The sequence below is a fragment of the Pyrgilauda ruficollis genome, unplaced genomic scaffold (assembly GCF_017590135.1).
Source record: "Pyrgilauda ruficollis isolate IOZ18807 unplaced genomic scaffold, ASM1759013v1 scaffold28, whole genome shotgun sequence".
NCBI lineage: Eukaryota > Metazoa > Chordata > Aves > Passeriformes > Passeridae > Pyrgilauda > Pyrgilauda ruficollis.
The window spans coordinates 6,698,178-6,842,356 of record NW_024524155.1 but is presented as its reverse complement, the minus strand read 5'-3'; the positions used below and the strand labels follow the sequence as shown (position 1 = coordinate 6,842,356).

The following is a 144,179-nucleotide window of genomic DNA, read 5'->3' as shown; positions in this document are numbered from 1 at the left end:
TCAGCAGATTTTTGTTTTCCCTCCTCTAAAGGCATGCTTTGAAGACTGCAGCTTACTCACTGTGCTGTCCTCCTTGTGTCTCTGGGGAAATAGGAGCGCAAAGTGTGGGAGTAACTTCATAAAGTCTTAGCTGCTAGCTGAGGAACCACTTGGAGGCCATGACAGCATGTATTTGCTGAGCATCCTTTCCTCAGTAACAGAAGAACCTCCCTTCCCTGTCCTAGTCCAAAGCATGGTACTGTCGCTATTGCTTCTGACCCTGCCACCCAGTTGCATCAGTCATGGCTGTGGTTCTTCAGGACATTATCCGAATTTTCTGCACAGCAGAAAATAAAGCAATTGTTATAGTGTGACCAGAGAACCTGTCTCCTGTGAAAGGTGTCACAGCTCCCAGAGCCTCATGGGTTACACTGCAGTTATTGTGTGATTCTCCTATCAGTGGCTGCATACACTGGCCCTGAGGGGTTCTTTTTGCAAGGAATCCCTACTGAAATTATTCTCGCCATGATGCTATTTGGCCTTGCAGGTGCAGCCAGTTCACAGGTGGGGCCATGTAGCCCGTCCTCCTTACTGAGTTTGTAAAGTCTAAAATATGGACAAAATTTTCATCTTGAACTTCACCATCAGTGGATTGTTGAATTTGCTGAATTTACATGGGTAATACTTGCTCCTTGAATATCATTACTCTTGAGTCTATAATCATGGATAAAATTGAATTATGCCCCTAAGATCACCTTTGGAGAGCCAGGGTCACCTAAGGAGGCATCATCTGCTGACATCACCACAACAACACCAACAGGGAGTTTGGGGCAGCCTGCCTCAGGGTTCCTGAATCACAATTGGCACATTTTAAAGTACAGATATTCTGTCTGGCTTCAAATGTATTTGCTGCATATAAGCTAGAAAAATTGATAAGTCATTCTTTAGGAAGTTTCATCTATGAATTGTTTAAGACAACCTTCAGGCTCTTGCAAACACAAAACTTCTTTAAGTCATCAAAAATTTAAATAAATGAATGATTTAGATTCCCAGTCCCAGTATATGAGAAACTCTAGGGAAAATTTGAGAAAATTTTAATTATTTAAAATCTCATAAACAGTAGATAAGTTTGAGATAACTTTCCTTGCTACATTTTCAATACTCAGCTCAAAAAATAAATACTTGGAGACAAGCCTACATCAAGTGACAGGATATAGAACCAGCATTCTGTGTAAAATGGAATATAACATACATTAAAAAAAATAATAATTGAAAATAGAGAAATAATCACATGGGTAAGATGGGATTTTCAAAAGCATGAAGTGTAGGTCTCTGATTGCCCTGAAATCAGTACAGAGACGTTCAGTGACTTCTATGGGAGCAGATCAAGTACAATGCTGTTCACATTTTTAACTCCTACTCATAAGTAACTTTTATAGATCTGATAATAGAGAAACATACTCTGGTAATCAATATTCAGTTACTCCAGAATATTCTTCGCTTTCATTTGGAAAGTATTTGAGTACATATGGCTACAAAATGTGTGCTGTATCCAATCTATTTTCCTGGTGCTTGATAGGACCAAGCTGGTAGGAAATGCTGGGCAAATTGATAATTGAACCCGTTCAAATAGCTGAGGTGCTTTTTAATAGATTTCTCTTCTGCTTGAAAAATGCATTTTTAATAAAATGTTTCTAGCTTTAAAATCCTTCAAAATATTTTAGGAATAAATATTGTTGAATTACACAGTGATTTTCTAGTGCAGAGAGGCAGGCAGATATGCTTACATATCCCTTCCTGACAAAACTGTAATGACTTTTCAAGTGCAAAAAACCCATTTAAAGTAGCAATTATAAAAGAACTGCCAGAAAATACATAATCAAAAACTACAGATGAGTCTGTGCATATCTGTACATTTTTGGCTGCATTGCCTGCAGCATGGAAAACTGTCTACAGGATGCTTATTGCATAGCTGCAGGTCAGCTTTAATAATAGTAATGCCTTCCACAATGTAATTGTTCAAAATGTGGTAGTTAATTACATGTGTGGACATGAGTCTAGATAGAGCCCTTGAGAGTTTAGTTTTCATTATATTGAATGGCAATCTGAGATTTAACAGAGCAAAATAGGAGACTATGTAGTCTGGATATGATGTAGGGAGACTGCGAAGTACCACCAGAAGAATGAGGATGATTTTCAGGAAAAAAATGTGAATGATGCAAGTGATTATCTTCTGCCTCCATGCAACAAGAGGTGATGTGAAAATATATTGCACATTCTATCCAAGATGCCTGTGTAACAAACTTGCATTATACCAAGTTAATTAATCACATGTGAGAATAATTTATCTTTTCATATGAAATGCAGAAATAAATTAGTGGGAGTACAAACCATTATAGTTCCAGCTTATAACTGTGGAATATGGATCACAAAACCAATCACATCCTGGGCAGAGAAAATTACAATCATAAATAATAACCCATTGAATGCCCTTAGGTCAGGAAATACAAAAGTCTCAGAGAATGTCAATAAACTAATTGAGTTTGAACAAAAACAGGGTGAAATTTCAACAGAAATCTGCAGTCAAAATTAGACAGGATCTAATTATATGGTTTTAATGGGAAAATGAATCTGATTAACTACAGGGTAACAAATATTAGACACAAAGAATCAACTATAATTGCCTTCTGAAACTATTTTTCTGATTGGGAAGTTAGAGAGAAAACAAGGAGAAATTTAATAAAAAGAAAATAGACGGACAGAAATCAAAATAGAACCAAAGAATCATTGCATTGGTCTAGATTGACACTGCACCTACACCACTATCCTGTCCCTAAAGAAGGCATTGGCCAATCCTTTGTTTTCTCAGATCTAATTTTGGTGAGCAGAAGACCAACACTACACAGAAAATGAGAACTTTATAAATCAATGACAAGGTGCATAGACAAAGCATTGGAAGAAGCTAGACATGCAGTTTGGTCAATACCTGAAAAAGTAATCAGCTTTTACTTTTTTGGCTCAGTCATACTTTTGTAATAAATAATAAGGTACATTAGAAAAATGATTTTAAGACCCTCACACTTTCCCATAAAGGATTCTTCTAAAAATGGTGGCACACTAAAAAAGGTTTACACTCCACTAGAACTATATAAAAAGCATAGCTTTTATTTTACTATTAAATATGACACATAGACATTTAAAAAAGACCAAAACAAAACAGATATAAACTCGCTCTCTGTAGGTTTAATTGATTTTAATCACATCAATATAAAATTTGCAATGTAATCATATGGACTTACTGTGCTATTTTCACAGACTTCTTAATTAATGAAAATTTGTTTCTATAAAATATTGAATATGAGAAGACTGAAAGCATTTATGTTCAGCAGAAACCACATCAAATTATTTGATATTTAGTATCCAACTTTTATATCAATAGTGAACAAAGTAATTTTGTACTGTACTCTCTTGTTGCTATGCTGTGTTGATAAGGCAAGTAAACATTTACTTCATGTACTATTTTTACAAAATTAGGCAATATTTAAAATAAAAATTTAAAAATGAAATCTGCTATTCATAGTAGTAGTTCTGGTAGTATCTTCCCCACATTTCAGATTGAATCACAATCACATTTTTTTTATATAAGAGATTACTTTTTAAAGACTTGTTCAAAAATTACATAGAGTTGTTTACCACTGTGAGGTTGTTGTGTCTCATTGATAGATGAGGATCTTCCTGTTTATCAACTTCATAAGTGTTTTGAGAAAAAAGGTGTTGGATAAAGATACTATTGATATACTTAGTTTTAAAGGCCAGGTAATGCAGCTTCATAAAGTCATGTGGTGAATAACTATTAGGTCATCTGATTTAATTCAGCCACAAATAACTCAAATTAGTTTTGCATTATTTGTATCAGGCCCTCTGGGAAATTTTCCACAGACATAAATATCAATTATAGTAATTGTATCCTGATAGTCAAACTAAATTTTCCTTCACTCAATTTCACCTCACTCTCCTCTCTCATGTTCTTGGAATCAACCAAGATTGTTAATGTCCTTTTGTAGAATAATAAACACTTAATTATCTTTTTCTTCTTTATTACCAAACAGCAAAGGTAAGACAGGAGCCCTTCTTAGTATGGATGAAAAATTAATAAAGAAAGGGATCTAACCAATTCACCAAAGACCTCTGCAACTGTTTTGAAAAGAGGCAATAATCTTCATGAAACACTAAACAGAGTGAAATTAGACAATAATAAAAGTAAGGGTTAAGTTGTGTTGAGTCAGTGGCAGCAATCTGAAGGGCAAATATGCTTTTACTTAATTGTTCTTCATTTGCGTGTCATAGATTACTAGACCTTGATTTGTATTTCCAGAAGCCAGTTATGAAAACATTAGAATATAAGGAATGAGAAGATATCCATATTTTTTATATTCTTCAGTAATTGTTTAACAAGGCTACTTGCAGCTAAAGCACCTTAGGTAAACTGTCATGATTTTCTAACTTAACTGTTGCTTAATTTCTTACTTAATTCAGTTAATTAGTGTCTTTGAGGTCAGTGGTCATATTTTTGAAGATCAGGTCTCATAGGCATCAACATGAATTCTCTAGATTTTTCAAAGTACTCAATGAGACATAGTTTGCAATGATCATCAGTGAAACTTGAAGCTTTTAATAAGCATGTCTTAACCACAATTTTTAAAATCATGCTGTTTTTTACACTGATGATTTAGAGTTTTTTCTGTTCCCTACTGTTTTGTCTTGATATATATGTACAATGACACAAAAGTTAGTTTTGAACCATGAGTTTTGTTTCCTTTTTCAAGTATGATATTACTGTACTAAACAAAATCTAAGTCTCAATTTAGTCACTAGTCTTTCTTCTTAACTTTATGCATTATTACTTTGTCTTAAATTTTGATTATAGTTTTATGGCTTGCATTTAATCCAAGGCTAAAACAGCTCTGTCATGTTGACTGTAAGTCCTTTTTAACCTCAACACATCTAATACCAATGACTATTGCAGTTTCCTATATATTCTTCTTTCCGTAATGCTCAGCATGTATTAAATTATTATTTATAACCGTCACCCAAAGGAAGCATCAAGAGCTGGCAGAGACAAAAGTCCATCTCAGGATGCACCTGATCCTAATTATGTTATTTTATATCAAATAAAGGAATTCAATAAGACTGGATCCAGGTCTTGGCATGGTTCATTTTTCTCACATGATTATTTGCGCAATACTTTTTTTTAAAATAAGTTGTGGCTAATTGTCATTTAGGAAATAGAGGCAATGGCTTTTAGATTTAAAGAAATAAAATACTTTGCTGATAAACTTCAGTGTCTGCTCACCATGAACTTTGTGCTGATCTGTCAATTTTTTATTCTAAAGGCTTTTCTTTAAGCCAAGTGATTTTAGGTAATAAAGCAACAAAAGATTAAACAACCCTAATCAAGTTTGGGTAGTAAAAGTGTTTGAATTCAGATAGTTCAGCTTCAGTGAAGCCAAAGATTTACTGTCATGTAACAGTGGAACAAAATAGAGCAACTCCATTACTTAAATGTCACTAAATAGTTACAAAAAATGTAATTGAAATCAAACTGCTCAGGAGCTTCACAAAGAATTTGGGATTTGTTATCTACCAAACCCCTTCTGCAGCACAGTAGTCAAAACAGGGGAACTTGCCCATCAAAACATGGAAACTGTGTTTACAAATCTAGATTTTTCAGAATTGTGTTTGGCCAGCAGAGATTCTCCAAGTAACAATAATTCAAGGAGAAAAAGAGGGGGAGAGGGGCGGGGGCAGAAAGTCAGTGCAATTTGTCATAGTTCGCTGCTTAATTATTTTTAATTTCAAAATGAGCAAAATAATTATCCTAGCCTCTTCTATAACATTGTGACACATTTTTTACCAAAGTGTAATGCAGCTCAGGTGACTTAGATTCCCAGTTTACAACCTTACCATTGAAAAATGTTTTCACTGGAGCCTAAGCCTTGATCTATACCTGTACTACAAATTATATCCAGTTTGCGAATCTGCAAATAGATGTCATATCATTTGAGCCGAGCCATCAGAAATGGTAAGAAAATGAAGAAAGCCACATCACTCCCTTGGCTGCTTGTTGTAAAAGAATGTAGGATGCTATATGACTTTCTAAACACTGATGAGCATTGAACATACATGTTTTTGTAGACAGTATCTTCAAGGGACTGAAAATATTCTATTCTTTGGTATTATATGGTAATATAATACTATGCTGTAAAGTAGTTAAGTAACATTATCCTTTTTTTTTTTTTTTTTTTTAAAGCTGAGGAACCTGAGAACTTGATAAGCAAACAGATTATAGACTCATGCAAAAAAATCACAGACTTCAAATTGCAGAGAATGTGTATATTGTGCCTACATTCCTATTATTCGATATGTTCAAAATCACCATGAAAGTTACACTTTTCCCATCATTCACAGATTCTCCCTAGTCTGCTGCACATGAATCCAAACAAGGTCTCAAAATCAGAATCAAAGTGCACGTGAGAAGCAGAAGATACACATTAAATCTACTGTGTATTTGATTGACCTTGGTAGTAACTCTGGCCATTGGAGTGACTTAAATTTCAAGGTAAAAGTAATATGCCTTGACTGGTGGTAGCTATGGATGTATAAAGAGTTAACTTAGAAATGTGAGAAATTGTGACAATCCTTCACTGTGATGTTAAATAATACAGCAGACTAGAATCAATAAATATCAATATATTATAATGCACTTTTATAGTGAAATCATTAATTTTTCTCCTAGCAGGGACAATTACATTTTGGCAAGGCAGTCAAGAATCTGCAGAAGAATATATGAAAAGGATAACCAGTCAAGGCAGTGACACTATTATTTTGCTCCCTCACCTAACTTAGTGCATCTGCATGCAAGATTTGTCCGTGTCTTTTGGCATTGCTCAAATCCCAGGATGTTGAGTGTAGTGACTTTGAGCAGATACCCTCTAGTGGTTACATTTTCAATACAAAATGGGTATCATTTTCTCCTTAGACTGAAATATTTACTTAGGAACTAAAAAGATGAAAAGAACACTCTGTCTTTTAGTTTACCCCTGTACCAGCAAAGGGAAATTACCTTGGGTTTCTCTGCTCTCTGACAAGTTAATTTCATTCTTTCTTTTATCAATTCAGGTATAACACTAGGAGGCCTCATAGTCTTGTCCCTGTTTTGGACAGATATGAAAATAAAAATCATCTCCTGAAATAGATGTACAATCACCTTTTGGCCTTTTTTCAGTTAAAAAATACTTTTGTCTTAATTTCCTGCAATATCAAAGCAGAATGGAATGAATATCAATTATTGCAGAAATATTTTCTACCACTGGAGCAAAGAATATTCAACCAGAATTTTGCTCCCAGGTCTGAGCTTTACCTTCACCTAGACAGTTGAACATTGCATGGCCCAGTATGAAATCGGTATAATAATTATTGCTTCCCTTAAGCATTAAATATGTATTTGTTAATTTTTTGGGGCAGCAAGGAGTACAGATATCTCCATGTCACTCCCTACAGCACCCTTTTAGAAATGAGGCTTAATGATGAAATATAATCAGAGGCATTTTCAGGATTTGACAGAAAAAGAAGTACCAAAAATATTCTGGTCCTTCTATGGAGCAACATGCCCTCAATGGCTTTGGTTCCTGCAAGTCATTCTAAACTTTCACAAAAATCTGTAATTTAACAATTTTGAAATAAAAACTCTGACTGGGTAGATCAGTGTTGCTGATGCATGAGAAACATACCCATTCATACTATTGCTGAGATGTGCCTGGAAAAAAAAATATAAAAATTTAATTAATTGCATACATTAAAGGTCAGCATTAATAAAAATCAACATATGCATTATTAACCCAAAGAAAAAATAATTAGTAATACTTTCAGGTGTTGTTAAAATCAAATCAAATCAAATTAATAAATATCACTTTTTATCAGAAAGGCCATTCTTGTCCCTCATGACAGAAGAAAGACCTTCAGAACTTAATGTGGTACCTTGCAATTTGAATTATGAGGTGATAAAGAAAAGTTACTTCATAAATTTCAGTCATTGCATTTGCTCACAATGTGTCCTTCAACGCTTCATGAACATAACCCTTTTTTTTCAGGGCTATTATGAAGTTTCTCTTATTCCCAGAAAGAGTTATGAGTTTTGGGAAAATTTTCAGTTCTTTCCATTGATCTTTTTTCCCACTTCTCGTCATGAAAGTGTTGATAGAAGACATTAATATGGCAGTAGCATGGGAAATGGCAGAAGTATTGTCGATACCTGTGTGTTAAGAAACTCAGAACTGCTGATTATTGCCTTTATTAAAATTAATCTCCTCCTTTTCCTACTGCCTTGAAAATCTCAGGTCTACTTGCTGAATTTTTGCCATTTCTTTTAATGAAAATAAGCTGTTAGCCATATATGGGTGATTTCACTTGTTGTTGATTCCCAGTAAGAGTCTCATGCACCTAATCTGTGAGTAGCCTTAGATGTCAAAATATAAGGTCTTTAGGTATAGAAAAGATTTCCAAAGAAACATAATCCTCAAACACATTGGCCCGGATTCTGGCTTACATAAAGACCCCTTTGCAGATTGTTGCAGCACAGAGGAATCCTAAAGTGTATTTAAATAAAATTTATGCCCACTCTAAGATTTTTTTTATGCTGCCAGAACTGTGTAATAGAAAATCAGGTCCATTATATCTGAGGTGATTTGTTCTTTCAAGTGTTGCACTGTATATATGAAAAGGTATTTCTTTGTAACTTCTACAATGACAGCAACACAAATTTTGAGGTAAAAAGGAAATTAATTTGTGGAGTTAAACAGGGAAGAAAAGTTAATATTATTCTGTTTTAAAAATAATAAAATTAGGTTAATTTTATGAAATTTTATGAAAATCAGGTGAAAATTCCTTTCCTGATTTTTCTTTTATTATTCTGGGAAGCTGTGATGGGGCATGCTAAATATCAGAAATGTTGGGTTTGGACCAGGTTTCAAAACCAACAGATTGACTGAAAGATAGCTTGCAGAAAATGAAGCTTGTGACCCTTCTCAACCATAGAGCAGTCATTGCTGTTTCACAATGATAAAATAAAAACCAGAAGGAATTGTGAAATGGCATGTATATGCCATTTGATGGTTCTTCACTTATCTTGAAGAAAATGTGTTATGGAAGCAAATTGTTAAGAGCTCTTTTAAATTGACCATGAAAAGACATACATGAAACTGTGTTGAAGGGACACATCCAGTGAATTGTTTTAAAACTGTAGTACCTCTGGCTTTACGAGTTAATTGCAAAAAATGACAGTTCTGTTTGATTGCAGCCCATTTCCTGGGCAAGTTGAATGCAGCCCAAGGTCAGGCATTTGTATTGTTTTCTTGAATGTCCTTTCTTTAGACCTCTTACCTTCAGTTCTGGCCTTGGCCTTGCTCCATTTTAAATTTGATTTTCCTTACATTTATGCCAAGATTCCAATGGATTCCAGCCTTTCCCTGTGCAGTAAAACCCTCTTATTTTTGCTCCCAGTGGAATGTGAAAACATAGAAAACAGAAGACAGCTTGCACATTTAAAAAGATAATTATTTTCTGCATTAATTTGTCACTAAATGCATTATGTTCCAAGTCCGTATTAACCTGAAATTTCCCTGTTATTGTTTGAAGTCTATAGAAACTGAAAATCTTCAGTGCTCCTTGGCAACGTTCTCATACTTTGGGATTACTTCAGTGAGCTCCACGAGCATTGGCAGTAAAACAGGAACCTGTTGGTAACTGTGATTTGTACACCTGTTGGAAAGGATTCAAAACCCCTACTCTGCCCTTTCTCCCTTTTTATCTGCTCTTCCTGTCTTAACTTTTGCTTTCCCTTGATCACTCATTACTCCTAAGAACCCGTACATAGCTAACAGGCAGTCTGCTCTGGCAAAAATTGTTTTGGGACAACTTGTTCCTCATGAACCTCATCCAACTTTGAATAAAAATCAAAGTTTTCTCCAGTCCCTGAAGTGGAAAACACAGTTTCCTGGATTCAGGTATAATAAAAGAGAGTGTCTGGGCTTTTTAACCTGTTGGTTGTTTGTGTTCATCTATTTCATCAAGATACAGTAAAATGTAGATTCTTGAACATGTGGTCCTTCTTGCATTTTCTTTTGATGTTATTATAAGAGGTCTTATAACACTGAGTGAAAAATAGGTGCTGCCTATTATCATGAAAAGAACATGGAAAATTTGCCTCAATATAAATTATTTTATCTTCACAGACACGCAGAGAAAAATGCTGAAATATCTTGAAGGAAAGCCAAACAGCAGTGTGAGGTGGAACAAAATGATTATTAGTTAGACAAAGAGCAAAATATTCAGGTACAGTTATAAAAATGAGGTCACTTTATATACATGTAAATAAAGTACCTAAAATATAGAATCTTCGTACTCTATGAGATTTTACTTTGCTTTGCTTAATATAAACCTACTTTTTTTCCCGTCTTCCCTTTATTACTTGAGCAACATATGTCTTTACTCAGCTTGATTTCTATATATTTCTCTAGTTTGTTGGACTTTATTCCATTTTAATTACCAATTTGATAATAACTCAAAAGATGTATAACATAGAATTCACAAATGAGTGAAGAGTTCTCAAATGCTGGTTAAAAGTTCACAAGCCAAAGCCACCATGGCAATTCTCCCATTATCTGACAGAACTGTTCCTTAGCATTCACACAAGAAAACAGAAATAACCAACAGACCTACCAGACAGTTTAGATGACCAAGAATTTCTTCTTTTTCAGTGATGCAATAGTTGCCACAGCTGATAAAGAATGAGATAGGGAAGTCAGAATATATCAGCAGAGTGAGAATCAGAGTACTGAAGACTGAATGTGAACATAAAGCAGCCTGCTTATCTTCATAATTTCTTATCATTAGTCATTTTGTAGATATTAAAAAACAAAACTAAAGGAATTATATATTGTACTATATCCACTGCACAACCCCAGGGCTGCAAGCACTATATAAAGCAAGGAAACAAATGGAACGCACCAAATCCAGACAAAAACTTCAAAGACGCAGGGGTGAGTGGTATAACAGTTTCACATTTCTTAGCAGAGTATGTGAACTCAGCCAAAATCATACCATAGTTTTGTCAGGTTACCTTGTTGCAGTGTGTTTGTTTTGATACTAAACCTGAATTATCATCACTTTAAAGAAACAGTTAATCTTCCTTAAAAGTATGCATAGCGAAAAGTGCAGCAAAATCTCTTCCTTGCCATTAAAGGACAACAAGGACTGTATGAAATTACTTTATGAAATTACACAAGGCTTGACTTTTAAAGGTGAAATAGTAAGGATTTTATCTGAATTAAACAGAACTGAATAGAGAAACCACATAGCACTTTAGGCCTTAAGCGCCTCACTGTTTTTGCAACTACATCTGGCTAGCTCTTTTCACACCGATCTTGCATACATAGGTAGCACTTCCAGAAGTGGGGGCTTGGGAATTCAGACAGGCAGGAGATGGATGAGGAGAGGTCTTCTGCATGTAGGATCAAGGTTGCTAATCTGGCTTGCTGTCCAAACTGCTGAAACTCTGATGGATTCAGAGCCCTTTCACCATGATTTTGGAGACCTGAATGCCCATTAAATCCTACCACAAATGCACCATTTTACTGAGGCAAAGACTTTTGTGATGTTGAGCAGAACCAGAAATCAGATCCCTTATGACAATGTTTATATATTTCCTACAAGGTTTGTTTCCCCTTGTAAAATGTACATCTCATATGCCTTGATGTATGACATCACAGACCTCCATAAACATCTTTCTTTTACTGTAGTCCAGGTGTAGTCACTCACCTGAGTCAATATATCCAACATAATTAATTGAAATAAATCTATAAATCTTGAACAGCTGCAGCTTTTGGAGAAAAAAAAATGCTTTATGAACACAGATCTATTGTCACCCCCCGCACAGTCGCATTTTCACCTGCACACATAAACACACAGACACTCATCATATATGACTCTGCAGCCATTCTCAATAGCATTCATTCCACTTTAAACCACCTGTCAAAACAGCCATTTAATTAGGTTAAGCTGTCTGGCTTTGTGAAAAGGTTTTACTGTACTCTGTTTTCTTTGCCATAAAATTAATAGTTTGACCAACTTCTGAGGGGACAGGTTTTTGCACTTGTGAAAGTAAAATTAAAGCCACCTTTGCCAAACAGAATAATAATAATATAAAAAATAAAATCTCAATGTCTGAAACTTTGAAAGCAACACTTCATTTATAATCTTTTCCTAGTGCCAAAGTACAAATTATGTAACAAAATAGAACTGCAGCTGCAAAGAAACCAAGACTGTAACCTGCAGCACATGTTATCCCTGCAGTTCTTGGGGCAGTTGCAAGACAATGAAGCTATCAAAGGACTTGTACTTTACTCTGCACAACATATTTGCTGTCCAGTTCACTGAGGAAGAGGGAGTCTCTTCATTTTACTGTCATCTCTCTTACACCTATGTAAGTCTCATTCCCGTGACAATCAAGGTAACTTAGTGCTGGCCATGGGAATCACAAGGTCCCTGAACAGCAACTTAGCTGAGGGTTGAAAATAGTCTGGTGATACTGATCTATCAGAATAATCTTTTCTGTCAAGGGATAAAACTCAAAGTGGATGTCTAAGGAAAAATGAGCACTATTAGGCGTTGTTAGATGTCTTGGTAATTGCTAAGGAGCACAGCCTCCTGCTGGCAGAGGCTGACTTCAGTGGGAGTAAAAATGTCCAAATTCCTGTCATTGTTTCTACCTTGATTTGCCTGGGGTTTCTTCAGGATTGTGAATTTCTAAAATATGATTCAAGAGAAGCTTCCATTTTTTATGGTAATTAATACTGGTGTCACTTGCTAATACAAGTGACATTACCATGCTGAAGGTCTATTTAGTATGTAGGACATATTCTTTAAATTTATAAAAAAAATTAATATGATCCCTGAGGCTCATACGATCTAATTAAGATACAGTTATGAAGGAGATGATCAATTGAAGTTTATCTGACAAGGCATATGCAGGTTTTAAAATTTTATCTTAGTTTTGAACTAACTGCATTGACTAGTATGATTTTAGCCAATTTATTTATTGGTGATGTAACTTCAGGGTATGAAATTTGTTTTATCAGAATGACAGCATCTTCAGTATTTTAAAAATCAAATAAAGGAAATGAGAAAGAAAAAATATTAAACATTTTAAATTAATAATTAACACTTTATCTTCTGTTAGTTATCCATGTTGTTTTTTTCCTTTTCCTTGGAAAAAATCTTATTTTAACTGTTGCTTTGATTTTCCTGCTCACAGAAAAGTGTGCTACATGGGATAAGATGAAATAGCATTTTATCAATAGCATTTCAAAAATACACTGCTTTCAATTACTCAAGTCTGCATGCAGACTATCCGAAGGTACACCTATCCTACAGTTGCAACAAAATATAACTCAGGTGAGATTTCAAATATGCCTAAAAATCTTAATATATGAAAGCTTGAAGTGTAACTTCTATTTCCATGTATTTCCCATCTTCTATAGCCGTGAAATAAGCTACTTTTGTTCATACTTCTCCTTATTCTCTAGATGCACTTTCACAGACTCACAGTATGAGCTGAATGGAAGTGACTCACAAGGACTATCCAGTCGAACTCTAAGCCCTGCATAACACCATCCCCAAAAAGTAACAACATATGCTGAGAGCATTGCCCAAATGCTTCTGGAAAACTGTCAGGCTGGTGCTGTGACCAGCTCCCTCACAGAGACTCTGGGTTTTTTTTTTTGTATAAGCCAGCCTCAATCAGCAATTCGCAGTCTACCTTCCAAAGTCAACAGAAACTGGTTTTGTACAAACCAGCATGCTACATATTTATTCTTAAAAAAACCCAAAAAATCTAGCATGCAGCGTATTTTTATTTCTGCTAGCTTTTCATCCAAGCTTCCTTCTCTTTATTTTTTCCTCTGTATGTATTTTTTAAATCTGTATGAGATGAGTGAAGTAGGACTTTGTTTTCCAGGCTCATATTACATTTCCATGTGTGGTTTCCTGAAGTCATTCTGTTTCTCCAATGTTGCTCTAGCTGAGCAGAAGCTGAGGTTTACCAAGAATGTTCCCTGGAATGTGCAACCGGTGGCAACTACAGTTTCCATAAACCTAGGAGTTCTTTTTCTGATAACTAGAAAATGTCATGAAAATAATTATATATTTTTATGTGTAATTCTACTTAGCCAATACCAATTTTCTGTATTCAAATTGAACTTTTCTGCACTGAGTTGATTGCATTGCTTTTGCATGATGGCTGAACCATTTCTGCTTTGCAAAGTGTTTAGAGTAGACTGCTATAATGTGGTTATTCTGTTTGTTCCTAAGATTTTAACGTTATGAAGTTTGATGCAATACATAATAAGTACTTTCAGGAAAAAAAATTTACACCTCCCTCTCATATTCCTAAGCATACACTACTGCAGTTTTCCTTTTTACTAGGTCTGTTGATCATACAGCTACAAGGCACGATGGTTTGGTAAGCTGATTTGACAGAAAAAGAAGTATCAAAAATGTTCTGGTACTTCTATGGAGCAAAATGCCCTCGATGGCTTTGGTTCCTGTAAGTCTTTCGAAACTTTCACAAAAATCTGCTTAGCTTTTGTGTCAAAGAGATTTCCTGCAGATTTTCCTGCAGCATCATTTCCTGACAGCACAATGAAGGTGTCAGCTGTGGTTCTGCTGGTCCTGCCTTGTCAGCATGATGTACACTGAAAATACTGGCCACAGTGGAGATGTCCTACAGCTGGGCACCTTTTCTGCCTTGTTCTTTATAATCACTGTGTGCAGCACCCAAGATTTCAGTCCAAGACCCTCAAATTGCTACTTTTGGCAATATATTTACAAATATTATGGGTTCACAGAGAGTTTTTGGAAGCCCATTCTTAGGTCATATATCTCTTTATTTGCTGTCCATTCTTAGGTCATATATCTCTTTATTTGCTGTCAAAGTCATTAAAAAACAGCTAAACTTCTCTTTCCTTGCTACTCTTTTGGTGCACCCTGGTTTCAGTGGAAGTATTGTATTTCTAACATTGTCTTAAGAAGTTTAATAAGTCCTTTTTGAATTTAGATAAATGTTGGCTTTTGGTTACACTACCCTCAGAAACTGAGAACAGTGATGGAAAAATAAACAAGACATGATTTGTTAGGACATTTTTCTAATATACTCTGTTCTCAGCAGCTCAACTCATTGCAAAAAAGGATGTCCGAGAAGACATGTCCTGGAGCATTTACTGTTCTGGGCTCTGATGGGGTCAGTGCAATACTTACCTAACGGTGCATGGATATAAGTAAGCAGTTAGATTTAATATAGCTGAATTTATGAGAGCAAGCAATTTAGCCTGTGCCTGAGCTTCAGCCTGGAGCTCATTTTCCTTGTATTCCCTCTTCCCTTGCACAAACAATCAGCCCAGTGGTTCATAACTTCTTTCATTTTGTAAAAAATTCTACTCTGGGTGGTATGATAATATCTCATTCTCATGATTTTCTTATATCATGGCAGCTGTGACACTACTGCTGCTAAAGTCTGAATTCTGTACTGGATCGTGGTGTGATTGCTAATGCTTGTTCTTCATGAAAAGCAAAATGGATAGGAACAGTAATTGCACAGAGTTAAAAGAGGTTAATTGGACATGCAATCTTCTCTGCACGTTGTCTGCTTGACTGTAAAATCCAGTGACACTGCAAAAAAACATCACCTCAGTAAAAATATGATGTCTTTATATAACATACAAAGCATACTGACAGAATTTTGACAATGCACTATACTAAGCCTTTATTAGTGCCATGAATAAATTTATATAAATATTTATATAAGTTCTGAATTCATTTTGTTAGAGGTTCTATTGCCACAGTTTAAAAACAAGGGAAAAAAACTTTACTTTCAGGGCACATATGTAATTTATAATCCAGTAAATGCAATTAAAAAAAAAAAAAAGTAACCTGCATAAGTGTGCATATGAGAAAAATGAGGGAAGGACAGAGACAGAGTTCTTATGAATTTGTTTGATTATCTGCAAATTCCTTTCTCCTTCATATTTCATTCACGTCATTTACACTTTATAACTTTGCAGGAAAACAATGATCAGTGTCTGAAAATCATAAGGCCCTGAGCAAGCACTAGGCACAATTCTATATGCATTGATATATATCCATGTAGCTGCTGCTGCTACTCTATTCAGCCTCTACAGGCTCCATGTACTGATGATTCTAAAGTATTGTAACTGATGGCAGAGACAGATGCCAACAGTTGTTATCTCAGTGCAAAAATTTCATGCTGCAAAAGCAGCTGACATTAATGGACCTTCTGTGGCAACCCTATGAGTGAACAACTGCAGTGAGAGCAGAAAAACTCAGATTCTGACTGAAGATATATACTAAAATAAAGTCCCATCTGCGGTGTCTCTCAGGGAAAAAAAAAAAAAAAAAAGTAATGATGCTTAAGATTTGGGGTGACTTTAAGGGATAAAAATACTTCCCCGTTTTAGTTGTACAAGAAGTAGTATTTTATTAATAAATACTATTTTATTAAGATTAGAAATAATGCTACATGTGGTTCTTTGGGACAAGTGGGATGGGAATGATTTCTGTATGCATAAGTGTAAGCAACTGAGTAGTTTGCTTATTCACATATTCATTGTCCCACCTGACAACCAACCTGATGAAAAAGGTACAGATAATATCCACAATACCTGCACATCCAGTGTTGTTCAAGACAATGGAAGTATACAGAAGACAAGACTCTACCATCTATTTATGTTCAAAAGGCTGTTAAATATAGTTACAAAGGCTCATTTTGCTCAATAATTTTACACTAGCATAATTTAACTACTCACTGCAATCTTCTACTCTTTGATCATCTTCAGAGGGACAAAGTATGTTGATGATACTGAGTTTACCACATTTTCAACCATGTGTTCTTATAAAAGTGCCCATCTCTGTTTTGATAGCACATTTATAGAAAGGATTTGAACCAGAATATTCACATTGACAAAGTTTTGTTGATGCAAATTTCATTGCTATAAGCAAAGACTTAGTAACTTAAGGATGTTAAGTCTATGGAAAAAAACCAGTCAATGTGCTTTTCAAAACACACTTTAAAATATTTTGAAATAAAAAAAATGCTAAACACATCAATATTAACACAATGTATATTGTTTTTTTCTCAAGTAATTAATGAAATAAAGAATAATCCTTTCCAAGAAGCCTTGCTTGTTTCACTGTGTGCTAGATTTTATGCTAGCAAGATTTGGTATATGCTTCAGCGGGGAAATAGAGTTCATAATAGCAGCCAGGGTGATTTTTACACACTTCCTTTAAGGCAGTACTTCCTCAATACTTTAGAAATTATGATTAAAGCTCACATCCTCACTGGATTGATAATAAAGTATTGCCTACAGATCATAAAGATGAACAGAATTATGTATTAGAAAAGAGTGCTCTTTCTCAAGTCCTGCTGCACATAAGACATGCCAAGATAACTTTGAAGAAATCTTTCAACAGTCCTACTGGGCATGGTAGCTATTGTATTAGAGGTGCAACTAATGGTTAATAAATGAGTTCATAAATCTGCAATCTATTATCTGGCTGTAGAAATGATGCAGCTCCTTAAAAGTACATCGAATGGGGTTGTATTGAATGAAATTAAAGGGACACGGTCAACTTGATATCTAACCAATTACTAAATATGAGCTAAAAGTGCTTCTACAGACATTTTAAAAAACACTGCCTGCTTCCTAAAATTTGCAGGGGGATTATTTCTAGGTAAATCACATATTTCTGGCTGATTGCTGGAAGGTCATAGTCCCAAATTTTTTCTACTCTGATTGCTTTGAGTTTCAAAGATCTTAGAAATGGAAGCTTTCCTTCCCTACAGAGAATAACCACTGCATACAGACTCACACCAGCTTTAACAGAATAAAAAGATTCTTTATGTGCTCCTCCCAAGCTGCAAATACACATAAAGAAATGCTACTATCTATCTGCAGGAAAGTACTGTGCTTGGAAGAAAAAGGAAAATATAAAAAGAGTTTAAAAGTGTTTTCTGTTCTGTTCACCTATCAGAAAAACACTGCAGGGCTGGTCCCCTGACAGTACAAATCATAGACTCTTCATTAGTTTTGTTGTGCATAAATAGACACATTGTACCTGTCTGAATGGGGAAGATGAACTTCTAGGGGAAAAATTCCCAAATAATTCATGGGGTTTGGAGTGACACTAAGGAAAGCAAAAGACATTACAAATCTTCCATGGAAATCAAGTTAGGATTACAAAGGAAATAATTATTTAGCACAGTTTTTTATTGTTCTTCAGGTTGTAATGACACAGAGAAAATATAATTCTCACCAAAGTCTTCAATATGCTGGATGTCCTACGGCAACTTCAAATCTTTGCAAATTTTATCCTATGTAAAACTGGGAAATGTCTAACAAAGATCATTATTCAGTAAAAGACTCTTCAAGGTTAAAATGGAATTAAGACATTTGGGAGAGTAAATCTTTGAGATTATCTTTATTTTTTAGGTGCCAGGTAAAAATTCAGAAGATATTTTGAGACATGCTGAAAACCAGAGAAAAAGCATCTTTCTTTCTGGACATATTCATCTTTAGGCAAGTGTGGATAGAGTGACTGTGTCATGACAAGCACAGAGCAACCTCCAAAAGTGTCCAGAACAGAATAGCACAGAAATGTCTGACAAGTTGTAGAAAATCTCACTCTCTCCTTTGTGAAGACTACTATGAGTAGGTATGAAGAGGAACTACTGTTCCATTAAATTCTCTGCATCATCCATATCTGATTTGGGTTTTTTAAACATGAACTGCCAGTGGATTTACAGAGACCACTCTGACTGTTTATGTAGTGATGCTGAGTTGGACTGTTTACACAGCTAGATAAACAATGAAATTTGTCTTAAGTCCTATCCTGGACAAGTGGAAAATGTGCATCTTTGCAGAGATGTTGTTTAGGTAAAGATCAGGAAAAACCCTACTAGAAACCTTGATGATGCTTGAAAGTAGTTCATTAAGAGAGTAAGTTGTTTATTGAGCATGGGATTCTGTGTGAAACTTTCTCTGCTTTTCATAAAACACAGTGTTTCCATGAAATAAGCTTCCATCTGCAGCAAAGCAGACTCCTCAAAGTGATTATTACAACTCTAGAGGTGTCTTAAGCCAGTAAGATCTTAATGACACAGGACAGAGGGGAGGATAGGGGAATATAGGATAGGCTTAAGCACAAGGTAATTTTTGAGGTTTCATAGAATCAGAGATTATACTCAATTGGAAGGGGTACACCAGGATCTAAGTCCTGACCCTGAGCATGAAACCTCAAAACACTACATGCCTCCTTTGGATACTATCTAATAGCTTAATATCTTTTTTATGATGTGGTGCCCAAAACTGCACACCTCATTCAAGGTGAGGCCACGCCACTGCAAGCAGAGCAGGACAGTCCCCTCCCTTGCCTGGCTCGTGATGCTGTGCCTGGTGCCTCCGAGGACACCCCTGGCCCTCCTGGCTGCCAGGATACATTGATGGCTCATGCTCAACTTGCCATTGACCAGGACCCTCACTTCCCTTTTCACAGCACTGCTCTCCAGCCTCTCATTCCCCAGTCTAGGCACTCAACAAGAGTTGCTTGATCTTAGGTGCAGAACCCGGCACTTGCCCAAGTCGGACTCCATATTTTTGGTAATTGCCCATCTCTCTAATTTGTCAAGGTTTCTGCAGGACAAGGAAATCAACAAATCCTCCTAGTTTAGTGTCCTGGCCTTACCTAGTGTTCCTTTGAGTCCTGCATCTGTGTTGATTATGAAGATGTTGAAGAGAACTGGACTGAGGATGGAGCCTTGCCCAATACCTCTTGTGACTGGCTGCCAGCCTGCTGCCACTCCCTGTACAATAACTCTTTGTGCCCAGCCTGTGAGCCAGTTGTTCACCCATTGTACAATACAGTTACCCAGCTGTGTGCCAGGCACTTTGTCCAGAACAATACTGTGAGGGACACTATCAAGGTAGCAAAGGTCTAAAAAAGCACAGGGTCAGAATAAAAGGAAAATTAAAGCTCTCATCACTTACATATGAGAAGGATTACAAAACAATAACATGAAAATTCCTGGACTTATTCTGTGTGCAATATGTAGAAATAATTGAGCCTCAGCAGTAGGATGCTGTCACTAATGCAGAAAGGTCCACGTCATGCTGTTCCTGAACCTCTGCCTCTGGCACACGTCTGGTCACAGCACATCCGTCCACGTCCTCCTGCAATGCAGAGATCCTAGTACTATGTACTAATAGAGAATACTAATAATATTTTTCACCTGGACTTAGAAGACAGCATCTTTCTTTGTGTTTGTGTGAGCCTTATTTCCAGGCTCCAGTAGAGTTGCAAAGCCCTTCAGAGCCAGGGATAATGGCTCAGTGTGACATTTAAGCAAACTCTGTATCATGCTTGCTTGTAGTCTGAATGGCCAGAGACTAGCCTTTATGCAATTTGCACGTTCTGAGACACTTTTTTCTGCCTTTGAAAGCAGTGTCCATAAAATGAAAGATTAATGAGTTCATCTGCAGCCATCCCTCACACAAATAGCATTCATCCCCTCATCACTCTGCCTCTACAAAAATGACAGTCCTGCTTCACAAAATACTCAGATATCACAGGTTGTGGAGGGTCACTTCCCCAAACCTCTCTATGCTAAAACTCATGTGCCTGCACAAACTAAGATATCCTGTAAGCTTTTAAACACATCTTTCAGTACATCCGCGACAGACCAACTAAATAATTACTGAAGGCCAACCAGATCTCCAAAATTATTTCCTTACTTTTTAAATTAAAAGTTATGCAAAAATTAATTTCTATATTGGGAATAAAAGGAGGTTTTGCAGAATAAATAGAGGAAGGAAGGAAGGAAGGAAGGAAGGAAGGAAGGAAGGAAGGAAGGAAGGAAGGAAGGAAGGAAGGAAGGAAGGAAGGAAGGAAGGAAGGAAAATTGATAGCAAAAAAAAAGAAAGAAAGAAAGAGCAGGAATAGGAGCTGTCTAACTTGCACACAAAATACATTCTCTAAAGCGCAGGAAACTAAATACCACATACCTAGTGAACTCATGTTTTAAGTGATTTATGTTAAAGAAAAAGTTTTATCCCACTCTATATTTTCATAAACTGTTTATTTTGGTTACAGAGGAAGCTACAAATCTGAAACTGATAACTGATATTGCTCCTTTTTCCATAATCAACTATTTAACTAAAAAACATATGTTAGTCTTCCATATGCATTCAGCTCATTTTTCAGGTTTTCATTTCAAATTATTTCTTATAATATCCAAAAGACCCTTGCTATAGGGGAAAAGGATATTAAGCCATGACCCATTGTTTCTTGCTGCATAAAACTGAATCCTGTGCTTCTTCTTCCTTCCTTTGGGAATTCCTGTGGTGCAGTACAAAGTATGCATTAAAGAAGAGATGTTTTAATGGATCATTAGCTCTCTTACTGGAGGCTTCAGCCAAAGAAATATTTTGCTGTGGTCACTGATAAGCACAAAAGATATTAATGGATATGAGACATACTTTTATATCCAAATTATTCTGTGCTTCTACAAAGTCCAATGCAGAGAGGCTTGAAAGGGACTGGTATAAGGAGCCTGATATTTAGAGCTTTTGCCTTTGTCTAGGACAGCAGGAAACTCAAGTTCCAGTCTTATTTCAGGCCATAAAAGTGACTTTGGATCCTTTCTGATTGCCAGGTGTTTTACATAACTGTTCTCTGGTTTTTTGTGGGTGCTTGCCCTCTTTCTCCCTGTTCTTTAAAAACTGAGCAAATAAAAATTGTCCTAATGAATAACTTGCAATATTCCAAAACAGTTATTTTCATACAACAGTAAAGCTCTATCTCATCCACTGCTACCTATATAAACCTCATCATTAGTACCAACACAATGGATCACGCTCACCACTGAACTGAGGTAGAGAAAGGTAGAAAAACATAATATTTAGCATACTGGACATGAGGCTAGCTGGTGTAACTTGACTAAAAGTATTTAGGAAAGAACAGGAGTCAGAAACATCTTGACTCAATGTCCCAAGAACTAATGTTCTTGACAAATGATAACTCTAGTTAAAATAAAATAGGGGATTAAAATAATCCCATTTATTTCTAAAAACAATTTTTAGCTATTTTGTACACTGAGAACAGGGAATGAACACTGCAGCTCTTGGCAAGGCTGCAGTGCTGTGTCTTCTTTCTTCCTGTTGTATGCTTCTCTGCCCTTTGTGAAGGAGTCACTGACAAGCTGAATCAAATCAAAATCCATACATAGTCTTTTTAGGCAAAACAAACAAGAAGAGGTAGGAGGGGAGACAATAACAAAGAGAAAAACAGCCTAAATCTGAGAGCATTTGAAACCTTATTTCTCTGTCTGCATGTACATGTGACAAACAAAAAGCAAATATAAAGAATGGAGAAAATAGACTGCAAATTTGTGAGTCAGGAGACTGGATATTACAGTGGAACAAAAATAATGACAAGGTTTTGGGTGAGGCAGTCTTACCATTACAGACTCTCACCTCTTTCATCTCAGCGCTTGCTATAAAACTTATTGAGATGGATTTTGGAAATTTTAAAGCTCATTGGTAAAGCTGAATTGGTTTTGGGAAGATAAATACTATGGCTATTGATACTGACTCTCACTCTCCCATATTCTTGGGAGAATTGAGTCTGTTTTTGGAACACAAGAAAAACATTTCTCAGCTAGCATGACATTATATTTTTTACCACTGCTTGACACTTTCATGGCCGGTGATCACAGTGGAATTTTCTCCATAAAGTGATATCATCTCCACATTGCTAAGCTAGAGTTGAAAATCAAGTTTAGGAAGAAAACAAGCTAAACATGCCTGACCACAGCCTTGTATCAGGAAGGAAGGTGACCTGAGACTGACAGGCAAGGGGAACAGGTGGGAGAGGAAAAGGTTCCCAAAAGGAGTATAATTACCTTGCTCATGTTATTTTAAATAGTTTGTGTGACCTCTAGTGGCCTTTGCTGCCTGCTGTGTCCCCGTGACTTCAATTTGTGGAAGCCACCTGGATCTGGATGTACTGATGCAGCAGCAAATTCATATGGATGTTAGATACCTCTAGGTTTCTGCTGGAAGCACAAATCAGATGGGGGTTAGGCACAGATATATCCACACTTTTTCCTTGAATAAACAAAGGGGAAAATACTTTTAATTGAAATAAACATGTGAACTTCCTTTTTCTCCCCAGAAAACCTCTCCCAAGGAATAATACAGAATAGTTGAAGTTGGCTTACTCAAAACCCCTGTTCAAAGCAGTCACCTAAGACAGGCTGCTTAGGTCTGTGCCCAGTTGGATTTTGAATTATCTCAAAGAATGGAGACTCCACAGCCTCTCTGGGAAATCTCTTCCAGTGTTCAGCCACACTCAAAGGGGAAAAAAAAAACCCAAAAACTAACAAACACTCTGTTTTTTGTTGTTTGTTTTTTTTTTTTTAATATTTAAAGGGATTTTTTTGTATTTCAGTTCATGACAGTTGCTTCTTGTTTTCTCACTGGATTCCAGTGACAAGACCTAATGCATATTTTTGTTAAAGAATGTGAAGAACATATGATACTCACAGGAGAGACAGATTAAGAGATTTAAAAACTACACACACACACAAATGCACACACATATTTTTGCAGAATGGATTTTTCTTCCTTTCTTTCTCTTACCTCAGAAATTTCCAGGGCCTCTGAGCTGTAGCACATTACACACAGTTCTCACTCTGTGCTTTGTTTGACTTGGCTACATATTTGCTCCCTAGTGCTCTCAGGAGCTCCCTCTTCTCTGTTCCTTCTGGATGTTCCCATATCACCCTTTTCATTCCATCCCTGCTGACCCGTCAGGTTCTTGGTGGCATCCTTCACTTCTGTAGACATTTCAGCTCATGAAAAAGCATAAATTCTCACCCAGTCTCCAAAAGTGAGACAGAATTTTGCTGCAAAGAGAATTCAAGCAGGTGATCTTCTATGCTTTTCAGTCATGTTTACTAATGGATCACAATGTACTGTAGAAGAAGAACAAATAAACCAGATACCTTCCATCACTGCTGGATTTGCTGACTCTTACGTATAGATGACAAACATTACTGCTATTTTTCTAGTATACTGGCGTGCTCAGATTAAGCTGGACATTTTCCCAAAACGCCCAGTGAAAAAGATCCATTAATCCAAAGGAGAACAGTTTATTTTACAGGGTTAGTATTGTGTTATGCTTTATGCTGCAGATGGTACACCTTACTTGTATAGTAAGGTGTACACAGACAGATGATGTAATAAAGGTATTCATTGCTTGAATCCTTTTATGTTATAATTTAAATGTTAATAGATTTATCTTTGTAGATCTTTTTGCACTGCATATCACTGTCTTGTCCCTATTTAACAGGAAAGGAATTGAGTCAAAGACATTAATAAAGATCATTAAACATTATCACATCTATCCATTATGAACACTAATGCTAGATTACATACTACAGTAATGGTTTGAATCACTTGGCTAAACCAACACAGGAAATATGTAGGAGAAAAGGATGATGTTCCAGCATTTTAAACTTATTGTTATTATGTGTTATGGTTTTTTAACCACAATGTCTCCTTCTTCTAATGAAAAAAATAGATATATAATCCCCCAATGTATCACCATGTCACCAACCTTGATTAACTTTAAATAATGAGGATGACAGTGAAAATAGTATCACATTAAAACAGCATCAAAAAAGCTTAGGTGAATTTGATTTTCTCATATGTATGTTCCAACAGCATATCTGAAAGAAGGAAGCCTTTTGCAATCAGAGAAAAGTTATATCAAAGAAAAAAAGAAATCCTAAAACCAAAAATCAACCAACCCAACATTCGTACTAGTCATCAAAATATAAATATATTTCAAGTCACCAGACTTTGATTTAGCCTGGACATTTTGAAACTCAAGGAATATTTTTTTGACTTTTTTGGCCTTCTGATTTAAAAATGTACAGTACAGTTGAATTATAAGGTATTTCCAAAGAGATGGCAGGCAGTGAGCTGGTATTGCTCAGGCTGAGCCGATTCTGTTGTTCTAGGAAGAAGAAGCTGATGTTTCTTCCTAGTTATGTTTACACTGTGTTGCAATTAGATAAACATGGCAAATATACACACCTACTTTTGTAGGTTTTAGTGATTATTTCTACCTATAGAAAAAGCTGACTCCTCACCTCTTTTTGAAAGATAGTACACTAACACTGAGTTTTTATTTCTGCTCAGCTACAAAGATGGTATATAAATGTTATCTCTGCCATAAGGTGAGCGAAGATAATAGACCTGATTTGTACACAGCATATGCGCCTTTGTGTCCAATTTATTTCCTATTTTATTTCTTTGATTTGCCTAAGGCCCGTGTTCTGTTTGTATAGGATTTCATCCAAGAATAAATCCTAAAAACATCCTTTCGAAACGTGCATTGTCTTTTTTATTAACAAACTGTAATTCAGACATCTGCTAAACTGTCCCCCAATATAATAATATGAAAGATAAAGCTAACACAGTTCTAGCCAATTATTGTGTAAATTCTACATTGTGAAAGTTTAGCATCTGCATTTAATGGAAACATGTTATTTATAAAAATACCCAGTTTGAAAACAGCTTCTGAAATTTAATCACTTTTCTAGAACAAAATTCAGTTACTATATAAGCATTAAGCATAAGTTTTAGATCAAGCTGAGTGTTTTAAATAGTATTTTTTTTAAGATAAAAGAATGAAGTTTTAATTAGTATAGTTCAAAGAAAGCTATGAGATAGCTTAGTTGGTCCACTTTCGGCCTAATGTCTGTGAGGCTTGCCAACATTCAAAACTCTGATTCCAAAACCTTCACCAACGTGTTTCTAGTCCTGGAAAAAACAAAACTCTCACAGAAAGGAGTCAGTGGTTTTGGAAGTTAGAATACAATCTCCTATGAGACTGCTGTACCCTAAAGAACAGAATTAGAACTTAGTGTTTCAAAGAACTTTGACATATGGATCAGAATTTTCAAATGGATTCATTTCTGTGCGAGGTTTAATTTAAGTCCTACCATGACCAACAACAAAACAGATCTTTTCTTACTGTTTCAATTGCTTGCTATTGCATCTACAACAACAGTTTTAGATGCTGTAATCATGGCACACATGGGTGTCTTATATTGTGTCTGTAATGGAAGCTAAAAGTGAGTGATGGTAACAGATGAGGTGTTCACTTGAATCCTCCCACAGACTAAATGAGAGTGAGTTACATTAAACTACTTTACAGATTATTCTTTATTAAAGTAACTTTGCCTTGGAAATGGACAAAACAAATTCATGGAATCTAGCAGAGAGTTCATTTCCAGAATTTCGTTTTCTTTATGAAAGCTTAGTTTTGCTAAAGTCCATTAGTACTTAACATAAAATTTCTTTGTAAGAATTCCTCATTAACTTCTATGGTGTGAGGATTTCACCTCAACATTTTACAGTGTCAGAATTTACCAGATAAAAGAAACCTATGTTATTTTCCATTTATTTTTCACTGTGAAATAAGCTAACTTCCTGCTTGCACTTCCTATTTGGAACTTCTCCAGAAACCAAAGCCAGAATGCAGATTGTGATTGATAGCTCTTGCCACAAATAAGACAACACATCACCAAAATGATGCTTTTTCCCCTTTCTGATCAGGAGCGCTTGAATGGCAACCCCATCTACCAGGACTATAAAAATATTAGAAAGGCCTCTTATAAATAGAGTGTCTGTTTTTATACTCTGCCCAGGGGAAATTTTGCCCTTTTTTTTTTAGATTCCAGGTGACTCAACGAAATTAAATACAGAGCTAGGTTCTGTAAAAATATTTTCCCAGAATCTTGAAAATTTTCATTGTATTTACTTCCACAAAGCAGTGAGAGAAAAACAGAATGGCATTTTCCATGCTCATTTCTAGTGAGTGCTATAAAGAAGATATATTCCATTAACTCATTAGATGATTTTAAAAAAAGACAGCTGAAGGTGTACAGGGTGCTCACATCCCATCTGGTCTTTGTCTTCAGAGACAGTATTGCCACTCTGGTGCACATTTCTTGCTGGTAGCTCAGAGAAAAGGGCTATGAAGTTTTACTTAAGGTCACCTCCATCCCAAACCATTCTATGATTCTATGATTCTGTGAACTTACAAAGCACAAAATGAATGAAGTGGCAGGTTGCGATATGTCCATATTCATATTCAGGGCACATTGCCAAGAACACAGTTTAAAAGATTAAGAACTTGTGAGCTCTTAATATATCTTAAATATCACCGAGTTTCTTTGATATCACAGAACTTCTTAAATATGCCAGAACTTTTTTGACCTGAGCATCAAACTGAGATTTTAAATAAACAGATAAAATTACCATTAATAAATAGCAAAGTCATGCAATATTATCTTTTGAGTCCTACAGAGACTCAGAAATTAAATTTCTGAAAAGTAGTAGAAAATGTAATAGTTTTGAAAGACACTTCATAGAAATAAATGCAAATAATTTAAAAACTGCTGCTAAGGACATACACAGCTAAGGACCCACATGTCTGACTTGCTTGAAAACAAAGTATAAAAATAAATAGAATTAATAGAGAATATAATGTGCTTGGGAAGGTCAGTATAATAAATAAAATTTTGTGTCTCACAGAGTCACCAGAAGTCTTTCAAGGACCACTTAACATTTTGATAAAACATGAGGACAGAATGCTATTACAAGCTGAACAAGAATCAATTTTTCATTGCTATATTGTGAAAAAGATAATGCCAAACTTGAACCACAGCTGTAAGAACAACATAACTCTGATTTCCTTAGTACTGGCTGCATCTCAATACTACATATAGTTTAGTTGTAATGCACTCCAAAGGAAAAAAAAATCAAACAGGCTGCTTTGACAGATTCATCAGGAAAGAAAAATCTTAGGGGCATGAACAGCAATGATTGAAAAAATCTGACCTTGCTTAGTCAAGACATGACAGAGGTTAGAAAAACTAGCAGTTAGTGCAATCAAAGAGATCATGTAGAAACAACCAATAAATGCTATTTCACTGTCCATGTCCAGGGCTACTAGGATAAGTAATTATGTATTTAAGTTTCAGCAAGGGCTAGACAAGGTAACTAAAATCCAAATGCAATTCCCCAGAGCATGATACGGTTTTCACTAAATTTAAAGCACTGGATGGATACCTATCTGGAATGTCATCACATAGAAGAGAGGGAAGGATTATAGGGTTTAGAATATAGTTCCCATATTAATTTTTTATGATTCAATAATTATATCCACACATTGCGAGTTTATTTCAGGAATTTTGATCTAACCACTTAACATCAATAATTGCAATAGTTTGGTTGTGACTTTAAATCTTATATTTCCAACAAAATGTCTCTGTTTTCTCACCCAAAAGCACAGGTCCAGTGTTTCCCAAGCCATCATAATTTCAAAGTGTTGATTAATATCATGTCTGGTCTCAGCAGGACTTGGTAATGAATGACAGGCATTTTTTCCAACTGTAACCCTGAATTAGGTATGTTTTTCAAATTGCAGGTTGGTTTCAGGTTTAAGGCTTTTTATATGGAGATGTTTTACATTGGAACGTGTACATTTAGTAAGCAAATGGGGAAGAGAGCTTTACTTTACTACTAAAAGTCTTCAAGATATGTAAAGAGGCAATTGTAGAACAGGTAGCTTTTCATTTCCAAAGAATCTAAATAATACCCGAGTACCTCTGTAATTTAATAGAGAAAATGTTAAAAATGTCTCTGTACTTACAGGTGAACAAGCTTTGGGAAAAGAAAATTATTTTTGAAGGAAAGACTTGGGGAATCCCAAAATATTATGGGCTTGAACACTTCCTAGGAGAAGATTTACACTAACAAAACCAAAACAAACAAGCAAAGTTCAGCACGTCTTAGAAAGAACATAATATTGTCCAGGAAGAAACCTTCAAAAAGTAATTATACTCTAAAATAGAGACCCATCTTGAATGAGAGAGTCTTCAGTTAAATGGTAGCAATAGAAAAATCTGATGTTAGCATAATTCAATAAAGCAATGTTCATTTGTTACCCATCCTTTTCAAGGGTCCATAACATTTTTGCATATTTAAAGGCATAAACAGTTTTTATTTGTATTTTACCATAATCTAGTGAAGATTGTGGACATTAAAATACATAGAGTTAACAGAAAGCTATTTTAAATCAACAGATGTGGTGATCCTTGAAATTGAATTTTTATCAAGTTCATAGCTTCTCTAAATATTGATGCAAGAAATTAAAAAGGCAAGAAATGTACTGTTTAAGCTGCATTGATAAAAGGCTATACCAGGAGATTAAGAAAGAAATAAGTATTTCTCAATAGTAAGAGTGTGTGACTATGGTGAGCAGGACAATTAAAACCTAATGGTCCCAAAGGAATTGGTCAAAAGTGCGGCAGCCAAGGTGTTTTCTGTTCCTACTGCCTGTCCACTTGAATCTTAGTTTATTAAATAATCATGAGTAAGAGTTTTGAAGATACTGTCAAGGAGAGATGCTCACTTTACTGAACAAGCAAGAGAAAAAGATGAAAATTCACCCAGTATGCTTCTGCAGGAAGCAGGGATAGGGACAGGGAATTTGCAAAATAAAAAATCCTCTGCATGACTAAGGAATGCTCTACCCAAGAGAATGGTCACAGCTAGAGCTGTGGCTGCACAGAGAGAATAAACTGGTTGCTTTTGATGACAGCTAAACAAGATATAACATGTCTATTGAGAGCATAGACGTAGAAGATAGGACTGTGAGGGAGAATAAAATGCTAGAATAGACAAAAGCTATTATGGTCCAGGAATACATGATGCAGAATGGGAAGTCTTATTAAGACAATACAATTAAGACAATACAAAGGAATTGGCTGGGGAAAAGAAAAAAATTATCTTTGAGTAGGAAGTGTGCAGGGACTCTCGCTAGTGGGAGTTACTACTTATTTGCAAGCACACTGACTGAGATTACTACCTCTCTTCCATAATAAATGTTGCATGGCTAAAACCAGAGAAGTGGTGGATGACAGCACAGATAGAGCTGCTACCGCCAGCAAGCCAAGAAAAGCTAGGGACTACAATTCACTCGCTGACACAAATACTGGAAGGTCAGAGTAGTTATGGTGTGGAGATCAAAGACCATAGTGCAGCCTTGAGGAGAGAGGCGAGGCACCAGCACACACCACAAGATGATTTTATATGTCAGAAAAGAAATTATTGTCTTAATCTACCATTGCAGGCATTAAATAGAAATGCCTCATGGAAAATGAGCAGAGAAGTATACAGAGAGGTACTACAAAGATGAGGGGCTTCGTCGGAGACAGATCTGTAGATTCTTAGACACATTATACTTTTGCAGCTATCACATTATGATACTCATTTAAAAAGTTATTCTTTTTCATGCTAGCAGGCATGGTGAAATAAGCACTGCTGCAGCTTCTGTAACCAGACTCAGAATCTGAAAGGAATATTTGCTTCTAGGAAAGTCCCACTAAGCTACTCTCCCAGATGGTCCAGCAGGCATTTTGACAGTCTCCATCCTCATTATGAGTACCCTTATGGATCAGGCTAGATGGAGGAAGATATTATATCTCTAAACCTGGCAAGAAATTTTGCTGTCTAACATCTTAAAGCAAGTTCTTTGCCTTTTCAGATAACAATGGAAAAACCAATTTTTCTGGTCTATTAAACAATTATAAAATGATGACATTTGTCTCCTAGTTTATCCAGAAATTAATTATTTAATAGACATTGTTGCTGAAAGTGCTTAAAGCTAAATTGAAAAATATGCAACCAAAAAGATACAATAGCAGCATAGTATTACCTCATTTGCTACAAGGTACTTAAGGAATCTCTGTGGTTCATGAGTTTATACACCCACACAGAGAGATAAAACATAAGTCTTCAGATCTCAATGAGTACTCTTTGTGAAGCAGCACTAGGTTATATATTCAAGTGTTATGTATTGATTTAAAATGCACATTATTTTTGACATAATAACAAGACCAAAGGACAAAGGGCTTGGAAAATGTGCTACAACCAGAATTGTTTCAAGAATTCTTTTGAAGTGGAGGTCTTATTGCTATCCTCATCCTTGAAAACTACTTTAAGATGCATACTTCTTGGGAGAGAAGCCTTCAAGGAAATGAAGAGGATAATGAGTCTACTTACAGTGACAGGAAGTGACACAATCAGGCTGTACCACAAGTAATGCACAATAATAATTTGAAAGTCTATTACAGATGTAAAGATGTTATAAATATGATTTGTAGGAAAGAGGATGCACCCCTAAGCCCTCTTCTATCAGATGCTCACCAACAATGAAAGGAAGCTCTTTAAAGAACATAATTCTTCTTTGGGACATGCCTCTTTCAACAAAGGCGCATTTCGCATAATCAATATAAAAATATTTCTAATAAAATTGCAGGCTATGATGAAGATCCTATCAGACAAAGCTGCAGACACTAATATGAAGTCAGGGATTTTAAACATTATAAATAAAGACTAAGGCAAAATTAAGCAGTCCTTGAGACATAGTAAGAATATTTTGAAAATGCATTTTCCATAAGACTTGAAAATGGCTGAGCAGAATGGCAACTTTTCATCCTTTTTTTTTTCAAGACAAATAATGTTCTGGTAACTTTGAAATGATTCACCTATATCAACTAAACTTTCATTTGGTTTGATAAGTCTATATTGTCAGACTCTGTTCAAAATGTTCAAATCTGCATTCACCATAGACAGTTTGGGAGAACAAGATATTGTCTGTCCAGTGCCAAATTTATATTTCAGAATCCAACTAGAGAGATGCCATGATTATCTTGAGGGCAGTCATTTACAGAAGCAGCTACAAAGAGCACATAAAGGTGGATGGAGTCTGAAAAACTAGGACCTGGTTGTTAGAAGAGCATCTGATGCTTTCAGAGTTAATCACTTGGGTCAGCAGACCAAATGCCTTTCTACTCCCCAGGCAAAAGGCACAGTGGACTGGGGAAAAAAAAGAAAGGTGAAAATCAATGAATAAGAAAATTTTTTGGACTGCAAAACCATGCTGAGGAGTGTGAATATTGGAGGCATGACATAGCAACCTATTCTTGTTACTAATTGTCGTTTTAGAAATTTAATGCAAAGATATTTTTAGTCAAAATAAATATGATGTTCAGCTTACTTAACTGTAGGAACAAATAAAGCTGTGAAAGTAGGACACTGAAGTAAGGTCAGAATCAAAAGATGTTGTTGTGGGATTGATTTTTTTTTAAATATTTCTTAGATATTTCTGTGAATTGATGTAAATTAAAAGTTTCAGCATTCCATTTCATTTAAGATGCATCAAAGTGCTAAAATTCATATATGTCCTTTGAGACCAGAATTTACTTTTTCTCCACATTTCTAGGCTTTCCTTCAGTGGAATGAGTTCTGGTTTAAAAAGAAATCAGTATTGTAGTCTCTTCTGAAATTTGTTTGGGTTTTTAATTCTTTTGATGTTATTACCAGTGGCATAACTGATGATATTGGGGTTTTGCTGTCTTTTAAAATTGGAATAAAGCAGAATTATATAATTAGCTTTTTTTTTTTTTCAAATTTAAAATTGTGCAAAAAGTTTTGAAAATATGTCTGATTACAAATTAGTCCACATCAAAATTTAAAAAAAAAGGACAAAATGTATACTTTTAAATTTTTTATTATCTTAATAATAAAGTCTGAGATTTGGTGTACATTCATAGCTTTTTTATTTATAGACTTGGTAATGTTTCATTAAATGAGCACATTTCATCCCAGATCAAGGTGCTCCAAGCCTCCTAATGTGCTTCAGCAAATATAAACTGCAATTTAGTTCCTAAGAAATTCTAAGAATTTAGCATAGTTAATTGTCTGTATTTTTTAGAAGTGCTGTTATTAGTTTGAAGTTTAACTGAATTAGAAAACACAAAAGTAACCATATTTTGAAGTGCAGAAAATGGGCTTGCATTCAGTGCTTTATTACACAATATAGTATAATAAACAGGCTTAGAGGAAAGCCTCAAATCAAACCTCTGTTGAGAGGCCCCTCAACACACAGGTTAATTAAAATCCACATTTAAATCTTTCCATTTGGGACACATCTGTTTAGCTTAACATATGCCAAATTATAGGCTATAAAAATTTGTTGCAAAGACATCTTTTTAAATGCAAAGAAGATTTCACAAATGCCGTCCATTCGTTAATGTTTTAACAGAAAAACAAAGTGATGCACTGGGTGAATTACATCCTCTTATTCTCCTCTTATTCTTCTTATCCTTTCTGGTTTTTAAATTTTCAGACTCTGTCCCTAAGTGAAGCTTATGCAATTAACCTGTTTTGTTTTTTTTTTCTAATATGTGGCACTGCTATAAGCACAACTTTAGATGCAATTTGTTTGATTTTCTTGCTCTTTTATCATAGCAATACACAGTTATTCCCTACTCAGCTGGTCTAGTGTCATTCCTTAGATAATTTTCTTGCAGCATCACTTAACCATTTTTGATTGGTTTATGTAGAACACAAACATTTTTTGTGCCATGTGTGCCCATCAGATTACCTGTCACACTTCCTTTCCTTTCCTTTCCTCTCCTCTCCTCTCCTCTCCTCTTGAATGTTTTTGGGGTATTTTTTAAGGCAGTAATAAAATAACAGGTATCACAAACAGCCAGATTGCTTTAAAATGTGTGAAAATTGATGATGAGGTAGATTACAAAGACTCTGTAAATGTCCATTCTCAGGGAAAGATCTCAGCCAGTTGGTCAGTCCATGGCCATGCACTGCTTATCACTGTGTCACTTCATCACCACTTTCTCTCAGTCAGCGATGGCAGCTTTTTCCTATTAACCAGCTAGACTAATATTTAAATGGTGGTAAATAACATAGAAAGGGCTAGAAGAGCCTGTTTAGGCACAACAGAGGTGTTACACTAGTGGTGGCACTGAAATAAATGTAGAGATGAAGTGGAAGTGGACATGAAAAAAGAGGGGATAGAAGAGTGGAGAAGAGTATGGGACATAGTAACTAAATTCATAGTATGTTGGTTTCATCACCTGTTCATGAAAAGATTTTATTGTGGAGGGACAACACTGTCTGGAAACTTTTGCTTTTCAGCAAGTTGAGATACATTTTGGGAAAGAATTCTGTGATATGTTCACGTAAAGATTCTACAGAGTTAGAACCAATTATAAGTAGTGACAAAACAAAGGGTAACAGGAATAAACAGGAGTAAAAAGAGATACAGATACAGACTTCTAATACTTCTCTGTACTTCGAATACTATGTCTTCTACCTATTAACACTGTAAATACTATGCATAAGGGAAATTTTGGAAGTATCAAGAGGAAAAGTTTGCTAATAAACAGTCTTTTTCATTAGGAAAGCAAAACAGCTAAAATAGCTAACATTTAGACTCAGGAAAATGGTTGAAGAATACTTAAGAATAAGCAAAGCTTTAGCAAATAGACCGTAAAAAATCTTTGCCAGATAAATTGATGAAATTATCTAATACTGTTTACAGCCATATTTGGATGGATGAGGAGGGCACAGGAGTGTGACTGGAATACATTCTTCCACTACCTAAAACCAGATTTGTGCCAGCTTGAATAAACTATTTTTGCATCATATCTGGAATGGAAAAAGAAGTGACATTCAAGAATAAAAGAGAAAAGACACATGTAGGATATCCAGCTGAGCAATGATCAGAGGCAAAGAAGCACATTCAGGAGTTTGTTTTCGCTATATTAAAAGCCTGTTTTGAAAACAACTTCAAATTGTTTCATTTGATCATTTGAGGAATATAAGCAACACCAGCAGGTTTTCCAATCAATTTATATTGGCTTTTTTCTCTCTAGCATCTTTTGTCAAAATTCAATATACGGATATTTACAGCTGAAGTACAGATATGCCTTCAGTTATATTAGCTTTAACAAAACAGTTATTATAGAGGTTTATTCATTTCAGCACTATCTCTTCAGTGATGTTTTATTTAACAGCAGAAAGCCCAAGAATGCATAGCAATAATGAAATCATAATGGTTTTTTTTAAGACTGGGTTTTCATCCTTTAAGAGAGGAATATTTCAGTTTCGTAAAGGTAAATTGATTTAACTATCTGATAACCTTTAATTAAATTAAAACAAAGCCTATCATCCTATTACAAATTTACAAATGCATCAAGTAGACACGTTATTCTGTAAGACAGACAAGATATAATTAGATTTTCACCAAACAAGAAAGAGGTAACAAAAAGACTGTTTTTCAAAAAACAAGAAAATAAGAGATGGGGACATTTTGGGAAGCCTACTAAGGATTCTTTTCAAGTAATAAAAGTATGGAAGATGCCCTATGAAATAGACTAAAACATCTAATTTGAATATGATATTTAATATCTGTCTTTAATATCTGTCTATGCATTTAAGCCAGATTTCTGATCTGTGTCTCTTTACATGAGCAAGCACTCACCACATAACGTACAACTACATAAATGCATGCTTCTTAGAGAAGAATTGAGGGATATGGAATATATATCCACTTCAGATTAAGCAACAATTCCCTACATTTTTAACTTAGAGAGCAATATCTCAATATGAGAATTAATGAATTAATGACTTTAAATGTCGGTAAGGTTAGAGATTCAGAATCTGTTCAGAAAAGAAAAATAAGCCAGAGCATGAGAATAAGACTTTAGAAAAGTCTTATAAGAAATATAATCTCATTAGAGAAGCCAACCATCACACTGAGAAGGATAGTGTCTTCTAAAGTGGAATTGGCAGTTTGTAAACACTTCTAAAGAAAGAAATTTTTGCTATCTAAGTTAAGGTTGCAGAATCACTGCAGAAACTATTACTTTGTCATGGGTTTCCACAATACATTCTCTTTCAGATGGTTTTGTTTAGACTAAACCATAAACCTTAAATAGTAGAGCAATAGTAGTAGAAAACAAAAATAAGCCAAGTTTTCTTTATCCAGACTTTTGTGTTTTTAAACTCTTTAAGCAAATTTGTAGGTACTCCTACAGCTAAGATAATGCTTTCTAATCTTTAGTAGACTTTCTCACAATCGTGCAGATTCTACTCTCTAAACTAGGGTACAGAGGATGTACAATGGCTTTATTACAGCATTTTTAACATGTGCTCTAATGTGTCCTAGCCTGTAGCTCAGTATTACAGTATTTTCATTGCTACAAATGGGCCACAGGATCTGTACTGAGTTTATGAGACTTCAGGACTATGGCTTGTCAAGCTTACTTTGTATGATTTTTCTTGATCTACCTGCAACTTTGCTTTGACCTAGTTTAACTGTAACAGTATTTTTCTCTCATAAATGGATTACCATGTTTAATTTGTTTCAATATGGCTTTTCTTCCTATGGTATAACCAGTTTCATGTATATTTGTAAAATAATTGTCCTATATAAAATGAACATATAGTTGTTCTATATAAAATTTGTGAACCTAATGCGATGAAGCAATGTAGAGAATTACAAGGCTGGTGTGTTGATGGGGAAGAGCATCTTCTAGTGTGTTGGTGCTGGGAAGAAGAAGCAAAGCAAGCAGTACAGAGGAATAGTGGTGCGGAATAAGAGCAGAGTCGCAGCCTGGCACCAGAGATCCCATTGCTATGAACAGCTCATCAACAGTTAAAGAAATGCAAACCTGAACAAAATTGGGGTATGGGGGTTTGTAAATTTGAATGTACTGTGGACTTGCATAGCAATGAAGAGAAACAATGTGTGAAAGACCATTAAAAAAAAAAAAAAGAAACAAGTATTATCCCAGAAAATCCTAAAGTGAAGAAGAAAGCAACAATTTCATTGTAATCTTCCCTGTGAAATATTTTGGGTGCTGGTGATTTCTACATGGTACCATAACTGGTGGAAGGATCCCAAAGGAGAGTGAAAGGTTCAAAAAAACCATTAGCAGCTGGGAAAATTGTGATACACTTCTAACTGTACTGTTATTGATGGTTGTTTTGCTTTTTTTTTTTTACTTTGGTTTGGGGCTTTTTGAGTAATGGTGGTATCCTTTCTTTATGCTCTTTATTTTCTTAATTTTCTGTTATAATTAGATGTTGGCTGGCTTTCTGATTAAACTTTAAAGTTATACCAATAATGAAGTCCTGGCTTTAAGTACAATCATTGTTTACTTTTTTACCTATCATGTTTATAAGCAGAAGTATGGATATCTTGATGATATAATTCCATTTGATTTTGTATATTCTTATTGAGTTCCTGTGGAGTTCATATATTAAGGAAAACTCTCAAAATGGTAAAGCAGCTTCTTACGTTCTACTAAAATGGCTCTAGGTAAATTTACTGGTTTTCAGCAGAGCTGCATATTGTGAAATAACAAAAATACCTAGCTTTTACCCAGTGCTTATCTCCAGGTTAGGACAGACTGTATCTTTTTTTGCATTATAAGCCAGAATCAACAAGTATGCAGGCTCAGGATCATTAGCATTTTAGTGACAGAATTTGTCTTTCCAGTGCACTAGACAACTGAAGATTAGAAATTTATCTGTGGATCTACAGAAGAAATCATAACTGACCTAGATGGCCTTCTACATAAATTATTCTAATCTGACAGTGGTTTTATAAGGTGTTTGGCTAAAAAGATATACTTCAGGATTCATTTCAAAATGTGAAACTCTTAGAATAATTCCCTTTGAAGAAGACTGTAACAGGATCCACAGATTATCCCAGTCCTTTTAAATTCCCATGCAATTTACATTTCGTTAATCTTTTTCATAAAGAGATGCATCCAAGTACTCTTTAAGGATGTGGATACTCTAGTAAAAATATTAATATAAATTCTTATATAATATGCAAAACTAGAGCCTTTAGCATAAACTTTGAATTTGCCATAAGTTACAAAAGCTTTCGCTTTTGTCAGTTTAATTTATGCTTCTACCACTTCTTCGGGAATGTAGTGCATGTAGCTGGTGAAAGAAACTGGAAAATGTGGATCTCACACTCAGAGAGCAGATCCCAGTCCCCTCTGTGCTATTCACAGTGTTCAACAGGCTCATAAACACACCAGAGGTCACTCAGCAGGGATCCATTTGCTGGTGTAGGTGTGTTAGACTGAATGTTGCAGAAGCACATGGCAGGTGGTGTCCTGCTGAGCAGAGGTGACAGGCACCGTGATCCTTCACCCCGCTGTCATCCTCCCTCTTCACAGCCCCTGCTGAGGGCCCTGGGGCAGCTGGGCAGGGGACACTGTGTGCCCAACTCCTTGTGGGTCACCATCAAAGGACTGAAAGGATCTGTCCAAATTTGCCTCTTCCCTTTCCTTTTGTCCAACTGCCCTGGGAAAAACCTGCACATGGAAAAATGGCATATACTTCACCTGATTGGTTCTAGCCAGGGTAGTCAAGCTGGAAGAACAAAAGGAAAAAAACCTACAAGCAAATCCAACAGAGCACTACCAAAGACCTCTCAGGGCTGGAAGCAGTTAAAACACCAGAGTACTTAGCATGGCTAAAAGATCTTTCTTCAGGATGGCTTCTGAAACACAATTTTTGAATAATTATGAGAAATATCCTGATAAAAATGTTCTGAAGGTCACAGTGTTCACTAGAAAATACAGCTGCATTTTACAGCAAGCAGAAAATTATAACTTGAGGAAATTCATGTTATTTCAGTCATATCATACTCTGCCCTAAACTAATGCTGTTAGTGTTTTACTCATAATTTTTTTATTTGCTATGGTTATTTCACTTATCCTCCATCAGCTGTCTAAATCTAAATTCAAATGAGTGCATGTCATCTTTTAGAATTAATGCAAAGAAAGCATTCATTGGACAGTGAATTTCTTTACTACTTCAAATTAACATCAGTCTTTCAAACATTGTTAAATTTTTCCCCTGATCCAACTGTTTGCTGGATTATTAGGGCTTGAAGAAATGTTTCTCTAAACAATTTGTCTTCTATACGAAAGTGGAGGAATGCCTACTGTGATATGTTGTTTTAACTGACAAGCATGCAGCTTTCCAAATTCACTGCAACATAGCAGACACTGGTTTCTTTGGGGAAGAAAATTGAAAAAGAAAGTTCAGATTTTTAATGGAAATGTATGAAACAAAGACTTTTTCTCAACCCAGGCAAAGATTTTCTAACAGTGTACTAATTTAGTCACTTAAAATAAGCAACAACCCTAACTGAATCCCACAAATAGAGAAAACAATGGAAGAAATTTTTGCATCTTTATATTTACCCTAATTTTTTGGTACCCTAGGTCTGAACAGAATTCTTATATTTTGGCCAATATTTATTTAAAAGTCATTTTTATTTGCAGGATTTCTGTCTTTCAAATGTATCTCTCTGTCTCTACCCCTGCTCCAAATACTAAAACAGCTTTGATGTTCAGAGTAGTCTGTTAGTGGAACTTCATAAATTAGAAGGAACTTCGCTACTTATATCAGTTCATTCACTATTACTACAAAGTAAAACACTAAAGCAATATTATCCACCAAATTTCTAAGTTTTCCTGTAATGGCACACTGGCTGCATGGCTCATCTCAGAAAGAAGTTTTTCAAACAGTTAGGTTAATGACCTGAGGAAAATGAGTGGCAATGAAAACTCCCTTTGGGCTGCTACACACAAATGCATTTGCTCACATATAACAGAAGTGCCCATTTGGGGCATTCCACAAAAATCCTGTAGAAAAAACAGGTTCTTCATGAAGCAGAAGGTGAAGAGTAAATTAAAAGGCAGCTCCTATGACAAGGAAAAACTGTAAAATATAGGGAAGTATAGACCACAGAGAAAAAATTACATAGAAAGTAAACAGTAATGATAATGATGTAAAAACATTTGAATTTTTCCCTTCTTTTTCATAATGGGTTTCAGTTTCACACTGCCTTCTCTCACATTCTCCTCTGTCTACATTTTACTTAGTGACCACACAGAACAGTCCTGTTATAAACTGATTCCTCAGATGTGCTTTGTGCATTCCAAAGTGTATTCCAAAAGGTGCACACTATCTGCTTTCAGAAGCTGTGATAATCTTCTCTGTAATTTTCCAGTGTTGTATATAGGCTGGCAAAGCACATAAATTGTTGAAAAACATGCTCTTACTAATACTGACATGAAGGTTCTTCAAAAAAAATTCATGCTACTCTACCTCTTTAATCTCTTGGACAAGCTACAGTGGAACTGAATTGATACAAAAGTCCAGAGCAAAAGATCAGCAATGGACTCAACATAGATCAATCCACAATTATACTACAGATATGCATTCCATATGTCTACATGTTTGTATATTTGAGTATTTGAATATATATAAACATAAAAAAATCTATAAATATAGTGTGACTGTGCATATGTTTATGTGCATGTGTGTCTTTTGTGTGTGTAAAATGGTGAGAAATCAATAGTGTGGGGGACAGGTACAAAGTAAATTACTGCTAGAGCAGCCCAAAGATGCAGGCAATCAGAAAAGAACTTAGTTTTTCTTGATTTAATCTTAAATGTAAACACTAATAAATCTGATAACCATATGAGGCATTGAGCAGCAATCTGTCCTCTAAGCCAATCATGCTAGAGAAGGTTAATGCAACATAAAGGAAATGAGGCAAAAGCAACAGAAAATGTGAGATTGTTGCCTCTGGATTTTTCATAGTCTGCTTATAAACTGAATTGATATCACAGTAGAATGTGTGCTTTCATGACAAATGGTTCACTGTATTGGCAGCATTTCTGTAGCTTAGCTTTGCTGAGTAATCATCACAGTTTGCAGGTGTAATGGTTTTGCAGAAATATTTTCCTTGTGTTGTGACAAATAAGCAATGGTACAACTGCTAAATTTCAGGTATTAAAAGAATTAATTTGACAAGAAATAAGGGAGAAAAGTAACAGACATCTAAACTGAAAGTAGTGTCTGATCTGATGGCTAACACAATGATCACATCTGCTGTGGATTGGAAACTTGCTTGCAAGGATCTTACTAACATTTGCATTGATAAAAGGAGAGTCGTCAGAAATGTGACCTTTCAAACCTGTCTTGTTGTACACTCCTTCCTGAACATTGTGGTGTAGCTGGCACTCCAGAACTTACAGGAAAGAGTAATTAAATATGCACAAAACAAAGTAAAACCCAGACCCTTCCTTGCTTTTATGGGTATGGGTTTTACCTTTTGACACAAGTCCTCCAAGAGGATGAACCTCAGTGAAGGCACTTTAGTAGGGTTCTGGACAAACCAGATGTCCTACATAATAATGCAGAACACCTGTTATTTGCTGCATCCTTCACAATATGATTCAGCTCTACTTCTGCCACCTTCTGTAGTCATCAAAGAGAAATGCCATGACTGCACGTAATTCCTTCTGTTCTGGCCACCTTGTTTCTTGAGGGAGATCTCTGTGAAGTAGCTGTATTTCCTCCTCAATCTCTACAGAAAGGAATCTGATACTTTAAGGAAGAAGAAACCTTTGTTCCCCTCTCTTTGTGCAGCTGCTAATAATAATCTGTAAAACTGAACCTATGAAGCCAAAGTTCCTATAACCACAAACCTGAGTTTAGAAAATGTATCTTGCTCAAATTCTCACCATGACTAAATGTTGTAACTAAATGTTGAAAAATAATTAATTCAACTGAAAATTGATATCAAAATTCTTCAAGATAATTTTTCTTAACTCAGTATTCTTAAATTTTGTCCTCTGATAGAAAGACTACACAGTCTTACTGATGTAATTACAGAAGAAAATAGTTAAAATTTGCTCTACTTCAAATTTGCTTCATTTTTAAAGTTAAATTATAAAAAGGAAAGCCAAAACAAAATAAGAAAGCTCTAGCCATATACTTGCTGCTTGTTTCTCATGAAAGCAAGTATTGCACATAAAGTAGTCTATTCCTCAAACTCTTCATAGCTAATAAAATAAATCAGTGCATGCTAAGACTTCAAATACATATAATGACCAATTTAAAAAAAAAGAAAACACTGGTTTCAAATCTAACCTCTAACGAAGATGTAAGTAAAAATCTGTCTAAATGAATTTCTTGTGAACTGGAAACAGAATATATCCTCCTAGGGATAGGAAACATGAAAAGATTCAATACTTTTAATTAACCCTTTTTCTAATTGCCTAAAGTATTTAACTGTACAATACTATTAAAATAAATATAATATTATGTAATATCTCCACTTGGGTTTTTACTTGTTCATTTTTCTAAGTCATCTCTTCTAGGTAACTCATGTGTGCTTTTTGTCAGGTCTAGAGTTTTCTTGAAAATGAAATAATGTCCATGTCTTGCTTCTGCAGTCCTCACTTACAAACACATGCTAATGCCCTGCTTGAATAAATATCATTGCTCACATCAGCATATACTGCAGAACTTGACTTCACATCAACTCTCAAATTTTCTTAACATGTTTCCTAAATGGGGAGAAATTCCTATCATTTCCATTGTAAGTCAGAGAGCAATGAATGTATTGGTTCCTGACCAATACATAATTTGAATGCCCAAAGCAGTTTGTGAAAATATATGAGGTCAGGATTATAAAACTGTCATTTAAATTGTTTGGCTTTCTAGTCAAATCAACATTCTCTCTTCCTTTCTTCTTTTCTTTTTTCTTTCTCAGTATTCATACATGCATTTTTCGGTCACAATTTAGCCATAATACGAAGTTATAATCAAAAAAAGCATGTGTTTATGTGAAAAAGAATATTCTTGCTATGCCCACTGGTCCATTTGTGGCTTTAAATGTCCTTATCTTCCATGGCTTTATATTGGCCAGTTGTATTGCTCAGAAAATATTACCTCCCCCCTTATTTTCTGCACAGTCTTTTTCACAGCTTTCCCAGCTTTTCATAAGAGAGACGTGGGCCTACTGCCTTATTCAGTTGATGTATTTCATTTGGGGATACATAGTGTGATGTGCTATACATTGTGTCAGATTGCATGTTTTTAATAATCCTTCTTTTATATATTATTGTGATTTGTAGTTGAGAGGCAGTGGGGTCAGGATTTCACCATAAAAAGGTGCTAATTTTTTTTCAGGAATGGCAATTATTGGTAAAAATTTCACCAAGTCTCTCTCTGTGTAATGGAAGTATTTTAGTAAATTTGTTTCAGCCTTTGTTGACAGTGGCATTTCAAGTAGAATTAAAATGTTTGTTACCTACTTTAATGGTGGAATGCAGTTTCTCCATGTGGTACCATAACACTTCTTCAATGGAAGAACTCTTTTTTAAGTGGAATATTAAAAATTTTGACTGAACGATAATGAAAAATACTGGTTCATGTGCTTTCTTTGAGAGATCTTTGTAGTTAAATCCTCTACACACGAGAAATTTATACGCAATTACACATGAATGACAACTTCCAGATAACTGAGCTTAGAAGTATTAAAAATAAAGTTTTACTTTGCTACAATAAATAATTTTGGGTTATTAAAAGATTACCTGATGAAGTCAGTGGTTGTAAACTCCTTTTTTTGACAGAAAATACTATCAATTGAAAATTATTATTCCCTCATTGTCAGAAATACATAACTGATGGCAGGTGTTTGCCATTCTCATTATCTCTATTTTCCACCCTCCTGTGGTAAGGCAAGTAGTTTTAGTTATCAGGGTCTAATGTGCTTCAGTAGAAACATCAAATGAGGGGAGGCATATGACAGGGGGAAAGAGTCAGGGCTAGGTGTGCATATATTGCACATCAGCCCTAGGTAGTTCTACATGATACTCGGGGTTAAGAAAGAGAGTAAGACAATTTGTTGAGGAACTGTGACACTCAGCAATATTAAATTTCTAAGCTTTGAAATAACATAGCACTCAGCATCTCACTTTCTAGTAACGCAAAAAATTAGTTCTTGTACATGGAAGTAGAAGAGGGGTAATTTCCATTTCTAAGCAGCTAAAACATCTCTTTATATATAGTATATATTACCATATATGTTATGTATAAAATTTGCTTTATACAAAAATTTATTAAGGCTTATGTATGGATATTGTGCATTCTGAAAATTCAAGAACAATTTTGAAGGGAGAATTGAAAAAAAAGCCATATTTCATGTCAAGGAAACAGATTAAATTGATAGCAATATTTAAAAAATAAATTCATGATTGTCATGTCATGAGTGTCAAATGCTTTTATCAACTGGCTATGCATATAATGAGTCACAGCTTCCACATATATATATTTGTTATTGGCATGGGTAGCTCCTTAAGTATACCTATTAATTGCAAACACTGGAGTACAGTCTGTTCTCATTTTACATTGCTTTTCTATATGCATATTAGAAAGAGATAACTTTTAAAAGATAGGATTAAATCTTAGAAACTGAGGTAAAAAATTCTTTAACTCTTTGAGAGACAAATAATATTTTTCTTTTAGAAACTGAAGAGAGGAATGAACAGACAGAAGTTTCAGTAGAACATCTGAAAATATCTCCATGAATGAAAGTACAAAAGATGGATATTTTTTTTTCCCTTTCAGATACCCACATCCTTATTTTAATTAACTTGCTAATATAAATACAGCAAAGTTGTTGTATTTTTTAAATAACTCTTTACTGAATATGTCAACAAGATAATATATAGTGTATAGTGAGGTTTTGAAGTTAACAATGCGTGCAACATGGCAGATTGCAGAAAACAGGTAACGCAGACTTCAAACCATCTACTTTTCCATGTTAAAGATAGAAAGTATACCAAACACAGAACAGAATCAAGTGTGCATATCTCAGATTAAATCAATTTTATGAAAGATCATCTTCAGATATTTGGGATCAACTCATGATAACAATTTGTTTAGTAGCTTATCTGTTTCTGGGAGGATCAGAATTCAGCTCTCATGAGGCACGTTTCCACAGAGCCCCAGTGTAATAAAAGGTTGCCAAATCTCTTCTGTGCTAGTTTTCCGTACGGACTACTAGCCAGCGTCCTTTTAAAGAATAAAACATTCTCTGCTGTAGAAAAGTTTAATGCCAAATGCTTCAATATTGCCTGTAGTATCATCTGGGATACAGAGTGCCCTGTTCAATAGAGTTCAGGGAAGGAGTGATCATCAGCTTCCTAGGATTATCTCTGTGTTTAGAAGAGAGCATCAGGCAGGATTTGATGAGGTTCAGAGCCAGTAACTTTTGGTTTTGGCACTCACTTCTGTTTTGTTTTTCCACTGAGCTGTAAAGATAAGTCATGTGTAAAACCATTATTCTCATGTTCTAAAGAAAAAAACTTTAATATCTCCATGTTAAATTTAAAGTGAAGAAGTACTATAAATGTAGAATTCAATGGGAATTAACCACTTTACTGTCAAAAGCTGAGACTGAACTTTCACTTCAATGCCATTAATAAAGTGCCTTATGTAGACCCTTAAAACAATAACATCAATATGCATAAAGATTTTCTGTTTGCAAAATTGAAATTAATATTTTTTTCAGAGCAGGAAACTTCTTCTCATGAAAAAAAGAAAATTATTCAGAGAAAAATATGGTTAAACTACTCTTGTAGCAAATATGATATGCTGCTTCATTTTTCTGTTTTACATGACAGTCACTGTAGTCCTTTATTGGGTTACATGGAAAACTGCTAGTGTCTTTTCAGATCAAAGTAGCTTATTCTCTAAATATTCTTATAAAGAAATCCAGTAATAATGTTCCAATAAGAACCTGTTAACACAAAGTCCATGCATTAATCAGGTGTTTGTTTCTGCCAGCAAGCCACATGCAAGTAGCACTTATTAAAGTGACAGAATCCATGAAAATAAGGACCTGTTTGTAAATACATACATCTTCAGAAGGAAGCCAAGTACTGGGAACAGCAGTGTCGTTATGCTTCTTTAACAAAATTTCACTAAAATGCTTATTTTATTCTATTCACCAATCTTTCTGCATGTCTATGTCAACTATTAGCAGTATACAATAGAAGATGGGTGAGATTTTGTCTGGAAAAAAAATTGTCCCTAGATCCAATGAACTTGACCAAATCAGGATTTAAAAGTGAATATTCTGAGTGAGTTGCACATGTACGTATTTGGCACTTCTGCTCTATAGCCTTTAGTTATTATATGTGGTCAGATATCTCTCCTAAGCAAAGGTCTGCCCAGTTTTACAAAGCCCAAGAAAACAGCTACTAGTCTTAAACTTTATATTGCCAAAAGGTCACTGTCCATTATTAACTCTGACTTTTTCTACATACTTCACCTAGTGAAATTTGCTCACTAAGGGCTTATCTAGGTGGGAACTGAAATGAAATCTCAGATGTTCGTATGGCTGACACTTTGACAAGTCCCAAATTCTATTGTAGGTTAAAATACATTAGCACTTTTGGAGCTAAGGAACAATTAAATATGGAGAAAATTCTTTAAATTACAGATATGACCTTTCAGTTGACTACAACTCTGAATTTTTTTAGATAATATTCCCAGCTCTGTCCACAAATTTCAGTATAAGGTGCTAGCTATGTTTTGTCACAAGAGCCTTTATAGTAAAGAAACTTTTGTCAGTATCCCATACAAATTTATTTTTTTTCATATTGAAGAGATGCATAAAGTATGCTATCTTTAATATTGTGATTTTTGATCTAGGTGACTCATAGTCTACATATATATATATATACACATACATGAATATGTTCCATCATTCAAGATCAAAATGAACAGTTTGTGAATGCCCTCTATTGTCACCCTATTCTATAAGTAATCAGATTTGTTGTCATCAGGTTGGGCTTGTGGATCATTCACCTGCAGTACAGGCCAAACTCCCTGAATAAGTCAATTACCACAAATAAGGTGCCTATAGTATACTGAGGTCTAGAACAGAGGATTCCTCCTGCATCAGTAAATACTATCCAGCTTGTACTTTCAAAGGAGGCCTTTTGAAACCAAATGTACAACCAGTTATTTCATTGAAATTAAATGCTATGACCACACCCAATGGGAATCACTGGCTCTGCTTAACTTCAAGCAAACTCCAGCATTCAACAGAAGTGTGCAGAAGCACAACTGTTTGCTGCTTGTCCTTTGAGCTGTGGCAACTAAAATATGTTAAACAAAAAAAAAAAAAAAAAAAAAAAAAAAAAAAAAAAAAAAAAAAAAACCACAAAAACAAAACCAAAAAAAAACCAACAAAACAAAACCAAAGAAACCATCAAAACCAAAGCCCAAAAGTATAAACCTTATTATTGGTAAATAGATGACAGAAAAACCCCATCCACTTTGCATAGACATTTATACGGAGAATTATGCTATTTGAAATCATATGGTAAACTTTTAATCTGCAAAATTATTGTTAAGTAGTGACTTAACTATTACAGTAGCCACAAGGTTGCTTAGAATACCCGCTATATCTGGAGAAAATAGCTAATATATAGAAATTAGACTGTAATTTCAAGATGTGATTTTTTTAAAAGGTGTTGGTGGCAGGATGTGGTTCCTTACAAAATGGTCATACTTTGCCATCAGTCATAACTGGGTTTGTTTTGTCATTGGAGAAAATTAGTGTTATCATGTGATCTGAATTACAGAAAATACATGCTCATAGATGGCTGAGTTTCAAGCATGGGTTGAGTGAAATGAGTGAAGGAAAGGATTAAAACCTTCTCTTCCAGCAAAAGGAGCTTCATAAAGTGGAAAGTCTGAGCATTCCACTATGAAAGTGCTTCAGCTTTTACTTCCAATCCACATGCAGCAACTTTCTGTCTATCCTTAGGTGATCACTGTAAAACTTTCTCACTTTGGTTCCCTACTACCATAGGGAAGTTTTGTCTTTTTTCTTTTTTTTTTTTTTTTTTTTTCCCCTATGTGATGTAGTTTTAGCTTGTACCCAAACTCAGGAGAAAATTAGCTATATTAAAAAAGCAAGCTGAAAACCCCTAAATAATGAGACTCCACCACAGTTCTTGGCAGTCACTGAGTTACCAGAGTGGCTGAAATATTACATAATTTTGAGAGCTGCATTATGGTTTTAATACAAGCATGATATTTTGCATAGTGCATGTAAAGCTCAAGGACTGAGAAGAATCTGAGGATATGAAAAAGCAAATTCTAAACCCAGCTATTGCTTGTGAAGCAGACTGTTGCTTGTGAAGCACAAATCATTATGGAAAACTTGAAAATGCTTAAGGTAAAAGAAGAGTAATTCAGAGGGACACTGTATACCTGTGTTCTCAAAATTTCCCAGTCAATCAAATGCTTAGCTAATGTCAGTCTCTGTATACTTTAATTGGAAAGGAAAAAAAGCAAAACTAACAAACAAACAAAACTCACAAAGATTTGTACATGATTTTCCCCACTGAAGATATTTCAGTTTATAAAAGCCCTCGAGGTCTTCCCAGTACTAAATAATTTTTTACAATATATTTCTTGTTTGTTTTCCCTTTTTGTCTTTTTTTCCCCTATTTCACCATACTGAACATAATTCAGGCCCTTAAGTCAAACAAGGCTTGAACCATAAAAATTATTAGCAAAACATTTCCATTTCCATTATATTTTGCACTATGTATTCAGCAATACACACTATTTGATTTCAGATTACATGAACACGCACATGAATACCGCAGAGCTGGGAGCACTCAGAATTTCCCTCATTCTGGCTTTACCTGAACATGCTATGTCAACAAATGCTGCTCTATTAAGAGGTGCGACTTAATGACAGCTCTCTGTTACATATTCTTACATAAGCTTCACCTCTCACTGAGAAGGGTCAGAGAACACCTAAAACTTCTTAATCCTAATGAAAAGCACAAACAGTTTCTGAGATAAAGTATGTAGTATTGGGGACATTTTCAGAGCAACTTTTGCAAATAGGAATCAAGGTCACTTTGAGTTTGACACTGAGTTCTTTCCATGTTTCCTATTCCAAGTAGATTGAAAGAAAACTAATCAAACAAGAGAGTAGCTTTTTTGGCAGCTCTCAGAACTCCAGCTCTCAGTTGGAGGTGAGAAGTGCAGACCTGACAAAGAGGAAGGGATGTATTTCCAATTGTTTGAAGCTCAACAGCAACTGCTGGGTTCATGTCAGAAGGATTGTGCCCATTTTATCTGAATTGCTTTTGTCTGTTCCTAGTGACCCTGTTTTAATATGCACTTATTTTCCTGTATTCCAGGACACCTAGAAACTTAACATCCCTCAGACTGCTTCGACAGCAAAGTGGTTAATGTTTGAAGAATGAGTCATTCTTTCCATTGCCATGACATTGGGTTCTTATTGTACAACCCTGTACAGTACTCAGCAATAGTTTTTAAAGATTTAAAAAGCAAAGAGTTACAAAACCATTTGCAATTAACTTGAAATAGAAAAGATAGCACTTTTTTTTTAAATCCCATTATATAGTACACCGTATAAATTACAGAGTATTCAAATGCATAAATGCATCTGTATAACATTTATCAAATGTAATTTTTTTTCATTATTCTTGGGGGGCATATTTTTTCTAGAGTTTTTTCTCCTTGTCCTAGAGACCCCCATTGTCCCTCACTATCACGTATGACAGTGCTCCAGGTCTGAGACGTTGCTGTTGCAGTATCGCATGTTGTTGGGGATGTGGCAGTCTGTGTAGTTAATGCCCCCGTTTGGGGTATAAATGGGCTGCAGTCTGAAATCTCCTTTAAGGAGCTGATCATTATTTAAGGAGACAATCTGGAAGCTGGTTTCCGTCATCTCCAGGATGGAGTTGTCCTTCTTGGTCCCTGCCTCACAGTAGTCGTCTTTCCGACGGCCCCGGTTATATTTCCACTTCTGGGAGGTGTAACGACCTTTTTTGTGCATGTGCCAGCAAAAAATGCTGAGCAAGACCACGAGGACAAATATCACTGCACCCCCAATCAACCCTGCCAGCAGAAATGGGGAGCCCAGATTCTGAGAAGTCGTCTGCTCATGGCTGGAAGGGATGTTGCTGCCATTGAAAAAGGAAGCCTTGGTTGTGGCTTCTGAACAGACAGTGTCTTCTCCAGTCCGGTAGTTGTTATAAGTATCCAGGGGAACCAAACAAATACGGTAAGTGGATTTGGGCTCCAGATTTACCAAGCTTGATTGCTGCTTCTCACCACTAATTATTCGTTCATGAACAATTCCTCCGACCAGACTATGGCCCATTTTAACCCATGTGAGCTTGTATGCCATCACGGTAAAAAGTGACATCCAGTTGACTTGGATGCAAGTGTCATTCACAAAATGGATGGAGAGCTGAATCCATTCAGACAAAGGAGGTGTCACCCTTTCTCTGTCCTCCCTGTCAGGCACAGTGGGGAGTGTGGCTATGATGGGAGTGAGAGGATTATATTTACTACTTGAGGGAGGAAATGATGGGCTGGGAACTAATGTAGTCGGCATGGTTGTAGCTGGGACTGGGGTGATGATAAGTGGCAGACCAGGGGTAGTGGTGGGGCATGACAACATATTCATATTGAGCTCCCTGACTGCCATACCTCGGACCTGCTCTGGTCCCTGGCACATAAAACCACGTACATTGATGGAAGCTGGAATAAATTTGAGCCATTCAGTGACCCACTTAATGCTGCAGTCACATAACCAGGGATTATTCCTTACAGTGAGTTGTCTCAGGTTATGGAGATTATCAAATACTCCCTTTGCCAACATCCGAAGTTGATTGTTGGAAATATCAAGACGTTCCAGTTTGTGGAGGTTTGAAAAGGCTGTAAGTGGTATGTGGGTTATCTGGTTGTCCTGCAAGTAAAGTCTTAGCAGATGTGTACCTGGAAGATCGGGAGGAGGGTAAGTCAGTGAATTCCGAACTATTGAGAATTCCTTGAGCTTGGAGAGGTGACTAAAAGTGCCTTCAGCTATGCCTTTATTAGTGAGGAGATTGCCATCCAAGATCAGACGCTCCAGACTTGTAAGATTCTGGAAGGCCAGGTCTGAAATGACGGCAATTCGGTTTTCGTCTACACGAAGTTCTTGTAAGTCCAGCGGAAGGCCTACTGGCACACTGCTTAAGTGATTCTTAGACAAGAACAGAAGCTTGAGGCTGATGGCTTCCTGGAATGCCCCATCCTCAACGCCAACAGTGGAGATGGAGTTGTCATCCAGGTGCAGTTCTTCCAGCTTCAAAAGCTGAGCAAGAGCAGCACGTGAAATGGTCTGAATGTTGTTTTCCTGCAGGTGGAGAACCCTGACATTCTTGGGCAGGTTCATGGGGAATTCATCCAATTGATTGCCGTACAGGTAGACTGTGTGCACAGACTGGACATTGTGCAACTCTGCAGGAAATCCAGCATTATTAATTTGGTTATTATGGAGGTAGAGGACGGTTACACCCTCCGGTATCCCAAGAGGCACTGAGGTCAAACTTCGTTCATTACAGTAGACAAAGTTTCGGTCACAGCGGCAAACTTTTGGGCAGGCCAAAGTTTTGGAGACCTGTATGTAGAGCCCCAGGGAAAAGATAAGCCATGATTTCATGAGAAGAGCCCAATCTGTGGGCCACATTTTAGTCCACAAACCCATGTCTAATTTAAACAAATAAAGTACCAAAGTGTTTAAGAACTGATAACAATAATAATGCACAGGTAACAAAATCTCAGGTCATTAAAATTTTTTGTCCAGTGTTCAGGCCAGAATTAAAGTCCTGGAGGCTAAGCATAAAATAATCCTTTTATAATTGGCCTGCCTCCTACTTCTGATAAGGAAAACACAGTCTTATGAGCCAGGATTACAATGTTTGTTGTCTTCCTCCATGCTGAAAGAACCAGTAGCCATGTCTTTGCAAATGAACCACAGGTTACTTTAAAGCTACCAAAAGTCTGTGCTTGGAGGTGTATTTCACTGAAGTCTGTTGGCTTCTGTCAGCTTTCTGAAGTCAGCAAAGTCCTCATATTCACTATCTGCCAGATCTGGTCTGCCTGTAAAAGGAAAGAGAAAAGAAAAAGCTGAATAGCATGAAATGTTTAATAGGAAAGATCAAGCCCATTAGAAGACTATTCTAAGGCTTATAATCTCTTTATAGATTTCAGGGGGAAAAAAAAGGGAAAAAAAGACATTAATATTAAACATTAGCTTAATATTACTGCTAAATAGTCTTGAAATAGATTTGATGCAAAGTCATTGCAATGACTGAAGGACATTCAGTGACTTCATTGAAGGCTAGATCTATTACTTTCATTTGCATACTATACCTCCAGTCTTTGTCCTCGCACAGTCTGTTTAAAACTTTAGAATTAAAAACAACCCAAAAACCTAAAGCATTTTACTGGAAATTTTTGCTCAGGTAATTATTTTTCTTCTGCAGAACCACTAACTTCAATGACTATTATTCACTGATGCCTGAAAGAGTAGACTCTGGGCTGTATTATTTAATCACACTCTATGTTTTTTTCATTTTCTACCAGACTCTGGAATATTCTGCTTCTATTTCTGTAATACCATTACATATATTGTCCAAATTAATGCACACTGCCAGATTATTTTGCCTCACTCTAGTGAATTAGAGACTTATGAGAAGAGTCTTTTAACCAAGTATGATTGTCCACAAATGTAAGATACTGTGCTGTAAGACATATATTTGCTAAAACTATCATATTGATATTGGTTCTGATGTGAATTGTACTGTCAATAGATTCCACAACTATTTTCCACTATCTCCAAGCACAATTGCTTTCCACTAAATGAAACAGGCTCACATCTGCTAAGTTATTGTTTTAGGATATCAGCTCAAACTGTGGCACTTTTGCAGAGCACTTCCTTTGAAACCATAAAGGTTAGATATGGCTTTTAATTTTGCTACACAGTTATCTGTGAATGGCTACATAAACAAGTGTGTTAACTTTAGTATAGCTGAGTTCCTTAATGTGTATTTTCAGCTTGTAAGCATACTTTTTATGTTCCCAGCTACTATTTATTATTCAGATCTCTAACCAAACATTCCCACTCTCTAAAGTATGCAATGAAAGGTACTGTGTTGTTTGATGTTATTTTGTCTTGTTATAAGTTGTTTCTAATGATGGTCGCTCCCCCTCGCCCCCCATATGCATTTGGACTTAATAAAGGATATTAGCATTGGCAAGTACAAAGCATGTGCAGAACCCAGGGTCTTCAATTGCAGTGACATAAGTACAATAATTTTTCAGGTTTTGTTTATCCAAATCAAAGATCTGGCTAGGATTTCAAGAAAATAGAATTTTAGTGAATCAAAAATCCTGTTTCAAAAAGGTAGTTGGTTTTTATTATATACTCTTTTTTAAAAAATTATTATTATATTTATATTTCTTTAAACAAATTAAGAACATCCAGGTCATTCAGAAAGAAACTTACTTTGGTCATACATAAAACCTTGTTCTTCTGATACAGCTGTGCAGTTCATAACATGTCCCTGATGCTACGTTTGGGAATCCTATGGACTGGTAGTGTAGAAAGCATCCTTAGTCAAACAGTTACAACCCTTCAACCTTGCACTTGAAGAATACTGTATTTATTTAGAGCATCATCAGGTATCAGCCTGAAGGTTCAAACAGCTGGATATAAAAAAATAATGAGACCCAGAAAAATCCTTTTTATCATTATGAGCTCAAATTTTAAAGATATGTAAATGTAATACTGCAATATAGCCTATAATACATTGTCCTTTTATACAAACAGTAAGATTAGGTACCCCACTGTTCATGGCTTTCTATCTCACAAGCATATTTCAGTCAAGACTGATTTCTTTTCAATTATGCCAGATGACGTGATACTGTAGAGAAAGTCTTAACAGGATTACATTCTACCATGAGCCTAAGTGTGACAGTTTATCCGCCTTTAATATGGCCTGGCTCCCATCTAGATCACAGTGCTCTGATCTGTCATGACACTCTCTCTTAAAATAAGAATGGATATGCAGAGCATCCTCTGAGTTGATCGGGACCACACAGAGTAATGATAGCTGTTCTCTCACTTTCCCGTCATCCTCAGAGAGAGACAGACTGTACCTCCTAAAAGATCCAGTACCCTGCACTAAGCTCACTTCCAATTGTAAGCCCAGTTATTGATTAACCTTTATTTCACTCCTGGGTATAATAGAAGGCCCAGCTGAGAACATGCAGCTGCAGCTCCCGGTTTGCTGGGAATCTCCTAAGAAGGGACTGCCATATTAGAACTGATTTATGCATTCACCTCATTCTAGTACTCTGTCCAGTGTACCTCTCACCTAAGTAGATATGGCACCTGAATTAAATATTTCAGTAACAGTACAAACAAATTAGGTCAAGCACACAGCATTTCTTATTAGATATCACAAGAAAAAGAGCTTTGATTGGACAGTCACTTAAGCAGATTCTGGAGTTTCTCTCCTTTTTTTGTTACATGGATTTTGCTATTAGAAATCTGTTAAAACTTTCCTCATGTTTTCTTCCCTCATGATGGAAAGAAAGGTAGTCCTCTTATTAATGGCAGTATCCTAAACTCTAGATAGATATCAATCCTTAATAAAGAGATACAAAAAAACCAGTACAGATTATATGTATTTGGGACTACTCTTGATTGTACTAAGCAAGAACACAAGGAGCTATCTAACTAGATGTTTATGACTTCACGGTTGACTGTGGTGTGGCAGAGGTAAAGAATGAGGAAGTAATGATAAAACTGAATGTATTTAAATAACTTTTTGGGGAAGGATTTTACTTCACTAGTCTTTTACAACTGCTTAACACTTAAAATAGGGCTCATAGTTGCTGTGCTCTTCAGCATATCTCAGGGATCCTAATGGAAAAGTGAGTTCTGTGTGTCAGAAATCTCTACCCCAAAGACATTAAAAAGATTGAAGAGTTGGAAACCTGCTCGATTTAAAAAAAAAGAAACTTTACGAAGGAAAACCATCATGTGTAAACTCCAAAATGCTAGAAAAGTGTAAGCAGTTTTTTTTCTTCAGAAAAATGCCAAAACTGAAGGCAGGCAGATCACTCAGCTTCCCCTCTCCCCACCATTTCTGGCATGCTGGCTTCCTAAAGCAAGCTCTGTTTTCAGTATGACTGCAAATATTAAATTGAATCTCTGCAAATTTACTGATTTTTTTCAGAAGTAGAAATTTGAAATTGGAGGAATTAAAGATATTTCTTAGCTATTGTGGTTGTAAATCTTGGGAGTTGACTGCTTATTTTAAGTCAGAAAGTTCTATAAGCCAGTCTAGGTAGAGAAAAAGGCAAGTGTCACAATTAACTTAAAATTTAAGAAATCATCAAGCAAATTATTCAATAATAACACATCTGTCCATCAACAATTTGGTAATTTTTTTACACTTGATTTCTATTATTTCTCACTATATCCTCCTTAGACACAAGTTGTATCTTCGAAGTGTGTAAGACATTTCCTGCCTTACTGCAGCCAGGATATTAAATCTCATTAGATTTTAAAGAATGATACAGTGAAGTTAAGAAAACAGCATTGAAATAGATGAGAAAATATCACATGCTTCAGGTGGCCAAGTCTGAAAATTTGGCTTAGTAGTTCCTGCAATCAATGGAAATATTTGTTTTCATAACTTACAATGCATTTCTGATCAACATTTTTATCTCACTGTCTTTTGTCAAAACTGCCTTGTTTAAATTCCCTTTTGGCATAACTGATGCTAGCTGGAAAAGAAAAATTTTGGCTTTATGTACTGGATAAAATATAAGGTGTTTTGATTAAAGATATTTTAAAGGTTGAAACATATGGCTGCAAGTTGGAAAGGTGAAAATTTTTTATTAGTTGTACCTTTACTGGTCAGAATCCTCCATACAACTTCCAGCCTTTGTCACCCTGCATAGCCATGAAATAATTAATATATTACTGAAAGTGATGTTCAATTATAAATTTGTTGCATCTAAGGGGAAAAAAAAATCACCTCACTGGTAGTCTGCTTGTGGAACTTTTTCCTACCTCACTGACTGATATACTGCCTCAGTGGCTGTGCCTATGCTGTCTAAAGAATCTCCAAAGCTGCCCTTAGAATCATCTTTCCCATTTTTTATTCTGCAGTCTTCCAAACATGCAGTCAAGGTCCCTGTGGCTATCTGAGAACCTAGTGTTATTCAGGGAAGAAAACAGAGAATAAAGGGAGAAGATAACATGTGGAACCAAGCCTGCATAGGAATACTTGCAATACTATGTTATAAGCACAGAGTTTTGAAATGCTCTTAAAGCCAAGTTGTCTGTCTTCATGGTTTACATTAAGGCTATACATTTTTCAGAGATAATAAAATTAAGAATACTTGGCTATTCTTTCCTTCAAGGGATACTGAAAATAATAAAAAATAGGTCAAAGGAATCCAAGGCCTTTTTTTTGCTGATAGTCTAACCAGTTAGCATCACTTTTCCCAGCAGTTCATCCACTTATCTGGACCTGAGTGCCATGCAACATAAACTGGAAGTCAAGCAAAACCAAAACCAAATGGTCATACTTACTCTTTTCACTATTACCAGTCAGTGATTCTTATTTAGCACTAAACCATTTGGTATAAATTTTCTTGGCTGTACTGCAGACTAGGGTTATAATCAAGTCATATAATCTTACTCTACATAATTATAATACACAGTAAGTACAAGGCTATTATGTCTGGAATTGAATGACAAACAGAAAACAAATCTAATTCCTTTCATATGAAATCTAGTACAGACTTCCTTGTTTTTAAGAAAAATGTCCCTGTGTATCTATCAACTGGTAACAAGAAAAATTACAGAATAACACCTGATATATGCCTTTTTTCCACACAAGTAAAGTTCATATCTGTGAGTGCACACATTAATAAATGTCCCGGTGTTGTGCGGTTTTTTTTTTTGTTTTTTTTTTTTTTTTAAAGTGATCAGGAGCCTTGGGTGATAGTTAGCTGTATATATTTCTCTATGAGTTACTTGGGTTTGAACTTTGTACTCATATTTTAATAAGAGTCTATAATCTCTGCATCAAAGGCATGGGGAAAATGACTCAAAGGAATCAAAATGCTTTTATAGGAAGCCTTTTTGCATGCCTGCTGTACTGGCTGTTGCATAGCTATGAGTGTGTATTATGTAAGAAGAAGAAGTAGGGAGGAAGAAAAAGAGGTGAAGAAAAAGAGATGGAGAGGAAAAAAACATCCTTGGTGCCCTCTTCAAAAATGGGTATTGACAACAGAATGAGTAGCTAGTATAGGAAGGAAACCTTATAGTGTCTCTGTAGACTGTTATAGAAAAAATGAAGTCTATATGAACAGATTATGGCAGAAAAAGGTGTTACTGTCTTTGCAATAATGTTAGCAAAATGATTCAGCAAATGTACACATCTGAACTCTTGTGCTTTTTTCTACTCTGATCAGGATGTTTCTGGTTTTACTTCTCAATTTGCATTTATAATTATTCTCAAGACTTCAGATCAGGCAGCCTGAGGATGCAAGTGAAATTGATTTGGATCTGCCTTGGTGGAGACAGAAGAAAATTTAGAGAGTGGTACATCTTGCAACAATGGGTGTAAAGACATCTTTTGCCATCCTTCTCCTTCTGGTTCTTCTGTAATCTTCTGGTCCTCTAAGCCTTTTTTTCTCTTTCTAGCTACATTCCAGCAAATTATTATGCAGACACATTGCCCAGAATGATGTAGGTTTCAGGAAATCCCTTTTTAAAAGGCATACTATTATAGTGAACAAGAGCTTTGTCTTTGGAAATTTGGGTAGTGTACAAGTTCCAACAGAACTCTGATACAGCCCAATTCCTGACTGCCAGGAGAGGGAGCTAAGCCAGCAGAAAACTTTTTCTGTCCTGAATAAACAAATAAATAAATAAGTGTGGGACTTGTTTTCTTCCCACTTTGTCTGTCCACACACTCCTTCCTCAAAGTTGTCTGTGACTGCTGACTTGTTTGATGGCATCTCTGTTACATACCTGGCAAACCAAGTTGCATAGCACTTGGTTACTGGGAAAATTAATGTTCATGTATTCTTATAAAAGCACTATTCCCAGCTTCATGGTTCAAGACTTTTTTACTTGTGGGTTACTACAGAGTGAAATTACTTCAGAGGCATGTAAGAGGCAGGGAGAGAAAAGAGAACAAATAATGGAAAATAGATAGGTTTTGGGGGGAAAAAGCTCAGGTAGAACAGATTTTTTCCTAGTAACAGGTCAAGAGAGAGAACCTACTACAAGACATAATCACTAGAGCGACTGCTGTACTCCAGGAGCAGAGCTGAAATAGCTACAAGATCAATAGCATTAATGCCTCAGGTGAGGCCATGAATTCAAGGCTGCCAGTCACCCTGCTCAGCTCCTCACGCTTCTCCATGAATGGGTGTAGAAGTGCCAAAGTTCAGGTGTGGAGACTACCTAGAAAATGCTATCTTCATTCCTGTGTTTAACAGTTACTGAATTGTAATAGAAGGAAGTTATTCTGAAAATTTGACATTGCACAACTTCATCAAGACTACCTCATCTGTGAAAACTAACAAACTTCTGAACCTAGAAACAATGGTGTTTGCAGCTTGTGGCAAAAAAAAAAAAAAAAAAAAATTGTCCGTGTTTGCACACACATAGGTAAATACAAATTTTGTTATTAAATAGTTTTAAAAATAAGACTAATTTTAGTAATAAAACCCATAAATGAAATACTGTAGAAGGTCTAGTGGGAAACATATCGATCCAAATTCATGTTTAGGTTTGTCATACTATCCAGTCTAATCTGAATGAATGCCTGCATGAATTAATCTTGCACGGACCTATTTCTATTGATAATTTCATTTTAGCAGTTCTAGAAATGGAAAACTGTCACCAAGAATTTCCTGCCTGTGGAGTCCTGAATTCTAATGTAGGAAACATCCAACCCTAGTATTACAACTAATTGTAGCTGTTAGAGTAAAAGTTAATGAGGACACACAGGGCAAATTAAAAAGCAAAATTTTAATTGCCTGTACATGGGCAGACAGGACTCCCCCACAGAACACAAGGAAGAAGAAAAGGTGCAGAAATCCAGGTTTTTAACCAATGTGAGCTTCTGAGTCGTGTAGAACTTCAAGGCAGCCAAAAGTCATCGGTAGCCCAAGAATATTTTTGTAAGGAAATATCCCTGCTTTCATTATAAAATTGCTCATTGCTGAAAAACTTCTCCAGATGGTGACCATCATGATATTCTCACTCCAGTGGGCAAAGAGGAACAGATGATCACCTTCAGGACTCATATTAAATGAAGTATTGCACCTACTAGCAAAAGGTTATTGGTGTCTTTATTAACCTTGCCCCAAGGCTAACTTTAATTTTTCACCAGTCTAATGCTGCAGTGTTCAAAACTTAACACATTTGTCAAACAGTAAGAATGATCTATTTGGTATGGCAGTAAATTAATTCCCTAGTCTTTCATCCCTAAAAGCTGTTCTCATATCTTAGGTGAAATAGTTTTGATGGATCTCATCTAGGACTCCATAAACTCACCAATGTACCATGTGATGATGTGAAGTTTGTTTGAAAAAATTGGAAATGGCAGATGAAAAGAATCTCACATGAGGAGCTATCATGAATGTTTCAACAAAATGCATTTTCATTAAAATATATTATTTCACTGAAGCCAAAAACATGCATGTAGATTTGTCAGTTTGGATAATGTTTTCAACAGGAAATGTGCCTGAGGTCTAACGTTTTCTGATCCTTTGTGACCAGAGACAGAGAGAGAAAAAACAATAGGGGAATAATAAAAAATTGACTTTTTTACCCAAAAACATAAGTTTGGACACAATTCTACTTCATAAAAGCATTTGTAAAATAGTGTTTACATTCCACAATTCAAATCCGTGAAAATTGTTGTGAAATTATCTGCCTCTGGACAGCTGCACTTAACACAGTGAAAGGAATTCAAAAGATAATCTTTCTTTGTCTTCTTGACCATTTTCCAGAGGGCTTACAGCTTTCCTTGATAAAACTGGACATGACTGAGAAAAACTATTAATACTAAACTAATTTCACATAATTCCCCTTTTGGAACACATGCATTCTGTACTGAGGTTAGAATAATGCATTTTGCACGAAGAAAAACTGATGGCAACCTGCTGTTTCTTTGCAAACACATTGGTCCCTACCTATAAATTATTCTACACTGTGAAGCAAACAGTTTGCTTTTATCTAGAGATATGTGGGCAGCCTGGCAAAACATCTGTGGAGAATTTGAGAAAGCTGCTTTTAGTGACCTAAGTGGCTTAGCATTGCTGCTTTGGAGACAACATTTTGACACGTTTTAAATGTGTTGCATGGTGCTACATCATTGATGAGATCCTGTACAGTGTCACTTTACCTTGCGGGGGATCATCCCTTTAGGATCTTAGACAAATGAGCATGGGCTGTCATATTCTTGTCTTCCATATTTGTAGCATATGGCCTGGAAAGAAAATATGGAAGGAGCTGCCCCTCAACTTCTTAGACACCTCAATATAAATAAAGTTGAAGGTGTCACCGCATGCTCGTCTTTCCAACAAAGGCAGATGGAGGTCTCTCCTTCCTATTTTAATATTACTTAGCATGCTGCTCCTTCACAGCTCTAAGAAGCACTCTATAAACACTTCTTAGGAGCTATCAAGAAGCATTATTAAACTTGTTTGCACTCTTAACTTCTGCTTCAGAGAACCTGTCATGTATGGTATAGTCACTTATGGGGCCAATGAACAAAAGATGTACCCCAGATATAGAAAAAATCTTGCTTATATGACGGTCCCTGTAACAGGCAAATAAAAGGTTATCAAACAAAATTCTTAAATCATTGCCCTCAGATAGCCAGTTATCAGAAAAAGGGAAAGATATTAACATGATGGATGAAGAATGTACAGCTAAGCCTCTGAAATCCATGTTCAGCTAAATAGCTGAATTATTTATCAACTGTACAATATCTCAGCATCAACAGTGCCTGACAAGAGCCTGGGGATCTGGATTTGTTATCTTTTACGAGTGATCCAATTACACTTTTCTGTATGCGCAGGTGGAGAAAGTGCAATAACCTCACTGCACCAGATATGACACAGCACTTCATACAGGAAACAACTTGTGCTCCTACATATCATCAGAAAAAAAAGAAACAGGTAATATTAAACACTAAAGGTATAGCTGCAACTGTAACTGTCTTATAGCAAAACAAAAACATCCATACACTGGTTATCTGGACACCAGTAAACCCAGAGATTTTCTGATTACAGATAGGAAAGAAACACCGAAGGCAGTAGAAGAGTTTACCAAGGGTACAGACCATTAACAGTTTTTTTTTTTTACCTCACTTACTTTTGTTTGGTTCTGATATTCATTTTTTGCTAATTGTCAAGATTTCAGTAACTCAATGATAATAACTCTTTTCAGTGAGGGAATCCTGTTGTCTCTTTTTAGTGTTGCTGGTCAAGCACATATCCTAAGAATGTATACATCTGAGGATTAAAAGGATTGAAGAAAAGATTATAGTATTAAAGAATTTCTTTGTGACAATGGGGACATGAGTCTTCCCCAGGTCTTGATTCTGACAGACAGCAAACTTTTTTTGTCACTTTGCTCTGATTTGGTTCTCATTTAGTGAAAGGCTACACTACTACCTTTCCCCAAGAGCCATTCAGATGTTCAATTTAACCTTGAAAGTTCTTTGAGAAAAGAAGGCTGCATGGGACAGAATTTAACATGGGGAAGCTTCAGTTTTGGGTACAAATAGAAATAAGAGCAAGCTAGAAATAGTAAATAGACATTTCTAACCCAATGATTCTCAACTGTGCAATTAAAACTGCAAGAATCTCCTGAGAACTCTTAAGGGATCACAAAATAATACATACAGGCAGTGTCAGCCAACAAGAGCACTGCTCCTGCAGGATGAAGGGGTACCGATTATATGTTTAAACACTGACTGCAACAGTTTACATCAACCAAGAAACTACTATCTGCCTTTAATTTCTGGCAGCAGCTCAATTCCCCAGGGAAGAAGAAACAGAGAAGAAGACATAGTGTTTACATCTGCAGTTGTGATTTAAGTCACTTTTCAGTCTTCCTTCTGGTGTACTATTCCTTGAAGGAGCAGATATGCTGCCAACACAGAAGGTGCTCAAAGACAAAGCAGAGCCAAAAGGACATAATTTCCAGAAGCTGGATATGTTACTCCAGCCAATTTTTCTTTTGCCCCATGCTGATGGCTGTAGGACTGAATATTCTGTGTGAATAGTTTCACCAAATCACAAGTCTTCTGACCATGAACAGAGAAAGGACGACACAGTAATGGCAATAGGTCTAATTTTGTCCACAATGTAGAGAGTAGATACAAAGGAAAGTGTCTGCCATCTTTTAGCATTTATGAAGAAGCAGCTCAGAACAGAATAAAGCCCTGCTATTCTGTCCTGAAGCTTCTAGTATTATATTTTCTCAATAACTTCTCTAACACATTTTTAAAAGAGCCTGACTAGGCTCATTTCAACTCTAAAGTTCAAAGCTTTTATGTTGAACAAATCCTGACAAAGATGCAAAAGAACACAGAAAGCAATTCTGCTTTGTTTTTCCACTTCTTCTTTGAGGTGTGTGTATGGTTGCATCAGTTGGTGAAAATTGCCAGGAGGCCCAAAAATGACACATACCAACCGTAAAGCAAAAAACTGTAGTCCTCTGCCATTAAAGATTCATGGTGGGTGATTTTTAGCCATGTGTAGACAGCCAGCAAGAGACTTGCAAACCACTTACACACTCTTTGTAGCTTTTAAGTGGGTCCTAAGAGGTGCAGAAGCCTGGAGTTGGCCTTCAGCTCAAATGCAAATTCCATCTGACATGTGCCAAATAATTCCAGGCACTTGAGTCCTTATCAATATGTGTCCTTGTGCTACTTTGCAGCACAGTTGTTACTGCAAGGAATCACAAAATATTATCAGCACTTTGTGCTTATACAAAACTGGACCTCTCAAATGAGCTCAGAAAGGCAGAGAAGCAATGCACAATAAAACCTGAGAGCGAGCCAGAGGGAGAAATATATAAAGAAAATGTGAGATAGTCTTAAGCTATTCTGCAGGCAGTAAAATATGCCTGCTCAGAAATGCAATTATTGTTTTCTTTTGTTTGCGAGCACTCTATTTTTTCAGGTCACTGCATGAATCAAATAAGACACTCATGTTTTCTATGCAGATCTCTGGGTACTTTAAATGAACTACATATAAAGATCTGCTACGCGATTTGGGGATTTGCTGATGGGTTTTTCTTTGTCCTAAAAACTGAGGTAGGTCCCTAAGACAAATATCTTTGTGAGTATGGGAAATCTTGGATTTTGATTTATGTCTACACAAAAATTTTACATTCTAAATGCACAGGTTCTTTACTTACACTTCTGCTAATAAGGCACATAGTTGGCATAACCCATCGATGTAGGGTACAAAGACAGTACATGCAATCCAGGGTATTTTCAGCAATATTACCTCCACTCATCTGCTCTGACCTCTGCATGTTCCTTTTTTATAAGGGGTTATAAATTCAGAGAATTTAAATGCAAATCAACTTTGACGGCCACGTAAATATTGCTGCTGCTACATGCAAAAGAGCAGGCATGGGCTTGCACCTTCCTGTTTCAATGCATACACTGCATACATACATGTGTATGTGGAAGCAAGAGCAGATGAGTTAAAACACCAAAATCCTTTGCTTTATGAAGACATGAATGGCAGAAGAGCCTATAAGCAGCCTGGAAAAAGGATTTTGAGAACTTGACTAACTGCAGATGTTGCTTTGATTACTCAAAGGAAATTTTCTTTTAGTGCAAATCCCTTTTTACTGCACCTCTCTCTTCGGGTTACTGCATCTGTGTTGTGTTATGTAGAATACACAGCTTAGACAACAAAGGGACACTGGCAATTAGAATAAATATGAAGGGGAAAAGTCATCTGAGGCTTCACCCATCATCACCACCACCCTCATATGCTTCAGTTTGGATTTGGCAAAAATTTGTCAGACATTTCACTTCAAATCTATCTAGATATCTCTGACCCATTACAGCAAATAGCTGACTTTATATCAAAAAGTAGTGTGAAGTAATAAAAGTTACAGTTATTCCAATAGATAAGAATTATTGACTCATAAGAGTTTAGCCCACAATAGTTGAGTTTGTTTGCTGTAAAGTATTATTTTAAAAATTCTTTCCTTCCTATTTAAATTAAAATAAACTTCATTTCCTAATACCATACATCATAAGAGATGCTGCTATGTGCTCTATCCAAACAAATGCTCAAACAAACCCACCCTGGCAGCAACTACCTTCAAGGCTTTTAAGCCTCTTGGCTGCTCTCCTCTGCTTCAGTGAAACAGAAAACCATCCTGTATTCAAGGGAAAAAAAAATCTGTTTCTATATTCCCTGAAAATATTTCAAGCATTAACCCTCTTTTTAAAAAAAAATTATTCAAATCTTCTGCTTAGGGCTTATATGAAGGAGGAAATCTTGTCAAAGCAATAGTGTTCAATATTATTATTAATAACAAACTACTTTTAAAGCACAGATAAGGACTGACTAAACACAGTCACTGTTTAAACACAGTCACCATAGCTGTTCTGGTCACTTTCTGAGTTCATTTCCCACAAATAACTGAGCAGCACTGGAACAAAAGAAAATGAGAGGTGATTTTAATAGGTACCTGCATCAAATTAACTGCAAATACCAGTCTCCACTTGGGAAGCTTCTGACTCACACTGCCTCACAAGAAGCATGGAATTAGGAAAATTCTTGTATAAAAATTATATTTTGAATACCAAGAGAAACTGTGATTCATTAAAAATAGCAAGGTATCTGTAAAACAGGTAACAAAAAATATTCCTTTACACAGTACATAGTGAAGTGAAAATTTCTGTGGAAATGTTTTCACAATTTATTGATCTTTAAATACATTCCCTTAAAGAGAAGAGAAATGTATATGTACATGTATATGTATATGTCTAATATGTATAGTTCCACTATTTCGGGCACTTCTGGATGTGTACAGGGGGAAACCGGATGGCAAAAAGCAACTCCAACAATTTCTTATCTTCATTGAAGACAAAACACTGAGATAGATGGACTGCTGGTCTGTCGCAGCTAAGAATTTCTTGTTTTTGTCAGTCATATCTTACGGTCTGAACTAGGGACTGAGCACAACAACAGAAATGCAGCATGCATGGACCTGTCCATTACATTTCCAGAGTACTTGAGACAGAAATTAGATATGGTGGTATCCCATAATGTATCTGATAGCTTAAAAGTCATTGAAACAGCTCAAATTCTGCATTTTGAAATTCTGGGTATTTGCTAATGATAAATATGTTAAACCTAAACTGGCCAAATAATGTATTCTCAGGAGCATTCCAAATGCAACAAGGAGGGTGACTTTACTGGTCTATTTTGCTTTTAAGATCATGAGTTTTTACGGCAAGTAAGAAAATAAAATGGTAAAATGATGATGCAAAAATGTGCTTCCAGGGCTAAGTTCTAGTTCTCTAAATAGCAATGTTCTGCTTTAGCTTTAGAGGACTGGAAACTGTAAGGAGTGAAGTAGTGACCACAGAAGGAACTGAAACATATCATCATGTTTTATATACTTTTCTTCAATGACCTCTGCACCTTTCCTATATAGAAAAACCCAAGCTAAGACAAAATATCTGTATATAAAATTACATTGACTTGAAATTCAGACTGTTTTGAATCTAGTGGTTCAGTTAGAACACACCTGTAATTTTTATTTAGCTATTTTAACACACCTGTAATTTTTATTTCGCTATTTTTTGTATAAATGTCTTTTTTTTTTTTTTTTTTTTTTTAAATTCCATTTGTATTCTTTGTATTATATAAATGGGATCTTTCTTCTCAGTGAAACTTTGGTGAAAGAGGTCATCCAATCAGCTGCTATATAAACTCTCTATGAAGTCTGTGAACTTTCTAGGTTATGTCGTTTCCTTTTTGACTGCTGGGAACGTTGTCAAACACAATCCTTTGAAGAAAGACTTGCTCACCATCTCACTTCACCTCCTTTGAGGTAGATATTTAGAAATATCTAGTCTTCCACTAACATATAGAATATGTAATTTTACTTGTGTTTCAGTGTGAGGAGAGTTTAGAAAAAATGACTCCCTTTCTAAATGAGACACATCACAAAGAAAATTTCAGAATAAATATAGTGATAAAAAGAAACAAAAGCAGAGGATAACTACATCTTTTCTTCTGGTACTGTGCTTGATTCCATTCTATCACCACCCATAACACATCAACATCCATCCTGATCAATGTCTTTCCCCTTTTTCATGATTAACACTTCAAAAACTTCCACTACTCTCTGCCATTGTTAACCTAAGCAATAACAATCATAACATTTAGTCTATTTTCTAAACAATCACTATTTTCCTCCTGTTTGAATGTCCTAAAAATAAATAAATAAAATCCAGACATGGTTTCTTGACAGCTGTGGTACTGGCACTTAATAAATTCTTTGTAACAGCCAACAAGTATTGCTTATTTTCTTCTCTAAAAAAATATGAAGTTAAAAATTTGTGATCCCACAAGATAATTTTCTTTCCATGTTATATTTGCAACCTCTCTTTCAGGGAGTCAGGTCAGCTTTTGCATTAATTACTGCAGGACATAGTAAATGTCATCTCAGAATGTTAAGACAGCTGTGAGAGTTCAAATACTGCTTTATTTCTAAACCATAATTATATTCCGGGATCTGTTGGGCACAGTCATGCTTGTCATTGTATACAACATTATTCACCTTTCTCATCATCCTTTCTAATCCAGACTTGGACAGTAGTGTCCAGCCATCAGTCTGTAAGTATGGTGAAAAATGAGGTGGCAGCTTAAGGGCACTCCTTAGGAGAAGTGGAGTCCAAAGTGCAGTGAAGAGGAGGCAATGCTTGTGTGATGGTTTCTTTTTCCTGATGGCAAACCTTTGATTAAATACTGAGCCAGAAGCAGACAGGCAGGCCTCTAAAAGGGGAGCTTGGAGAGACTAGTGTCACTCCACTGACAGAAAAAACTCCAGTCTTCGGTCTCTTGTTGGTAGACACTGATTTTTTTCTGTGACAAGCTCTTTGGTTGAAAACTATCTTACAGATAGAAGCAGTAGATAAAGACAGGATGGAAAATGACACCATCCTTCTAATATTTGGCAAGGAGAATACCCCTGCACCTCTAAATGGTGCTGTTTAATCAATGAAGTAATTAATTTTTCTAAGAAATGTTATGGTGGCCTGGACATCCCTTAGCATTTACATTTGCAATCCTTATTCTCATACCTATAATCACAAAGTCTTGCATCTCAGGGAAGACAAGCTTAAGTACTTCTGGACCCACTGGTTCAAGGAGAAGATGCCATAAAAGACATGACAAGCGTATTAAGATTCACAGTAAAATCAGGTTGCAAGTCAGAACCTATAATCAGACATAACACCAGTGGATGTGTTTCTTAAACTCAGTATGAGCATTAAGTAAAAAATGACTGATTAATTCAATTATCCTACGTAGCTTCCCACTTAAATATTTATGACAACTCTATCTCTCCTGAGCATAATAAAATGTAAAATGAATCTAAGCACCTGAAAGCAGCATTCTCTATCAAGCTGTGTGGGTAGAATATCCCAGATATCTCATTAAAAAGTAACAAAAATTCACAAGTTGAAGTGTTCTCTGCTGCTCGTGTTCAACAGGCAAAGAAACAGGGTCTGGAGCAGTACTACAGACTTAATTTAGCCAGGATTGTGGTAGAAACAGAGGACATCTTCATCTTCTGGTACTTTTTTTGAAAGTTTTAAAGTTTTGGATTTCCCCCCTCAAAATAAGAAATCAAAAGGTCGGGCCTCATGGTTATGTGCTGGCTTTGTGGAGATTCTTTTTATTGCTAATACCAGCTACAGTCAATTATATTCACCCTAGTGCTCATTTACTCATGTCAGTTTGGAGTTTGCAAGCTTGGGGGAAATGATGCCTCAGGTTTAAGCTTTTATATTTTTCAGATTCTATTCTCCTTCTGCTTCTGCGTAAGTGTAGGGGATAGTAAGCTCTCTTCACGGAGTAGGTAGACAAAACAGGTCCTTCTCTAGCTGGGGACCAAGGCCAGCCAATCCAGATCTCAGGCCCAAGAGCATAAACAACGGTGGACCGAAAAGGGAAAAATAAAATGGATGGGACTTCATGGGCTAAAGCTGTAATTGGACAATTAGCTCCAATATGCTAGGACCAAAACTTATAAAAGTGGGAGACCCTGTGACTGGTCACCCATTTTGTGGCTATTTTGTGTTGTGCAGCCCAAGTTGGATCTGTTTGAGGCGTCTTAATAAATACCTGCTTTATTCTTTAGCTCCATCTAGTCTCTGTTCTAGGTCAGCCTTCACAAGGCGTCAGTCCTGTAAGAGCAGCACTGGCCATGCTTCTGACCAGATGGCTGTCAGCAGGAGAGGAGATAACTCCCTGGTTCATCCATAGGCTATGCAACGTGGGCCTGGAGCTGACCTCCTGGGTCAGAGCCCAGACTCCTGCTCTCGCAGGCAGCCCTGCCATTGAAAGGTAGCACCTTGGCCAGGAGCTGACGTATGGTTTGTTCTTCCCACTGTGAATCCCTCCCTGTTTTCTCCAGGGACATAAGAGTATGTGCTTCAGCTGCTTCTGTTCCCAGGGTTAGCTAAAGATCCCTCGCAAAGTCACAGCATGACAAGGATCATTAGCCTCCTCCTGGAATTCAAAAAGCATTTTTAATTTTTCAGTTTAGATTGAAAAATTGAGACACAAGGCTGCGTGTTCTGGGTTCAGCTGTGAACTGCATACAGCCCTGTGGTAAATATACATACTGCAGACACTGCTCAACTGCACAGCTGGTATCAAAAGCAGCTCAGACTTTCCCAAGAAAAACAGGATAAGACCCAGTATATGGGATATAAGGCTTGAGGATAAGAAGTAAGTTCGTGATTTAGTACACATAATTGCACCAGCTTGGGCAGTTTTCTGAGCTACCTTCAGGATGCCTTCTTGCCCTCTTGGAGCAGACCAGAATGAGTACAACTCAAAGTGTGGCCCAAATCTGCCTTGGCCTTTGAAAGTGGTGTTGTGACTCCACAAAAGACAATGCTAGATCTTCTGCAGAGTTGAATAAACTCGCTTAAGGGTTCCAAAGTGAGACGGGAGCACAAGGAAAATTAAAAGTTACAAGTTCCTGTCTCTCAGTCTGTATTCAATCAATGAAACCACATGTCCTCTCTGCTTAGACATACAGCTTTGAAGACATGGCCCTTCATGGCCTGAGGTTTCACTGTTCCAGCTTTGTTATTTTGGTTTGTTTTTTTCCTTTTAGCCTTTACTACCAACATCAGACAGAGTCACTCAAAGCCAATAGAGGGAAGAAGACTGTTGTCACAGTGGGTAACTCAACTTAATAAGAGCACTCGCAAAATTTTTTTTGTTTCTTGCAAGCATGCAAATAGACAGAATGATTTACAAGGATGCAGGGAAACCAGCACAAAACTTCCCCCGATGTTATGGTTAAGACAGCTTGGAAACTATAGTGCTGTGCAGGGAACAGCACAAACATACACTGCAAAAAGCCAAGGCAACTATTCAAATCCATCTTTGTTTTAAGCATCAACTATTAAAGTGACCATGCTGGTTTTACCTTGTTCTCTCTCAGAGTAGGTGACAAAAGGCTTTTTAAATGCTGAAAAGTTGCCAGTCTGTCTTTTCTGAATTGCACAGGGAATTTGTCTTCTTGGCTTTTGAATAACTATGCAGAGTGAAAGCCAGAAGGAATAGTTGGACATACTATATCAAACGTGCATGGAAGAAAGAAAAATAAATATAAACCTGGCATATTGAGACTCATATGAATTAAAGTGCCTAGATTATACAGCATGCAGATTTTAATGTGGCCTGAATAAGACACGGTAGAATTCATGGCAATTATTTTACTACATGAGCAAAGAAAATTAACCTCATGTTGCTAATGCTGCAGACTACCCCAAGTCCTTGATTTAACTATACCATGTGGACAACTTTGTGACAAAGTTAAATAATCTTTCTGTCTTTCACCACTTCTTGCAACTCTTTTTACTATTCATTGGATAAGCAATCTTAGATCTCAGATGGAGACAAAAAATTGCAATAGCAAAAAAAGAATCACCTTTTATTCTGTTCCTGGAGTGCTCTTGAAGCAAATATTATGATTTTCTAAAATATATGTATGATTTTGAATTGTGCAATAAAGTTTTCTGCAAATTACAGCTATGAGATGGCTTATTATTGAAAGTGTCACTAGTTGCAGTTGGTCACATTAGTCATGTGAAGAGTTTTTGGGTTCATGCTCAATGCTCAGAATTTCTAGGACTGATGTTTCTGGTGGAAATTCTCATAGAAAGCTGTGTAAGACAAACTCAACAGAACAGCTTACAATTCACTGCTAAGGCTCTTCTCAAGACTCATGTAAATGTGCCCAAAAAGCAAGGGAAAAGGAATGCAAATATATCACTCCCATTTTCAGGAATTTCTGCTTCCAGGGCCAAATTCTCCTGTGAAGAAAATGGCCATTTTCTTGTGCTTGTCTGGCTGAGAACACACTGCATAATATTTTGACACTTCAAACTGAAGTCTGACTAATCTATGACACGTACATTTGAAGAAATCAGTAAAAAGGAGATGTAAAAGGGGGTTTTGTTCCTTTTCTTTTGTTTTCGGGTATATTTCTAAATGTATCTAAGATTTGTGGATAAATATTTATTTTTTAAAACAGATGCCAGAATGTGGTAATGAAGTTTGAGAATGTGAATGTTCTTTCTCTCTTAAAAAAACAAAAAAAAACCCCAAACCAAACCAAAAAACAACAGAAAAAAAAGAAAAAAACCAAACCAAACCATGCACTCTCCATTGTAACTTTCTTCCCAATGTCATGCGCTAATATGTCATCATAACATCTGTCATCTGTATGCTTTCTCAACAAAATTAATATTGATGTTTTTAGTAGAGTGTTAAAAAGGCTTTACTGTGAGATATTTTATTGTTTAATTTTGAATATTCAAGTTCTATATGCTCTATTTCTCATATTTTCTATTTTTGAAATGGGTTTATTTGCACTAGGTTGCAAGACTACATTCTTTATTTAAAGAGAAGCCAGAAATTATTAAAATTGGTAAAAGAAGATGGTCCATAGGAAATGTATAATTTTGAGAAGCTACTACAGAATCATAGTCATGGATTCCTTTCCCATGTGTGAAGATTCATGGCTCTGATTCTATTCTACTGCCTTTGAAGTCAATGGAAAATTTCCCATTAGTTTCAGTAGGGCCTTTGTTTTATTTTCAGAAGTATTTTTTAAAGTTTCCCATTTTGAAGTTCCCATGATTTAACCTTGGGTGTGACCTTGAGAGAATTTTTATGCCCATGAACAGAAAGAATTACTGAAGTCAATGAGCCTGGAGGGCTGGTCCAAATATCATCACTTATAGTGCTATATTCTGTTGACTGCATAGAATGCCAATATCTTGGTCTCTCCATCCCACTTTATAATTCAAGATATGTAGCTGTGCAGCTTATGCAAGACTTATACTGCTAACAATGGCAGCTCAGTAGAAAAACACAGTTAATACTTTGTGGAATGACATGGACATAAAACTACAAGTGACTAGTTTCAGTGTGTTAGGGAAAAATAGCAAAAAGGCAATTTTCTCCAAGTTTCTTGGGACTATTCTGAACAACATTTAGTGTAATAGGCTTGAAAGAAATATTTTCAAGAAAGCAGCTGAAACTTTGTTTTACATAAATTCCGTTGATTCAGGAAAGCAATTATTGCTGCATCAAGGGATTTTTTAAAGACCTGAATAATAAACAAGATAATGGGCTCTATCAGTTTCATGGGATATTTAAGGGTGTAATTCACTTTTCAAAATGAAAATTTATCCTAAAGTTTCATCTGGTGATGCAGTGCACCATCCTGCACCATGTAAAATCTCACTGCCATGGTTTGATTTAATTGGAAGCAGAGATAAAAACACCACCGTGTATTAACAGCAGTCTCACTAATTAACGTCAGCCAAAACTTTAACTCATTCCAGGCATTGTTGCATTTTACTTTTACACATATCCTTCTAAAAAAATCAATGTCCCCTCCACTTCCTTCACCCTGATGAAGCTCTCATTGGTACCAGTGTGATGCCAAGGAAGAACCCAATTGGAACCCTGTACTGGATGTTCTTTCCGCTATTCTGTAACAATGACCTAAGTTCACACACACGTCTGTATTTACACCTTTTCATTCCCTCTTTCTCTGCTGCACATTTGTTCTACATTCTTCCTCCCTCATCTCTGCACTCCCCAATGTGAAGCACAATCCACTCCAGGAGGTTTCTGTGGATTTCAGCAAGCGTGGACGGGCTTCTGACTGATATTCTCTCCCTCCCGTGACTTACATAAACTAAATGGCATTTGGATTTCTGAAAGAACTGTATTTGGTTGGAAAGTGAATACTTCTTTTATTCTTAATTTTTCAAAACAGAGTTTCTAATGGGCTTTTTTATCCTCCTTAAATAGAAAAGTAATTTTTTCTCAGCAGCTCCAAGCTCCCCTTAGATTTGTGAGCTGAACATTTTGTTTCCTTTAGTGTGCTGATATCTTTCCAAAACAGCATCAATGAAAAAAGCACAGAAATAAATCCATCTTTCTTGAAAGAGGTCTCTGCTAAATAAATGGGTTTAAGGACATCCAGGCTCTACCCATAGGAGATAGCAAGAGCATTTAACAAAGTAAATGTACTTCTGTGCTAAATTACTTTTCACCCCTCAAATATAGTAGAAACATTAGGTAATGATGCTCCAGATCGAATGAAGACCAGCAAACACATAATCAAGAAGAAATGAACATTGGAAAACCTATAAAATCCCTGACATTCAACTAGGCCAGTTCATTACACTTGGTCTGACTCAATTTCTTCTGTAAGTACAATAGTATCTAGCAGACACTTCCCTGCTGAAGGCCAAATGTGCTCGCTTGACATACTGATTTTAATAAAACATGTGTTTCAATGTTTCTTTAAAATTAAATGCTGAAGTTTGGGGAGACTAGGTGTCAAAGGAGCACTGGATACCTGGAAGTAAGCACCACATAAATATATTTGCTTGCAATGAGTTGAACAAAAACATCACTAAATTAACAATTAAACATTGTTAAGTGATAATTTACTGGAAAAGTATTGCAGATGGTGAGTTTGGGAATCAGAAATGAAAAAGTAGGGAAAGACTCAGAAAGTATGGAAAGAGCAGCATGTCATGAGACATCTTTTTTGGTTACAAGTGAAATATCTTCAGGTGGATTTCCCTTCTATAATTAGGACCCATGCAAAAATGCATAAAACTTAGAAAACAAATTGTACATCAATAAGGTCTCAAAAAAGAACAGTCAAATTCTACAGAAAAACAGGATAAACTTGTGATAAGAATTTTGATTATCCAGTATGTTATTACCTACACGGGTTTGAAAACATTAAATCTCTTGGATTGCATTATATTTGGTTCAAAGGGTTCAAAGGGTCTCCTATTGTATATATTTGCCCTTCTGTTGAGATGAAAAATTCAAATGAAAAATTTGGGACATTTTCTGCTATTAACTGCTGGACAACAGTTGTGAAGGAGAGAAGAAATATCCATTCCTTAGCACTCTTCTGTGTTCCTTGGAGCAGCACAGTCTCTTAAGTGCACACTCAACAAGGATGAAAAAAAATGCTTTCAAGTTAAATCTATTGTCAGGTTTGGGTTTTAACGCATTTTCTCACTCCACTTATATTTGGACAGAAGGCATTATTTTCCTTCCTAGTGTGAGTAGTATTCTATTTCCTATGCTCACTCAGGGGAACATGTGGGGAGTTTCTTTTAATAAATTCACAAGTAAGAAGTTGCTCTTACTTGTGAACCCCATATTACTTATGTTGCTAGAACTGTTTTAACTTTTCATCTTAAACTGAGCTTTAAAACAAATTTTCTAGCCTGCAGCTTATAATAATAGGCAAAACAACCAATGTGAATGGTTGCAAAGTTCCTTCTGGTACTTTTCTACCAAGACTAACAATACCAATGCAGAATCAATCCTCACACCTCTACTGAACATAATGCTGTCACAAAGGCTTTGTAAATCCCTGGACCTCACATGACTTAGGCTCTGATATCTCTGCTCTACTACAACGCCTGACCTGTCACTTTAAAGTAACTCTGGTACTTGCAAAATTTAGAGGCATTTGATTTTTCTCTGTCAGAGAAAGTCTGCACTGCCAGACAAGTTCACAACATACCTCCACAGAGGAAACAATATGCTCATGAAAAATCATTGAGGCATTGTTAGAGCCACACAGGAGCTCCTACCTCACTTGCTTCACTGACAGAGTGAGCAGACCAGCATGTGGACATATGTGAGATGGTGGAGTTCATGGGGAGGGCTGCAGTGTTTCCCCAGTGTCAGTGATGGGTGCTCTGCACACCTGCCTCTTCTTGGATTAACAGGGAGGAAAGTGTGTGTACATGTGGAGGCTCTGGCCTTCACCCCCACCTCAACTACTATAACCACTGTCAAAAGTGAAGCATTTTCTCAAAAAAAAATACCAGCAGCTTCAGACAGATTAGAGAAGGTGTGCACCTACTGAAGATATAAAAAAAGAGAAGAGAAATTACAATGTTTAAAGTTTTGTATTACAACCAAATCAGAAATTGAATTGTTTGGAAAAAAAAAATCACAGGGTTTTCTCTTAACTACTATCAGATTTCTGCAGTAAATAAGACAGATATGGAAGTTTCTGAAAAAAGAGCTCACTGTTATCCTTTGTAAAGAAATTCCTAGGCAACTTAAATATAGAATTTGCAATTAGCTACTGCTATAATTATTGAGTCAAAACCCAGATGGGAATACCAGACATGAAAAATCAAATTTTGTAGTTATATTGATTTAAAATACAGATATAACTAATTCTAGGACTACATTCAAATACTTATTTCAATATTTTAATAACGTTCCCCATTTTCAAGTATATTATCCTAATAATGTTCACATGTGAGCATTTTCTAAATGGCAAATTATTTTACCTACCATTTAGACACCATGTTTACACAAAGAAAATAACATCTTAACCCATGAAGAACTGTCAAAAATTAATGAGGCTTAGAGGTATGGCAGGCAAGCTCTGAGTGAGATCAGGAAGTTTTTCAGACTAAGAGCTGTTAGCAATGCATGCATAACAGGGACACTTGATTTACATGCCCTTTTACAGTTAAAAGCATGTTGTAAAGATGAACAATTCACCAAATGCTTCTGTAGGCTAGATAAATACTATAGAACAAGCTGAAGCAGAAAAGTGAATAGCTGTATTTTGAAGATTTTGAGCAACCACAAGATTTCTAATAGGATTTTAGATGTTTAGCGCTTGATTGGTATGTACTTTTCATCAGTGCATATTTTCTGGTGAAAAATTCTGAATCAATGACATTAAAAAGCTTTGTACTGCATTGCTATAATTAAATTTTTAATTGCAATTTGGATTTGAGCACTATCTACACATGGCTGATATTTCCAGTGTTGATGCAAACCAGTATCCTCCTACTACAGATCTGGGACCGGTGAACTCTGAGCGTTGATTTCAATCAGCCTCACAATTTTTCACAGAGAGAACAGATAATCAACCACTGCACCTCTGCTTGGCCAAGTTCCCACCAACCACCCTGGCTCCTTGGATTCAGGAAAGTAGTAAAGGTGGATCTGGATTTACACAGATGTGGATTAATATATATTCTGGGCATATATTCTGAAAAAAAAAAAAAAAAAAAAGTGCCATGGTCATATTCACATTGCCTAGTTCAGGTGTCATAGTTACCAGTAGCTTTAAGTATCTGGTAAATCTGGAAAAAAATTATTAAAGGTGAGGTAAGATGCTTTGGAAAATATCAAGAGTTCTATTTGTTATTACTACTAGAGGAAAAAAAAATACTTTAAAATTATAAAATTCAACATAGTTCTCATTTTCACATGGGTTTTATGAGGTACAAATAGAAAATAATCAGGATTTAGAGCTAGGATAGTTTAGATTCACCCCAAAGCAGTAAGGGTCAAATGCAATTAGCCCTAGCTTCCACATCAAAGTCAGACAGATCTATAAGAGTTTCTGCATGACCTGTTCCTAGCTTCAGCCTATTAAAATTTAGATTGGAAAGAGTGTCCAGAAAAGAGCACAGATTGTAAACATGGTATTAGATTAATATATGAGGAAATATTTGGTTGAAAACTTTGAAAATAGACTACAAAATCCCTCAAATTTTGGCATGTTATTTCAAATTAATCTTAACTGGACCTGACAACTGTTACCAGCTGATGGCAGTTCTGTGTGAAATAAGGAATCAAATTCCACTGCAGCTACCACTGGTTACAGCCAAAACCACAACACCCATTTGGAGTAACTGTGCCCTTGTGACACCAAAAATCCCCAAATAGTGAAGGAGATGAAACTATCCAGTTATTCCCTAGAAGGTCCCTCTGAGATAAGATGAGGGACAGAATCAGATTATGTGTATGTGTGAAAGGAGGATGAAAGAGTGGCTCATAGTTCCATAGCACCTCTGCTGTACTTCTTCTTTGAATAGAGACACTCATTGTTTGAGATTTTCAGTCTGATAAACTGGCACTACAACAATTAATAATTGAATAAGTTGAAACTAAATCTTTTCTACTCACTGAAATGACAAGATGGGAAAATACAATACAATATATAGGCATGTTAGTATATTAGTATATTTTCTAGTTTCTGTATCAAAATAAGAAGTCATTTAAATGCCTTTATTCTTAACCTTCTTAATATGGTATCAAAGAAAAATTGATCACACTCATATCACCCTTCACCAAAAAAATGAAGGGAAAAATTTCTCTATGCTGAACATAGATTTATATATGACCTCCATTAACATTAATGAGATCCTTTAGCTAAATCCCCAAGCCCTGCAGAAGAAACCTATACTTAATAATTTAGTCAAGAACTAAAAAGATGGTGGAATAAGACCTAAGAAATAGCAAAAAAAAAAATCAGCAGAAATAAAACACTAACAGGAATTGCAACATGGGACAGCAAAACCACTGCAGAAATTCATTGTTTCCAGAGGAATGGCGTTGCTGGATTCAGAGTCCTGAAGAAGTAAAAATAGAGCTGGTGTAAAGAAGAGTGACAAAAGTCCAAGAAGCTTAGGAAGCTCACTAGCCTATCATCACCTCCAGAAATGGTAGCACATGACTCCATGATGGTGCAGGTTGGAAGATATGGTATTATTTTCCAGGGATGAACCAAAGTGATACTTTGTGTTTGTGTATTGTTTTATTAGTGGGTAATTAACTTAATGGGAAGAAATTTATCTGTCCTTGCTTCAGCAAAGGCAACAAGGAAGAAGATATGTGAACAACTTTATGCTTTTTCAAGCAAAAAACCTCAAAATAATACTTTAAACCAGATGAGCTCTTGTTATAGCGGGCTGTATATTTAACACAATTTTGTAGCATGAAAGTTCATTCTTTCAGGTTTCCTATGTCTCTACACCCTGTAAGGGCACTGGAAAAAAATGAGACACATTCAGGGATGAATATGTCAATTTTGGCAATCTAAGCTGTGATACCTTTTAACAACTTCTGTTCTCTTATCCCACATCTTGTAAGGTAAATCCCACATCAATTCAGACCCCCTAAAAATGAGTAGAATTTGATGGAAACAGACAGCTAGATTTAAAGGAATTATACCAAGAATACTTTCGGCCCAAACTCTGTATAACAAATTTCTGCCAGTGAAGATCATCACAGGAGCAGAAAATCTAATAAACTTTTTTACTATGTTATCACCTTTTATTTAACAACAGACAAACAAATGCCAGGAGGTTTCATTTTCATGCCATGAGAGGTTGCAAAGATATATATATTTAAAATTAAATAGCTATTTGAAAGGCAGAAAATAAGTTGAATTTAAAGCAGTCTGACCCAGTGTATCTGGGAGTCTCTAGTATGCAGTGTGAGAAATTATTTCTTACACCTGCAAGAGTGTTGCTGCAGAACAGAGTCCTTATGCAGGGCAGGTAAAATGAATAAAGATTTCATCTATCATGTGTCCTAGGAAAAGACCAACTTCTTAAGGAGTTGATCAGGAAGAATTAAATTCAGGTATTAATTTAAAATATAAGAGACTTCTCCAAATTGTAATTTGCACTGTGATTCTGCTAAGAAACTCAGATTTGGTTAACATTTGTGTGAATTGGTCAGCATTTGTGTGATGCCTGCTTCCAAAAATGTTCAAAACCCTCCTGCACTTATTCAAATAACTAATCACATTTTATTTCTACCTCAGTTTCTCTGTAGTGAAGTTCAGAAATTTATCTACCACTTGTAAATTGGCACTGCAAATGCTTTTTCCCTCTTGCAGATCAAGAAGCCTTGGTTAACTTGGGTGTCCATTTTGTCTTCTTATTTTGCATTCAGTCATAGCTATAGTTAGATTATTTCTTTATGAATAAAGAATCATCAGAGCAAAATGTCTACAAAGAAATCACAAAGACCATGTTTCACAGTAACAGATGTAATCTAAAAGTTGCATAGCATTAAACAGAGAAGAACTGTGATCTATGATTGATATATTGAAAGGAGTTACAGTCACCAAAACAAAACAAGAACGCCATTGGAACAGCTGAGTGCTTCTCTTCCCCTCTTCCCTCTTTCTCACTCTTCTATTATTGAAATTAATACGTCGATGTTGACAGAGTTTATCAGGAATTTCTGAAGGATGACATTTTAAATATACAGAATCTCATTTTTCTTTCACTTATAAATTAAAGAGCCATCATCGTTAATGCCATAATTTTGAAAAAGCAGTGAGAGTTCTAAAGAAAATCTTAAGTCTGTTTTCTAAAATTTGTCAATAAGAAATACACTCTATGGGTGTATGTATGTATATGTGTACGTTTTCCTGTGAAATTTTCTTGTCTTCCTTCTAAATATGATAGAGACTTACCCAGAGAAATGGTTTCAAAAGGGTTAAAGTTATAATATTAATGCTGTACTACACTGATGTCAGCAATTTACAGCAGGATGGTGGGTTCCAGTGCCAGAAGCTATGGCACAGGAGAGAATGTTATTTTAACAGCATGATTCTCTATGAAAGCCTGTCATCTTCTGTTCTTGAACCCTTGCTAATGTACTGAGGCGACATGCCCAGATAGAAAAGGAATGTTTTTCAGCTGTTATGTGGTGGCTATTAATATAAATACTGCTATACAATAAATATGATGCCACTGCTTGCCATCATTTTAAATTGACAAAGACATAGGAATCTCTTGGGACACTGTGTTTCTAAAGGGCCACAACCTTCATTCCTTATTCAGATGAAACTCTTAATAACCTAGCTCACAAGAAACTTTCCTTTTAAGAATTTTAAGCCCTTGAGACCATCTGGGCACAAATACCATGCTGTGTCAGGCCACATTCACCGTGACTGACAGGGCATAATGCAACACTAGTTTGAATTTTTCTGCATTGCTGCTCTCACACTCCTTAATATTTGCTTAGCATGCCTGACAATACCAGTGAGATCCAGCACATGCTCAGTACCAGAGAAGAGCTGAAATTCTGAACATTATGACTGATGAACCATTTTGTCCGACTAACAGCCCTCACAACTCACTGTGGATGAATAAAAAATTTAGCATTTACGTCTTCCTAAAATTTCCTTTCTTTCTGTTATCACTTCCCCAAATCACTCAGCTAGAGTACTACAAAGATATATGTACTTATTTTTCAAAACAAAATAAAAGGAAAAAAGAAGCTTTCTGTCTACTAAGGAATTTTTTTATGTATGACACTTTACCAGTTGCTTACCATTTTCTTTTGTCTAACAAGCTCTTGCAACATCATAGCCAATGACTATAGAGGTAATTCTTCAAAACTTACACACATGCCCTTCTAAGCAAATTATCAGCAATGCATGTTCTTGAAAAGACAATCCTGTCTATCCAGCTCATCAAGAAAGGAATGTGAGTAACCAAGATGAGCAGATGCATCTCAGTCACTTGAGCCAAATAGGTCACCCTAAGCAAATGTGGCACTTCAAGGCATCAGGTCACTCACAAAATCAGCTTGGTGATCTGAGAGAGCAAGGCACTCCTGTGGAGCCAGTGGAACTTACAATAAAAACCAATAAAAAACAGAGAAATACATCTCTATATTTGAATGTCCTATATGTCTGTAAAAATAAAACACTAATGTTAAATCAAAGTAACTGTTAATACTGTTTATACCAACATTAATAAGTAACATGCATGTATATATTTGAAATGCTCATATTTGAAATACAGTGGCGTAAAACTGGTTGTTTTACCTGTTCATACCTACTCATACATAATTCTTGCCCAGGAAGTTTACCACCTACCTTTCATGTACTTTTTTGCCTCCGTTCACCCTGATCTGTTTTTCTGACAAAAATACTGGAAAATGCAGAAGCATAACATAATTTCTCTCACACATTAAAAAAAAAAAAGAGGGGAAAAAAAGTGTGGGGGTCAGCAGAACAAAACCTAACTCTCTGACTCCATCACTGCTGGAAACAAAAATCAAAGTTTTATAATATCTCAGCAAAGGAAGTAGCTAATCACAGAAATAGGTGATCTACTAGTCAGAGAACAGAACTGCGATTTGTACAAGCATATGCTGTGGAACTAGAGGAGGCATCCTGGGTCAATGAATCCAATTCCCTGCTATCATAAATAATCATGTCATATAATCCCATTCATCTCATTTGAGCTCCATCTTAAAACCCTTTTTATGAATTTGTGGAATAAATGCATTCATAGCTGGTTTATATTAATTTGTTCTTGTGTAACCTTGTCTTTTAGCAAAAATAACTCATCTTCCTCTTGCCCCCATTTATTTATAGAAGGCAATCATACTTTTTTTTTCAGCTATTATTTTGCTAGGCTAAATCCAGCTCTTTCAGTCCCCTCATGTAAAACAGCTTCTTCATTCCTCTAGTTATCAAAGCAGCTGGTCTATGTACCTGCTTCAGTTCAAACATGGAGGGTTTTTTAATACTCTCTTCAGTGCTCCAAATAGTTTTAACTCTTCCTATACTAATGATCAAAATTTCATTACCTACTGGAGATACTTCACTTCAAGCATACTGATCTGTCCTTCCTTCCTTCCTTCCTTCCTTCCTTCCTTCCTTCCTTCCTTCCTTCCTTCCTTCCTTCCTTCCTTCCTTCCTTCCCTCCCTTCTTCTTGGCAAAGGCGCTCAAGTGATTTGTGATTGACTCACACATTCGTCTCCCTTCCCAACAGTTGTGCTCCCAGCCTACAAGTCAAAACTTTTGTTAAGTAACAATATAAATGCACCAATACTTAAAATATTTCAGTATTTTAAAAATTTCATCATAATTCTGTCATAGAACAGTGAAAGAGTTTTCAGATGTTATGGCAGTACTCTCATGAGAGTTCATCTTATATATGTGCCATTGGTTAATTTTATTCTAGTAAACTAAATTTCTAGATGAAAATGTTAGTATTTGTCAGCACCAAGGATAAGGTTAGAGGAATTCTTATAATAATATCTATTAAGACAAGTTACTGCATTTTTTAACTCTCTTTCTTTTAGTTGTTTTACGCTTAAAAAATTGTTTCCAGTCTCTGAGTCTCTAACTTTCCTCCTCACGCTAAAGAATTTCACCAGATCAGATGTTCTTTTGAAGTCTAGATAAAAAAAGTACATTATCATTTTCTTCAAGAAAACCAGTTATCTTGTTAAACACAGCTATCAGGCTAGCCTAGCATCACTCCACCTCTATCTCTGGCCGATGCAAATTGTATTCCATCCCACTTTACACAGGCATTTATATTTTTAAAAATTTGTCTCAAAATGTGTTTTAAATCTTTGCTTATGAGAAGGGAAAAGAACCTCTAGGCACACTAACAAAGATGATCACTTCCTTCTTTTTCTTCCTTTTCATATCTTCTCCAATTAGTGAAGAACGCTGCAGGACTTACTGTCTCAAATCTCCAAGGTGAAATTTACACACCCTTAATACTTGCTGCATTCTCAGATGAAGAAATATTAGTTTTTAAATATATGCTCCTGCTAGTTTTCTCTCTGCCTGCACATTTTTCAGTGTCATCCCCACTGAAAATTCAGTGACAGTTCTAACACTGAGCCTAAGACTTAAAGACTTAATTTGACTAATTTGGAATGAGTTATAAAAAAATTATCTCATCTGTTTTCCTGCAATAGGCATAATGAAATATGTCACTCAGAGCACACTTGTTTTGCTTGCATTTATATGTCACTTTAGAAATTAACCCCAGTGTTTAAACTCACAATTGTATCTCCAGTGAATGACACTACAGTCTCCTTTTCTTCGTGCCCAAATGTACCCTTCTGGGGTCCTTGCAAGTTGTTCTGGATGAAAAACTCTCACACTAGGTATTTTCTAGGAGTCCATCTAGATTAAGTCGTTGCAGTCTATATTTTCACTGTTATGCTATGATAATAAGTTATTATAATATTACTATTGTTACAGACTAATCCTACATTGTCAAAAATTGCTACTGTTTTATTATAATAACTTCATAATTCATTAAATCAAATGAGAAGAAAAAACTGGTGCAGAGGCTGAAAATTATAATCAGAAATACAAGCTGCATAGAGAGTATTATGTGTAAAACATCTTTACAAAACACAGCTCAGTAACATAGGCTGGTATCTTAGATATATGCAGATTAATCAGAACTAACCTGGCAAGTAAATGCTGGAAAGGCACACAGTAGTAGACAGAATGGAAGATTAGTGTTGAAAAATACATGAAAAAGATGATAGTATAACTTCTTTAACCATATGGTAAATGGCACAATTCTGAGTAGAAAAAGAATTGTTTGATATGGAAAACATATGTTACACATCACACAAGGGAGAAAAAGGGCAAGACAGGCTAGTCAAATCAGTGGCCATCACCAAAGGGTTCAGCAAGTCCTGAAGACTAAAGTGCCACAGATCCTGAAGTCTTAATTGCTCACATTTGTAAACACGTTTCTGAGCTTCTGCCTAGTTCCTGAATGATTAACTGCTGAATTATTCACTCCCATACAAGGACACACAGAATCACTTTATTTTCCCTACCTAAGAATGTCTTGTAATCCATATGAACAGCTTGTACTTATTCTGACCATAAATTCTGCAGCACTTAGTTCAGCAGGATAGCTCCTAACTATAGAGAATACAATCACTTTAAGAAGTAGTTGACTTCCAGACCCTGGATCTGATCTAAGGAAAAAAACACTTAAGAATATTCTCCTTATCTGCCTAGTAGCTTTTCTATTATAATATCATCTCCTTTCTGAGCTAAATACTTCTATTTAGTGAATGTCTCCTTACAATTGCAACAGATTATATTGTGAAAAATGCATGGAAAAAAATTAAAAGCAATAAAACCAGAAAAATCTCTCTCTTACTGTTGACTTCAATTCTGAAGAAATTGAGATATTTAGATTTTTATGAGACAATTCATACAAAGATAATCTCTCACTACATCATCTTTAAGTGTTTAAGAGACAAAAGATGACACACCTCTGAACAAAATTTCTGGGACTGGTCAGAATTTTTAACCAGCTAGGACCAAAGGTTAAATTACTTGACCAAGTAAGCTCAGTGAGTCAGCAGCAGAGTCAGAATGAATAAGCCCCAGGAGTGAAATTTCATCTTTTTGAGGCCAAAATAATTTTCCCAACATTTTCTGCTTAGCCAGGATTTCACTTCAGTTTCTATAATATGCTTCTGCCTCCTCTAATCACTACAGCACAATGCTCTAAGTGGCTCTTCAGTTACTAAATTTTTAAACTCTTCAGTTACCGAACTTTTAAAGGCTGTTTTGATGGTGTTGCTGGTGATATTTTTTGCCCTGTCATGTACTTTATTTCACATAATTTTACTAAAGTGCTCATCAATCATTATTCCAGTAACATAAGCTTAGGCAAGTATCTAGATTTAAAATTTACTGACACTATAATCCCTTTAAATAGTTTCAGCATAGCATTAACTTATTATAGAGAATGACAGTATAATACAAAAATTGAAAAAACTAAACTATAAATAAAATTTCTGAAGAAAGACAAATCTCACATCAGGCTATTTGTATCAGAGAACATGATGGCAATGTACCACACTTGTGAGCTTGATATAGAAACACTTTTGCAACTTTTGTTTATATGTACAGGTCTAACAATGGTAACATTTTCTGTCATAAATATTTGGAAACTGTGAAACAAAAGAAATGAAATAAACCAAAACTTTTGTATTTTTGAGCGGTCTGAAAAACCTTGAATAGCCCATCAGATTAACTTTTTCTTCATTCAACAGCAAAAAAGCTATTCATATATTTCCTTAAAATAACTTTTTTTTTTTTTTAGATCATTACTGTACTTGATAAACTTATCACAAAAATTTGTAAATGCCAAGTTGTTTATGGTGTTTTTGCAGCAACACTCAAAAATTAGTGGAAGCTTAGCTTTGACACCTTCAATACTTTCTTAAAAACCCTAATTTTCTGATGATAGTGACTGTCCAGAATTTTGCTCAATATGCTTGAGAAATATTTGAAATTGAATAAGTGATCCTTTGATTTAATGCCTATATTTTTAACCAATTCAGATGGGAATATTTTCTGATGCAATTTTACCAATGACATTCAATCTGGACAGCTACAGTTCTCACATTGCTGAGATAATGTTATTGCTATTAATAATCTCAAAGAGCCTCTAGATTGAAGGCATTGCATAGAGCCACAGATGGCTGCATAAAGGTCATTATTTTAATAGCTATAACATTAAAAATACTGGAAATTCCATATACTTGGCTTAGTTGTCCTGTATGTTTACCTTCAAAAAGCCAGAAATTATTGTGATAGGAAGAACCCTTGCAGGAAACATAACACTATATAAGTGACACTCCAGTGCAAGCTGACTTTATGGTAACATAAATAGTGGTGTTATTAATGCCACCTAAAGTAGCCACTGAAAGTATCCAAATGGAAATATACCTGCCTGTCTTGTGTGCAATGTAGCAGTTTAAGTCAGCAAGGCATTGCTTCTGTTGCAACATTTTATTTTAAACTGATTTGTTGCACTGATGTCCATCAGAAAGGGAAGGGAGATTGAGGAGATGCACAAGGGGAGTAAGAGAGGGCCAGGAAAAGAAAGAAGACACAAATGCACTCAGGGTTGATAACACCAGTTACATAGTATCTTTCTAGAGATTCCCACTGAGCGTGATTCCAACCACTGGCTGCACTGTAGGTACTTCTCCTGTGTGAATGTGGTTTCCTGACGAGAATGGAAATTTAGACATTTTTAGGGGATTAGCAATTAAGGCCTAAGGACATAATATCTGGAAGATATACATAACACATCTTATGATAGGTGCCTGGACAAAAACTCTTCCCATGCTCGATTGATTCTTACTATTATTTTAGTGCCTTGAGTTCTTAACTACCTAAGGCTCCAGCTGAAGACGATGCTGTAGTCAGTGCATTCTCTCTGTCACGGGGGATGATATGAATCCTGTGGTGTGGCTCAACTCTGATCAATCAATTTTGCTATTCCAAATGACCAAACATGGTTAATTAATTTATCTTAAATAGTGAGAAGGTTTCCTTATGCCAGCACTGCAGACATATTTTCAACACTAATACATCAGTGCTTTGTCAAAGCTAATTCCATTTATGCCTAGAAATGAGGCTTAAATAATTTATTGGAGACTATGTACTAATTTTTGCTTTTAGAAAAATATCCTTATGTTCTGCTTATTTGAGACAAAGGCTAAAATAGTAAAGATGTCATTCCAGATAGTGGGAGAAGTATAATGATTTTCAGTTTCTCAAAAAATACTCAGCATGTCTCACTTTTTTTTTTTTTTTTTGATAATATCTGGAAACAAAAATGTTTCAGAAAAGCAGTTTATTAGGTCTGTGAAGAATTCAAGCCTGAATATTACAAGTATACATGGAAAATACATATAGATGTATTGGATCCTAGGTTTACAAATTTTCTTTAGATCATTTAGGTTCAAACTAATTTTTACATGGTTTTGATGAAAAATGCTAAGATGCACTACTGAGCCTGAATCATACTCAGCATTCCTGTGTATTAGCTTAGATTCTAGGTGTTCATATAATACATTCTTGTCTCCCTTTGTGATGCATTCCTGTCTCAGTGCTCAAGTTCCACTGAGACAAGAAGAAAAGGAATACATCCTTTTCCAGGTGGATTGTAGGACTTTACTACAGAGCTGAATCTAGTAATCAAATCACAAGTTAAGCTTTTACATGTGGCCATTTATTGAATGGATGCTCCTCTGGAAAAGCATAAAGGCATAAAGACATCATAAACATATTAAGAGTTTTAGCAACTACCCAATGAAGTGCTTGAATAAAGTCTTAACTAACCATAAGGGACACGGAGAGGGTAGTCAGAAGTTACCCCATTTCTTTGAAGTCAATGGGAGCCATTTCTATTGATTTTGCTGAAGGACAAATCATCACCTAAGTCTTTAACACCAGGAACTTCAGTCACTTACATTAAAACAGAGATATAGCTACACCAGTGCTATTATGCCACACAAATATCTAAAAATAGATTACACCCAAATTAATCAATTACCTGTCAAAATGGGCTGGTATTAAATTTCAGAGGTTTATGCAGCTCAGATTTGTGTTTGGGACACAAAGTAAGTAATTCTGCATCACTTTAAATACATTGTTTCACCAAATCAAAATGTTTTATTTGAAATTTATTGAAATATTTCTAAAATTTCCAGCCAATTCTGGACATAATATGAGAAAGAAAACTTATCACTCTATTAAATGTAGGAGAAATGGATTCCTCATTAATATGTTACGTTGTCTTTAATATTTTGTTATTCTGGAATAATATTCTGTTTTATTCTGGAAAGATAATCAGATCAGATAATATAGTTGACAGTTCATTCTTCTGTTCAAGTCCTGAACTAGCATAACTAATCTAAGAAAATTATGTCAGTACAGACCAACTGATGAGCAGAGCTGCATGTTCAGAAAACAGAGTATGTATTCTAGCATCATCAGATACATTGAATACTGAATCAGTAACTGGATGCCACATTTCAGCCCACTGAACCTCACCCAAACTGATATTACAGGATTTTCTCTTCAGGAAAAAGATTGCAATGAAAATTTCACATATATATGAGAAATTGCTAGGATAAAGTGCATATAGCATAAAGTTATACCAACATTCTTTGTTAGGGAAATTAGTTTGGGAAGTTTTAGCAAGAGACAAGTTGTGCAAACCAAGGTTTTGGAGACATGCATAAAAGCTTTCCCTTGAAATAAGTCTTAATTCCTCCCATGTCTCTAGAAGGAAACTGGTTTTGACAGACTGCATTTTGCCTCTGTTTCATTTAATTATTCACATCAACATTTACCAAGGGAGATTGGTCTTTGTTCATGTTCTCATTGCATGCCGGACAATGCTGCCTATTCTTATTACTTATATTAGTTATTGTTGTTGTTTTGTGGACTTTACAGGCAATACAATTACAATTTAAATTAAAAAAAAAAAAGTCACCATGAGAAAACTTGATCTTCAGAAAGAGCTTTTACTTCAAACTGTGTCAGATTTATATTTTAGGCAGTACTACATTTTGAAATTAAATCTTTCTCACTCAAAATCATAAAAATATAAAGGTGGTTCTTCTTGGTCCTTCCAATGGAGATAAATTGAAAGAGATTTCCACTGAAAGAAATGTGTTTCAGTATATCTGGAGACCATGCAAAATGGTCATCATGTTCAAAACTTATTGACTTTTACTGGGATTGAAAGTATGCAGAATTCTGAAGGACTTGACCTCAACTGTGAAACGGATACTGCTTCTCAAATTTATTTTTGATCTAACTGGAAACAGAAAGAGCCAGCATGAAATAGAGGCCTGCATTTCACAGGAATAATATCTTAGTCACTTTTGGGAGAGAGTGGGAAGGTAGAGGAGAAATCTAAAAATTTTCTATTGCTCTAGCATGAAATGACTGCAGTACAGCTGCAGGATCCTTAAGCTATGGGGGGAAAAAAAGCAATCATAGATACTGCTGAGTAAGTAATGTTTTTAAATAAGTAATTTTTAAACAAGTAATGAGGAGTTAATTGTAACAGGAGCAAAGCCCCTAAAATCAGCCATTGCTGCCTTGAGATATCTGTAAAAAGTGATGTACATATATGTTGCAGTCATGGTCTCTTTGTTACAGTATTCTTCAGATTTTTGCTGTACTTTATGGAGAACCTTACCATCTCCTTCACTTATTTACTCCAAATTCACTTCTTCATACAGAAAAATCAGATATTTTGAAGCTGCAGATTCACTAGGAATCATCTGATTATAGTAGCATTTTTTAATGCTTGTACTTGGGCTGAAGAAAACAATTGTTTTGCTGGGTTTATTTTTTATTATTCTCTCAGGTCCTTCACATAGTAAAATGGCAATACATACTAAGCACATGTATGAGTTTCTCTACTGGATGGCATACTAATCATCAAAATAAATCAAGAAGCTCTGTTCAAACAGTGTAAAAATTTTGCTGTTTGAGGGATGCTATTTTTTTAAAGTTTATATTAAAAACCAGAGGATTTTTTAATATTTCCCTACTAGTTAGTATTTTTAATGAAAATCTAACACACTTTTACAAAAGAATTTTTGAACATGCCCTTTTGGACTAAATATAGCGCTTTTGATTCTGTTTTCTGCTTCCAAAAGTGTTGTGGATTTTTGCAATTGCTTTTTAAACTACTATGGATATAGGCAGCATGCACAAATAGGCAAATAACTGTAGTTGCCCAATTGATTTGTCAATGTACTGACATCTATGCATTGATTCATAAACCGTGAGCACTCTCTACTTTACTTCAGGCATTTCAGGTCTGTACAATGCACTGTGTTTCTGATTATTTACAGCTCCAAATATGTTTTGCCGTGACACTGTCAATATCTCTGATACAAGGATGTTCATCTTCTTTCTGCTTTATTCTATACGTAAAGATTTGAAACAAGGAGTAAGTCTCTTCATTTTCATCTATGTAGATGTAAGGTAATTCCAGATTTTAGAAGAATAAACCTATATTTATACTGGGGAAATATCTGTGGTGAAAGTGTGACCCTTTAGTTTTTGCTATTTCAAGTTTTACAATTCCTTTTCCCTTATTGGTAATTATACATCATGAGAAGACTTAGTGAAAAATTATCAGAAAGACCCATCTCTATTTAAGAGCAGTAATACAAGATATGGTGTTATTTATTTCACTATTTTTTTTAAATTTGCAGCATAGCAATGCATATAAGGGAAAACTTCCCCAAATGACTGTCAGCAATTATAGAATATGGGTACTTATTTATAACAAGGAGAATCTTCCTCCTGGAAATTGCCTGAAAAGCAAGAAATACACTGGGATCATGAATTCAACCTGTATAATTACCTGAGAGAAAGGAAGAGGAGATTTGTTTCTTGTCAGATCAGCTCTAATCCCATTTTCTCACAGCCTAAAATGACAGCTTTGTACAGATATCTATTAGTGAACCTGTGGACTCCTTCCCTCTGACAGGAGATGTTAAAATAGATGGAATCATAGTACCATGAAAATGCAACCCTTTAATCTTCCTGGGAAGACCTAGGTTTCAGCGTGTCTGGAGCTTTAAGCATTAGAGGTTATAACAGAAGGGCAAAGTGAGGGAGAGGGAGAGAGCAGGGGTGAGAGAGAATGCTGTTTATAACAATTCTAGAAGAACAATCCATTGGGAGTAATTTCTGCAGCATTGTTATTTGCAGCTGGAATATGCAGCACAATTGATGCCATTTTGCTAATTACTTATCTAGATTGTGCATGTGTATCAAGTCAGTGGAGTTATAAACATGATCGATGTACCCATAAATTATTGTGTGTACAAACCACGGCCCTGAATTTCATGATCAGAAGGGAATTTAAAGATTTTTAATTCTGACTGACCAGGTCTCATGTTGAGTATTAAAAATTCTCTGAGTTATATAAAGATATGTAATATTGTTGAACATCACAGAACACTTCTGTAATGGCAGCTTTCACTAAATTTTTACATATTGGCATTAGGTTAATACATTGATGAGCAGAATAAGATCACATAGAACAGAATGCAATGTGGCTCATTATTATTCACTTTGTTTTATATCTAATTGCAAAACATTGTACTAGTTTCTATAAAGGAAACAATGACTAATGAAAGGACACATTTATTATTAGACATTAACAGCCTCTGGGGTACTACTGAAATTTGTACTGAAAAAAGGCCACTAAATCCTGAATGAAAAACATCACTGGTTACCAGATAGCAAAGTCTTACTGTAAATTCTGGAGATAAATATTCAGTGCAACACAGCAATACTGAATTTTCTCCGGTAACATTACAGCAGTGGTCTCATGCTGTTCTTGTCTTTCTTAGACAACACCACCATAAGAAGATGCACAACTATAAGCCTAACTGAAATTTTAAAATGGCAAATTGATAGAGGACCTCTGTCATTATTCTCCCTACTCCTGCAATAGAGAGCTCCTGCAGCAGGAGAAATTATTTACTTAATTAAAAATTATAAGCTTGAAATTTACTGCAAGTAGCAAAAGTCCACTGTTGCATTGATTCCACCATTATGTCTGTAGTCCTCTAGCAGACGGAGATGATGGCTAGGCCAGTTAATTTTTTAGAGCCATATTACATGCCCAAAATAGTCACATGGCTGTGAAAATCTACATTAGTTATAGCAATGGTGGAATGCATGAAAAATGTCATGGAAAACATGTCAGTCACAATGGGCAGAGCAATTGCTGTGAGACAGATATAAGGATCATAACTGCAATATAAAATAGATGCCTCTATAAATTACTCCACAGATGACTCTGAAACTCCAAACTGTGAGGCAAATAATTAGAGAAGTGCTGTAAACCTGACCTTAGGCAATTGCATGCCCAAGCATTTCCAGTTAAATCAAGAAAAAAATATTTACTTCGTGTGAGAGATTTGAAGAGCAGGGTCCTCTATTGATTCTGAGGAAGCCAGGGCACAAACAGCAGTGTCAGCTACCAGAGTGCAATCCTTTCCCCTTATTATTTAAGGAAGGCTGGCCTACAGTCATGGCTCTAACAAGGAGCTCAACAGAGAAGTTTTTGGTTTTATGTTGTAGATAACTCAGCTGTAAACTGGTTGAGCCTGATTTATGCAAGTGCTACTACACATCTAATATCAAGCCACTTTCTGAATCTGCTTGTGCATCAGAATTCATTAATTAAATGTTGCTCTTTACTTTTCCTCCTATTTTATGTTTACATTCCCTCTTTTTTACGTCAGGAAAAATAGTGTAATATTTTAAATAAAAATAGTTTGTTTCTGATAATGTGCTTTTTACAGGGAGTTGTAGAGTGTGACTGAGGCTCATGTCTGCTGTGTAAGTACAGAGGAAGAAGAGCGTGTGGAGGTCAAAGAGCAGTTTGTTTTCCTTACCTAACAAATCTTTTCACTTCTGACAGGGACTAGAAAACAAGGCTCTGTTAATACTGGTGGGTTTACCCAAGTCCCCCTTTCATTTAATATAGATCACCAAAGACTATGCTGGGATTTCAAATAGTAATAAAAAGATTTTGTATTCAGCAAGAGAAACTCTGTGTCATTTACTCCCCTAGTAAGCTTTTAAATATTGTACTTTTTTGTTATTTCTCTTAGTCTGTTAGGAAAGAGGAATCAGAAACCATAACACTGCTTCTGTTGTCAGGAATGACATGTTGACTAATTTCTTACCTTAGCAAGGGCATTCTAATTTCCACTTGTAATTCATTTGTCTGAATCGTCCAATAAAGTATTTGCTAATCTGACAAAATTTGAGTTTTCTCCAATTTCCTAAAATCAATTACTTAAAAACATGTTTGGCTAAATTTTAGTGCTCATGAAAAGGGAAGGCAGATAGCACCAAGCAAATAATCACACACAAGTTCCCTGGCACTGTTCTGCCAAAGCAGTTCAGTCCCACACCTGTCCTGGAACTATTCAAAGAGCTAATCTATGCAGTAGTTATTCCCGTGTGGGCAACTATCCATGAGAGGCTTGACTGAGACCAGCCAAATTCATCTGCCTTGTGTTTTATTACTCACAGGAAGCTTGATCTGAAAGAATGAAGGGCTAACATGTTAACTCATACGGTGCCATTTTTCCAACTGAGATTTTTTTTTCCTGTTTTGCAGTTACAATAACTGAGTTCCAGTCAGATTCTTTACTGGACTTTTTGCAAGATAATAAGTAAGCAAATAACTAGAATTACATGTTGTTCCAAATATTATTGCTACCACAACACTCATGAAGAAGGCTGACACAGTAAAAAAAATTGCACACCCTCCCTAACAAAGCAAGGACAAATATCTTTAGTACAGCCTTCACCATGAATTATCTCCTTCCTTCATGTAAAGGGCTCAGACTTGGTGCTGATGCTGACTGTGGGCATTTGGTGTGCCTGGGGGAAGAGAAATGCCAACCCTCCCATGTGTACATGCACAGGGAGTTTCTGCAGCCATTGCTTGTTTAATCCTCAGTCTGTACCACTCCTTGCCCCCCGACAAGGGGACAGTGCTGAATTCTGCCTGGCGTTCAGCTGCAAAAGGCAAAACATACTGCAGAGTAGTACAGAGTTTAGCAGAGTTTGATCAATGTTTGACCTAGCCAGTGATTTAATCAACAGGACAGCATGAATGCACTGATGATGCAAAGAAAACATCACAATTCTGAATGTTACAGTGCACAGTGAGCATTTCCTTCATCAGGTTTCTTATAAACAACAGTAATAAAGACCCACTTTGGTGTCATTTACTTCCTTGGCACTGTCCCCATTGCTCCCCTAATTCAATCTTTTTTACTCTAATCTCTTTCAAATGGGATGTTTAACAATAAAAGTTGCCAGGATCTATATTATATACTTTAAATAACATATAATAGTAATTATTCCCCTTTGATTTATCCATGTAAACACACTTTTTGTGAATAAACCCATTCCTGAGAGGAAAACTTAAGACTAGCTCTCCATTAATTGCTTTATCCATCCCATCTTTACTCTGTATCTGTTTTTTTTTTCTTATGGTTAAAATGCATAGTTTCTAAAGACACAAAAATGAGAACATAGAATAATATTAATAGGGAATAGGGTAAAGAACAACAGACTCACAAAACCAGCAAGGGTTCTGTTCTAGAGGTAACACATTCTGAGAGAACATTAACTGTGTGACAATTCAAATGTGCTATGCCCACCACAGAAACAATTAGGGGAATGCAACAGATTCTTTTGTCCCATCTTAGCTTGTCCTAGAAGGTGCACTGTCCTACTCCTCCCTCTCATGGCAGTAATTTTCTTCTCAGATAAATAACAGCTTAGGTGGTTAAAACTGTGATAACTAGGACATTCTGATTTTCTGTTGCACATAAACTTGTTTATCTCTGGACTTCATTTGGTCTGGACAATTTTGATTACTCACTTCTATCCTGTTTTTCAGTTAATTTCTAGTTACTTTCCCTTTTCAGCTTGTATCTTCCCTTGGCACAATGCTTCAATACTTGACTTTCAAAAATGATATGAGAAGTATTTAAATGAAAATAAAAGCTTCCGTGAGCATTACTATCAGTTTTGATAGTATCTTTAGGATACTTGTCCTCAATGCACCTGACATGACAGACGTAAGAGGATGAACTCCAGCTTAAAAGAAAGATCCTTCTTATCTGAAGAGCTAACTAAAAATTCTGGTTCAGCCTATGCTGCTGCATGTATTTAAAAAATAGAGGTAGTGAAAGAGACAAATAGGAGGGTAGTATGCTGCTACCAGAATACAAACACATGTCAATAAAAGTACCCCAGAGTGTGGGAAGACAAATTTCATAGCAAGGCTCCAGGTATTTTTTTTTTTTTATTTCCCATTGTATTAAACAGGAGATAATCTTTTAGCATTGCAGTGAAAGAGTTAAAAAGAATGTCTTTCGACAAGCATTGGCTATCAATCAACACAAGACAATATACAGCGCTATATTTAAACACCCCTTCCCAAGACTGCCAAGTATTTTTTCACAAGACTTAAGCAGCCTGTGAACTGACACTGATGTTATCTGAAATTTAAAAGTGTTTATTCTCCTAGAGCTCAAAAAGGATCATCTTTCTGCAGCTGGTTGGCTATGCTAGAGGATGCCTTCTCTGGGTCAGCACATGCATAACCAGACAATCATTCAGCAGCTTGTAAAATATGATTGCATATGAGATATTGATGGCCTAAGGGAAGTTCTGAATATCAGAGGTTCATAATTAGAATATCTACGCATTTGATTCAATAGAGTTTCCATCAATGTCACAGAGATGAGTGGTTATGAATTTCAGAGTCATCTCTGCTCGTATGGACTGATTTATGTACTTTCAGTTTTGGACAAATGAAGGGTGAAGAGTTAAAACTCTTCTACCTAGAGACCTCCTTATACTTTGAAGGGCTCTGAAATTTATAATTGCCTCTCCTGGTGCTCAGGATCAAGCTCCACAGTTGGTAACTCATGACCTATTTATGATCATGCAATCCATCCACTTTCAGTCATTCTGTCCTCTTATCTGTAAATTCACAGTCACACCATGTAGGATGTGTGGATCTGCTGATAAGACATTTTTGCAGGAAAGAGAATCTGGGCAGATCAACAGTTCTGTTGCCAGAGCTGCTGGCAGCAACTCTAACATCTCATTTATTCCAGATTTATAAAGATCCACTGTGCCGATCTGAGAATAGAGCTGAGTGTTTGAATTCTGAGATAATAGACAAACCTGTATGTGGTACAAAATATAAAGTTAAATAGATACTGATAAGATTATCCAGTGTGGAACAGAAAACAACCATCTTCTTAGTATTGAGATCTCCACAGCTCTTGAATTGTGGGTTTGTGGGCTCGGGTGTCCTTTGGTTTTGGGTTTGTTTTAGTGGGTTTTGGTTGTTTATTTGGTCTTTACTTAGTTTTCAATGACAGCATTTTACTGGAATTATACATAACTAAAAACTAAGGTTCTAGGTTGTCAAACAAGAAGGGATACAGAACCCTGTATCCAGAATTTAAAATTAAATAAGATTTCAACATTTTTCTTCAGGCTGTATTGAATGGAGTCGTACTTGTGAAAATGGTTGTGTATTAACTGTTGATGGAAAGCACTACAGTAGAAAACCAAACAAACTAGAAAAACTCATGTAACAGTTTCCATTTCAAAGTTCTTCAGTATCACTGTTTGCCCCACTACCTAGTTAAACAACAAAAAAGGAAGATGTTAACTGAGCTCTAGAAGTAAAGAGATTTTGTTAAATGATCTTTTGCTACTCTAATTATCTTGAAAATCTTTTTAGTTGTTTATCTTTTCTCTGTATGTGTCCCCACATACATGTATTTACATTTTTATCATTTTAAATACATAATACTACATGAATTTAAAAAAAATTAAAAAGAGATTTTTATGGGGCTCAACATGGATGAAGGAACTAGAGTAACATTACTGTCAGATGCTTTGCCACAGATGCTTAGGCATCTCTGGGCAATTATAAGGGACTTGGCTCTGTCTGTGGCATTCAAAGTGCACATTCGTAAAAGAATGAGAGGTGTCCATTATGCTTCTTCCTTTCCTAAGCATTTTCAAAGCTGTAGTGGTAGGCGCTTCTCTCCATGAGTAAAGACTGCAATTCTGCTGCATCACTGATAAATAATACAGTTTTGAAATTAGTTTTGTTGAACAGTGAAAGTAATTTCTCAAAAAAAAAAAAAAAGACCTACTGGCAAAATGCATTTTACAATTTACTGTTGAACTGTTCAAGAAGCAGCTTTTCACTGAGCAGCATGGCACAGGGCCAGAATGAGCTATTTCAAAAATCACTGTTAGGCATATACTGATTTGATACACAGGATGACAATGACTGTCTGTATGTGATCATGCTCTGTTAAATTTCAACAGTCCCTCACTGTACACTCATCTTCAACATGAGGAAATTTGTTCTTAGACAACTAAATTTGTTTTAAAGGAGGACAAATTTATCAGGCTGGATAACAGCATATTTTATTTGCTTAGTTTACTTATTTTGATTTGGAAATAAATTTTCAATGGGCAGTTCAAAGAATAAAATTATGAAGTATTGAAAAAGTTTAACTTAAGAAAGAAAATTTTATGAGCATATTAGAGAGAGAAGTGTGAGCTGTTGGTTAGTCTTTTCTGTCTTTTCTGCCTCCACTTTCTCTTCTCCAATTAATAATGTGGGGGCTTACAGTAATGGATCTGTACAACATGATGCAATATGCACATAGAACAACAATATATTTAATTGGAGTCCTACAATCATCAGATCTAAGATAACACCAATTCAGGTATCAAAATTATTTGGGTTTTGTTTTGTTTTGTTTGGAGGTTTGTTTTTTTTTTTAATATAACAAATGATGAAACTTAAGAGCACGTTATCAACCAATATGGCTCAAGAAATAATGTGTAGTCTTGGAGCATTTGTGAATAACTCCAAAGCTAAGTGGTTAAAGATAAGAATAAGGTTAACCTACATGAACCAATGAGATGGCCTGTGAAACCAGCCTAACAAGACTCTTAAATAGGGTACATTTAGTTGGATGCAAATCTCTCAGTGACACAAGAAGCACCACCTAGGAAAAACCTCCTAGATCACAAATGAAATTACAAGGTATGGCTAACACATACTCCTTCATTTAGAGACACCTGACATGGTTTCAGTTAGCATTTAAGGCATGAAACAGGCTCACTAGAACTCCCTCACTTACCAAAACCATAATTCATTAAATGATATGCACACACGATGTCTCATCTGCAGATAGTTTTTACAGAAGTATACCTATGTATGCTGTGCCTGTGACAAACACAAGTACTGCATCAATCCTAATAAAGACACAATTCTAGTAACTTAAATTACTTTTACCTGCATGGCTTGTTTTCCTACACATATGTGATGAAACTCCTACTGAAAGCTATAAACATTAGTATAATCAGAGACATGCTGTTGGGGTTGTATCATCTTCAATTACAGCTAAATGACATCACTTTGGGGTATTTAAATCATTACTCACATGAGTATTACCTAATAATGAGAAGAGTGTTTGTGAAATTAACTTGCCAGTGAAGGAGAGAAAGATTGAGTCTGGAATCAAGTACAATAATTTAAAATGCAGCTCTTCACCTGTGCAGTTGTATTCCACAAGCACAGGTAATTTTGCGACAGACTCTTTCCATTGATCTCAGGAGCAATACCTCTTGGGAACACCTCAGCTTTTTTATCCAGTATATAAATTTCCAGCACACTGGAGGAAAAATATATCTTTTTTCTTATTGTTTAATTTGATTTGCATCTCACCAACAAAATTAATTTTTAATTAATATTAATTATATATGCTTTGAAAGGTCTGAGTTTGACCTCTATGACTAGACAGTCACAGTCACCTATATATGTAACCCATACAAAAACTGTATACATATGCATGTACATATATATAACCCATATTTCTTTTTCAAAACTGCATATTAATTCTCATGTGCTGTCAGTATGTTATTGACATAATTTTTTTTTTTTTTTGGCAGTAGTTTCCAACGACATTGTAAAGGTCATCTCTTTCTCTAAAGGAAGAACATACAGGACATCTTAAGAGAGAGAACTATTTGTACTCTGAACCTACAGGTCTGCAGCTGATGGCCCTATGACTCCAGTTTGACCATGTTTTGATCCTCTGCAACCTGTGTGAAGATTGAAGACAGTACATGAGCATCACCAAAGCCCCCAGCACTCCTCGAACATGCTGCTGGAGCACTTTCCCACACTGACAACCCTTTTAAAGATGATGTTTCTTGGCTAGATCTTATGGAACAGCTTGGCCAGGTAGGAGCTGCTAGTGCAGCTATGTTGTGCAGCATTGGAAGCACTGTCAGAAAAAGCTCTACCCTTTAGTTTAACTTGACCTGTTGGTTTTCTGAAGGAATGACAAAAGCTGCCAGAAAGAACTGAGAGTAGCACTGCAACACACCGATTTCTGTTTTTGGGAGGTGCTGAGGAGGCTTTTCATTCAGATCTCTCACCTTCCCTACTCTCAAGAGGTCATGTAGTATTTCCATATAGTTTACAGTATTTACTACAAGAGAAGTGTGTAGCATCAGCCTGCCCTGTACATGACAATGTATGCCTAATAAATCAGACATGGAATTTCAAAATCTTTTGCTTGTAATGCTCCCACAAGATCTCAGTCATTAAAAATATCTTGAAAATTTTGCCTGAATTTTTGTAGTTGCTTTAGATTAATTTATTCATCGAGAAGGAACTTGCTTGATAGCTATATGATATTTTGAAGATTATTAGATTGCCAATGACAACTTGGACACAATAAAGAACTTTGGCCCCAGGTGAGAGGTGACTTGCTTCCAACAGGCCCTGGTCAGTAGATTACTGTGATGGTCTGCAGTGTGTTTTTGCAAATCCTGATCCAGGCAGAGAGATATCTTGAGCCACAGAATTCAGTATTTACTTTCTTTTATAATTTATTTTTTAATATATCATAGTGAAAATGTTTGGATGAAGTGACAGAAGTTCTGCTCTTTGGCCAAAGTAAAGCCATCACTTTGCAGGACCAAATCTGGCAATGATCTGATCCTGTATATCATAAGAGGGTTTTTTTCTGAAAGGACTTAAGCAGTTTCAAGGACAGTACCTTTGAACGATAAACTATGTTCTATGCTATATGCCTTCTTAAATATATCCTTGCGTTACACTAGGCTAGAAAAGGTTTATGAAAAAAAAAAAACCAAACCAAATAAAGCAGTCATAGCTTGAAGTAAAATATACAGAAGACTGTTTCTAGGTAGAGTGAAACACAAGACTTCTTTTAAAAAGGGAAACTTTACAGACCTTGTTCTGCATCATTAAGTTTTCAGGAATGCTGAATAGAGCATGATGGATTTAAGTTGCTGCTTGTATTTAATTTTGATACAGTTCAAGGGGCCACATCAGAAGAAGGAATCAAAGACAGAAAAAAACCAAACAAACAACCTGTTAACTGGAAAAACCATCAATTAAAAAAAAAGAAAATGTATAAGAAGGTCCCAACACCTTTTGCCAGTGGCTAAAAATATCAGATTAAATTGTAGTATTCCTGAGGCATATTATTTCATGTGATTAGAATATAATTTGTTAAACAGAGCAGAGCTTTTATTTCAAACACTTCTTTCCTGAGTATCATCGATGCATTAAGGTTTCGGTGTGCTTAAAATAAATGAATAAAACATACCATCATTTTAATGATGATCTTTTTGTGGTTGTTTTTCTTTAAAATAAGCCAATTACTTGAAATGTGTGGGTTACACATAGCTGTAGGGAAACTGAGGCTCATATCTTCAGTGTATGTCAAATTAGTCTTCTTTTAAAAAAATAACAAGCGTATATTATTCTTTTCTAGTTTTTCTAATAAGAGAAAAAACAATATTTGTTTAGAAAATAGAAAAGAAAAAAATAGAAAAAAAACCCAATTTTTATACCTCTGGGGCAAGTTTCAACTCTTTTGGTTTCTTGAGGAAATAAATAAAAAGCTTTGCAGAAAGACTCCTAAAAAATTGCCCAAGAGGGAGGGAAGGAAACACCTTAAAACATCACATTACCAAGCACTGAGGTAATCAACTACAATCTGAGAAATGTCAAACAGTGGTATTCATCTACTCAATGATTTTGCTGGTCAAGTTTTTAACTGCCATTTGCAATCACTAAGTAAAATATGGAATATAGTGTGGATATAAACAAGAGGCAAATTAGTATTGGGAAGCTGGGTTTAATAATTCCCTAAAAGAGTCCATCTGTTCTATAAAGACCACTTTTTCCATGATCTCTGACATGTATTCCTAATATAGACAGCACTGAGGTTTTTTTTCCTTACATTTTTAAACACCCTGCTACCATAAACTCTACTCATAGTATATCTGATCTGAGTGTTTCTCTCAAGTTTCAATTATGTAAGCTCTGAGGGGCAATACAATTTCATACAGGTTCAGCCTGCTTTAGAGTAAGTATTATAACATCAGACAAATATAAATGCAATTCCTTTAGTACTAATGTTCAACAGCACTGGTTACTTCTTGTTTTTCTGATTTTTGCAAATATTTATCATATTATCACAGGAATACCTGAAACAGATTGAAAATGCTTTCATGTTTGGAACTGGAGCTTGGTTTTGTTTTCCTGCTTGAAACAATTGAAAAGCACATTGTTTGCAATGAATAGAAGATTGATAACCTAAAAAACTAAGTGATTTGCAGGTATAAAAGAACTAAAATGATTTCTAGTCTGTGCTTCCTATCCACTATGGAGAAGGGAAAAATACACCATTGACTACACCCTTCTCACAGATAGAGGTCAGTAATGGACTGGATTTGAATCTGCCTAGTGAAAGCCTGAAAGTTACATGAAAGTATCCTAGACAAAAATGAACTAATTTTGAGATTAAAGAGGTAACACAAATGACTAAGAAATAAAGCTCTCACCTTCCTGGAAACAGTATTATCTTAAGTGTGCCTTCTTTCTAGTCCTTTAAATAGAAACTTCAGTACAGGAAAAGCCTGATAGTTGTACTTGTTTTAACTGCTTTTTGTTTTCTTCACTTGGTAAAACTATGACTCTCCTCCTTTGCTGCGGGAAGGGTAGGGAAGTCAGCCCTAATGACATCCCACGTTTTAGATACTGCTATTTTAAGCAGTTGAATGCAAGCACATTCTTGATTCTTGAAGGAAAGCACAGCCTATGTAATGCAGATTCCAACTGGAAGGGTGTAGGGTTGCGCAAAGGAGATATGTCTACATCCTAAATCAAGCTATCCAGCAGGCCAGGATATAAATGTAACTTGTTACAGTGGCTCAAATTAGATCCAGACTTCCCCAAGCCAAACACAGATAACATCACCTTATACAAAATATAGGGTGTACGTGTGTGTGAGGAGCAGGTCTTAAGAACGCTGGGTGCATTCCAGCTCCACTTCTTGCTAAAGCCTTGGACTTTGGAAAACACTGATGACTGTTCTAGTCACAGGTAGTTTTATAGACACTATATTTGCACAGGGCTCTGACTTGTTTTACCTACAGTACTCCAGGCCTGAACTCTCTCAACTGCCTCGCTGCCATATCAGCACAGAGAACAACCACTGAAACAGCTTCTTGAAGTCTCTCCTCACATAATTTTCAGAAACAAGATCAACACTAACATTCTGACATCACTTTTGCCACATAGAAATAATGACTTTAAAATCCCCTGTTATGTCTTTTTTTTATTATGCAATGTTTAGATCTTTTTCATTATGCAAAGTTTATGTCTCAGTGATAACATTGCATATATTGACTATTTCAAAGAAGAAAGGAAAGAAAGGTGAATAGAGATATAGGTACAGTACCTTTTAAGAGTTTTGAAAAAAATGCCAGGATAAACTTTTCTCCTTCCAAAAATACATATAGCAAAAATCAATTCATTGACTTCGTCTTAAACTACAAATATGTAAAGGTCTTTCTTTGGAGAAAGACCATGCCAGTGAATGAAGCAAGGAATTCAGTCCATGGAAATTTGTGGGGGTTTTTGTATGGTTAGTTGGGTTTATTAAACCCAAGAACTGATCAATCTAAACCTCTAAACTGGTTTAATTTCCCTGCAAGCAGAGTAAAGTTAGTTACAGTAAATAAACCTCTCTTTAACATACACCTTGACTTTCAGAGAGAGAGGTGGGGGGAGAGGGAGAGGGAAGGAATGAGAGAGGGAGAGGGAGGTAGAGAGGGAGAGGTCTGACTTGTTTTTAGTATCTTTTCCTTCTCCTCGTGTAAGGAACCTCTCCCTTTCTATTTGGCTGAATGCTGCATTGCAAAAGGCAATATCTGAAGAAATACAATCAGTACCTTCCACACACAGTGCAGGAATTTACACGGATTTGTGCCTTGGATTTATTAGATTATTGTAAGCCCTAAAACAGATTTCCTCCATTAAAATTAATTAAAAGCTCCTGTTGACTGCTTTCCACTCTGAAAAGAAGGTGGAGAATCTTATTCTGTTAACTTTAAAGATTGTTTATTTATCTTTTATGGGGTTTTATATCATATTCAAGAGAGGTCTTTTCAGCTGCTTGACTTCCTTTTGCCATCTGCTATTTTTTGTTCACACACCATCCCCACGCACCCAGCCCCCCGTAGTATTTATTCTTATTTTGTCAGATCCCCGTCTAACTCGTCAGGTCTCTGAGCGGCTCCTTTGTATTCCGAATCTCGGTCCGATTCTCTTAACCTCTCCCCCACCCACTCACCGCCAGCCCCGCTCCGGAGGCTGCTGATGGGGATCTGATGGATCCTCCTGCCGGGCGCAGCTCTCCACTCTCCCCGTAGATTCCTAACACTCGGCAGCGCCGATCTAAGCCGAGTTCGTCTCCCAAGCAAGGCTCACCTCTAAAGGTCCCGTTTGCCCGAACCACCTCCCAGAGAGAGCGGCTGGCGGTGCTCACAGGGGCGCTCTGCCGGTGCCCCTGCCGCAGGGGTAGTCCTCGGCTCTCCCCTCCCCACGGGGGGAGGGGGTAGGCTCGGCACCCTCCCTGCTCGGCGGTGAAACGCGACCGGGGACCCGGGACCTCGCTGCAGCTGCCAGCTCCGAGTCCCGCTCCTGAGCCACACGCTGGCGCAGAACAGCTCGGGGACCCTGCTAGCACTTGCCGCCGGCCATTCATAAATCCTACTCGTGTGTGCCCGGCGCCGCGGACATGGGGCTCTAACGTGGCGAAGGCGGTGTTTCTGACACAGCCTGATCCAGGCTCCTCAACTTTGCCATCTGGGAGCAGGCAAAGGGCACCGCGGCTTTAGATCGCCCGGGGCTAGAATTACCAGAAAGGAAAAGAGTAAGAAATGAAATCCCAACTGTACCTGGCGGTGTCTGGGAATCCCTCGCCGGCACCGATCGTAATCCCCCTCCGCGCCTCTGGCCCCCCACACCAAAACTTTGCCGCCGCCGCTCCTCGGTGGTGGCCGCCGCCGCCCTCCGCCCGGCGCCGCTCCCGGCCGGCCCCGCGGGCCCGTTCCCCGCCGGCCGCCGCCGCTCCGAGCGACCCCCGCGCCTCCCGCGCCTTCCTCCGCCCTTACGAGGCGGCGGCATCGTCCTACCCCCTGCTCCGCCACCTCCTCCTCCGGCGCGCAGCCCGCGGCTCTGGCATTCCCAACGCACTTTCTCTCCTCGATTCGCTCTCTCTTTCCCCCGCCGTTCCTCCTTCTCCGGTAAAAAAATAAACGAGAGGGGACCGCGGCTACGCTTGGTCTTGGGGTTTCTTTCTTTCTGGATTATTTTGGTTGTTTTTTTTTTTTTTTTTTTTTTTTTTTTTTTTTTTTTTTCTGGTCTCTTTCTATTCTCTGGAAATGATGAAAAGATCACATGAGGAGCAGGCACGGCGACCCAGGACCCTCGTAAGTCGGAGTAGACATCGGACACATGTACGTAAGTATATATGTGAGCGTGTGTCTGGCTCTCTCCAAGTCCTGCGCCTGTCTCCAGCCGGGATTGCAGGATGATCTTAGCAGTAGTGATGCCTCACATCTCACTATTCCCTGCTAATGTAAGTCGTGCCTTTTTTTCCTCCCTGCCTGACACCCCAGGGAGATGTTTACAGTAATGAATTCAGTTGATAGCCATCTCTCTCTCTCTCCTGGAGTCCCTCCCACATTTCTACTTTAAAGAATGCTTGGAAGGCAGGGCTGCAACCTAAAGCTTTCCAAGAGGCAAAGTCAGGCTAGATTTTCTCTTTTTCTTCTTTCCTTATTTCCCTCCCCGTCCCCCCAGTTCCCCCCGGCTGCTTTTAACCCCTAGGTTGCTGAGGACAATTTAGCGAGCTTCCTCTGTTTGGACTCCCCCTCTCCGCCGCTTTCAGCAATGGGAAGCAAGCGGGCGGCGCTGCCGGGGGATGTGCGGGCTGCGGAGACCCCGCTCCGCGCTCTGCCTCACCACCGAGCCCTCCGGGCCGGCGCTGCGGGAGAGGAAGGTGCGCGTATCGCCGTCCTTCGCGGCGGGACTGCCCCGCAACGCCGCTCCGGGGACTCTCGGAGTGTATCGGAGCGTATCGCAAAGGGAAGCCGGGAAGTGAGCTGAAAAACTCCCCGAGCGGCGGTTCTGGGAGATGCCCTCGCTAGCAATAATTACAGCCGCGCTCTCCACCAACATGGCGATATTTCATGTGCAGCCGCCAGCAAGCCCGCCTCCCCCACCCCCTCCTTTTCCTCTCCTTCCTCCCTTGCTAACTTTTAGATACACAGCACCAGTATTCAACAAATATAACACAGAATAAAAGAATCTCCAGCCCTCAGGGAAGAGACGGACCTCCTCTAGTATTCTGTCTGATTTTCATCATCAGCCATAAAGACTTAAAAACCTCTGGAGAAACCGCCTTTTGCCCTAAAGCGGTAACAACACCCACTCCACCCCACCCCTCTATTTCTCCTGTACACATTCAGTGCGTGTACATATGAGTGTGTGTGTGTGTGTGTGTGTGTGTGTGTGTGTGTGTGTGTGTGTGCATGCCGGGCTGTCTGCGCTTGTTTTGGAGTAACCCTTCCCCCGCCGTCCAGCTCTCTAGTAGCCTACTGCCTTGTCCTGGAAAGTCCACTTAAAGACAAGGCTATTTAACACCGAGAAGCACTTGAGCGATAGGATACAGCCGTCAAGGTAGGACGTGGGTTGTGCGAAGAGAATTTGCCTCAAACTCCTACATTAAAAGAAAACGCACAACACAGCTTTTGCTGCGAGTTACTTTAAGAAACCGGCTGAGGAGGGATGGAGGAGAAGGAGCTGATCAATGCCATGTGTCGAGGAAACAGAAAAGCGAACCGAAATGCCTCGGGTTTGGCTTCCCCCTCACCCTTGGCTGCTCAGTGGCTTCTATTTGCTCGGCCGTACCTCATAAGCTGAATCACTCGCTATTAGCTGCGCGCCTCCTTCGCCCTTCGCTTGGGGGGGCTAAACCACTCACGACTTCAAAGGCTCAATAAAGCCGTACCGAGGAGCCCCGGCGAGGGTCAGCCCGACCGCCGTGTGCTCGGCGCAGCTCCTGCCCCCGCACTCGCCCTGCCCTGCACCTCCTGCCCTCCAAGGGGGCTTCCGAGAGTCCCCGCGTATGGACAGCCCGGAGCGGAGCCGCGCCGCGCCGCGCCGCCTGCTCGCTCGCTCGGAGAAGGACTTGTGCCCTCACCTACGCGGAGTGATGGGGGTGGGGAGCGAGCACGGACTGGGGAGCGCAGGTAGCCACATTTCTCGGGGGTCTCAGCAAGAGGAAGGGAGTTAAGGACGAGACCCCGCTTCCCTCCCTGCTTTACGCCCCCAGGATGGAGGGGAGGCAGCCCGGGGCCCTCCGCGGGTGCAGCCGGCCGGGGAGAAGAGGGTGTGACACCGGTCAGTCCCGCGGTCAGGACCTGCATCCCCGCCTCGGAGCAGGGGCTGCTCTGTGGTCGAAACTGCTCGCAGATGCTAGTTGGTGCCGAGGGATGAAAGGATCAAGAGCCCTGTAGAGTACAAAGCCTAATGTGCTAGGTTTTTGGTTTTGTTTTTCCTATTGGGATGTGTTTTTTGTTTTTTTTTTTTTTTTTTTTTTTTTTTTTTTTTTTTTTTACTTTTTAAGATCTTTCTTTCTTTCTTAGCCTCTGCATACTTTTCAGAGTTCTTATTAGAGCATGATTTATATCTCCTTCATGAAGCTGATGAACAACCAGTGCATTTTTTGGCGAAAAACCCCTCTCTTTTTCATGTGTAATCCACCTGTCCCTCTGTTTTCCACGTCCCTGATACTAGCAACCTGTCGTCAGCACAGGAGGCAGACCTGGCCATTGTCGATCACAGGTATTTCTGCCCTCTGTGCCCCTAATGAGGGAGGAAAGTGGGAATGTTAAAAACTTGCGCAAGGCTTCAGGCAGTTGCCCTGCTCCGCAGTTTCAGAGGGATTAGGTGGAATTATTCCTGTTCCTCTCCCTGTCCCTGGACCCTCAACCAGCCTGTACTTCAAATCAGTGAATGATGACTCAGGACACGTTTTGGTGAAATCAAGATTGTGTCAATCCAGAAAGTGACTTAATCAGGCGTTACCTGCTCCTGCAGAACTGGGTTCCTTCTCAGTAGGTCACCCAAAGCCCACCGGGTCCGGCAGGTTGAAAGGGGAGAAAGTGACAGCGCAGCTGGGCTCCAGCATGGTACTGTTTTAAGGATCACCACCGAGGTCTCTGTTTTCCATAGCTGCCAATGGTCACCAACATCCAAGGTTGCTCTCAAGGAAAGGAGGAAAGAAATTATCTTCCCAAACTGCTCTCCAGCCGGTCGTTTGACCCTGACACCCACCGATGACACTGAAGAACACCCCGTGGAAGCGGCTAAACGCCTCGCAATTTCCTGTCTTCTCTTCCCCCAGGCGGCCCCGGCGCACGGCCGCCGAGCGATCTTATCGCCGTGCGATCATTATTCACCGGTGACAATCAGAGATGCAGCGCTCCTAAGTGAGGGTGACAGATTTCAAACGCGGGGCTGCAGCGTATCCCTCAAACTTATTCTTCAAACGTATTCTTCCTCAAACTTTGCCTAGCAAGAAAGTCAGCGGCTTAACCCTTTGCAGCTCTTTCTCTCGCCCGGGGACCGAGACCCCAGCACCTGGGAATGTTGGCTGGGGGGAATGCAGGGCAACACGGCTACTTGGCTGGGGATTCTTTTTTACCTGCCATCTTATATTCTTGGTTATTTTCACTTGAAACAGATGAGAACCGCCAACTCTGGGGAGGAGATGGAGAGCTTTTCTGTGATTAGGGGCCGGAAAAATCCTCTTGGCAAAGCAGATCGCCGGCGACTCACCTGTGGTCCCTCTCTGTCACCGTGTCTGAAAAGTCATCTGCACGGCACGAGTTCCTCTCATACGCACATATACAGAGCTTCTGCACCTTCCCCAGCGTGGTGTGGTTAAAAGTACAATTCCAAAAGTGCCATTTCACTCAGATCTCCAGAATCAGCTCTTTTACAGATTATTAACTACAACAGAGAAAGGAGCAAGTGAGAAAGAAACATATTTTCAGGAAAGAAAGAAAGGAAAAAAAGCCTTTTTCACACATGCACTTTGTACTCAAAGGAAATATTTGCCACCACCAAACTCCAGCATGTCAGAGCATGTTTCCTCCTAAGCACAAGAAACCTTAAAACTGACAGAAAAGCATGTGCAATTCAAAGATGAAATGAAGTGCTTGAAAGCTTTCCAAAATGTGTGCCACCAGCCCAGAGCTGGATCAAGGCAACAGGGAAACAAGATTAACAAACTCTATTGGTTGCCTAGTATTCATTTATATATATTTTCAGTACATTATGATATTTCTGTCACCCTTCTCTGAAAAAAAAAAAAAAAGGAAAAAAGAAAAAAAAAGGAGGGGGAGACACACGACCTCTGACTGCAGCTGGTGTTCCGGGAGGTCCTTCCAGAGCCCCTGTGGTCATGCTGTAGGAAGGATGGAGAAGCAAGTAGATGTGTATGAATGGGAATTTCAGTGCTTTCTTCATTAAATGTGTAAGATAAGGCTGGACAAGGGAGGAGATGAATCCTACGGTAAGCAAAAGGACAGGAAAAAAAAATATTCTCCTCCCATCCACATTTCTAATTTCCCACTTTTAAGCACAGCAGGCAAGTGAACCTCATCTGAAGAACAACCCCCAGCCACACTCAACCCCCCCCCCCCCCACCCCCCCCCCCCCCCCCCAAAACTCCCCCAAACTGACCCTTTAGACATCACATCTATCCTTGTCCGGTTTGTAACAGCAGGTGACGCGAGTGGGGCCGTGAGCAGCCCTGGCCGAGGGAGGTTTCTCGGGCCGGAGCAGGAGCGCTGCCGCAGGTGCGCAGCGGGAGCTCCGCGGGCGCGGAGCCGCCTGCACGTCCCGCGGCGCGGCCAAGGTGGCAGCAGAGCACAGCGGTAGGATGGACACTTCCCCCTCTTCGCTCCCTCCAGCTCGCTCTGTTTAAACTGCTGCACACCCCTTCCCCCTCTTCCCTCTCTCCACTTGGTAATCTTGGTAATAGTCTGATTACTTGGACTTTAAACAATTTTTCTCCTCACCATCACCAGACTATAAATGTGTCAAGGATGTATTTATTTATTTATTTGCTAGCAAACTGCTTTGCATGGTTGAAAAGCTGTAAACTAAAAGGAGAATATAGAAATATATTCTCTTTAAATTATCTGTGATCATACAAGAGGGCTAGCCTGGAGTGATGGTCCACTGATCCATAATACAACTTCACTTATTTTGTAGAAAATGTAAGATGGGATTTTATAACATTAAGAAATGTTATTAAAATGAAAGTGTCTTCTTACATATTTTTTTTTTCTTCCAGCTGTATTGTTAGATTGATTTCTGCAGCTTACAAGAAAGAGGGTAAAAGGAAATGGAAATAATTTTGTAACTGAGAGGTTAGTCTAAATCATACTGAATAATCTCAATTTTGTCTGTAATGTAAAATTTTACTTCAGGCCTTAAATTCATGCAGCTGACAGAAGTGAAAAAAATCACTAAATATATTCTTCATCAAATTTTGGAAAATCAGCTTATTAAAAAAGGTTTTGAGGAAGGAAAGGGAAAGGAAAGGCAATGGGGAAGGAAAGAGAAAGGAAAGGGATGGAAAAAGAAGGAAAGGGGCAGAAAGGCAGGGGAAGGGGAAGGAGAAGGAGAAGTGAACCAGGCAGACATAGTTATAGAATATTGATATTAATTACGATAGATTTTATGCTGCACAAATGCAGATCAATCCAACCAACATTTAGTTGAATTTGATAAAATTAAGGTAACTAAAGTGGCTAAATTATGACATAAGAATACAGCAGTCATTAAACATTGTTATGCATTGTTTCTTTGTGGTTTTATTTGGGTTTTTTTCCATGCATAGGCGATGCAAGGGAAAATAGAATAATGACAAAAACTGAAATCAACACCTATATGAAAAAAATAATTGATTTATGATTGACCTAACTAGCTACCATAGTGAGTGGAAGGCATAAGTAAAACCGCCTGAATAACATACAAATAGCCAACATAAGATTTTTCTTTCACATTTTCTAAGTGTAATCATTAAGGTCATTTTCATTGTCATAGCCAGCTTTTAAAATAAAGGAATACCTTCCATCTCTGGTTCTGTCACTGCACCTTTATGTTTCTGGAAAAAATAATCCAACCTTTCTATCAGACAAGCTCTTGCTTCACTATATAAAGCTGAAATACCTCAGTGAAAGTCACACAGCATTCATTAAGTTGCCCCTTCTGCATTCAGTGCTCTTCTTTTATCCTAAGCGGAGAAGGCTAGAAGGCAGACTATCAATCTACTGTAGAGAAAATATCTTTTTCTGATTGCAAGGCTATCCTCCCAGTCTCCCATGGAAGTTCAGGAACTCACTCATTCTAATTTCCTACTGATTAAAAAAATCACATTTATTTGTCCTCAAGTTTGGCAAGCTCAAATCATTTCACTTTTGTCTCTGTCAAGTCAATATCTGTAAATTTTGTATTTTCTAGAGGATGATTATAATTATGACAGAGTGCCTCTAAATGATCAAAGAGGAGTGTCCTGGGGTGGCTTTATGATGCTTGTATCCCCATTCGTCTGTTCTGTTTAGGCTGGATATTAAGTTCTGCACCTTTAAGACTGGTTCCAAGAGCAAAGAGGGGAGAAGAAGCACAGAGTTTGTTTTCAGAAAGTGAACTTCCAGAATACTTTGCTTGTTAAATAAACTGGTTTTTTCCACTTTTCACCAAGGAAATCTTTTCCTGAATCACTAGGGGGAAGGGCTGCTTGAATCTGCCTTCTTGAGGGACCTCTTTGAAGTTTCCTCCCAGATTTGCCCTAAATCAGGACAAGGAGCCAGTTTTCTTTCAGCCCAATAAACATGGATGAACATTAGAATTATGAGAACATATAAAAGTTGGACAGGAGAACATTATTTTTAAAAGATTAGCCTGATCAAAATGTCTCAATATTATTTAAAGAGAGAACATAAAAAAATGCTACAGTTTATAATATAGACCCCAAGGCTCATGGCATAGCTTTGGCTTTATATTTGCTTGATTTCCATTTGTCACTTTACACATGGTTAGCAAACTTTGATCTACAGTATTTCAAAACATTTCAAGCTCTATCTGACAACTGTTAACTCTATTTCAATTCCAGTATCAGCTAATTATGTGTAATAGGATACAGTGGAGAATGCAAATTTTCTATTGAAATGTATTGATTTTTGCCTTTTCTGGATTAGTCCCTATATTCTGATAAACTGGTAGTATCATTTGGTAAAGCCTTTTCTAATATTTTTATTTATTTTAGAGCACATTGTTGTAAAAAGGATAGGTGAAAAGGAAAATTGGTTTCAATTACCTAAAGAAAAAGCTATAAAAATGTTACCCTGATCATCAGGGTCAAGAAGCAGAGGCTACATGATTTCACCTCCAAACTCAGAAATAAATGAGCAATAATCTTGGCATGCTGGTGCACAAGAGGTCCCCTTTCCAGGGACTATTACTAGAGGGCAGAAAAACATGTCACCATGGTACAGACCGATTACCTGAAAGGAAGAAAAAAAACCAAAAAAAACAAACCACCAACTAGGCAGATGGTATTTGTTTTGAATCCTGATAAATTGACAGTAAGCTTTCAGGTCTTCAAGAGGATCTTGAGGCAGTGAAAATATCTTGTGAAACCATTTGTCTTGCTCTTTAGCAGTGCAAAGCACCCACATCACAGATTTGTGGACTGAGGGGGATAGGAAGGTTGTCACAGCAGTCAAAAACTTCAACTCTTTTAAAACACAGGGCACCAGATTAATTTTGTTCAGACCAAAAACATTTTGTTAGAATTTAGTAAAAGAGATTCTTTTACTTCAGTAATCTCTTTATGAGCAGGAAGGCACTGCCTTTTAGACTTAAGGGAAATGTTGTAGCAGGGATCTCTGATTAGATCTGCTGAACCAATGAAAGGTACCCATCCAGGTAACCATGGCCTGCAGTGCTAAAAGTTATGAGGCTGCTTACTAATGGATGTTAGGAAGAATATGGTGCCTAGTGCCAGTAGATTTTTTTAATTTCATTCCCTCCCATAGTATAACAAAACTGGGAAAGTCTAAATTTTCTTCACTGATGGGATGCTGAAGGATCCTTCTGGTGAGAAAATCCATCTGCAGAATTGCGCCAGGATTGCAAATTTAGGGTGAACTTAATTCAGCTAGGAGTCATGGTTAGGCAATTCCATTCTTCTTGTGGAATTGTGTTTTCCATTCAGCAGTCTTTGCAGTTCTCAAGACCTGGAACAATCTCTGGGAAAAGACTAATTTTGCCTTTTATATATACTATATACATTCAACCTTTGAGAGAGCACTGACCATTTGATATATAACCCCAGCTATATGTAAAGATAACAGCACATGAAAAATTCTTTTTCTGTATCATATGTATACATATATTAAAATATATATTGAATTGTCTTGCAGAATTTATAACTAAGTAATTGAGGTCTGCTTTTTCTTTGCTTTAAACTCAAACAGACCCTTCCTCAGTCCATGATGAGTTTTCTTTTCAGTTAATTCTGCTTACTTGGTGGCGAAAAATTGCACTTGAAATCTACCATGAGATTATTTAGTTAAACATATCACAATTAAAGTGTCCTAGGTGGAGTAGTAACAAAGAAGAGCCAGGAATATACCCCCAGGATAAACTGAACTTTTTACTTGCATCATAAAATGATCCTCATTTCTGTGCCTCAGGCAAAAAGAATGCTAAGAAGTTAAGATATTCTTTTTGGTAGGGTTAGAGAAGACAGTGAAATCCTCCTTGGAGAAAATGAAGCAGCTTGAGTGTGTAATCATTTATCGGTGAACTTTAGTAAGTCCAAACAATGAGTTAGGGAGAGGAGAGTTTTCAGGTTTTGGCTCTTTCTTTTTTAATTTTGAAGCATATGCATATTTGTCAGCATTTGACCATCAGAGAAACAGATTTCTGCAAGATCAGAGAAGCTGGGGTTTCACTATAGGAACATCTTTTGTGTTTGTTTTTTGCATTTGTCAAACAGAAATTGTCTTGGCAACTATTGAACAAAATAGGCTAACTATATACTTGCCATTGTCCTTGGATTTCTCTGGTCTCAGAGGTTGTTGGCTATTGAACACTGTTATGGCCAGTCTTAACATTCTCATAATTTTCAGCTTATTGCTGGACTTGGTGTAGGGAACAGCAAGAAAAAGGGAGGATGAGCTGAAAGTCAAGGGTGATCCCAGAAAAAGGCAGTGCCCTCAGCCAGTCCCGCAGAAGGGAGACAGGGTGGACAAAAAAGGGGGCTTGGTGCAGGGTTCATTAATATCCCCAGTTGTGCCAGGATGGAGATTCAGGTTCAGTGTTCTTGGAGACAAGACTGGAAAGAAGGCTATCATGCCTGTTCAATGTCCATCCAGAAGAGAAGACTGGAGACCTGCACATGTCCAGTAGTGACTGCATCTGGGCACCCCCAAGGTGACACAAAGCCCCTGCACCAGAGCAGAATTGGAGAGAAGGAGTGAGGAGGGGGGTTCCCAGGGTAGGATGGATCTAGTCAGGGCCCATGGGTTCCTCCAGGACTCTGGATTTATGACACTAGCCACCAGTAACTGCACACTTGACTTATTGAAAACATGTAATACTTGATGAATACATAGCATCGGTTCTCTGAAGGGCCATTTCAAAAAGTCACAAACAGGATCAAGCTCTTTCCTCTGACAATAGTTAGTCTTACCAATCCATACTGGATAGTGTATTGCACTATGTATTTGAAAGATAGACTATTTCATCTACATGTAAGAAAGTTTTAAGCTCTTTTCAGATGCTATCAGTGCTTCTCTTTTCTTAGTCTTTTCATTTTTGTGCATGACATTGGACAGTCAGAGAAGAGATGCACCATTACCATTTTGAACAGTTGTCTTATAATTTTTCTTATAATTGATGATAATGTGATGGAGATAATTTCCAATAATATCCCAGTAATAGGGTAAGGCTGTTGCTTGAGACATGCAGACTTTTACAGTCACCTGATCTGAGGAGGCTCAAGCAATTATTGATCAAAACTTTCTGCTGTGCTCCTGCAAATACATTTTTTGCAGCAGTTATTACTGAGATGTATTCTTGAACCTCTGCAGACAGCGAAATATGTGCTAGTTCTGACCAGGGTCAATTTCCAGCTTCCTTTCTTTTTGCTAGGCTGTAAACTGATAACTATCAGAGGATGCTGCCAATCTCAAAAAGCTCTTCCTGTTGAGGGAAAATGAGGAAAGGGATGGATGAACAACTGGGCGAGGTAATAACTTTAACCAGTGTTGATCCCCCACTGCAAATGAGTCAATTGTCACTCAGCTCTAATTTAAAGTTAAAAAAAAGACTCTAACTTTCAGGAATGCAAATCCTCAAACTAGAAAAATGTCAAAAAAACCCCAACAAACCAATTAACGAACCAAGACAAAATAAGTGAATGAGATAATTACTGGAAGAAAGGAATTCCTAGTGAATATTGGATTAGAATTCCACATCATGTCATAGATTGCTTTCATGATTTCCATTACAAATGCAGCTGATAATTTCACTTTTTATTACTGCTATATTTGAGTTTATTGGATTGTTTGTTTTGATTTCCCCTCCCTTTTTATTCTATATTTTAAACTGCCCAGAAATGCTGAATAATGTTTGTGCCATGTGATACCTGAGTTAAGGGGTGTGTTGCAGTCAGTACCTGTGAACCCTTCATTGCCTGTAGCCTCAGATCATTGTCTACTGTCACCTACCTTATCCTCTGATAGAATTATTTGACTTAGCTAGGTTTACTTCAGGTTTGCAGGGGATGATATTAAATTTATCATTTCCTAGGAAATCCGTTCTTGGACACATGTGAGTAGATCCTTTGGGAACATCTCTTCTGTAGTTGTACTAAGAGACAGACCATTAAATTGCTTTGTACCCATTTGGTTACTATCACAAATCTGGAATTCTATATTTGGAGATAAATGGACAAAAAATGTCTCCTGCTGTTGCAGGGCAAACTATTGAGTCAGCTGAGTCAGATCACAGTGACTGCACAGCTTTTGATGCAATGAATCAGAGAATTGGCATAGCTGTGCCAACACCCTGCTACTTCTGTCCATGCCGTTATTTGACACTTCAGAGAAACGTGCAAAAAATTCATAAACCACCTGGCCAATTGTTCAAGTTACATATCTTGATTAAAAAAGTTATGGTTGAAGAAGCAGAAGTCAGGGAAACTGATGATCTTTTTCTAGTCGAGTGCTCAGTTAGACACCTTGTATTTAACAGAACATGCAGAAGATCCCTTTTGTTTCTCAGTTTCTTTGAAATGATCATATTTTATGAAGCATGCACGCACTAATCCAGAGACATAGACAATTGGACTATTAAGATTCATTAAATGCATTGATTTGTCTTTTTTTTTTTGTTTCTTATCTCTTATTAATGATGCACAATGACTTGTCTTTCATTTTTTTCATCTGTTTTCATCTATATTCCTCATATTTTATCTCGAACAAAGAGTAGTCTTGTGTCACGAAGGCTCATCAAAGTCATAATTGCACTTCATTTATCTGCATTGAACTGTCTGTCATCCGTTAGCATTTTGAACACTCTATATGTCTTTCTGAACTTGTCTGCATTCTTCCTCATTTACTTCTCCTGGACCCTCCATTACTTCTTGCTTGCTGATTTCTGCTTTTAATTGTTTTAAATTACCAGGTCTTTTTGTAATCTTCTGGCAGTTTCAACCCAGAAATATTGTTAATGCTTTTTTTTTCTGCATTTAGCAAGAGTTTATAGTCAACACTACTATTTATCTACAAGACTAACGTGATCCAGTAAGGCAGGATAAATCTTTGTATCGAGGATCTGTTATACACCACAATAACCTACACACCTTTTCCTTATCTATCTTTTATGCTCTGGACGTTATCCTTGACATAGCCTAAAACTCAAAAGCACTTATTGTAAGTAATTTCTGTAAAATCATCAGCTGATAAAGATTAGATTGGTGACCAGAAGGGGATGAGGACTGTTGCTGATGATTTTAATTTTTTCTTGGTTTTATCATGCATCATGATTTACTTTTAGTTAATTAAACTATTCTCTTTTTTTTTTTTTTTTTTTTTTTTTCTTGTTATACAACTGCTTATGCTTGTTCTTGTCCTCTTAGGTACCTGTCTCATCATCTTTACTATACCTTATTTTAAAAGACCTGGCAAAACTGGGTTACAGAAGGGGTTTTACAACTTGTATAAAGTACTCAGATTTCAGAGGGCTGCTTTGAAAGAAGTAAATGTGGAAACATTAATTTTGGACTGTACAGATACTGTGTTCCTTAACTGTAAAATGGGGAAAATGAGCAACCTTTCCTTCACAAGCAAATCCTTTTTATGAATAGATAAAGGTTACCAGACAGAAGATTACATAGTATGATCCTTCTGTCATACATAGACAGAAGGATAAAATAGTATATACTTTATATTTTAGATTCTTAACTGAGGCACATTGGTATAATGGAATCAATGAAACTATGGTGGTTTATTTAAAACAAAAACAAATGTGGATGGGTTTGTTCATATGTTTTTGCATATAGCAGAGAGTCAGACAGATTAACAGTGGTATCATTACCTCATGTAGGCAGGTTTCAGAGGACTAGGAACTTTATTTACTTCAGCTCAGGTGAACAAAACACTATTTTGTGTTTGGTAATTCTTTAGACTAGAAATAATATGAGGTCACAAGAAATCTGCTGAAACTCAGTTTATATTAATATCTCTCTGTAATTAATTTTTCTACTTTCACCAAAAGTGAAATTTCTGACAGTGTGTGCAAACTATTAAATAGTTTTAATAAAAAGAGCAGAAGCCAGCTCAAAAGACAAATATTTCACCAGCCTTCTTAACTTTACATATGTTGTTTTATTTTCAATTAATTTTATAAATAGTAGAAATACTTGATATACACTGTACTATGAAATTAAGCTAATTTTTAACAGGTGTTATATTTTTAAATTAGTAATGGATTCATCTAAGGGGTCTATGAAGCATTCCTGGAGTATGCCTAATTTGATTTTTAAATGCTTTTATTAAGCTAGTAAATTTTAACTTAAAAAAACCACATAGCTTGGAAACATGATGAGATAATCCATCATGATGAGTAATTACCTTCAATGCCAATTACACATTTGAGTTTGTCTACCTTGAATTTTCAGCTATTGTAACTTACTACAGATTATGACATATGAACTTTCTCATTGCAAGCAAAATGGAATAATCTTTTTTCCTCTTCTCCACCCTTTTGTTGGTTACTGGTTCCTTGTCAACTACAGCATCACCCACCCACACATCCCAGCTGCTACTCTCTCATTTTCCTTCCGAAACACCAGAATACATCACCTGTTATCAATGTTGCCATTCATTCTCAAGAAACAATCAAGAAATAGGTACTTATCCAAGACTCCTGGCAGCCACCCGTGTTTGAAAGATTGAGGAATTTTATTTCTAGCCTATTTTGTGATCTTCTAGCCTATCTTGTGAGCATATAGTATAACATGGCTCTGGAGAAACTTCTGAACTTCAACTAGAAACGGCTAGTAACACAATGTGAGTAGAACAAATTCATAGTTTTTTCTTGAGCAGCTCGTGAAAAACCAAATTCCAGCTGCACCACCTAGAAGGAACTCCATTTTTCTGTCCTTCAGGGCCACAGATGAGACTTTATCTCTGACTTCCCATGTTCTCTTCTTCTCTGACATTCTGTGGAAAATTCTTTAATTTTTTTGTTCAGCTTGCTTTTTCCTGCCATATAATTTGTGCAGCTAAATGCTATAGCACAGCCAGGCCTACTGACTGGCTCTTCTTCATTGCTATTTAATCTCCTTTGCTACCTTACACCTCCTTTCTGCCAATAGGTTGGCTGTGCCACGGCTGCCACTTGTGTCTTTGAGGCTGTTGTTTTATTCATCTGTCCTGAAGTATGCTGTGGATTAACTATTTCTATTACTTCCTAACTTGGACTTATTTATTGCTTCAAAGGACATAAGTCTTCTCATGTTGCCTGATTTTCTCTTCTTGTACTTGTCTTCCCTCTTTCATTCCCCCACCCTTTCATTTCTTAACCTCCTTTTATCTTAGCACAGAATCTCAAGCCCTAAATCACAAAGTGCAATGTAATAAGCACAAGTGGCTGTGCTGTTATAACTTACGAAAGAAAATGAAAAAGGGTCAGGGAAAATGCCCCCATTAATCTCTGCTCTTGCATTTTATACAGCTGTTTCTGCCTCTGTAGGACAGATAGCAAAAGATGCCAGCTTTAAACTCCATCCCAACCTGCCTATAGGCAGAAACAATATGAAGTGGAAGATGAAATGACCCTACCCCATAGACATCTTCTAGAAATGACATGTACATGTTTTTTTTTTTTTTTTTTGTTTTTGTTTTTGTTTTTTGGGTTTTTTTTCTTTTTCTTTTTCTTTTTCTTTTTCTTTTTCTTTTTCTTTTTCTTTTTCTTTTTCTTTTTCTTTTTCTTTTTCTTTTTCTTTTTCTTTTTCTTTTTCCTCCCCACTTTTTTCCTCATATGTTACCACCAATGATTTTTTTTTAAATCTAAACACAGCATATGGTATACCAGGGAAACCTGCAATCCTCATTCTCAGGTCTGCTTAGTAATGACAGATGAAAGCAAAAACTCTCTTCTCTTTAATATCTGACAGCCTCATTTAGAGCTACTGTCTGCTCAACTGGTTATTTCTCAGCCTCTCCACCTAACAGTAACTGCTCAAATTCAGTGGTTTCTGGCTTTCCTACTCCTGCCACACAGCTGTCAGGGAAGTACATGAGAGTAACAGGCCTGAGAGAGCTGTAAGTTAAAGAGGCAGAGGGTGACTGCCTAATTTGGGACCTTGTGGCACAAATCCTAATTAAGAAGAGGGTCTACTGCTCTACGTTGTTGCCACTGAAAGTCTTCTTCATGAGTCAAATTGGGGTGACAGAATTTTTAACTGGGTCCAGCAGTCTTTCAGGCCACATGTCCCAAGTCCTTCCCTATCTTTTGGTAAACAATAGGTTTCTGCTGTCTCTCAAACTCAGTAGATACCTTCTGGTCATCTGCCAGAGCACAAAAGCATTTGGGAAAAAAAGAAGGTTGTGACTTGTTTTACATTTTGGGAATGCAGTGGCAGTATTTTGGTCATGTTTTGAAGAAGGATTACTTTGACCCTCTCAAATTAATCACCTCCCACTTCTTTTATCCAAATAATTCATCTGCCTTATGTTGTATTTTCTATATGTCTGTGACCTCTCACTTCTCATCAGCTCCTCTCTCCAGTGTGAAAGAGACAAGATGGCTCATAGCACCATACATGATTTGAAAGATATTTTAAAAAGGACCTCCCTAAGAAAAAGATGCAGGCAACAGTATAATTTACAGCATTTGTGCAGCCTTCAATGGAGGTGTGAGAAAAAGTCTGAAAGGAAAATAAAAATTATGAAAAATGAAAATGTGAGGTAGGGATGGAGGCAGGTTTGGGAGCAGTGGGTATCTGAATGCTGTTTCCTATTAATTTAGATTCAATGTGTTGTTAACCAGCAACCTGACACTTATTTTTTTTTGTTTTCACTTGGATGTATTTCTCAAACCATGAGAATCCATGGCAAGCCAGTCACTTTTCAGTGTTAAATGCAAATTAAGGTTTTTTTGTTTTGTCACCTTTTCCAACACAGTATTTTGTGGAAATAACTTTTCTTTAGTTCTTTCTACACAGACTGAGATTTTCATATATACAGTGTATAGTGTACAAGTGCAATGTATACACAAATAAATATATTTACATAGCCAGGGATCTGTCTGTACTGATACAATATTTAAGCCAAGTTCAACATTTATACAACTTGTCTCTCCATATAATTCTAGTGTGTTTGGATTAAACAAGTCTGCAGCTTTCTAATTGTCATGGTTTAACCCCAGCTGCCAACTAAGCGAAACTGGCACACTAATAAAAGGTCTGACTCTTCCTTCCAGCCCTGCACAGGCCGTACATCTGGGAGATGATTTTGGAAGTGTGAAGAAGGCAAAACATCACTTCCTGGCGTGTGTTTTACTCCAGATGAACATGTCAGCATGCTCTTTTTGATTGCTTACCTGGTGTTAGTGCTCTGTGAAAGGATCCTGTCACCACAGGACTGTTTCCCATTCAGGTTAGTGGAAGTTGTCAAACTGTGTGTCAGCCTTTTACAAATCTCAGATCTAGCTGGGCAGTAATGAAAGAACAATGCCCTTTTTAAGCCAGTGTAAATCACAGAGCATCTACTCTGGATGTCTTGTTGGGTGGCTAATCACTGAATGCTGGGTGTGGAAGGAGTCTTTTGGTATTATCAGGACAGAAATTCTTCTTCTCTCTTCTCAGAAGAATAAGCTAAAGGCAAATCCTCATGGGCTCCAGTTTTTCAAAAGGATCCATAGAAATCACAAGTCATTATGGCTGGCAGTGTGTCCTGCTGTGTTGAAACCTCAAAAACTTTGTTTTCTTACAATGTCTGAACTCTGAAGTCATAAAAGTAATATCAGTCTGACTGCCTGCTTGTTTTGCCATGTCTTGCTTCTAACTTAAGAACCGAAGTTATTTTCAGAGCAGTTGATGATAACATCTCTTAAAAGTTGAAAAAGCCTTACAAATGCTGTCGCAAAAGGTTTGATGTTTTCTCAGGACTGGTCCTTCACCCTTCCATTCTAGATTAAGGAAGCAATTGTTCTCACTGATGTAATCCTTGGTTTTGGTTATACCTGTTGCAAAGTAGATGGCAGATTTTCTGCATCCTCCACATCTCAGTAAAGGGTTTACGTTGATAGCAACTGTATTAGTTTTTAGATCTCATAAAAACATGCATATGAGTTTTGTTACTGGTAAGAGAAAAGCTGAGTTATGAGTAAGTTGCTGCTGTGATCTCTGCAGATCCAGTGGTTAATTGTGTGCCTACTGGATGTTTGTGCACATATCCAGGTTTTTTACCATTGCTTTTCATAGGTATGCTGGACTTGTAGCTGAAAAGTAAACAGAACTCAAAAACCAGTGAAATATATAATGATAGAATAATACCATTATGTAACTGGATATCTATTTACACAATGTAGAATAATGGTTCCAGAACCTACTGGGTGAATAAAATGTATTCCTTAAAGCATTCAAAAAATACTTTCATATTATTAAGGGATAAATGGGATAATTGCAATTAAGGACATTTAAATGAGTTTCTTGTGTATATTTATGTGTGAGACTCATGCTGCTATATAGGATTTTCAGCAATTACTAGCTAACCTCTTTAACAGTGTCCCCTTTGATTCTAATGGAAAGGAAACAGGCTGAAGAGTCATAAGTAAGGCTTTAATTTAATTTGATTACTTATCTAAAGATAAATAAAATTTTAACATAACTCCCACTTAAAATGCAACAAAACCAGAGAGAAAGAGGTATATTTAATGTGAATTCACTGAACCATATCTCTTGAGACCAGAGATCACAAGTATTTGGAAATATGTTTCCGATGGACAGACATATTAAGAAGTGCATGGCCAATATACACATATTGACTGGCACAAATGCCTTTGACATGGTCATCACAAAATATGCTGTGACTGGAGTAGTTTATGTTCCTTGGTGGCAAATAAGTATGAAAAAGCAGATTTTACTCAGAATGATGTGTATCAATTCTAGCAGTATCTTGCACAGGTGCTAGAGAGAGAGATGGTCATTCAGAACAAAATCCTCAACAAGATAACTTGACATGCAGAATATCCTTTCTTTTCCAGGGGTTTTCTTCTCACTGTTACTACAGTACAGTTTAATGATGGTTCAAGACATTGCTGAAATTAGGTTCAACTCATTGTCAGATGAACCTTATCCTCTCAGATCTTCAAAACTTCCAAAGATGTACTCTTAGCAATCTATTTAGTCTTTACTTCTTTCTCTGGGAAGAAGTTTTCCCCTATATTATGAGAACTCAGGGTGTTCAGGTAAAGCCTATGGTGACTGGAAAAAAGAGAACCCCCACTAAAATTTTTTAAAGATGTAAAAAGGAAGACCCTGAGAACTACAAAATGGTGAGCCTCACCTCCACGCCTGGGAGGCTGGTGATGAGTTGTGCCCTTCATCTTGGGACCAGTGTTCTCTAATATCTTTCATATCTGTCTGAATGACACAGACAGACAGATTGAGAGACCCTCAGCAAGTTTGCAGAGACAAGAAGCTGGGTGGTGGGGGTGACAGAACAAAAGGAGGGAAAGTCATCCACAGGGACCTGGAAAAAACTTGAGAAGAGGGCCCACAAGAACATATTGAGGTTCAACAAGTTCATGTGCAGTGTGCTTCAGCTAGGTTGGGACAATCCCAGACATGACCACAGACTGGGAGATGAAGTTTTGGAGAACAGCCTGAGAAGAAAAACTTGGGCTTTCTGGTGGACGTGAACCTGCAGTGTGTGCTTACAACCCCAAAAGGCAACCATATCCAGGGCTACATCAAAAGAGGAGTGGCTAGCAGGTCGAAGGAGGTGATTCTTCTCTAGTCTGCTCTCATGAGACCCCACCTGCAGTGCTGCATCCATCTTTGGGGTCCTCAGCACAGAAAAGACATGGACCTGTGGGAGTGGGTCCAGAGGAGCACCACTAAGCTGGTCAGAGGGGTTGAGCATCCTTCCTATGAAGACCAGCTGAGACATCTGGGGTAGATTTCCCTGGAGAAAAGGAGTCTGTGAGGAGAACGTGATGTGGCCTTTAGGTACGTAAAGGGTACTCATAAAATAGAGGGGATAGTGATAGAGCAAGGGGAAATGGCTTTAAGCAAAAAGAGGAGAGATTTAAGTTAGATGTTGAGAAGAAATTCTTTACTGTGACGGTGGTGAAGTAGAGGAGAAGGTTGTGTTGAGAAGCTGTAGATGCCCCATACCTGGCAGTGTTCAAGGTCAGATTGGATAGGGCCCTGTACAACTGATACAGTGGGTGGCATCCCTGCTCACAGCAGGACTTGGAACTAAATGATATTCAGGGTCTCTTGCAAACCAAGGCATTCTATGATTTAGTTATTCTATGATGTCCTTTCTCAATATCTTTATAGGATGCAGTTGGCTAAAACTGGACAAAATAGCTTTATAGCATTCTAAAGAGTGTAATGAAAATGGAAATAAGTGATTGCCTTGGTTCCTTGAATGTACTGTCCTCTTGTTCCTACAGCTCAGAACACAGTTAGCCGTTTCTATTGCAGATACATACTGATGGCTCATGTTCAGCTTGCTAACCACTGCAAACTCCAGGAATTTTCCAGCAGAACTGCCTGGAACCAATCCATCCCAGCCTGTAACACTGCAAAAGGCTCTGCTTCCCATGTATAGGACTTTACATTTGTCTTTGCTGAATTTGATAAGGCTCCTGTTCACCCCACTTCAGCAAGTCTGGGCGCCTCCACCCTCAACTGTATTGACTGTTCCTCCCCTCCTGGTTGTCACCTGCAAACCTGAAGAAAGGGCACTTCATCTTCTCCTTCAGCTTATTTTTAGAGACACTAAACAAGACAGATACATAATGCAACATTAGTGTTTCAAGAATTCAAGTAGTTCATTCTGTCTTTCTGGTTTTGACACTCACAAGTCTCCCTCCTAACTGTTCTTAACTCTGACCAGCTGAAACAAGGGTAAATTGATGGGCTTTACACCAGAAAATGTCTTTTATTTCACTGAAAATGTTGTCTGAATGAAGACCAAAAGATTGTGTCATTCATCATACTGGGCATTCTTTCAACAAAGGGATTTCAAGAAAATCTCTGGTTCAGCAAATGCATAAAAGAGAGTCTTTTGATTTTCATAGCTGTACAGTGCAGTATTTTAAGGGTAAACTTGGTGTATAATTATCATTTCTAAGAATGAATTGAAAGAAAAGATCTTTGTGATGAAATATGTACTCTAAAATGTGAGTGCTATATTCTATGGATTGCCATTATTTTGAAGTCTTAAAATAAATAAATGTTTCCAGAAGCAAACATGGGCTATTTAGACGCCAAATTCATTTGTTTTCCTAAGTGTCCCTTTGAATGCATAGAATCCAGCATTTAGCACTTGGCATCTAATTACCTTGTTATCAGGGAGGAAGTCACATAGCAATGCCATTCCCCATTCTCATAAGTGCCAGAATCTGTTTTAAAACTGTGGAGGCAGAGCACTAATAATAAAAGCTTTCTTAGCTTTACTCTTTCCCTTCCAGCTCTACATCATACCTTAAAGAAATCCTCCCCTAACTCAGGGGGAAAAAAGGCAACAAAAAACAAATCCTAAAAGAACCCTCCATAGCAACATATAACCCTCAGGATTTTTCCTATTATTAACATACATTTTTCTTTTATTCTGCTTTGAGAAATCTCATTCTTAGTACCTTTTCAAGTTAATGGAGATGAGATTCTGGGGAAGATGAACTAGGGATTTTGCATATTTTCTGTAACTAGACTTCCAGGAGACCAATTAGTTTTAACTGGAATGATGGAAGGACAGATCTGTTATTCACCTTTTCAAAATGCAGAACAGGCTTTGCTTGTATTGAGTAGGTTCATCAAATTTACATCACCATTTAATTAAATGTTTGTAGCAATAATTGACCTCAGGAGTAAGTAATTTGGTAATAAATAGATTCCACTGTTTCTAAATACTATTTTACTGACTCTGAGATGCTATTCATAGCCTCATAGCTTTGCCACAAATCTCATTAGCAATTTCCTTAAATGCATATTCCATTGTAGAACTGACAGTGAATCAGAATGAAGTTTAACAATAGAGATTTCAGAGCATGGTCCAAAACAGAAAATAACATGCATTTCTCTGAGAGTTTTCAGGGACAGCTCAAAAGTGAGATATGAAATAAAGAAACCAAAAAAAAAAAAAAACAAACCACCAACAGAAAACTAAGCTAAATCCTGATTTATTTAGTGTCTTCATGTATTTCTATTTTATTTTTACCTGCTTAAATAGTTGCTTAAAGAATTTGGTACATACCTAAATTTGAGTTCAATAGTGTTTCAAGTAAAAAGGCAGGACCTTTTTATTAGTTTTGATGAAATACAGTGATAACCTCGAGAAGCCAAAATGGACACACATTTCATGTCCTCCCTCCTCCAAACTATCGATTTATTACTCTGCTTTTGTTTAAAACCTGTGAGCTAAGTTCAGAGGTGATGCATAAAATGTGTAATTTAAAGTCCTTTCTGCTCAGTTAGACACCTTAAGACCTACTTACACTCACTTACTAGAGTATAAGTCAGTGAAATGGAGTGTAAATTGATGTGATTTACATGTGGAGGAGCTGGCAGAGTGAGAAGGTATTACCTATAGGAGGGAATAGACTTTGTATGAGCACTTTCTAGTGTTCAGCTGGTTTTCTTGCTACTCCTCTGTACCTCTGAGTAAAGATGTCTGTGTTTGACTGCTTAAGTTTGACTGCTTAATCCTGTGCATTCCGTGAGACTTGCTGGGCCACAGGCACTGATGGAATGGAAGAAGCACGATAAAAGCTGTGTGCTGAGGAGTGAGTATGGGGTTTATAAATAAGTAACTGAAGGCTATGCTTCCCATCCCTCTTTGTAGTCAGCTGTAAACCCAACAGTTCTGTAGCTACTTGTAATGACTATTCTTATCTATGGCTCTTGCTCTTCTTTCCATGGGAAAGATTTTTTTACATCCAGTGCACACTGCATGTTTTGCCCTGATGCCTTGTTTGACAAGCTGGCAGGTAAGAGGAAAGCTCCACCATATTTTCTGTGGGATAAGAACATGCATCTGGCAGTTACCACGTTGCTGTAATTTCACACTCATACCCTGTGGTGAGTTGCTCTTTTGCCAACTGAGCTCTGTAAAACCTTGTCAGCTCCCAGAACTGTACCACTTGAAACATGTCTGTTGAAACACTACCAGTTCAGAGGCAATTCCTGCAACATAAAGAACCATAAACCTATTAATCTCAGTTTCTACTGCCTTAAAACCTCTCCTGATAGTACACCAATTTAATAATTAAAAAAAAAAAAAAACAAACCCAAAACCAGACCAAAATATTTAGCCTTAGATCATGGTTATAACATAAGTAAGACTCAAGTTTCAAGTTAATCCAAAGTACAAAGAAAATAGTGGGATAAAGCATAAAGAACAAAGGAAGAGAAGTAATGGAGATATATGCTATCTTAGTAAAGACTTTGGGAAGACTTTAGCCTGGGCTCCTCTGGAAAGTTTTGGAACATATACAGATAAAGTGTGGAAAAAAACCCCCAAAACAAAACAAAGAAATGTATCCAGCTTTTGCTTTGCTGGCAAAGCCACATGAAATTGTTCTGACTGAAAAATATTTCAGCAAATGTTCATTTTGCTCAAAAACATATCATTACCTTTTCTTTTCTTTTCTTTTCTTTTCTTTTCTTTTCTTTTCTTTTCTTTTCTTTTCTTCCCTTCACTTCTCATCTTTCTCTTTTTTTTTCATTTCTCTTGTTTTGTTTTTTTTTTCTTTAATTCCACATATTGATAGAAAGCCTTTGTCAACTCGTTATTGTATTTATATATTTAATTACACAAGAGGACAAAGGTATTCATATGGGTATGATCTATATGGCAGTTTTTTGCAGAGTATATTAGTATTAGATACTGGTAAAGTTAAATTTTATAGATGGAGAGAATTTAGCCATTATATGAGCAATAATTTTTATGCATATTTTTTTAATTCTATTTTGCTTTTCTTACAGCTAAACTGCAAATAGGTAGCTAACCACAATAAGTAAACCTATTCTAGGATTAAATTGCTATTTCAGTTTGCATTCAAATCTTGATTTATACTAAGAAGATTTTTCAGTGCAGCCAAAAGCTTTTTTGGTGCAGGACTGAATCCAACTAATGCTTTCTGAAACTGAAGACAAAGAAAGTCATTTTTTGTTACGTATTATAATGATCATGTGTTCCAGTATAAATTCAACTTACTTTCTATACAACTAGCTTCCTCTTTATTGGAACTATAATTTTCATCCTTTTTTTCACTTGTTTCTAAATGAAGTCTTGCAACCAACCTTGAATTATGATATGCACATCTCCCAGATAGTCATATTCATTCTAAAATGATGAACTTTAATGTCACCTAACTCATCTATTAAGTCTTCTTTCAATAATAAAGACATGAAGTCATAAAAAATTTTGCCTAATCGGTGGTTACAGTTATGGTCCATTTTCAGTTCATTTTTAAACTGTACCCCAAAAACCTCCCAAATATTTACCTAATTAATAATTAAAGGAATATGCTACCTGTTTCTGTTTCAAAATAGTTAACATTATATCTTAAAACAAGTGTTTTAAAGAAAAAAAATATAATTGAGGCTAAATATGGCACTGAATTTAAAAATAAAAAGAAGAGTTTGGGAGATCCTGTAACTAAAGAGGAAATAAGGTTTTATCATGTTTCTCTTCATTAAAAAAGAAATATGAAGTGCAAGAAATATGAAAATATGCAAGCTCACTTACACAGTATATCCCCAAAGAGGATAATGAATATGAGGCCACTTGGACTTATTGCTGATGTTCATGTGAACAAATCTTTATTATAAGGGAAACTGACTCAGCAAAGCAGATAGCTATAGCACGTCAGTAAGACAACTTTCCATGAACCAGCAAGGCATTGGAAAGAATTTGTGTGTGTAAATGCAGCAGTCTGCCCCCACAGGGGCTCTTTCAGTGGCTGTGATCAGCAGGATCACTTGGGGCAGGGTGAGACAGGGGCTGGGCTCAGGGTAGCCCTGGCTGACCTGAGAACTCGTCACAGCACAAACGCGTGGAAGTGTTGATTTGCCAGCACCACTGTGACATTTGAAAAGTGTGGCTTTGGAATTAACTAAAAGGAATATAATTATCTATGATATTTATGTGTCTCCAGTTACTGTGCTATTTTGGTGCCAGCTGTAGAGCTGGGATAATGGCAGTGGCCCAAGGAGATACTTCTCTTGCCATGGTTCTTCTGAGTACAGAAGGAGACATTTTACATTTCTTTGTCTTCCTGCACTTTTGCTATTTGCAGGATACCTGAGGATATCACATAGTGTGCCTAAGATTAACAATTAACATGAAAAAAGAAAATAAATAAGAATGATGGAATTTATTTCATACAGTAATTGGAGATATAAATCCACCCTGGCACATATTAATGTAGGAGCTCAGGAAGTAGATTCAGACTATGAACTCTTGTAAGATGAAGCCCTAAGAATACTTTGTAAAGAATTCATTATCTAGATTTAGTAATTTTTATTTTTCTTACTTCTGCTTCATTTAATCAATTTTCTAGGGAAGTTTTGACTAAAATTTGATCTGAATTGTAGGGTGAGGTTTTCATTCATTTCCATTTGACAGATTTTGACCAATTAAATTTGAAAATATAAGAATTCACCAAACAAAATTAAAAGCTATTTGTGAACACCTTCATCTCACCACAGTTTTAGTAATCATCTTCAACAGTTTTTCTCTAAATTTGTCTTCACTGGTATCAGGCATGGGAAGAATTATAAACCTGAATAACTGCCTTTAAGCTGTTAGAAATGGTATGCAATTTAAGAACAACAAGGTTTTGAGTGCATTAACTAATTTTCTGCTTTGTAGAAGCCTTAATAGCCCTTGCATGGGTAAATTAGGCATTTTCTTCAAACATTACCCCTATATTTAAGAAGTTCCTAGATATGCAAAAACATGCAACATTAGCCAAATCCATCTACTTGTTTCAGCCAGGATTCTTTTTTTAAGGATAGTGCATAGCTATTTGTAGATGTTTATCACGTAGTTGCTTACTGACTGTGATTCTGAATTACTTGAGAACTGTTTTTAATGAGCAGATTAATTGCTACAGTATTTTCAAAGGTACCTCATCTTTCTAATGTAGTTCTTCAATTTTAGGTTTTGAAATATTTTATGAAGTCTGATGCCTGAGGTTTATACATTGATATAATCCCAAACTTTTGTTCTTGTGTTTTGGTTTTAAAGGGCAGACTGGTGTATGAAGTTTTTGTTCAGGGGATGCATATTTTTAGGGTGAAGAAAAATGCACCTTCAAAGGTACAAAGCTATACTGAAATCTAGGACCCACATTCTCTTATGACTGAACTACTGTATCTTCACTGAAGTAAAAAGAGGTGCTCCAGATTGTCATAAGTGTGAAATGAGAACAGGATCCTTCCCTAACATGCATCACTGTGAATTTTAACACCATACATATGTCTAAAATCCATAGAAATTCATATCTTTATTTGGCTTTGGAAACACATGAAATTTGAGTGAGCAGTTTTCTCAACCAAGAATTAAAAATAGCAGATAGAGGTATCTAATGCAGAGCAAAATCAAAAATGGCATATGAATCAGTGAACAATTCACACTACAACCTCGTTGATTGGTTCATGAGTAGTTTATGTTCTCTCAATCTTTATATTAAGCAGAGTTATTCCTGATTTTATGACGTTACCTGCATTGAAAACAGCATATTCCCTGACCATTGACAAGTTTCTTTTGGGTCAAATTTTTGCTATTTTGTTCATCAAATAAATTAATATTTGAATCTATAGAATGAGATAAGGCAATTCACTGTAGCAGTATTAATGTTATACCTCACCAGCTATTCTTGGCTTCAGCTCTAAAGGTCACTACTGGTACTATTAAAATAGAAGTGTATTGAAGTGTATTTACTTAGGAAATGCCTAGACCATATTCACAGCAAGCCAGGAAGAGAGGAGCTTTTCTAAGGTCTAGTCTGATTGATTGAAAGTTATCAACTGTCCCACACAAAGGGAGAGCTCATGAACATTTCTCAGAGTAGAAATACTCATTGAGATCTTTAATGAAAAGCAGAAAAAGTCTGTGTTTCAAAGGAAATGAAATAGTCAATGTGTCTGTCATATTCTGAGTTCCCTATTCTCCATCTTTTTCTGTGTCTAAGATTGTGATGGCTGCATTTTGGGTTTGGGCCCATTCCACTTATGATCTTGCTGAACTTTTCTTCTTTTATCTGATATCTCAAGCAACAAAGGACAACCATACACTACTAAGAAGAACATTATTTTCTTCAGCTCCCTTTTCCTTGTGCCGGTAATATTTGCTTGAAAGATGTGACATGGTTCTCAGGAAAGATCTATTTTCTACATGCATTAGCTAATCCCATTAAAAACTCCATGGAGTATTTTTCACTTAGGCACACAGAAGAGCAATTTTTCATTGTTTGGAAAGCTCCATCTGTATTGTTTTACTAAACAAAATGAAAAAGAACAATCAAGATTGATCAAAGCACTTTCAACAAAAGATCTCACATGTATGGACCCACAGACAAATCCCCCCTTATGTCAGTCACTGACTCCTTACAGGGACACTGATTTCACAGCAAGAATAGACTGGTGGACTCTGGATGTCCTTTCTATCCCAAACTAAGGCATGATTCTAAGACCATATTTTGGTTTTATTTGATCCAGATTATGGTGCCTAAGACTGAAGTTTGAACCTCTCTGTTACCACTGGAAAAAAATATAGTCTTAAGAATAGTTTCCTTAAATCAATCTGGTAGCTTGCATGCTCGGGAATCAGTGTGTTAGTAAGGGAAAAAAGTAGGTAACACCAGTGTGCAAAACATAAAATAAAATATATTACATTTCACCATTAAAAATCACCTTTGTATCCTCAGAATTCCATGTAAAGACAATTGGTAGGCTAGTCAGGTAAATCAGATCTCAAGCCATGGTTGAGAACCTCAGAAGTCCCAGAGTACAGCCTGACTGCTGATGTAGCCTGGTACCCCACCCTGACAGCACTGCATGGAAGCCATCCATTCGGTATGCTGTCACTGTGTTCAGGGCGCACCCTGCTCCTCCAGATTAAGGAGAAGAAAGAATAGAATATAAGGAGGTCCTTATTTTCTTTTCTCTTTCCCTTCTTGACTGTTTGGATAAGATTAAATGGGATGATGTGAGTATCAGTGGTGATATCTTTCCTTGTTTGTTCACTTTGGATAATCATTAGTTTGGAGTTTGGCTTGACTTGGATTTGAGCTCTGATTTTTGCCTCTTGGTATCTTTTCAGCTGCCTCAGACAGATGACAGGGTAAGTGTAAAGTTCTCTTACCAAGGACAAAAGCAGACAACAGCTAGCATAAGGCATATGCTGTGACAGGAACAGCCCCAGCAATTTCAGGAGCACTGAAACTCTCTTTGGGGTGAAGTTAATGAGAATTAACTTGGAGAAGGAGGAAAGAAAAATAAAAGAGATATTACACTGTTGCAGCAATGATTTTTCCAGTTGTGTTTTATAGACCAAACTACATTAGCCATTTCACCAGTGTTTGCATCTGTGAAAAATGGAGAAATAATTAATGAGTTCCAGGAAGAAGTTAGAAATACATTTATAAATTTGTTCATTAGAATTTTTCCAAAGAGAACTCATAACTCCATTTTGAAGACTTGACACATTTATAAAACTCCTGAAAGGTTAATAATCTCTGTGCCCAGTGTATTTCTCATATTTTTATTTCTGCTTTCTTACTACAGTATCTTTGTATTCTTCCTAAACAAACTGTGGCTATGAATGCAAAGTTTTATTTTGCTGTTGTGTCTTTGAGCAATGCTTAGCATCTCTACATGTTAATTGTGAGCGCAGCAACACCAGTTTCTGGGTCTAGGGACAATTAAAAAGGGTATCAGTTGTAAGGGACACCACAGATAGATGGAAAAAGGGATTCTAGTCACTATTCCTTACCCAGGCAATGGCTTTGCTCTCATGTCACGTTCTTGTGACAGTGAGTAAGTACTGAAAGAATGAAATAAGCTCCAAATTTCTGTCCAGCAAAAGCTGTCTCTTGAACTTTGCTCTGAACTTCTGATCCCACAGAGATAATGTTCTTCCTAGCACTGCTGAACTCCTAAGCTATAAGTAATATCCAAAGAACCATTTCTGCACTATCTTTTCTCTAGAGAAAATTTTCTATTTTGTGCCCATGAGTAAAAAAATGGGATCTGAATATTACTTTTAAACAAAGCTCAGGAATCAGCCACTCTGCCCCTCTACATATCTCTGACTATATTCTGAAGTACAAAAGAGAAGAAAATTGCCTTAGTACCTTTGAGGATATAACTATTAGACACTAATGTTGCTCCTTTTGGCACAGTGGCATAGATAAAGAGAGGCAGGCAGAAAATATCAACTTATCAAGCACCTCAGCAGTGAGACAATTATATAAAACATATTTATATAAATTATTTCACCTGCTTGCTTCATTTCCCTATTAAATAGCTCTGGTTACTCTTATCTCCTAGAAGGTCTTCTAGGAATCACCCTCATAAACTGTGCTAGCATGCATTCAACATTAGCTCAGCATTAACTCAACATTTAGTAACACTACAATTTTGCAACTGGGATTGAAAAAAGTGGTGGGTTATAGCTCAAAAAATACAGTAGAGAAAGACTTTATAGTTATTAAAAAGTATGACTTCTGAAAGTTACCTGCTTTTTCGCTGCTGTTCTATCTTTTCATGGTCACAGATTTCCTAGGAAGATACCTGTTGCTCAGAGAGAGGGTTGTGTGATCTCATACTGCATCCTGTCTCCTCCAAGCCAAGAAATTTTAACCGATTTACACCTCTGGGCTTTTGTTTCACTGGCTGTATGTAGTTATCTCAAGTCAGTTTTCTCTTTAATTTCCCTTCAAGTTCTCTCCCTTGGAACAGCTCATTAGTGAAATACTGGACAAAACCTCTATACCTCAAATACTGTCAGGTTTTACCACCAGTGGCCCTAATTCTTAACTCAACATGCTCAGAAATAAGGATTGACTTGCCTGAAATCAACTGTAGCATAAAACCAGGGGTACAGAATAAAAAGGTTATAAGCACTTTGTGGCATATTTTTAGTCCAGTGGACCATGGACTTTAATGGCAGCAAGGGCAAGATCATGCTTTCATATCTTCTGAAGGAAAATTATCTTAGTATATATAATCTTCACATAATTTTAGAAAATCTGGGTTTGCATACTTAATTTATTTTTATTTTGCTATTTTTTCCTTGATTTCTCTTGCATGGCTTGAGTAAAATATGTATCAGGATCTTTTAAATGAAGACTGGGGCAGCAGAACTCCTGCGAAGTGTTAAATATGCGTGCCACTGGTAGGGAACACTCAGTGCTTTGGTGCTCTGGACCCATGAAACAGCAACAAGTTCCAGTGGTAATTAATGAGAATCCATGACTGATTTTTAGCTTGAATATCGAGGCTGTAAGTAGAGTCTTAGTACCTTAATGACTTGGTAAATTAAGAGACTTCAGCTACTTCTTCATACATTTTTTTCTGTAACCTTTCTAACAATTTGTGGGCATGTAGTCTTCTGAATGCTACATATCCTTGTTTAAGAAACTTAAAATAGGTTTGGTTAAACATGAAGTGTGAACCACTGCACTGTGGTGTTTCAGTCACCCTTGCTTCCTATTTCCAACATCCAGATCTACAGCCCTCCTTGACAGAGTTATCAAGGTTCTTTTCTCTTAAGAAAGTTAATTTATACATATCAGACTTCCTCTAAGGGTGAGGCTTCTAAATAGCACCCTGCTTTTACATAACTAGGACTCTGGGAGTGGCTTTCTTCTGTACTCTTTGATACTGGAGTACTGGCTTTCCTGGGCTGCCCTCTAATTTGTAGTGATTTTGGTGAGAAGAGATTAAGGTCTGTCATGGCAGAGATTTGCATGAGCACTTCTTCATTCCATATGAAACACTTCAGTTTAACTTTTGATGGGAAAGTAGAGCTCAGAGTGTCTGACCTATTTATCCCTTTTCTGTTCCTTTTTTCAAGATAAATTTGTCATATAGATGAATTGCACAAAACAGAGTAAGTGTGTTTGGTTACTGTGTCACTTTTGGTAAATCAAAGAGAAAAATCTTTTGTAATCAGCTAGCCTTTAATTTAATAACACTTTTGATAAATTACTTGTATACAACAGGTTATCAAACCCAACCATTAAAGATTTCAGTTTGACACTGCTGGAATGAATCATACAGACACAAAAGGCCAAATTCACAATTCTTTATCTGAAGTAAAGGAAAAAAAATAATATCAGTTTCAAGACTTGCACTAATGACTGAATAAAGAATGTAAAATCCGGCCTAAGGTAGTTAGAGACATGCTTGAAGCATAACTGTTCATTACAACAGCATTTACAATTCCTTTACCAGAGAGTTTTAGCACACTGTGGATCATTGTTTATAGTTTATTCTATACTACCATTAAGAAATACCTCCTTATATTCTTTTATTTTTTTCCCTTCCTTTTCCTAATTTATGCCCTTTTCTTGTGACTTTTCAGCTTCCCACATACACAACCCCCATGCTGGATCTGCTACACTCCAAAACATGTGAGTGACAACAGGCTTGACAGCCCTTGGGGTGGTGAAAGATCTGGCGAGAGCAAGCCTCCCCAGCATGCTCATCAGGTTAGTAAGGATACTGTCATGGATGGCAGTGCCATATATTCTTGTCAGCCATAAGTGTAAAGTGATTGCAGCCAAACCTTTCCTCACAACAAAAGGAGAAAAGGCTGAAAAAAACCTTCTTGAGACAGTGAGTTGAAAGATTATGATGCTTTCCAATTTAAAAAAGAAGGCTCCCTTCAAAGTACTTTGCAGGTATACTTGCTTCTTGTTTCTATCACTTGCACACTGTAAAGAGGCTTTACAGTGGCTGTAAATGTAACCTGTTTGAATTTTATAGTCTTTTATGCTGCTGCAACAGCATGCTGAGGCTTTAGGATAAACACAAACTAAAACCAGCTTGTTCCATTAAGACCTTGATTCACCTATTTTGGAGATTTCTGTCTCAGAAAGATCATGGAGGTAAAACATCTTTACTGGGTAACCCTGACAGTGCAAGGGAAATATCTGCTTCAGTCTCCCCAGAACTCAAACACACCCTGTCTTCAGCAGCTGTGTGTGTGTGTTTCTGTGTGTGTGTGTGTGTGTGTATGTGTGTGTGTGTGTGTCAACAACTATGTCCTTCCTTTAGGTGGACAGCAACAGCAGAGACCCTCTCCAAGGGGATGATAGCAAAGTAGGTGTATCTGGCCCATTCACTGGAAAAAGGCATGTGCATGCTGTGATATGTGGAAGGAACAGGGAAACAGCTGTCACGCCCAGTCAGCACCTCGGCAGCTGGAATCTACCAGCAATTTCAGTTTGTGCAACTATGTTGAAACAAAACTGCAGTGAGTCCCATTTCAGCTTGCATTAAAATGTGCTCTTTACCTGCTGCAGAGGTAGTAATCTAATAATCATAATAACTATTGCAGATGAGCATTTACCATATTTGCTCTCCCTGTCATATCACATCACTATACATGACTAAACATCCTGAGGCTGAGAGAAAACAATAGCACATCTCCATTTCCTTTGCACACCCTCATATTATCCAGGTAAAACACGACTTCCACAAGCTCCTTTTGATAGAGGTAACAGTAATTGCTGTCTATTTAAATCTGGTAGGTGAAGGACTTAAAGTTAAGTGACATATTCTAGGTCAGAAAGAGATTCAGCACCTGTATTTTTCAATGGCATGCCAGAGCCCTGACTTCTGGCTTATGCTCCCACAGCTAAATTTTATCTCATAGAGCTGAACACTGGTGATGAATGTGCTGTGGAATTTACTTTGGAAAACAAATATTTAACTTTCTACAGATCACTGAAGACCTGATAAAACTCTTGAGTGTCACCTACCTAATTTCTCTCTATTTTTAATTGAAAAATCTTCTTATTCTTTTCATCTAAATGTGTGGTTCAAATAAGAATGGAAAGGCTATTTGCAGTTCTTTTCAAATATCACTCATGCAAATAGGATTCACAAGGTCAGAGTGTTAGTGAGACTTTGAAGGAAAAAAAATCCTTTTAAAAGCATCAGTTATTTCAAAAAGAGGAGTCATATTTATGATTTGTCAAGAAGGCCAATGCTTCCTTCTTGCTTTTGGGTGTGAGAGGCCAGGAAGGCAGGGTTGGGCTGTGTGTGGGGGTGATGTGAGCAGCTTTGATATCCTGGGTGAAGCTCCCCTGTGCACACGCTGGTGGTGCAAATTCCATGGTGGGGAAGGGCAGAACAGGAGCACTCCGGAGAGCCAGGTAGTGAGACAGATAGTTTGTTCCCATCAGAGACAGGAATGCTGGCACCAGCTAATTCATCTAGCTCCATTCTCCAAAATGGGAGATTGGAGTCCACAAAAGGCTTTTTTTCTTGTTTATTGTTTACAGTAATTTCCTATGAGAACGGAACACTTTCTTATATTAGGGCAAAAAAAATTAAACACCTCACAGTTGCTGAAAAAAATATCCAAATACAATATTGATAGGAAAAAGTGAGCCTGAAAACACCAGTGTGAGGAAGGGATTCTGCACAGGGCATTTTACACAGTTGTTTTTCAACTCTTTTCAATAAATTAACTAAATATAGTACTTATTTATTGTTTGCATTTATTTAGGTCACTCAGTTTATAGCAAGATTCTAATTTGACAACATTGGGGGGGGGTTACTTTGAGGTCTTGTAGATTTAAATTTTAAATATTTTATGTTAAACTTTGTTCCCCTCATCTCCTCCCTAGAAAGTAAAGGAGGTCTTTTCTAAGTCTTGACATATTTAATCTTGTTATGTTCTGATATTAAAAAAAACCCCAAAAATATATGTAAATCATTTGAGTGCTAGGAAGTATTAGGAGAGGGACTGAGTATGAAAAGGAAAATATAATTGTATTACCACATTGCCATGTAGTTTAAATGCCCATAGATTCAATATTTAATTAATTTCTGATGATTTTAACCTAAAATGGGATATTGTAAAAAGACAAAGTGCATTGAAAGGAGAGAAGGCTGTTTAGGGAAACAAATTGTTTCTATATTAAGTACATACAAATAGATTAAGATTATACAAGACAGAAAAATACAAACAAGGGAAAATTACAGAGATCTGAAGCAGCATTATTTGCCTGGGGAACACAGGTTTATATGCAATGACTATTCACTGCTTCTCTAAATACAGGAAGCAATGGAAATCAAATTATGTTTTCATATAGTAGGCTCAAACCAAACAACGTTTCAGGTTTTTCCTACATAAAAAAAAAGGTATTAATCTGTGTAACTTGTTGCTAAAGTATTTGCCCATGCCAAAAATTTACATAAATTTTAAAACTCATTAAGCAGACTCAAAGAAGAATAATCTTTGAAAGGCTAATAAATATAAGTTAAAACCTGTTACTCAGGAAGACCTTCAGCTTCAGATCAGAGGAAGCTGTTAAATTGTACTAGGAGAGTAGGTCTTTAATATATTTTGTTGTGTTTCTATGCTCAGTAGAGGAAGTACTCTTCTTGCATTTCCCTTCATCAATCCTGAAAGCAAAACTACACATAAGTTTTGTTCTACCCCCAAAAAATTACCTTCTTTCTGGAGTTCAAAAAACCAACAAACATCCAAAATTTAGCAAAACTAAATATTTTGATTGTCAGAAAAAAATGTTGGCCAGGTTTCAGTGAATTAAGTTTAAAAAGAAACGTAAAAAAGCAAACTACCTATTTACAAAACATAAAATCTCATTTTCTTCCCACATCTATTCATATCTATTTGTAGTCATTACAGGTAAAAACATACTGCTGGTGAGGATATTTAAACATATAATTACACAAAAAATATAGCAGGTAAAGTAGTAAAACAGGCAGAAAAAGATAATACCAAAGTTAGGCTTATTTTATATTAGACAGTGTTTAAAATTTTATAATGAGTTATGGACCAACTCCACTGAAAAAATTAGAGAATCCCTTCCCATTGCTTTTGTGACATTTTACTTCAGGATTATTTTGTTGTTCTCCTTGCCTCAGTCAGTTTACCTAATTTTCATGATCTAGTAATCTAAAAGAACAATTTACAAGTTGTATATTTTAATAAAACAAAGTGAGTGAATTTTTGTTATGGTTGTCTCTGAAATTATCTCTTCTGCTCACTCTTTGCAGCTAATTAGCTAATCTTCTTCAAATTCTTAGTAAGGGTAAGCCTGCCTTTTCTGGTGATTGATACAGAACTACCCTGATCTATTAAACTGGGACACACCTAATCCTAATATCACACCAAAAGGAATTGAATAAGAAAAAAAAAATTAAAGCACAAATTTTCAGCATGTGAGGAACAAAATGGATTTTATTGCTTCTAAAGATGGTGTTCTTATTCTGCAAATTTGATTTCACATTACATCTAGAAAGTCCTAGCTACAATACTTCATATTTATAGTAATATTAACACTATTGTTTTGAAAAATCTGGATGTTACATAGGTGTGACCATCCACCCTTAAGGAGAAGCAATTTTGTTAAACTCTCTGAAGCTAAACCAACTGCAGTTGGAAAAAGCAGGCAAGTGTTACACAGAAACTGGGGCTTTTTTCTTTTTTCTTAAAAAAGAAGCCTTTTCCTTTCTGTCTCAGAAATCTGGACTATCATTCATTTCAATAACAAATATTTCCTCTTCCTGTAAAATCTTGATTTTTCCTAGCCTTAAGCAATCATGTCTGTGATCATGCTGCTGAAATAAGGAGATCCTGAAAGACCAGCAGACTGAGAGATGACTGAGAAGTTGGAGCCATGGCTATATGTCTAGGTAAGATATCCTTCTGTTAATAGTATGGAGAAGCAGTGATGATCTAGCACAGTTGGAACTGGATCTGCTTGCTCTGAACAGCTGGGAGAGCAAAGGTGAAGCGTCAGCTATTTAGTGTAATTCCTTGTGTTCTAAAATCCAGAATGTCATGGGAGTGATGCATCGCCTTGGCTTGTCAGACTGGTCCTTCTGTGGTACAGATTATGTCTGAGTCTGTCTGAGTTTGCTCAGTGTTTGAGATAAGGAAAGACTTTGAATCTTGCTAAAATCCTTTAAGAAACCAGACACCTGAACTGCAAACAGATGACATAAGCAGCAGTAGTCAATAATTTGGAAGTTTATCTCTCACTTGTACAATTCAGTGGGTGTTTAAACATTGATTTTCTTGAAATTAGAATCAGGCTCCCAGGTTCTAAATTAATTTTTAACTAATGTACAGAAGGAAATGCTCCATTAAATTGCTGCTACTGTATTACTTGTCACAACACCAACACCACCTTCTGCTGTTGCAGAGGCTTCAGTTCAGCCGCCTCTCATCCTCCAAACTGCTTGAAATCAATAACACTCTATTCAGTCTCCCAGCAAACAGTGAAAATTCTGTTAGCCTAATCCTCACATAGAGAAAAAAAAGAGATGGAATTTTATGTGCTTGTTATTTACATTTAAGAGTAAAATAAGGGTTGAAAAATACTCTTTTAAGGTTGTTGAAGTGTTAAAGTTTTGTTGTTTACCTAGAACTTTGTGTCAGAAATTTCCTTTGTATCATGGACTCTCTGTGGACTCCAAGCTGGGTAAAAAATTCTGTCCTGCAGCCTGAGGTCAAAGTATGAACCTCTCCTTCCTGAAGTTTTCAACTTTGCATAGAGATGCTGGACTAGAATGTATTCATATGATGTTCAGTTTGCCTTCATTTTCCTTTCACTAAGGGAAATGTGGACATTCAGTAAAATTGCTAATCAGCTGTGCTTGACATTACTGGACTAGGTCAGGAAGTTGCAAGTTTTGTTAAGTGCCTTCAGTGCAGCAGCAATTAGAATCTGATAGCCTTTTATTTTGCTTGTCACATGGAGGCTTTTTAAAATATAATATGATAGAAACAAATGCAGTGGGGTGATTTTTATTATACCTAGCTCATTTAGCATTGCTGTCAAGTTAAGTTATAGTTTTAAGAGGAAATCACCGAATACCACATTTATGGTTTCACTATCATAAATCGCACCATTGTTATAGAGAAAGAAAATCTACAATAATGATACTATCATCTCTATTTTTTCTATAAGTTCTGCTGTATATCAATGGGCAGAGACATAACAGCAATTATATATCCAGTGCATATAAATGAGCTGCTACATATTCCATTTAAAAGTAAAGCAGCTTCTGTACAGTCTGTTGCATGTTCCCATAGCTATAAATGGGCATGTGAAAGTAAACACAGTTGCATATCAACAGGTTAGGCCATCAGACTGCATTGACCCTTTGAGGTCAATGAAAAGATGAAAAGAATGTTAATGAGTTCAGTGGGCTTTTCAGTCAGATTCCGGGTATTATGCACCTATTCACCACAGATGTGCACTTCAACTGCAGAAGTAAACAAAATATTTACAGCTAAAGGTATCATCCTTAAGGCATCACTACTTTGCTTCCAACTCCTAACCAAAACTTTCTTGGTTTGGTTTAGGAGGCTTTTACACAGCTTCACTCTCATTGCTGTAAACTAGAAACAAAAATTTACTGAAAACTTTTTTTGCCTCTTTGCATAGTTTCAAAAAAGATTTTGGTGGCTCATGGATGGCTTCAATTAAGTAAAAATATGTTTAATTTGTGTAAGTCAATAACTTGAAACAATCATGTTTAGAAATTTTAATTAACATAATGAACAGAAAAAAAATGGCTCTTCTAATCTTCATATTGTTTTAGGTTGAACACATTTCATTGTTGACATTTGAATCTGTTACTGGTTGAAGTTTAAATTACAACAATGAAGGAATATTTGTTTCAGGTTTAAATTTCTCTTTGTTTAATATAGCTGTCAAGTCATGAGAAAAAGTCAGATCATACAAATAACATTTTTAAATACAAAAATATTTTATAAGGTGGTTAAATTTCATTTGACTTAGCTTCAAAAAGGAATGGGCTATTTCAAATTTGCAAATCCATGAGCAACAAATTTTGTATCTGATTTGCTTAATTTGTAAAGGCAAGCTGAAGCAAACTATTCCCTGCTGATGCTCAAAGTAGGCATATCTCCTGGTTTCCCAAACCATTGGAGAAAATAGGTTCTAAAAGCTAGTTTGAAGTCCATATGAAGCTTTTCTTCTAGTTCTCTGTTTCGCCTGAAAACCTTTCTAAATGCTCTGACAAAATGCAGGCTTAAATGTAAATTTTATGTCTATTCAGAATGATTCTCTTAAAAGAGCTAAGGAATATCCAGGTCAAAGAAATCTTGAGGGGATCATATTTGGCTGAAATTAATGATTCTTCCAAAACTACATTTCTTATATATGGGATGCAATTTGCAAAATTTCATTTTGAGGGGGAAAAAACCATCATCACAATGCAAAAAAATATCATTTTACCATTTTCATAACAATTAAGTTTTGCTGTTGATTGTACTACTTATATTTCCAATTTCTATTGTGGGTTTTTTGCCACACTCTGTAAATTACAACACTTTAAAAGTTCAACCAACCACAGGAATTTTCCTTCCCTTATGTCACCCTTGTTAAAACCTACCTTCCTGGAGTGTGTGGAGTCTGGAAGATCTGTTATACATTGAATTTTTTTCCCAAAATGGAACTATCAGCACCTCCACAGCTCTAAGGGTTGATTTGCTAAAAGCTCTTTGTTGTTCAATTCAGATTTCACATAAAAGAGTGATAATTCTGCAAGAGGCTCTCTCAAAGTGTCCAATGCTTGGTGTACCTCCAGTAGAGGTGAACAGACCAACTGAGGAGGTTGTAGGTATTCAGGCAATTCAGGACAGACCTAGCTGTCCAAACTGAAAAGCTTACACTTCTATAGTGATGACCTGGTTCTGTGGGTTATTTTTAAAGTAAAACAAGAAATCTGCCCACCTCAGTGTAAAGAAAGTGTGGTTGGACCAGGTGACCCAACCGTGGTCCCTCTCAACCTTACCTTTCTATGATTCAGAGAAAGCAACAAACTGATTTTTCCCCCCAGGAGGATGCTCAGGGCTGGAGGTGAGATATGGCAGGTACATGCCACTGGGACATAGGTGTGAGTGACATTTCTGGCATGTTCCTGACCACAGAGTCTCCCTCTTGGCTAATTATTACCCAGTGATTGCTGAGCTGGGGAACACTGAGTGGTTCCAGCCCCCATGACTGCCTTTTAATGTGCTGCTGTGAGGGCTCTGGCTGTCTGAACGCTCCCTGCAAGGGAACCTGTGTGCCCATTGTTTAGTCACCTAATCCTTTGTAGACACAGGCCTTTGGTGAAAATAAAACTCCAACTGAGTTAGAGGACATTGAGGGCAGGACTATCAAAAATGAAGTTGTTTAACAAAGATAATCTCCTCTTCAGATATCACAGTGCACTTTTTTTTGTAGTGAAACTGTTGGATTGTAATTACTTGATGAATCTGAAAAAAAATGTCTGGTTTGATTTTCAAAGTTTTCTGTATTTATAGTTTCAATTAACTTCACTGCTTATATACTATTGTTTATGTTAAGTATACTTCATAGCTATTAAATTTATATTTTTCACACAGTCTCTTGGGTTTTTCTTTGTTTGATGTTCCACAGGAATATATGGTTTCTTTAAGTAAAGAGTAAATTTTACATTACTTCATATGGCTCGTTGTTCTGACTGTTGCTGTGTATTTCTGAAAACATATTCAGGCTTTTTTGAAAGTTGTGATGACTGCCAGCATCTGAAAGTGCATTTCAGGACTAGTGCTTGAAATGTATATACTTTTTCCAGGCCAGTTGAGTAATGAAAACATATTTAATTATTTCCAGGCTCTCGAATGGTGTACAGTGTAATTAACTATGATGCGGATTTCCAGGCTAATTAGAACAAAGTGTGGTACCAAATTAATTGGACACAAAAGTATCTCTGAAGAGCAATAAAACAAGTTTATCACTTGTGTTTCATAAAAGTAACATGAAAGTGGTATGAATGCAGTATATTAAAAAAAAGTAGGAAAACTGTTTAAGGTGATCTTCAAGGCAAGACACATTTTTGTCAGTTCATTTAAGGAGCAAGTGTGTCTTTGCCTTATTTGATTCAAGCTTCCTCCCTTTGAAGTGTAGCTGCCCACCAACATGCTGAACGTCATGTCGCACAACTCCTTATACCATCTTCTCCTTAGGCAGGAAGATCCTCCCCTATAGCTACTTGGATTCTCATGAATCCACTGACATACTCTCAAGATTTTATGACATCTGCTGTTTGTCCTAACAATTTCTGGAGTCATACAAAATTTTATGAATTGCAGCTTTTTTAGGAGGGAAATGCATGTACAGGAGAAGTCTGAGAATTCTGTCATTTCCTAAAAGAGGGAAGGGAAGGGAAGGGAAGGGAAGGGAAGGGAAGGGAAGGGAAGTTCCTTAGAAATTGAAAGAATATTTCTATCTTGTTACTTTTTCTTCATTGTTATGTCCCTATTTTTGTTATCTCATTATAAACAGATAATTTTGTGTGAATAAAGATAATGAAGAATTATATTTACATTTCCTTCAAACTGCAGCCTAAATCTTTCTCTCTGATTCCATGGAATATTTTGAGGGTTGACTTCTGAGTCGTAGCGTACAGCAGAGGAAAAACTCAGATGGGTTTAATTTTTACAGGCCTGTTAGTCTCACCTCAGTGCCTGGTAAAGTTACGGAGAAGATTATTCTGGGGGCTATTGAAAAATGCCTGAAGGACAACACAGTCATTAGTCAGCATGGCTTCATGAGGGGAAAGTCCTGCTTATCAAAACTGATTTCCTTTTATGACAAGGTAACCCACCTAGATGATCAAGGGAAGCCAGTGGATGCACTCTTGAATTTCAGCAAAGCTTTTGATATTGTTTCTCATGATATCCTCCTGGAAAAAACGTCCAGCTTCAGCTGCCCAAAAACATCACGCGATGGGTGAGCAAGTGGCTCATGGGTCGGGTGCAAAGGGTTACACTGAAGGGATGCTGCTGCCATCCAGGCACTAGTGGGGTTCTGCAGGCCCCCATCTTAGCCCCATCTCTCTTCAAGACCTTCATTAACAAATTGGATGCAGGACTCAAAGGGATACTGAGCAATTTTGTAGATGAATAAAATTAGGAGGAGCTGCTGACTTTCTTAAAGAGAAGCCCTGCAAAGAGATTTCAACAAATTAGAGGTCTGGGAAATTGCCAACTGTATGAAGCTTAACAAAGACAAGTGACAGATTCTGCACCTGAAATGGAGCACCCTGGATGTAGGACAGGCTGGGAGGGAGAGGCTGGAGAGCAGCACTGCAGAAAGGGACCTGGAGGACCTGGTCAATGGAAAGTTGAACATGAGTCTGCAGTGTCCTGGAAGCCAGGAGGGCCAAGAGTATCCTGGGGGGCACCATACACAGCACCTCCAGCCAGGAAAGGGAGGGGATTGTCCCCCTCTGCTCTGCACTGGGGCAGCCTCACCTTGAGTCCTGGGGGCAGTTTTGGGCACCACAATATAAGAAAGACACGGAACTGTTAGAGAGCACTCAGAAGAGAATGATGAGGAAGGCTTTGGAGGGGAAGCCTCACAAGGAGCAGCTGAGGTTACTTGGTCTGTTCAGCCTGGAGAAGAGGAGACCCCACTGCAGTTACAACTTCCTGGTGAGGGGAAGAGAAGGGGCTGGCACTGATCTCCTCTCCTTGGTGACCAGTGACAGGATGTGAGGGAATGGGCTGAACTTGTGTTGGAGGAAAATTTAGTTTGGATATCAGGAAAAGGTATCTTTACCCAGAAGATATCCAAAAGATATATTCACCCAGATGGTGGCTGGGCATTGGAACAGGTTTCCCAGAAAAGTGGTGTAGTCGCCAAGACTGACAAAGCTCAAAAAGCATTTGGACAATGTTCTCAGTCACATGGCATGATTCTTTGGACTCCCATGCAGGAATTGGGCTTCACTGATCCTTGTGAGTCCTTTCCCAGCTCAGAATATTCAGTGATTCTTTGATTCTTTAATGCCAGAGTGTTACTGGTTTTAACCGTGCAAGTGAGAAACTGGCAGAAATTTTCTTGTTATTCAAAGAATGACTACAACAGAAGTTAATTCTTTCTTTGGGTATGTCAAAATCCTAAAGTAAAGATGGCAAATATGTTTTTGCT

The 144,179-nt window shown here is 36.9% G+C and overlaps 1 protein-coding gene across 8 annotated transcripts; it reads right to left on the bottom strand.

Annotated features, from left to right (window-relative positions):
- Positions 1-47,185: 47,185 nt before the first annotated feature.
- FLRT2 (fibronectin leucine rich transmembrane protein 2) lies at positions 47,186-105,156 on the bottom strand. Of its 8 annotated transcripts, XM_041471963.1 has the most exons (4): positions 103,268-103,909; positions 102,424-102,981; positions 75,650-75,762; positions 47,186-51,938 (listed from the first exon to the last, which is right to left on the bottom strand). In XM_041471963.1, the coding sequence occupies exon 4, from the start codon at positions 51,541-51,543 to the stop codon at positions 49,558-49,560; it is 1,986 nt and encodes a 661-aa protein (XP_041327897.1). In that variant the 5' UTR covers positions 51,544-51,938; positions 75,650-75,762; positions 102,424-102,981; positions 103,268-103,909; the 3' UTR covers positions 47,186-49,557. The 8 variants fall into 8 exon arrangements, with proteins under 8 accessions (XP_041327897.1, XP_041327892.1, XP_041327895.1 ...); XM_041471958.1 differs by lacking the exon at positions 75,650-75,762; XM_041471961.1 differs by lacking the exon at positions 75,650-75,762 and having other exon boundaries at positions 102,561-102,981.
- Between the last annotated feature and the right edge of the window lie 39,023 nt (positions 105,157-144,179).

What these genes read in the sequence shown, in the direction of transcription:
- FLRT2 (XM_041471965.1), bottom strand. Translation starts at nt 51,543, where the DNA reads ATGGGTTTGTGGACTAAAATGTGGCCCACAGATTGGGCTCTTCTCATG.